General features: G+C 38.7%; 3 protein-coding genes across 15 annotated transcripts; 2 read left to right on the top strand and 1 right to left on the bottom strand.

Annotated features, from left to right (window-relative positions):
* Positions 1-55,436: 55,436 nt before the first annotated feature.
* On the top strand, positions 55,437-90,527 carry SUPT20H (SPT20 homolog, SAGA complex component). Of its 12 annotated transcripts, none has more exons than XM_068673329.1 (23): positions 55,437-55,591; positions 56,785-56,882; positions 58,181-58,216; positions 58,975-59,033; positions 59,125-59,191; positions 66,351-66,477; positions 67,155-67,258; positions 67,775-67,891; positions 68,023-68,076; positions 68,882-69,021; positions 70,257-70,413; positions 70,501-70,557; positions 71,550-71,621; positions 72,550-72,707; positions 74,361-74,393; positions 76,460-76,577; positions 78,596-78,701; positions 78,940-79,107; positions 81,116-81,185; positions 82,239-82,393; positions 84,764-84,819; positions 88,423-88,528; positions 89,990-90,527. In XM_068673329.1, exons 2-23 carry the CDS (start codon positions 56,880-56,882, stop codon positions 90,091-90,093), a joined length of 2,067 nt encoding a protein of 688 aa, XP_068529430.1. In that variant the 5' UTR covers positions 55,437-55,591; positions 56,785-56,879; the 3' UTR covers positions 90,094-90,527. The 12 variants fall into 12 exon arrangements, with proteins under 12 accessions (XP_068529430.1, XP_068529447.1, XP_068529384.1 ...); XM_068673346.1 differs by having other exon boundaries at positions 80,873-81,185; positions 89,993-90,527; XM_068673283.1 differs by having other exon boundaries at positions 80,873-81,185.
* EXOSC8 (exosome component 8) lies at positions 88,614-100,799 on the bottom strand. 2 transcript variants are annotated; one of them, XM_068673365.1, is made up of 12 exons: positions 100,702-100,799; positions 98,860-98,896; positions 97,759-97,822; positions 96,589-96,662; positions 95,965-96,010; positions 94,907-95,012; positions 94,774-94,819; positions 94,424-94,520; positions 93,271-93,391; positions 91,079-91,185; positions 90,546-90,668; positions 88,614-89,213 (listed from the first exon to the last, which is right to left on the bottom strand). In XM_068673365.1, exons 1-11 carry the CDS (start codon positions 100,716-100,718, stop codon positions 90,553-90,555), a joined length of 831 nt encoding a protein of 276 aa, XP_068529466.1. In that variant the 5' UTR covers positions 100,719-100,799; the 3' UTR covers positions 88,614-89,213; positions 90,546-90,552. The 2 variants fall into 2 exon arrangements, with proteins under 2 accessions (XP_068529466.1, XP_068529457.1); XM_068673356.1 differs by lacking the exon at positions 88,614-89,213 and having other exon boundaries at positions 90,453-90,668.
* A 61-nt stretch (positions 100,800-100,860) lies between these two features.
* On the top strand, positions 100,861-123,563 carry ALG5 (ALG5 dolichyl-phosphate beta-glucosyltransferase). Its single transcript, XM_068673376.1, has 10 exons — positions 100,861-100,997; positions 101,959-102,130; positions 103,355-103,401; positions 104,040-104,108; positions 105,378-105,470; positions 106,473-106,586; positions 107,927-107,986; positions 111,354-111,505; positions 121,100-121,185; positions 122,304-123,563. The coding sequence occupies exons 1-10, from the start codon at positions 100,926-100,928 to the stop codon at positions 122,414-122,416; spliced, it is 978 nt and encodes a 325-aa protein (XP_068529477.1). The 5' UTR covers positions 100,861-100,925; the 3' UTR covers positions 122,417-123,563.
* Positions 123,564-144,179: the final 20,616 nt, after the last annotated feature.

Genomic DNA, 144,179 nt, shown 5'->3' with positions numbered 1-144,179 from the left:
ATATTTGAACATAAATTAAAGAATGAAAAGGAGAGGAAGACAGAAACTCCTAAAGGATGGTGTGTTTGGTTCCCCTTTTGAAGTTCTTTGGCAGCCATGCAGGAAAACCTTGTGCCTAGATCACCACCTGTGGCCTCTGGCTCATTTGTCAGAGCTGAAAAAGTCAAAAGGAGGTCAGGAGGGAACAAGAGTCAAGCTTCACTAGAGCCAGCTGAGAAAGGTCTTGCCATACCCTACTGCAAGCAAATATCCAAACAGTGAAAAATGCCTAAATTGGGCAATGGAAAAAAAAGCCATGCACAGCATAAAAACTGGAGACTCAATGTCTCTGAGGGATGGAAATGGGCTATGGCTTATGGCTCCAGAGGTAAAGCTAAAAAAAGAAACCTTTCAGTAAAAATGAATTTTGTACAAATTTTGCCTGACCTGAACACTTGCCAGCCACGCAAATTAAAATTGGGAAAGGAAACCCTCCACCCACAAAGAAGGCAGCTGCACACTGGGCAGCAAATAAGAGGTGACAAGCTAAGGGAGACACAAAATCTTCACCCATACTTATGGAAATTGTTTTATATTCAGCTACCGGACACAGGACAAATAATCGAGCATACTAAAAAGAAAGAGGTATGAGACAGACAAGTACAAAGAGTTCAAAATCAGAGTCCAGAAAAAACAACAATTTTACATGCCATGGCAAATATCACAAACCAAGGATGGCTCAGCCTCTGCAAAAACAGAAGGGGGAATCACAACAGATTACATTGCTTGCAAGAATTTGCAGATGCCATCAAGATGAGAGGAGCATGGACAAAGAAGACGACAGCAGTAGCACAAGCAAAAGATTGGAAAATCCTTCCTAGTGCCAAAAAAACATCACAGCTGAACAGAAAAAAAAAAAAAAAAAAAAATATATATATATATATATATATATAGCCACATTTTTAACTTAGACGTGTACATGTCAGTCAGTGAAGTGAAAGAAACAAAAATGAGTGCAGAAAGGATGGGAAAAAGCAGGAGAAAGGATAGGAGTAAAACTCTGGACTTAAAGTATCCATTTTGCCTCACTAGAGAAATATTGGAACTATAGGAGGGAACAAATAGCAAACTGAAGTAAATACAATGTGTAATAGTATTTCTGAACTGCTAAAAATATGTTCTGCTTTTGTTGTTGTCTAGCAAAAGTACTAGAAATGGAGCCAATATATTTAAGCAAGAGCTTGACACCTCCTCAATGTATGTAAGCTCCCAATTGAATGCAAAATAGAATGGAATAACCCAGTAGCCCCTTGTAAGGACAAGAAGAAAATCAAGCATTAGAAGAAGAGTTAAATAAACTGATTTCTCCAGATATCATGGCCAAGCAAAATAGCCCATACTATTTGTACTCTTCCACGATCATGGTAGAAAAGACATAAATGAACACTGTCATTCAGCATAAACCTTAAAGGATTTTAAAAATGTACATAAAAAGACATTGTTTTCCACTGAAGCAATAAATGTTTGGATCTCTGAATTTTTATATTGTTATTGATAGTAAATTTTTTACATGCATGATAGATCAAAAAGGTTCTAAGATGTGCCCATAAAAAACAGGGATCTTGTGCAGTCAGAATACAATTTGAGATATACTGTTTCCTTAGACTATATCTGGGTAATTAAAAAGTTTCACTGGAAAATACAACCAGTCTTCTAGAGAAGATAGTAAAGTATGTGTGTATTATGTGAAAAGCATAAGGAGCCATGACTAAGAGTTTCTGAGCTGCTTTCTAAGAACATATGCCACTCTCATTTCTTTAAGCTATCGTGAAAATAAAATCTATAGAGGGGGAAAAAAGGCACATTGAGTAATGTTGGGCTTGTTGCCTGCGTTCTATGGATTGGAAACCATTGCTTGAGAGCAGTGTTTTTCAGATGAGAAGCTCAGATGCCGTGTAAGATGTCAAAGAAATATGACTGGTCTGTGAAACAAGTGCCAACCAATGTATCCATTTTCTCACCATTCAAAAAAGTGGAAATAAATGACAAATAAAAATGCATTCTATTTTTCTAGCTGGTTATAAATGAAAGCCAGCATGATGTATGATGATGTACAATCCAGAAGGGTTGTTTTCAGGAAAAAAATAAGTTTCTTCTCATACTTTCTGAAAAAAAGACAAAAAGAAAGGGGGGGGGGGGAGGAGAGAAATATTATAACATTTCTAGATTGAAAGGGAAAAGAAAGAAGAAAAGAAGGAAAGAAGGAAGGAAAGAAAGAAGGAAAGAAAGAAAGAGAGAAAGAGAGAGAGAGGGAAAGGAAGGAAGGAGGGAAGGAAGAAAAGAAAAAGAAAGAAAAAGAAAGAAGGAAAGAAGGAAGGAAGGAAGGAAGGAAGGAAGGAAGGAAGGAAGGAAGGAAGGAAGGAAGGAAGGAAGGAAGGAAGGAAGGAAGGAAGGAAGAAAGAAAGAAAGAAAGAAAGAAAGAAAGAAAGAAAGAAAGAAAGAAAGAAAGAAAGAAAGAAAGAAAGAAAGAAAGAAAGAAAGAAAGAAAGAAAAAGAGGAAGAAAGAAAAAGAGGAAGAAAGAAAGAAAGAAAGATTAACACAGTTCTAGATTATTTGAATACAACTGAGGTGAGCAAATACCCAAGCTGTATGAAGAACACATCAGATTTAAAATAAAACTTGTGTTGTCTGGAAATTCTCATGAAGAAACTTTCTACCTTGAATTTTAGTCCTTGACTGAAAAAGAAACAGCTTCACAGGTCCATGAAGCTTGTGAAGCTTGTGTATAATTGTAAATGCAAAAGCTGCTAAAAGCAGAAGTCAGGAGCCAAGACAGGACATGCACTGGCTCTAATGCCACTGTATGCAAGCAGACTTTGTACCATTTTTTTCATTCTGTACTTTTCTGTACTTCAAAACTTAGTATCAAAATGTTTGAATTTGGGAAAACAACACGGATAGGCTAACCACCCAGTGCACTGGGGTTCAAAAGAGCTGAATGCTGGTGAATCTCAGGCTTCTTCATTGACTGCTAAGTGAACTCGATCTAGGCTGTTTGGGGCTTTCATTTCACTTTTCTCACTTGGCCTGTATTCTCTGTATTTTTCCTATGAGATCTATAACCATATTATGCAATGTCTGTCATAACAAGAACCACCTTGTTGAACCATTAAGGAACTGCTGTTTTAAAAAATGGTATGATAATAGATAAAAACTTCACTGACTTCATCCACCAACAGAAGGTTATAAAAATAACATCTGAATATATCTGGAGCCACAGTCCTCTGGCAGATAATCCTTGCAACTATTTGAAATGCTGAGGATTTCTATGATAACATCTACAGCTGTCAATTACTGTTTGTGAATGTTTTTTAAGGAAGAAAGTATTAAATAATATTGATTTCTTATTAGAGCACTTATGGTCCCGGTCCTGAGTATTATTTTTGCACTGATTAGTTAACTGGTATTTAGCTTTCAACTTCAAGTTCAGAGGTCATTTTTTTAAAATAAGAATAAGCATGTGCCTTAAGGAATTATTTTGGTTATTTATCCATATTTATACCTTCAATCTTCTGGGACTCAAGAAAACAGTAAAAATAGAGATATTGTATGAGTAAAGCTGAGAAATCATACGTTAATAGCCTTTTGGATGTGAGCAGTAAATAAATGCCACAACACAGGAAAATAATGGATTTTCATCCTAAACATTATTAGTGCAATATTGAAGGTAGAAGTAATAATTCTTTTCTTCCTTCAGCTCAACCCCATGTCCCAGCACATTCTGGAGCAGTAATTCAAGTCTGTCTTCTCCCATACACATGCATGGTCTATTAACCATAATAACGTAAAATTAACCATTCTACATGAAACATTTGGAAGCATTTACTAAGCTCCAAAGCTCTCTAGCTGTGCCTAACCCCAAAGTAGGAAAGAAACAGATGCTTCTTTTCCTGATCTCCCTCCAAATCTCCTTTGCACTGATAAGAAACTTGGATACATTCACCTAGTAAGAGCTGCAAGGTCTTCCAACATATGAGTGTGGGTGTGAACTATGTACTCCTCTGCTTAAAATCCCTAGGCCGTAGCTGGAAAGAAGACAGAGAAAAGTTAAATCCAGCTTTAGTTTTGATTTCAGTGAGGGGAAGCTCCAGACAGCAGACTTTAACGAGTCTGATGTGGGTGTTGTTTTTTTTTTAATAATTCCAGGTGATAAAGGTGACAGAACTGTGTGTCTTCCTGTGGTGGGAGAAAAGAGCTGGGAGTGGTTTTGACAAGAGCTAAAGTCTAACAGGAGTGAAGGGCATTCTTGAAAATATCAAAAGAGGCAATAATTATGAGGTCCACCTATTATTGCTTGGTTTTGAATTACCAAGAAAAGATGTACAAATAGGAAAAATATATGAGGTCTTTCCCTGGTGCTTTCATGGGTGACCATTCAACCTGTGCCAAGAGGACTCATAATCTGTTACACCAGCTCTTCTTACATGATTTCATTTACACTGTATAATCACTATTTTGTGTGTCATCAGATATGCAGCTCCACTTCCCATTGTTAGTCAGGCCAATCCACACATTAATTTCATATTTGGCTTATCAAGATGTTAAAGCCTCTATTGCAGCAATTTACTACTTTACTTTTTGTCCAAGATCTCCGGGACTTATAACAACCCTTGCATTTCTGTTTTGCTCTATTGACTAAGGCTTCATGGCCTCATGCCAACATCTACAGCATTCAACTTTATAGAAGTTAGCCAACGACAGCTATAGGAGGCAGCCAGATGAATAAATCATAAATTATATTTCATTTCATACAGTGGAATGAAATTATTTAAAGATTTCTTGCACTGCTACCAGAAGTATTGAAAGTTTTTAAACAAACAAACAAGGATTTACTAATCTAGCCATAGAAAATATGCTGATCTGGAGAGACGGAAGTGTACTGGAGGAAAATTTTATGGGCAGCATTCCCAAGGCATGGAAAGAGGATGGAAGAGAAATAACCCACATATTGACTTGTCTGTATTTTCATAGTAGTGGAGCAAATATTATTGATTCTATATTGCGTAATACTGGCAGAAGAAATAATAATACTTCACAGACACAATGAAAGCATTTGAATGATTTGAAATTCTCATTTGAAAAGTGCTATTTCAACGTATTTTTAATAGAGATAAAGATTTTTTATCTTCTTTTCAGAAAAATTGACAGGCCCACTTCATACTTTCCATAAGCACGAGATGTAAATGCAATGTATTTCCAATCTGCCATTCTAATCCTGTCAGCAGAAAGCCTTTCCAGGGTTTTAACTTAAACTCAGTGATCTAATTTCACGCTCATTCTGCTACGGTAAAGTTTTGATTTTTGACTGTATTGGTGTGTCCTTATTTTTTTCCTTGTTCTACAGTGTTCCAGCAGAATCAGGCAATTATCCTTCAGGCAACTTCACTTCTACAGGCAGAACACAGTTCAAAATGCTTAGACAGAACTATAAGAAGAGAAAAAAAATGCTGATCATCTTTAGTTTCAGCAGAAATAAGGCAAAAGCACTAAAGAGCCTAACCATAGTCTAAGTTTCTGCACTGCTCAGGCAACTGGGATATGTTGGTTCATAAAATAATGATGATAATAATAATGTAATCCTTCACAGACTTTTATGATACATATATGGTGTACATCACACATTAGGTGCATATATGCCATGGAGGAAGGTAGATTGTTCACTTTCTTCAAGCACAAGCATTCATTCACACCTACAAAAGGAGTACTTGAAAATTTTTGCCAGATTCTTCTAAATGCATTCCTGCTTTTCCCTGACAACATATGATGGATCACGTCTCTAGCTGATATAATCAGAATAGTTTCACTAAAGAATATTAATTCTAGAATAAATTAATCACAGAAGTTCAAAATAGGACCTAAAATTTTAGAAGCACTTTCCCAAATTTCCATGATATTTAAACTGCTAGAAGCTGTATCTGTACAGTATAGTGTATTGCTCCAGCCTACTGAATTAAATTTGTGACCCCTTCTGTGTCTTACCTGAGGAAAAATTTCACTTTATGATAACCCTGTGTTACTGATTAAATTAATCTACAGTTTTAATAAGCTTTAGAAAAATTTATCCATCCATGGATTTTTTTCCCAGTATGAAAAGCCACTCAGACTATACAAACCAGAATATGCTGGAGTCAGTGAAGAAATGTTTTGTTGAGTTCAGGAAACTTGAATAGGCCCCCCTTGTGTGCACCAGCCACTTTCTAACTAACTGCAGAGAGCTCCTGGGAAGATGGCTTCTACCAGGTAGAAAAAAGGTGGGTTTGAGGGATTCTTGAGGAGTTTGAAGAATTCAACTTTTCTTGAGGAATGAGAAACATTCTTTACAAAGTATCAGAGAAAAGCCATTCCTGAGATGAGAAATAGAAACCACCCTCTTGTTAAATTGAGTGGGCATTTTTGTGACCGCTCTCGTGAGTTTTCCTGGTTGTGTTAACACAAACCTGCACTCACACTCATACACAATATGGAGCCCAAAGGGACAGGAACATCAGCAGGGAGTACCTGAGCACACAGACAATGCCTAACAGTTACTGTAAAGGAGTGTCAGCTTTACAAGGATTTTCAAAAACTTTCAGAGTTTCAAAACCTGTAAACTTAGCTTCTATTAAAAATTAAAACACCTTCCATTAGCCAAAATCATCAAGGTAACAAAGCATAAAAGCCAACAAAGCATAAACCAAAGATCTCTCCAAGTCAACAGATTATGAATTAGTTAAAAGGACCTGTTTGTTCTGTACTGTTTCTTTCTTCTCCCTGTAGTTGTAATAGAAATCCATAATGCATGTTTTTGGAGAGCACACACCATTTCTTGTGTACTGTTAGTGCTCCCAAATTTCTTGGTTGTAGAATAATCACCAGGATCTTTGAGTCAAAATGGGCACTTTCTGAGAGGTAAGTTTTGAAAGACTCAGGCAAAGGACTTTTCTATTCAAGAAGGAAAAGCATGTGTAAGGAAACTGAAAAGAAGTACATTTTACACAGCTGCCTTTTCCATGATGTCTCATTAAGCTGTGTGTGTCCTTTCTATAAGATACACTCAATCACTGGTCATAAAAGTATAATTAGGCATTCATATAGATAACAAGAACATCCAGTAAAAAATAAAGACAGAAATTATTCTTACCTTAGGCTCACAAGCCAATGAAACCTCTGGGAGGAGGAAGAACTTTGAAACGCTGGTTTTGCCCATAACTATCAGCATGACCATGCACATATCTTGGATGCTGGCTCTGCTGAAGACTGGATACTGAACTGAACAAGCTCTTCTTATTTCAGGGATAAATAGTGTTCCTGCTACTCTCTCTTGTGTTCACAGGTATTTTCCAGAGGCCTTTTGCACATACATCACATACCATTACTTATCCCTTCACCACGTCATTCACTGTGGTGATACATTGTGCTTACAAGTCTTTCTCTATCTGTCACCTGCCCCTGGAGACCTCAGTGAGATTCCACAACACGGAGCAACACCATTTGATATAAACTCGGTCTGCAAGAGCTCAGTATGTGCCTCACCTGAAGACCTGGAGGGAAAGACCCCATAGAGCTGTGTCTGCAGCCCTGCTCTGTGCTCGGCATGGACAGGATCAAACTCTGCAGCAGCTCAGAAGAGTTTCCCAAGGTCTGATGGAAACCGAAGCACTATATAGAGCAACAGTCTGCCAGAATCATGCACACAGGCCCACGTCTGTGCTAAGGAAATGGGCCCAAACCAAAGCCCATTTGCAAAACGGCAGCTGTGGAAAACTAAGCTAATGTGCAAATGACCCATCTCCTTACCCCAGACTGAACCTAAGTCTCTGAATTGTGGTCTGATTCCAATGCTGTAGCCTGGGTTTATGTTTAAAACTTAGTCATGTTGTGCTTACTGTATCACAGCTTGAAGGTCAATATTGCCTTAGAGAGCCTCTTTTTTTCAAGTTGTTCCACATCATGCTGCTGGATAGAAAACAATTTCTACAACATTAGAGTCTCTAGTTTCCAGAATGTATGTGGAAGTCTTCCTTTTTGTGAAAAATCAGACTGACCAAACAATAGTAAGAGAATTTTCTCTTTAAGCAAACAATCAAAACTCTAAGTTTTTCTTTCCTAGAGGAATAAGAGCCTGGAATCCTGAAAGATGCAGTCATTAGTAATTTAAGCTACTACAGCCACAGAGAGTGCGGACAGTTTTCCAGCAAGGGAAGCATAAGGCCTCTCTGTACATGCTTAGGCTCTATCCTCCTGAGGAGTTCAAGCAAGAAAGCCAGCAAGACTTTCCCAGAAACAAACTGTGCTTCATAGCAGTGTTCCAGGCTGCAGAAGGGACAACACCAGAAGGCCAAAGGAAAATGAGCATAATGAACAAATGATTTATAGCATCCATCAAAGGTGGTATTATTACAAAATAAGGAAAATGTCTCCACTTTCAGCACCCCAGTCACTCAGTCTAATGTAGATGCAAAAACCTCAGACCTTCCTATGCAGACCGATAATTACAGGACTTAAAGAGAAGGAAAGAGATTAACAACAGGGCTATGATGAATGTGAATAATTACAACATCAGCAAAATCCCTCACACATCATTTCAAAGAATCAGGTTAGGAAATAAAAAGGATTAATTCTCAACCTATACAAAGTACTTCTGAAGTTTTCTACCCTGCTGCTGTATTCAGCAATAAAAATTTCTTGCTCCCACTGGCATAAGCAAGCAGCAGTGGAATAGTATTGACAAGAGTAACAAGATCAGCAAATACTGCCCGCTTCTTTCTCTATTGAGCCACCCCACATATCTGGAGGATCATTATCTATAAAAGCCATTAACACTGTGAGGTTTTTTTGTCTTCTTTTTAATTGCTTATAGTAACTCTGTAAAGCCATGTTACGAAAAAGCTTGCAGAAACATGTTCCCTACCTGAGGAACTGTGCTGTTCCCTGAGATGTATCCTCTTCCCTTACCGAACAGAAAGGTACCTATTATCTGTCCAAAAGCTATTATTTGGGGCTGAATGTACTTGAAGAAGGCCCTCTTACCTATCCAAGATTCCAGTAAACAAGCAGGAAATTTACTGAAAATGGCCCAAAAAGCTTATAGATAAAATAAGCTCAGGAATGGAGAGCAAAGGAAAATTCACCAGCCCAGTATCTGCAAAGTTGCACAACCCACTTTTTGCATCTGAAAAAGTGGATACAGACCATAAAAAAATGCAAGATCTTTGGTATATGAATTCATGCTCTCCACATTAAAAACGTAACAAACTACTTTCATTTCTAATCACTCCTTTTGTTTTGTAATCACTCCCTTTGATACTTGGCTGTGTGTGCTGCCATTCAGACTACTGGCTGAAACTGCAGACATGGATAGGGAGTATCAGAGTTCACCCATGGAAACACCACATTGTGCTTCCAGGCCTGTTCTGCACTTGCTGTTCAAGATAATCAGATGTGAGAGACAGGGTTCCCCTGCCCCCAGTGCTGCTCAGCATCCTGAAGATCCAGATGTGCCAAATCCTCCTCTGGGTTTTGTCCTGCCCCAGCAAGAGTGGGTCAAGGTGTAGGTGGATGTTTTTTCTTGCAACTGAACAGAAGATTGAAGCACCTGAAACGAAGACACCCCAGGCCCAAAATCTTATGTGTTGATATGTGTGCAAGACTCACAGGATATCAAACATACCCTTTGTAAAATAATGGAGTATATATCAAGAAGTGCATTAATCAATTGCAAAATAAAGACAATTTAACTCTTTTGATTTGATGCATAAAAAGTAAAAAGGGTATTGTCATATCAGATCAGATTGCCAATCCACTTATCCAATAAAAACTTGTGGTATAACCTATCCAGAGAAGGAATATCTTGCTCACTCCAGACAGACAGATGTTGAAATACATTCTGAAGTCCAGGTACTTATCCAAAACTAATTTAATGTTCTGTCTATATAAACATGTCTAATCTCTTGATGTCTGCCAAATATTGTTCCAAGAGCTAATACTGCTATCACCTAAACTAAGAATTTCTCCATAAATTTAGATGTTTCAGATCCTGATGGGTTGTCCAGACTCACCTCTGGATAAAAAAAAAGTCTACTAAAAATTAATTCCAGAACATGAGTCAGCAGGTTAACTTACAACAACTGCATGGGTAAGCCTGGTGACAAGTCAATAGATAAAGTACTAACCCTTAATCAAATAAATGTTTCTTAGTGAAATTGAGTGCCAATGGAGTGCAAAAAGAACAAGTCTTGATGTGCTTTTTGCTTCCAACAGAAATTGGATTGCTACAATTACAAAAATGTTTCAGAGATTTGCTGTCACTGATGGAAAGTTAGATAATAAGAATTAGAAAGATACTCAGATTGCATTTCAGAGCCTGCAATACTGAAAAGAAAGCACTACTACATTAGTGTATGATAATGTATGTATTAGCTAATATGTATATATAAATGAATAGAACTAATTGCCTCTCAATCATGAGACCAACCCCAACCCAAATGAATGCTGACAGAAAGTTAGTCGCTCATTAGGTGATAAAACACATGTAATCAAACACCTCAGATCACTCTGCAAAGGACAAGTTTTCACACCACATTGAACTCAGTGTTATATATCAGTACTGTGATAAGCAGAGGGGCCCATCAAATCATGTACTTGGCAAGAGTGGAAAGATAGCTTGACTGCCTATGTAGAAGAATAACTGCTCCCTCTGGGTCAGCTACAAAGTTCTTGCTGAGGCTGGGATTTACATGATGGGAAAGGAAATAGGACCTATTTCAACCTTTCATTGTTTTGCAAAAGGAAATACTGCTCCATGCTTTCCTAGAAACCTTTTTTTTAAAAAAAGAAGGCATGTTTTTAAAGAGCAGAAGATGCCAAAGAAAGTCTCCAAGGTGCAGATAGAGTGTCAAAATGTTCCCATATATCTGTGAGGTGAGATTCCTACAGAGACACAGTCAGCAAGTACAGTTCCCTGGCTGCTTGATCCCAGATCATCTATTTTGGGTTTACTAGCAAAAGCATGGTTTGGGTTTGTTTGCTTTTTTATTTGTTTTAGGGAGACAAGTTTTGCATAAAAAATAAATAAAATTAGTTTTTGAAGATCTTGTCCATCCCATCCATTGTGCATCCCATGATCATTTTCACAGGAGAGGTGATTTGATGCCAAGAAGAAAAAATATCCAATTAGCACTTCTGCTGGCAGGTTTAAAGCGGCCAGCAGCTGACCAAACTCTGCATCTCTCCCTGCTCAGGGCAGAGCAGCAGCACAGAGAGCAGAGCAGCTCTTGATTAAGGAGATGCCCCTTCTCCTTGGAGCTCTCAGGCCAGAACCTGGCCAGGCAGTCACATCCTACCAGCTGTTATTACTGTTCTTCACTGATTTTCAGCCCCTCTTAGCAATTTGTCCAAAGGAACTACAGAGTGGACAGACTATCTTGGGGCTATTCATGGCAGACAGAAAAAAATAAATGAATGAATAATTAGGTAGATAGATAGATAGATTGATCAATCGATCAATCAATTGACTGATCTTTTGACAATGTGATGGAGATCATCCACTAGCTGCCTTTCCCAAAATCTTTATTCAAGGCTGTATACAGGAGAATGATTAATGGTGTGTTGCTTAGCACCATCCTGTGCTGACTTGTCCACTGCAAAGGAATGTGGCCAAAGTAGAGAAGCACATTCAGTCTTAACAAATAAATGCATAAGATACTGGGTAAAACACTTTGGCATATGGTCTGGGTTTGTTAGTTATCTCACAACAGCAATTTCGTAACATAATCTTTGAAGGCAGAGATTGCCAGAATATGCCATTCATTTCTACAATAGGATTAAAAATGAAAACAAACAAAAAAAGCTGTATAGGCAAGAGTTCATTTAAGTGTCTTTTGATTAGAGTAAGAGGAATAATAAAAAGTGTTGCAATCAATGGTTACATATTGCCAAAGTAAATAGTTTATTATATTTGTGATACTACAGTCATGCAAAGTTCTTTCCAGCCTAAGCGTTTACAGGAAGTAATTAGTGAAATGAGAAACATTAAAATATTAGCCATATGAAGCATCTGAGTTTACTTATATTAGCAGCTTTTGAAAAACAGAAAAAAATATTTTTGAAGTCTGGCCACTGCAGGGCTCATTCACTGGGTCTGCAGTCTGACCTCGTTGTGGCCATGGGATTATACATCTCAGCCCTGTGAAGTGGTCACAGAGATGCTTACAGCCTTCCTCACAGCCATAGCTCACAGCCATGCCTCTGTTCATGCTCAGAACACCTCTTTGAAATAAGAAACTGTTGCCCTCTCTCCTTAACCCAAAGATGGTCCTTTGCTTTAACATAGAATCATAGAATCATACAATCATACAATCATTAAGTTGGAAAAGACCTTCAAGATCGTCTGGTCCAACCATCCCCCTACTACAATGTCACCCACTACACCATGTCCCCAAAAACTACGTCCAACCTTTCCTTGAACACCCCCAGGGACGGTGACTCCACCACCTCCCTGGGCAACCCGTCCCAGTGCCTGACTGCTCTTTCTGAGAAGAAATTTCTCCAACAGTTTCCAAATGTTTTCAACCTGAACCTCTCCTGGTACAACTTGAGGCCATTCCCCCTAGTCCTACCTCTAGTTACCTGTGAGAAGAGGCCAACCCCCAGCTCCCCACCCCTTCCTTTCAGGTAGTTGTAGAGAGCAATAAGGTCTCCCCTGAGCTTCCTCTTCTCCAGACTAAATACCCCCAGTTCCCTCAGCCTCTCCTCACAGGACTTGTGCTCCAGGCCCTTCACCAGCTTTGTAACCCTTCTCTGGACACACTCCAGGGCCTCAATGTCCTTCTTGTAGAGAGGGACCCAAAACTGAACACAGCACTCGAAGTGTGGCCTCACCAGAGCTGAGTACAGGGGGACAATCACCTCCCTGATCCTGCTGGCTGCGCTATTCCTGATACAAGCCAGGATGCCATTGACTTTTTTGGCCACCTGGGCACACTGCTGGTTCATGTTCAGGTGAACATCAGTCAGCAACCCTAGATCCTTTTCCTCTGCACAGCTTTTGAGCCACTCTGCCCCAAACCTGTAGTGCTGCATGAGGTTGTTGTGACCAAAGTGCAGGACCCAGCACTTAACCATGTTGAACCTCACCCTGTTGGCATTTGCCCATCAACCCATCCTGTCGAGATCCCTCTGCAGAGCCTTCCTACCCTCCGGCAGATCAACACTTCCCACCAACTTGGTGTCATCTGCAGACTTACTGAGGGTGCACTCAGTTCCCTCATCCAAATCATTGATAAAGATATTAAAAAGGATGGGCCCCAACAAGGACCCCTGGGGAACACCACTCTTGACAGGTCTCCAGCTGGATTTCACCCCATTCTCTGGGCCTGGCTGTCCAGCCTGTAATCCCTTGCCCAAAGGCATCTAGTGCAGAGATGTAGTGCTATTACTCTCACCATCAGGTGGCATGACCACCATATGAGTCCACATTGCTGTGCTTGGACCCAAACATAGGGTTAGGTTTCCTCTTGTACCTAATCGCTTAAGCTGTGTTTAGATATGCTCAGCTCAGTGTGAAGCCTGACAAAACCATGGTAACTTTTTCCATTTGCTTTCCATGGTTCTTGATTAGGTGCTGTAAGAACAGGTGAGATTTCATAAAGAAAATGCAAATGCAGCATCCCGCCAAAAGCCCTTTCCCCTGGGGGAAAAAAAAAAAAAAAAAAAAAAAAAGCACCATTCCAATGGCTTCCAAGACACCTCAGAGTTGGGATTTTTAAGTACTTTTAATTTTAACATGAAATCTTTCCAAAGCCTCCGGGTAGTTGTGAACCGAAGCAAAAATAAACACTTTCACCCGATTTTATAGTATCCTGAAGCACCTCAAGGAGGCCCTCTGCAGCCTGGCTGCAGCACCCTCTGCTCCCCACTCCAGCTGCGCAGGGCAAAGAAGGAAGGCTTTGTTCTATAAACTGTGGTTCAGTCCATAAACAAATGTCTATAGTACCCGTAGGTTAAACAAATGCCAGCGGGGAGCTGGCAGCTGAGACAGCTTGCAGCTTCCCCAGATCCAAGTCTCCACTGACTGCCTGGAAGAGGTAGGGAGGGATTTCACACCCCTGTCACTCCAGGAACTGGCAGAGATTTGTGCAGGGAGGGAAAGCGTAAGTGAATTTTCCCCTGAGAGAAGCTGTGTTTTCCCCATACAGATGTAAAGTGAGTGCTGCAATGAAAACTGCTACAGACTGTGTGCAACTTTTGATCACTGCCTCTCTCCCAGGCAAGAAAATCATTTTGTGTGTTATGAAAAACAGTTGGTGCTCAACACAGATATCTTTATGAAAAATTACAGTGTCTCTGCAAAGAAGAAAAAGTAAAAAGAAAAAAAAATCACCCTCACCACTGGCAAAACAAAGACAACCAAATTCAGCAATTTATATGGATGCCCCTCAAACCTGGATGGAAGCAGAACATCAGCTCAATCAGACAGCAGTGACCTTATAAAGAGATGAGGTGAATGACACTGCACTGCTGTGAGTCTGAGACTGTGACAAAATCTACATGTGAAATCACAGTAATAATTCCGCAGTATTGTTCAGCATGCATTTTAAAGAGAAAACTGCCATTTCAGCTTCAATATATACTCAACCATCCAGACTGGCTTGGAAAGATAAACAAGTTCACTATTGATTAAATTCAGCTATAATTACAGATCACTGATAAAGACAGCAACACAGGTCTATCACTTATTATCACACCTTATCTGTCTTCAGTTAAACAGTATGCTTTATCTAGGTTTTGTACCTGATAAATATCAAAGGGAAGCAATGATACAGCAAGTGAGCTGTTTGAGAATGTCTAAAGAATTTTAGATACCACCACAACAACAATAAAAAGGTTTTGCGACAAAAAATTATCAGAGGAAATATTTGCCTTTGTGTTTCTACAAATTAATCCTTGTCTAGCCTGTGAAAAATGATATCAAAGCAAAATAGAAGGAAACAGAAAAAGGAAATATTGATTAGCTTAAAATTTGTTTAAATCAATACCTTGCTATTATTTATCAGGCTACAGAAAGCGTTCAATGTGTCATTATGAGGAAATAACTGAAGCTGAAACATGAGAAGCTTCTTAACTGAGTTAGAACTTGAAAAAAAATTGTATAAATCTACTAATTCTAGCCTACATAAACCCTATTAAAGGCATGGTTTTGAACAGTTTCTTTTAAAGACCTTTGTTACTCTTGGGTGCAATTTGCAATGCACAAATTCGTTGGCTATCTTACACATTCAATTCACTTAATGTTCAGTGGTGTTCTCTGGGAAATGAGTCAGACCTCCTAAAATTAGCACCCAATTACACTGGAATGTCAGCAGAAAGTTGCAACAACCCCTGAAAACCTCTCGAGGGAGATGTTGCTCCCTTGTTCTGTCTTCACATAAATTGATACCTGCTTCCACTTTGGATCCTGCCTACCTACCTTTCACCTGGAGCACTAAGGTAGCCACATCTCCCACCTTCTTCAGAGTAAGTTACTGGAAAGAACATTGCAATGAACTGGCTTTCTTCGGTCAGAAGAAGCTCAAACCCATACCTTTTACTAGACTGTCCTGGACTTCAAGATTGCAGGTTACTCAGGGAGACATGATCTGCTCCAGCCCTGTTAGCTTGCAGTGTGGTCAGGCATGCAAGAGTCATCAAGCCAGGAGAGCAGATAAGGGAGCATGTGGTTATAGAAAATGCTTCCATGGATCTGCAACAGAACCTTAGGGTTAGGTTGCTCTCTTTCATTTATCTTTTAAATCACAGGTTACCCACTTACATTGGTGAACAACTCTCTCATGATGACATCTTTCTCTTGGAAGGCATCAAGTATCGTTGAAACAGAGGTTTGAAAATTCTTAGTAGGAACAAGTGATTTTCTACATGGATCCTTAAATAAAGAGGCATGTACTTTCAAAGGAGTGATACCCAGCAGACTTACCATCCCATAATTCTCACATAGCCCACCCAGACCTACTCACCAATGCTGCTCACACAGACATCATTGAGTATGATACTTTTATGTAACAGCTACAATTTCCTGAAATTTAAGGACACACATGATAATTTTCTCTGGTACTCCAGTAATCTAAGGGACACTGGAACTATTCCTCTGGATTGCAGAAGAAGGCCAGGTTGCATGGGGTTTTGAGTAACCTAGGCTACTGGGAGGTGTCCCTGCTCATGGCAAGGGGGATGGAACTAGATGATCATTCAGGTCATTTCTAACCCAAACCTTTCTGTGATCCTATGATTCTATGCTCTTAGAAAAGTTACATCTATCAGTGTATTCTGCAATGGCCCTGTGATTTAAATCAGCATAACTGAATAGAGAGCCTGACATTCTCATTTCAAGAGTCTGAGGATCTGAAAAAACTTTCATTTTGTTGTTCCTGCATTTCCTGTATGCACTACATCCTTAGAAATCTGTGCCAGATCACTACAAGGTGCAAGGCCACATAAATTTGATTTGGAAAAATTAATTAAAATGCAGGCTCTTTGTGCCAGCAATTACCCTTCTCGTGTGCATGCATGATAACTAATGTAATGGAAGCGAGATCCTGACATAGGTCCTTAGGCAATTAAGAAAAAATAGTGATAAAAAAGGTTATCAGGGAATAGACATTATTAAATAGCTTCATCTGTCCTTTCCCTTCTGCTCAAATTCCTCTTAAGTTTCCCAAAAGGCAATCTCCCTAGTGTGAAGTGCATTTTGTTCCATCATCAGGCTTCAGCTCATTTTTGAATGATGAGGTTTATTGCAGTGGTTTGCTTTGATGTGATAAGCTGAACTTAAACAAAAGACAGTTGTCTCTTTCAGACAGACTTTGTTTGTAAAGAAATTGAGTTGTATCATCTGAAGCTTGATTATGACCTGGAAGTGGTGGGTTGGGGTGTTGGGGGAGGAATAGTTTATTTTTGTACATTTGTTTCAGAATAGCAAAACTTACATACGCATGAACATGCTTTCCTGGACAAAGTATAAACCACTGGTTTTTTTGTTGTTGTTTTTGTTTCGTTTGGTTTTGGTTTTCTATAAAGTGTCAAAACTGTAGTTTTCTTACCAAATTCAGCAATTATATATTATACAATAAATTATCATAGTTCATTTCATGTCCACAAATCCTGTTCAAAGCTATCAGAACACAGCAGTGGCAAGACTGCTCAGGTCACCAGCACAGCCATGAAAACTCACATATCTGTCCATGTTCTTTTACTAATATATTCTGAGGCAGCTGGAAGAGGGTTATTGATTCAGCATCCCTACTGCTCCACCTGGGTAGATTTCAAGCTTTCTTTCCCTAGCCAAAAAAATAGTACTTGTTAGATCATGTCTAGACATAGTCTAGATCATGCCCAGTGTCCACAGACAGGTACACATCCTAGTTCTCAAGCCCAGATGTCCACATCCAAGCCTCTCATTCAGGCGGGTGTGTCCCTACCTACGCCCCTCATTCTCCCACATGCCCTGTTTTTCTTGCAGGGGAAACCCAAGTTCCTGCCCTGGACAGACGCCTTGCAACCTCCATCACCTGCTGAAAATGCATGACTGAGAAGCCAGGACTCTGGGGAGAGCTGATGTGGTCAAAGTCAAGGCTACAAAACCAGATTCATGAGATGTATGGAAAAAAAAAATACTGATTTAGTTGCCTGAACACTGGTATCTACTGTCACTTTTAGTTACTTACAGTATTGAAGACACAGGGCTGGCAGATATGACAAGAAGCTATGGATGACCCAAGGTCTCTGACACTGTACTACACATCTAAACTAAGGCACTCAGAGCCATACCATAAGTGGAACAAGGTGAAATGACACTGTTTTGTTTTTTTTTTTCTTTTGAAAACTAGATTAAAAGTTTTGCAAAACAGACGAGTTCAGAAGGCATGGTGGAAAACAGAATCTTTTCTCCAGTAGTTTGTGTTGACTTTCACTGCTTATTCTTGGCTCTTCCAACAAACATGCCCCAAACTGATCAATAAAATCTTTCTCCCATAGTTCACCAGCACTTCCAAGAAAATTACATGATCCAAGCTGCAGACATAAAACAAGTTCTGTGTAAAATGTTTATTGCTCTAATTATCATTGTAAGGGTGATAAAATGAAGCCATATTTATAAATTTCATGGTGATATATTTTTATGAGTTTAGAGCTGCTATTTGTTCAAATTCAATAGAAAAGCTCTTTGGATTTGTTTCAAATTTCTTTAGCTACAGGGGAAGAGCATATATTCCCTACCTCACTTGTTAGAAAGAATGAAAAGCAAGTCTTTTATCTGCTTACTAGAAAATACAGCTTTAATGAAACTCACCATCTTTCTCAGTATGGTTGTTGGAGTTGTACAGAGACACAATCAGACTGCTTAGACATTGAGGGACAGGGCTGACACATGCTCTCTGCAGCCCTTTTTAGAAGGTACAATTTAAAATGGTTAGACAGATTCAGCTGAAATATTTACCCAAATTATATAGTCACATCCGAATACTTCAGCTGAGAATAGCTTTTGTTGAAGACTGGAGGAAACCAATTTATTTGTGAAATCCTGCCTAGATCTTACTAAGTTTCTGGGCTTGATTCTTTCACTAGTTACTTAGCATCCTGGGGGCTGGTTGCATTTGTGGGGTCCCTAGATCATCCTGGCTCCCTGGTTGCAGGAGTGTCCACCAGCAGCCCTCAGACTTGTAAAACACTGAATAGAAAAAGAAAAGAAGAAAATAAAAAAAAAAAATTGAAATATCAAAATCATCAGAAAAATTGGATGACCTTTTCTGCTTGGCCATAATGCACTGTGTCTTTTATAGGGCCACCCAGACTGAAAGGCATCTGCATTGGTCTGACTGAAAGAATTATTATTATACCCATAGGACTGGCATCACTGCAAAGTTCCCTTATGGTGTCAGGGAAAAACCCCAAACCACTACCTTTTCATACTCACTGTAAGAGTAACACTTGATTGTTCTGGTCTCATTCAGGTCTTGGTCTGATTCCCATTTAAATGGATTTTAATGTGGTTTGGGCTGTAACAGGTGGTAGTGCCTTTAGGGTGTGCACTGTCTATATAAGAAGTCAGTGGTCTGGGATCCTTCCTGGAGATTTCCCAAAGTTCCTGGAGAAGCCATATCTTATAAGCTGCTAAGTATTTTTCAGTGACATAAGAAATTTGATTGTAACTTCACCTGGAACGCAAGTCCTGTGAAGAGAGGCTGAGGGAACTGGGTTTGTTTAGTCTGGAGAAGAGGAAGCTCAGGGGAGACCTCATTGCTCTCTACAGCTACCTGAAAGGAAGGTATAGGGAGACCTCTAGTCCTATCACAGGTAACTAATGATAGGACTAGAGGGAATGGCCTCAAGTTGCACCAGGGGAGGTTCAGGTTGGAAACATTTGGAAACTGTTGGAGACATTTCTTCTCAGAAAGAGCAGTCAGGCATTGTGACAGGTTGCCCAGGGAGGTGGTGGAGTCACCATCCCTGGGGATGTTCAAGGGTGTTTAGTGGGTGACATTGGTAGTAGGGTGATGGTTGGACCAGATGATATTGGAGGTCTCTTCCAACCTTAATGATCCTGCGTTTCTATATGTGCAATGCTTACACTTTTTTCTTTTCCATTCATTAAGTCCATAAATATCTCCTGATTCTCGGTGTTTCTGCAGACCAGCACAGTTACTGCACACCAGTTTTTATGCCCAGCCATACACACATGAAGTGCAAAACCAGCATCATATGCCCTCACTTCAAGTCAAAACGGCTGCGTCAATACCTAGATAAACTGCAATGTGTATAAAGAACAGAATCTATGATGAGTAAAATTCAGGTTTGTTCCTCTAATCTGCAACAAGGCAGAGATAGTTGCTTTATTAGGGCTGAATTCAGAAATCAGCCCCACGTTTTCTGCTACTCCACTGATGTAAAGAGTCCACAAAGTTGTCTTAGCTGTCAATTAGCAGCATTAGATCATGTCAGCTCAGATTAAATGTTATTAGTCAGAGCATGGTGGGTTCTGGGACAGAGCATACAGTGAGGTTACAGGCATGTAACATCAGGTTTCTTTTGCTTGGGTCAGGCATCTACTCATCTTCTCGCACATTCAGTTCAGTCCTTGCTGCTAATGATTTATGTTTTGGGAGTACATAATGCCCTAGCAAATTTATATAGTTTTTAACATCTGAAATGACAGAATCCTAATCAGAGGTTATACTGCAAATATTTAGGGCATGGTGCTCTTTATTTTATTTAACACTATCTCAGTATTTTCCAACATAACACAGGAGTTTGAGAGCTTATAAGATACTGTTGGCTTTACGTTATTAATGGCAATTTTTTATTAGAAATGTTTTCTACCTGAAATACATATATAGAAATAAACAGCAGAACTCTTCAGGGAAATCCAGTTTCAAATGATGTAACTTCAATGAGATATAACTTCATTTCATCAACACACAACCCTGAAATTTTTACTGACTACTTAGAGAAAATTAAAGCCAGGGAATAACCAATATCAATGGAATGTGACCTGAGTATCGATAGAAAGCATAAACATAAATCTAAAACCAAATACTTCATGGCAAGAATGTTTGGTATTAGATGCAACTCAAAACAGGTCCATCAGCCTCAGCAGGTTCATAACCAAGTATACATAATCCATGTTATTTAGTTAGCTCCATCCAAGGGGAGAAGCTGTGGTATGAATGCCCATATCTCATATCCCCACATCAGGCCACACACATCATGCAAATCCAGTTTGTATTTGCTTCTCCCAGCTGTGTAAAACATCGTGACTGTGGCCACAGGTTGAAGCTGGAGACAAGTAGACATTTTCCATCTGCTGCACAAAACCATTCATTCTTCTTAGTGTAGCAGAAGCCAGAGAGACACTATGATGGCACACAGCTGTTAAGAGACTGTGTGTAGCCAACACAGCAGCATAAAAGTTAGAGGAAGTTAAAACAGAGACAAATGACATCTTACAACTGTGGTAGACCCATGTCTGTTTCCAGCATTTCTAGTTAATTGAGAGATTGGTCCACAGTCCACAGGTGAGATCTTCATCACAGGAATGTGCGTGACAAAAGTCATTGTAAAGATCACAGGAGTTTATTTGAGAGATAGCAATGAAGAAGAGAAGATACTGAGATACTAACATAGTGTTCCAGCATAAACTCTTTCTATTGTAAAGGATCTAGGAGACAGTAGGATAAAAACTATCAAATAAGCTCCAGCCGACAATTTTCTTTTCTAAGAATGTGGCCATCCTCTTTGAAAGTCTACTGTAAAACAGCATCACAAAGTCCGTGCTTACTGGACTAAGTACATTGAACATGTCCTGAGCGTGTATATAAGTTTGGAGGTTGGTGCGGGTGTTTGTTTTTACTTTGGTTGGTTGGTTGTTTTTTGCTGTTTTGTTTCATTTTGTTTTCCCTATCACAAATGCAAACAACTGTGCAGCTGCTAGCCTGGCTGGATTAATTCAGGTTCATGTGGCTCAGCAAGAAGTTACGAGGCCAAAAGGAACTTAAAAATTCCATAGCTAGATCACGAGTCTCTGCAGACTCCATTTCTCCCTCCAAGGGATATCAGGGCTTTACTGCTAGAGAGAATCAAGTGTAAGGAATGTGTATCCTCAGGGTAAGCTGATATGATACTGATTTATGTTTTTGTTTTGTTTTGTTTGTTTAGCTTTTTTTTTTTTTTTTTGCTTATTTTGTTTTGTTTTGTGCATGTTCCAGTATTGGACTACAGATATATATATCTTCAGGTCATTTTCATTGTCTATCTGGCCTGATAACATTAAGACCATTGCCCCTACAAACAAAATTAGAAGAGTAAAATAGTTTTGTATGTATTTCATGGTACAGAAACATTAGATATATATACTTGTGAAAAAGATTATAAGAATGTAAAGACAACTCATGAGTAATCATAAGTAAATTTTAAAGGACACACTGAACTACTACATATGCATTTGGGGTCTACAGTGGACTTCCAAATCTCTCCACATATTCTTGCTTAAAAGGGAAAAAAAAAAAAAAAAAAAAAGTTATCCCTTTTTCACTGATTAAATACAATGTAATAACTTATTCTGGCATAAACTGTGACATCTGTCCTGTTTTATACTTGTTCTCCTATGTGACTACTACAGTACAATCTGAGTTATATTCATTCGGACAGAAAGGAGCCAGGCACTGTTTTGTATTTTTCTCATCAGTTCTTCAGGAGCAGCAAAGAACTGAGCCAGAAACAGGACAGCTTTGTCCTGTTGGAATGCAGGTTTTACTTGGTTTGACGTTTGAATTTTCTGAGGGGGTTGTTTATTTTCATATTGCATTAGGTTATTCTTTAAAATACATAGTGACATGTATTTATCTTAGAAAAAGCTGGTTTAAAAGAACAAAATATGCTGAGATTTGTAATGATCCTTAGTTCCCCAATGACTTCTTTCCAAATCCTCGGACTTTGCCAGGAAAAGTTCGTGAGTGTTGCATTGTGCAGAGAAGCAAATCATCGACCAGAAGATTTAGGACATCTTTTAGCTATCCTTGGCCTGAGTCACCAAGTGCCTTGGTGAATTCTTGAAACTGATGAAAAATGCCACAGGAAGCCAGAGTTTGTCTGAAGGACATGTTTGATGTTGGCACCTATATAACTGAGAAGACAGTAGTAAACTCTATTATTTCATATATCCTAAGAGCTAAAAAGACATGTCCAGCTAAGTTACACTGCTGTAGTGAATAAAAAATACAATGAAGTCATGATTAACTGCATTAACATTCAACTGTTTTAATATTATTACACTATGTAACAAATATGTCTGATGCAGAGAGATTTTTTCCCAAGCATATCCTTCCAGCTGCTAATACACAATGGCTTAGGGTCTACCTGAGCCAAAAGTCACATTTAGATTATGAAGTTTACTTGCCATATGCCAATTTATCCTCCACAAACTAGTTGAATTATTTTTGACTACTTTTAACTTACCCTTCCATAGCCTCAAACGTTTCATGATTTACTTGTTCATTATATAAAGTTACTTTCTTCTGTTTATTTTGAAGCTACCATGTATTTATTTTTTTTTTAAAGACCTCATTAATTAAATTAATTGTGAGAAATTGTTAATAATCACTCTTTACTCACCTTCTCTTTAACATTCAGTCTATGGGCTGCTATCAAATTCCCCCCAGTTACACCTTTTTCAACATTAAGAGTTCTAGTCTTTTATCTTTGCAGAGATGCAATTTCATATCTTTGCACTTCCTTATTTTTTTCCTGCTATAGTTGACAGGATCACCTACCTTAACATGGCAGAAGAAGGCAAGGCTATTTTTAAACTACAGACTGAATTGACCAACGGAGGCTAGTTATCTTCAGACAAATAAAAATATACAGTCAATGTGAATTTTCCAGTGGTCTTGGCCTTCCATTCATCCCTGACTTATTCTTGCTCAGCTTCATCCTCCTGAGCACACCAACATGCTCTGCAGCCTCCTCCCTCCTCCAAAGCTTTGGCTGCATGTGTTCATGCCCAGCTCTAGCACAGTATGGCTATAACCTTGGATTGAGCTGCTGGGTTCAGGTGAGAAAGTTGACCTATGGACTTGCCTTCCCAGCTTGGCTTCAGACCAAGTGCATCACCATGGACTTGTCTGGCAGTCAGGAACATTGGCTGCCCTGGTTACCATTTGCATACCTGCTCTGCTCCATTCGGGTACCATGGGATGGAGCTCTTGCCCTTGACTCCAGGCTCTGTCTGCTGCTCATTGTTCGGAAAATTTATCGGTCATTTCCACAAAGAAGGAATCAGTTCCATGAGTCAAACTGCCAATGGGCTAAAATGGAAGCACATATTACACGGATATGTAAACGGCACTGAGACAGCTATTCTATAAACCTGTTAAAGAGCAAAGGATGTTATAAATGTTGTCAGACAGCTAGAAATGATACAACTAAGAGAGGTTTCCATAGTGTTGTTAGATGTTTTGCAGTCCTGTCACTTTTTAATCTTTTGGCAGGAGAACATTACTAGCTGAAAGAGCTTTTGAAGGAGTCTTTATACACAGTTCAAGGAAAACCTCTTGCTGGAGTGGCTAAATCATTAGAAATTCAAGACCTTTCTTTTTGATATAGGACTTTATCTGAGAAGTTCCAAGACAGCATAAAAATCTACTGTGAGACTAGGAGAATTGCCTTTCTTTTCTAATAACACCTCTGTAATCCAGGTGGAATATAGCAGATGCAAAACAAGACCTAAATATTCTAAGTCTTCTCTCAAGAATCAGTCTAAAGAGATACTGTTTATCACATTTTACAAGAAAGAAAAAAAAAAAAAAAAAAAAAGAAAAGAAAAAAGGAAAAAAAAAAAAAAAAAGGACTGCTTTCAGATTGAAACACATCATCATCTTAATGCCTAAAGCTCCACACTCCACAGTACACCATGAAAAGCTGGGAGGGTGTATTGGGTTTATGTGGCAAGGTTTTGGTAGCAAGTGGCTGTAGGGGTGGCCTCTGTGAGATCCCAGAAGCTGCCCCATGTCAGATCAGAGCCAGTTTCATCCATCTCCAAAGTGACCCACTACTGCCAAGAGCTGAGCCAATAAGCAATGTTGTTTGCACCTCTGGGAGAACGGATTAAAGAAAGGGGGAAAAATGGTGTGCAGCAGCAGCTGAGAGAGTGAGTAGTGAGATCCAGCCCTGCAGACCCCAAGGTCAGTGCAGCAGGAAGGCAGGAGGTGCTCCAGGCAGGCAGCAGCCATTCCCCTGTGGCCTGTGGAGAGGCCCCTGGTGGAGCAGGCTGTCCCCCTGCAGCCCATGGGTCCCACATGGAGCAGATCTCCACGCTGCAGCCTGTGGAGGAGCCCCTGGTGGAGCAGGTGGATGTGGCCTGGAGGAGGCTGTGGGCCATGGAGAGCCCCCACAGGAGCAGGGGTCTGGGGGGAGCTGCCGCCCACCTGTGGGGGAACCGTGCTGGAGCAGTTTGCTCCTGGGGGATGGACGCCATGGGACAGAGCCTTGTGGGAGCAGTTCTTGAAGAGCTGCTGCCTGTGAGCAGCCCCCGCAGGATCAGTTCTGGAAGTGTCAGGGATTGAATGCAGCCCCCATTGCCCATTCCCATGTGCTGCTTGGGGGGAGCAGGTAGAAGAAGGTGTTGTGAGCTTGTTTTTAGTTTCTCACTGCTCTAGCTTGTTTGTAATAGGTAATAAATTAATCTCCCTATACTGAGTCTGTTTTGCCCATGATGATAATTGGTGAGTGATCTCCCACTCCGTATCTCAACTCTTGAGCCCTTTCCATCATATTTTTTCCCTTTCTTTTTGAGGAGGGGGAGTGAGAGAGTGGTTGTGGTGGATCTAGGGTGCCCAGTTGAGTAAAACCACCACAGGGAGGGATCCTTCTGTCTTTTTTAACAGAAAATTACCATTATTATTCTTAGTAGCACAGAAGCTGGAAAAGAACAGGGGGCACGGGGGTGGCAGATGAAAATATTCCTATTTCCATTAGCTTGGATGTCTAGACGGAAAATGAGATAAGCTATCGGCAGCACATTAACTTAACACATGGCCTTTAAAGATTCATATGCAAGTAATGAACTTGTTTTATATTGGTCCCTGGCACCACTTACTATCATTCTAAGCCAATGGCTGTAGATAGATGTCAGGTTTACAAATATGTTTGGCATTTTTATTTTACTTTTATTGCTTCTCTGCTTTTTACTGTTTTTTTGCTTTTTTTTTTTTTCTTCAAGATTTATTTGTGAAAAGAATTGAAAATAAGAACTTTCTCCATAAATTCCTGCCTTAATTCTGAACCAGCTATAATTTAAGAAGCTACCAACTATACATTTCAGGTTAGACTTAGTAGAGAATGTATAGCTCCTGGAGATCTAAAATAAAATAAAGCTTGCCTAAATTTGTCTTTAGAGTTTTTCTGTTAGAAATCTAGCCATTGGAGAGAATTTATGTTTTGTAACTTCCCTGGATCCAGAAGAGAAAAACTAGGGAGAAATTACCCAGAAAGAATTTTATGTGTAAATGAGACAGACTATGCTGTGATGGAAATAGTTGTCATACCGATATGGGGTGAGTAGAGCAGTACAGGCTCTTCGAATCACATGAACACACACAATGTATATGACTGTGTGAGCAAATAGAGAGGTAGCTCCTTCATTAATAAAGCTAGAGCTTTACATAGAAGTACACACAATATTGTCAGGACAAAGGAGACAAATTCATATCCCTGAAGTGTCGGACAGGATGTCAAAGTTTCTGCTTCTGAACTTCTCTGACCTCAATACAAAATACTTAAATCTATACATAGGGTTATCTATATCTATAATTTATACATATGTTCCTTCACTTTCAAAGAAGCTTAAAATTGGCTACATGTTTAAAGGCTTATTGAAATTTCAGCACCAACACTGGTTCTTCATTTCCCCTTATTTTAATTACACAATAATTGTTAAAAACTTACATAGCTAAAAGGGTTAGTAAAATCAAAATCCTTTAAGTTAAAGGATATTAAGTTTTACTATTGAGAGTCTCTCAGTATTTTTTCTAAGGCTTTAGAGTTGGCTATCTGAGTAGTATTTTAAATGCCTTAAGAAAAGTGGTATTTGTGATGCCTTAAGAAAAGGTTAACATTAGATTCACTGCTATTGCTTGGCTAGGCCCCAAAGTAGTTTATGTAATACAAAAGGAGACAGCAAATAACTTTATAATTAGGTATCAAACTTCTTAGTCAGAACTTCATGTTTTATTGGAAAATGTGTTTTTCTGTTCATAAGAACTGGCATTTGGATTGATTCTGACATTTAACTTACAACGACCAGTTCTTGTATAAATAGTTCACTTCCACTCTCTTTCCCCATCTCACCATCTTCCTTAGTGCCTGAATCAGTCCTGCAGTCAGACTGATTACTTAACCACCGCAAGCAAGCAAAGTTTTTTAGCTGTAAAAACAAAAGAATAATTGAAATAATGGAGACTGATTTTGTTTCTTTTTTTTTTTTTTTTTTTCCCTACAGTTTACCTAGGCAGATAAATATTTTAAGAATGCAGACATATGTTTTCACTGGCTGGAATTATTTTCAAGGTCATACAATGCAAAAGAAATCATTTAAGAAAAAAATAATACATAATAAGGGTGAGTCACATTACTTGAGGAAGGTCTAGAAAGTCATCAAGGCTCATTATTCCCCACTGGTAAATATTTTGTGGTATACTTCACATTTTTCTATCACAGTAAAGTCAAAATATTACATCTGTGAGACACAGTCATTTCTTAGTTACAACTTATATAACCTAGAATTAGTCCAAATCTGAGAAGAATTACTTTTTGCAAATGTCCCTTAAATTTATATGAAACTAGTATTTTTCTCTCTGTTCAGAGAATAAACATACATCCTTCAAACACAGACTAATAGACTGTAAGAAAAAAAGCACATCACAACATATATACAGCTTTTGCTTACATGGTGAAAACAAACTGGAAAAGGAAGCATATGAATTAAAGCTCCTGTTCATATCAATGCCTCTTCCTGGTATAAAGTTCCTGCTGTATTATACATATAGATACAGCTATATTCTCTGCTCCTGTAACATAATTTTCCCCACAAAAGTAGATTAGCAAATCTCAGGGGGTCTTCTGGGGACCAAAATGTGTGATATTAGGTACAATGGGCCATATCTAAAACCACATTATTCCACACTGTTGGTTAATACAAAAAAAAGAAAAAAAAAAGGAAAATGAGTATTTGGAAGACATCCTTTCTTTAGGGTACAAACCCAGCTCAGATTTTGATGGTGAAAGGACTCACATGTGAGTCAGCTCCACAAAGCAGGGACACTCCCAAGTCCTGCACTTTTGCTTGTTCTGAAAATAGGCTAATGGAATCTCTTAACAATAACCTAGTTACATAGTGCCTTTTCGTAATCATGTACAGATGTTCACTAGCTTGTTATTATTTGTATTAGCATAGTGACTGGAAGTCCCAGGCAACATGAAGGGCCTTTTATGATAGATGATACATTAAAGTACATTATGAGAGAAAAGCCCTGCTCTGAATGCAGAATTAGGATCTAAGTGCTCTGATTCCTCGATGGAGACATCACAAGAGGATTGTTGGTGAAACTTCCACCTTTTCTTCAGCAGAGGGGAAAATAAACACTGCTAAGCCACTTACAAATCGCCCTGTGAACTGCTCCAGTAAATGCTGTGACACTTGATACAGACCAAAACTAGCGATGCTTTACTTTAAAACATGAGTCTGCAAATTTTAACACTCCAGAAACTGAAAAATAACAAGTTTAGCTGTCCTTGCTTCAGAGAAGGTGAAAGGAGAGGGAGGGCAACCTCATTAGACATTTTGCTTTCTGATCCTTCCCTTATGAATTGAGGCTCAAAGTAGAACAGCCTGACAAACAAGGGAAGGAAGGAGGTTTTCCTGCAGACTCACAGCTGGAGAGTGTCAGTGGTTAGAGGCAACATTTTGAAACCAGGTTTTTAGACTGACATCTCAGCTTTATAGGGAGGATCCTAGAGCATATGGCAACCTCATAAATCAGTTGATGTTAATGTAAATTTAGCTTATTTAGAGTTATAATATGGGGAAGTGACATACGTTGTTTCAAACTAGAGTACACCATAACTACACTTTTCAAGTTGTTATATTGTATTTTCCTCAGAAAACTACACCAAAAACAAGCAATCAATAAAACAAATAAACAAACTTCTTTACTGAAAGGGTTGTTAGGCATTGGAATGGGCTGCCCCTTGAGTCACCATCCCTGGATGTTTTTTAAAGACATTTAGATGTAGAGCTCAGTGATACGGTTTAGTGGAGAACTTGTTAGTATTAGGTCAGAGGTCGGACTTGGTGACCTTGAGGTCTCTTCCAACCTAGACGATTCTGTGATTCTGTGTTTCTGTGAACCAAAAACAGTGAACTAAACAAGAGCAGTATGTGAAAACTTGACAGAGTAAAGTACTTTGCTTCAGAAAAATAAATAAATAAATAAATAAAATTTAAAAAATCACTGTGGTTACAACAGTTTAAAATAAATATTTGATAAATATTTTTCTTGTTGATATTCAACAAGTGTAAGTGCAAAGTCCTGCACCTGGGGAGGTGCTGGAGGTTCCCCAGCTGGAAAGCAGCTCTGCAGAAAAGGAGTTCTGGTGAACACCAAGTTGAACATGAGTCAGCCACATACCCTTGCCACTAAGAAAGCCATTGGTTTCCTGGGCTGCCTTAGGAGAAGTGTTGCCAGAAGGTACAGAGAGGTGATTCTTCCCGTCTGCTCAGCACTGATGAGGCTGCACTTGGAGCGCTGGGTCCAGTTCTGGGCCCCTGTACAAGGGAGACCTGGACATACTGGAGAGAGTCCAATGGAGGCCACCAAGATGGTTACAGGACTGGAGCACCTTTTCTGTGAGGAGAGGCTGAGGGGTGGGACTGCACAGCCTGGAGAAGAGAAGGCTCAGGGGGATCTCATCCATGTCTACAAATCCTTGAAGGGAGACCCCGAAGAGTTTGAAGGCAGGCTCTGCTCAGTGGTGCCCAGTGCCAGGACAGGAGGCCATGGGCACAGCCGGGCACCCAGGAGGCTCCCTCTGAGCACCAGGCAGCACTGCTGTGCTGAGCGGGTGACAGAGCCCTGGCACAGGCTGCCCAGAGAGGCTGTGGGGTCTCCTCCTTGGAGATCTTCAAAAGCTGCCTGGACGTGATCCTGGGCAGCCTGCTCTGGGTGTCCCTGCCTGAGTGGGGGGTTTGGACCAGATGACTTCCAGAGGTCCAACTTCCAACTCAGCCATTCTATGATGTGTGAAAATAACCAACTATATCAACAACATTTATGAGTGCATGTTCATGTATAACTTATTTCATCTTCTATTATTTCGTATTTCATAGGGTAGCTATAAAAAATGAAGTACTGAAGAAGTTTATCAGACCACACTATCACACCAACCTGCCATGTAGATACTTAAAAACTGATTGTTTCATTTTTGTTGGCAGTAACTATTCAGTACACTGAGACCAGGATTCATCACACTTAGCTTTCTCTCTCTTGGTAACTAAGTAAATTAGTTGTCTAGGCTCCTGCTATAGGCAGTATAATTCATTCTATACATCATTAACGGTGATAAAATGTGTGCTTTCATGCAACAGAAACCTGAACTGCCACCAAAAGCATTTTTTTCTACAATCCCCAAGCTCCAGCATCCCTCCACAGAGGCATGAAGTATGCTGGACTTTGCCCCTACTCACTCCAGTGGCTGCTAAGAGACACAGAAGGAGCAATGGGATGAATGAGGCATGAGAGGACACCTCCTTCAGCAGCAGCCCAAAGGCATGTTAGCTTAAAGCAGCCTTCTGACCGTGACCTCAGTCTACCTCTCTCCACAGACTGTAGAGGAAGTTCAAAACACTAGTGCAGACTAGGTTGTGTACTAGACGGAAATTAATCCCTCCTGCTGTAATTAAATGCATTTCATAATAAATCTCACAAATCCAGCTGTGTCCCAGACAGTGGGAAAATCCTGCAATCTTCAGTGGTTAAACCTTAAGTCTTGTATACCTGCACACAGTCCCAGTGATGAAAATATGCGCACAAAAGAAAGGTGGAATTGTATTATTGTTATATTTCTTAGATACCTTTAGGTCAGTTGTTGATATTTTAAATTTACTTGAACCGTGGTTCAAAACCCTAGTTACTTGGAACTGCCTAGTGCTATATCCAAATAAAAATGAATGTGAACAATGAATATTCAGAAAGTACCCGCCTAAGAGTTTCACTTTTGCATAGAAAAGTACAATCGCATATTATAATGATAAGAAAGAACGTGCAAATTATCAAGAATTATATTAAAACAGAAACACATTGCATTTATGATAATAATATGATTCACAACAACTCTCCCAGAAGGAATAACATCAGATTCCTGTCATTTTAATATGGTCATTTTTCCTCTTTTCATTGCTATAATCACTTCATCATTTACAATCACATTTTCATTAAAAGATTTACATATTTAATTCATTGGACATCTGTCTGTTGCTTTCAGTCAAGCTTGTCTTCAAACCGTCTAAATGTTTCCATATGTCAATGACTTCATTCTAGTAAACATAGAAAAGGGTTGAAGGTGCCAATGAATATTGCTAAGCTTCTTCCATAACAAAATCTCTGTGGCATAAAAAATAAAATACTATAAAAGAATTACTAGGAATCAGTCATAAGAAACAGCTGCAAACTTCCACAGATCAGATTAAATCAATGTAGCTGACACTGGAAGCACTGGTGCTATGACTCAATGGAGAAACAGACTGCTTGTGAATATCCAGACTACTTCTCAGCCTTTGCTTTCAGTGTTACACATAATAGAGGTTATAGCAGTACCCTGCCATTCTACGGCCCAGAGAGGTGACCTACTGACTGCTGTACATCCAAAAATCCTAGAGAAGTGCCAGCTGCATGGGTACAAATCTATGATACACACACAGCCACCCTAATGCAAGGGACACAGAAAACCAATAAGTATCTCTAGGTTTCCAAAACTTTCTCTCCAAAGGTCATTCTTGTTCAAAGAGAAGGCAAAAAGAGAGCTTAAAACAATCCTACCAGTATTATTACCACTTACCTACCAGAAATACAAATGACTACCTTCACAGAAATGAAGAAACCTACAGAATCACAGAATCAGAGAATCACAGAATCACAGAATCACAAAATCACAGAATCACAGAATCACAGAATCACAGAATCACAGAATCACAGAATCACAGAACTGTAGGGGGTGGAAGAGACCTCGAAAGATCATCGGGTCCAACTCCCTGCCAAAGCAGGTTCCTCAAAGCAGACTGCACATGTAGGCGACCAGACAGGCCTTGAATATGTCCAGAGAAGGAGACTCCACAACATCCCTAGGCAGCCTGTTCCAATGCTCTGTCACCCTCACCATGAAGAAGTTCTTTCGCATGTCAGTGCGGAACTTTCTGTGCTCTAACTTGCAGCCATTGCCCCTTGTCCTATCACCACAAACCACTGAGAAGAGGTTGGCTACATCCTTCTGTCCCACACCCCTCAGATATTTATATACACTGAGGAGATCCCCTCTCAGTCTTCTTTTCTCCAGGCTGAACAGCCCCAGGTCTCTCAGCCTTTCCTCATAAGGAACATGCTCCAGGCCCCGTATCATCTTTGTGGCCCTCCGCTGGACTCTTTCCAGGAGATCCCTGTCTTTCTTGTACCAGGGAGCCCAGAACTGGACACAGTACTCCAGGTGAGGCCTGACCAGGGCAGAGTAGAGGGGGAGGATCACCTCCCTTGACCTGCTGGCCAAGCCCCTTTTAATGCACTCCAGGATCCCATTAGCCCTCTTGGCCACAAGGGCACGCTGCTGGCTCATGGTCAACCTGTTGTCCACCAGGACCCCCAGGTCCTTCTGCTCAGAGCTCCTCTCCAGCAGGTCATCCCCCAGCCTGTACTGATATTTCGGATTGTTCCTTCCCAGTGCAGGACTCCACACTTGCTCTTACTAAATCCCATTTGGTTTCTTCCTGCCCATCTCTCCAGCCTGTCCAGGTCTTGCTGAATGGCAGCACAGCATTATAGCGAGTCAGCCACTCCTCCCAGCTTTGTGTCATTGGCATACCTACTGAGGGCAGACACTATTCCCTCATCAAGGTCGTCGATTAAGATGTTGAACAAGATAGGACCCAGCACCGACCCCTTGGGAACACCGCTAGTCACAGGCCTCCAGCCAGACTCTGCTCCACCGATCACCACCCTCTGAGCTTGGACAGTTAGCCAGTTCTCAAACCACCTTACTGTCCACTCCTCTATCCCACACTTTATCAGCTTTGCTAGCAGGATGTCATGGGAGACAGTATCAAAAGCCTTGCTAAAGTCAAGGTAGATGACATCCACTGCTCTCCCCTCATGTACCCAGCTGGTGATGCCATTACAGAAGGCAATGTGGTTGGTCGAGCATGATTCCCCTTGGTGAATCCATGCTGACTACTCCTCATAACCTTCTTCTCTTCCAATTGCTTGGAGATGGCATCCAGAACAAGCTGCTCCAATACCTTTCCAGGGACAGAGATGAGACTGACTGGCCTATAGTTTCCTGGATCCTCCTTCCTGCCCTTCTTGAAGACCGGAGTGACATTGGCTATCCTCCAGTCTTCAGGCACCTCACCCATTCTCCAGGACCTTTCAAAGATGATAGAGAACAGTTCAGTGATCACATCTGCCAGCTCCCTTAGCACATGCAGATGCATCCTATCGGGACCCATGGATTTGTGTGTGTTGAGCCCATTCAGACGTTCCCGAACCACTCTCACATCCACCAGGGGGGAGCCCTCCATTTCCCAGACCCTTTGTCCTATTGCCAGGGGCGAGGAGTCCCGGGGGAGTGTCCTTGAAGCAAAGACTGAAGCAAAGAAAACATTCAGTATTTCTGCCTTCTTAGCATCTCCCATGACCAGGGCACCCCCCTCATTCAGCAAGGGACCCACATTATCCCTAGTCTTCCTTTTGCTGTTTACATACTTGAAAAAACCCTTCTTATTATCCTTTATCTCTTTCGCAAGCCTCATCTCTAGGTGGGCTTTAGCCTTCCTCGTCGCATGCCTGCAGGCCCTGACAACACATCTATACTCCTCCCAAGAGGACAGGCCTTTTTTCCACATTTCATAGACTTTCCTCTTCCTTTTGATCTTATTGATGAGCTCCTTGCTCATCCACACGGGTTTCCTGCCCCCCTTTCCCGATTTCCTATTCTTCGGGATGCACCAATCCTGAACATGGAAGAAGTGCTACTTAAATGTAGCCCAGCTCTCACAAGCACCCTTGCCTTCTAGCAACCTATTCCATGAGATACTCCCAAGCAGGTCCTGGAAGATGTCGAAGTTGGCTCTTTGAAAGTCCAGGGTAGCAATCCTGCTTTTAGCCATACTTCCTTTTCCTAGTTCCATCTGGAACTCCACCATCTCATGGTCACTGCATCCCAAGCTGCCCCCAACCTTCACATCCCTAACAAGGCCATCGCTGTTGGTAAGAACGAGGTCCAGGAGCAACCCCTGCCTTGTCAGCTCCTCCACCACCTGCGTCAGAAAATTGTCCTCAACGCATTGTAGGAACCGTACCAGAAGCTACATAATACCTTTTTGAATACTGAAATCACTGATTCTTAACAATACTTGTCCATATTCTCAGCCTCTGTCACTATGGACTTTGACTATCTTTATTGAATGTTGACTTTGTAATAAATATGAGCATCAGAAATAGAGACTAGACTGAGACTAGACTAGATGGGATCCATCTCACCTAACTTCAGAACTCTATACAGAAAGACTAGATGACGAAAAATAGATACTTCTATGGCATGATTTATCTGCTCTGTCTTTGATGAAAAATCCAAGATAATTGATCCCTTTTAGGACTGATTGTTTCATACTATCGAGACGAGATGTATCTCATTGTCTTTCACCTACACAAAAATTTTCACATCTGAACTGAGCAGCCACATGCCTTCAACACCCACTGGGGAAAGAAAAGCATCTCTGAAGGGTGATCCCATCCTGAAATAAACATTTAAGATATGAAAGGTGCTAGGCAATGGAAGAAAGTTACATCATTTCTTAGTTTCATCATTTCTCCTACGAGCATAGTAGCCACAGGTGGGAACATCTTTCCATGACTTGGTATGAAACAGCTCAAAAAGTAAATTGCCTCTCTAGTTACATAAAATTGAGTAGATCTGTGTCTTAAGCACTTTATCTAAAGGTAAGGAACCCTGATAGCATAGATAAATATGAATGCCTAATTAATTTAAACAAGCGATGAAAGAAAATAACCCAATTGTATAGGTTGGAAAGTATGGTTTCTTCTCTGAGAAGAAACCTCTTTTTTACTCTATTCAGACCTAATTCATGCACAACACTGTCAAGTAATCCAGGGTAACAGTGTTCACAAAGGGATAGCTCCACTGTTTTACAAATCATTGGGAGCTTTCTGTCCAGATGACAACCTGCAGACTGACTTCTACTTACTTCCAGCTTCTACACGAACATGTGCCCTATCAATGACAAGAACACTAGTTTACAGCTTTACCTTAATTTTTAAATAAATGCTTTGTTTAATTCAAAAAAGACTTTGTTGTGATCATTCCTTGGCTGTTTTCCCCAGTTTTTCACATCAAGTTTCTTCATCACACAAAGCACATCAAAACAGAGAAAAATATGGCCCGCAGCCAAAATTATTTCCCACTCAAACATGAAAACACTAGAAGATGAAAAGGCAGCGAGAAAGCCATACAGTGACTCAGCAGGAAACACATGATGCACAGATGAACGTGAGTCAGAGACACAGAGGGCTCACTGACAGCACTGAGTCCTACCTATCTCTCTGGGACAGATACGTCAAAGGGTGGCCTCCGACCCATCCTACTCTCACGCTGGAAATATAAAGTGAAGAATGTTGTTTCATTCATAATGCAATCTGCATGGAATGAAAAATGCAATATTAGTTAAAGCAGGTACGAACAAATAAAATACTCTGAAAATGAGAGCAGTGTGGGAATCTAAGAACATAAGAATTGCCATTCCAGCTATAAAAACAGCTTCATTTAACCTTCTAACCTGTTTCCAACAGTGGCCTCTAGCACCTAATTTAAGGAAAACTGCAGGAAAAATATAAATATAGAGGGATCTTTTAATAAAACTTTATTTGTTCCCACAATCGTCAGGCACACATTGAGCCACTTTGTATTTAGACCACCATTTCTAACAATTACACATCTCATCCTTCATCCATTTTACTGATCAGAAATGCTTGGTTTTGCTCTTTTTGTATAATGAGAAATTGTAAAAAGCCATTCTCTACTCAGACTCTCTACCAAGAGATATTCAGAAAGCCTGAAAATTAATGCCTGGAAATATTTTTTCCTCTTTTCAACATTGAATGCAACTGAGTGAAGCTCAGAAATTTCCCCCGATGTGTAGAGATGCATTTTCTTTCTTCCTGTTCTTTTTTGCAATTTTATCATTTTTCTAATGAAGACATTCTAAAACTTACAGAAGAGTAGAAGGATAAAATAAAATAAAATAAAATAAAATAAAATAAAATAAATAAAATAAAATAAAATAAAATAAAATAAAATAATAAAATAAAATAAAATAAAATAAAATAAAATAAAATAAAATAAAATAAAATAAAATAAAATAAAATAAAATAAAATAAAATAAAATAAAATAAATAAAATAAAATAAAAACATTTCATTCTAAGACCAAAAAGAACAAAGACTAAGGTAGTGTTGAAAAAAGAACTCTAAACCACTTAGACCACTTCTTCCTGGCTTTGCAAGATAATTGTAGTTGGAAAATTTAGCTATACTGTGTTCCAAGCTATGCAGTTTTATCATTTATCTGTTCAAAGCGTAACTGTATCTGCTATGCAAGCCACATGTTATTTGCACTGTGCTATTTTTGGGAGGCCAGGAAAGGAAAATCTATCAGTGGCAAATCAGACATATAATGAGGGAACAACTTAATCTGCTTTTTACTGAAACCTTTCCCCTTCTTTCATGTAATTTTGAGCTTTTAAGTGCTTGGCTAACTTTAATTTCTCTTTTTATGTAGTGATTTTTTCTTAAAGGGGGACTGATGAGAAAGTGATTTTTTTCTGGAATGACAACTGGAAATATGAAACAATTGTTCTTTACTGAGTACATTTTCAACTGCTTTTTCTGTGGATAATTAGAATAACTCCAAAGCAATGAAGTTAAGAGACAAGTTTTACTGGTTGATTCAATTTGATGATGATGATCAATCAGCGGCAGTAATCATATTACTTTTACTTTGTATTTCAGTGCAGTCATTTCAGTACTGTTTATCTGTAAAAATAAACTACCTTAAACTAAAAGAAAAAAAAAAAAAAAAGAAAAAAAAAGAAAAAAAAGCTTCTCTCTTTTCAACTTTTTGTTACATGGGAACAGGTAGGTCAAGACTGGGCTAACAACCTTTGTGAGGCACTGCATGTGACATTGATCAAAAGGAGAAGAAGTAAAAAGTATCATGAGGAACTCCCAACAGGGCAAGAATTATCAATTTTAGCTAAACAATGTTTTCTTATTCAGTTACCTGGCAATTTGACTCTAATAATTAATAATGATAAATCAATAATGATAAAATTAACAGAGTACCAGGTTAGTGAAACTATGAGGAAATAAGGAAATAAACAATGAGTAAACAATAAACAATTGACCAAGCAATCCAATAAGGAATATTTTTCAAAAAGCTTCTGGAGAAAAACACACACTGTGCAAAAAAAGTACATTTTATACACAAGAGAAACCTGCTGCTATGTGATGCTGGCTTGCTAACATCTGGAGAGCAGACTTTCCTCAACCAGAGCCGCCGTGTTGCAGGAACAATGCTTTGAGATAAAAAACACAGTCAGTGTGGCAGTGAAGGTGACCTCAGCTACAACACGATTTCTGATTACCAGATCATGTAACCATTCAATTTCCATCAAATTCTTTGTCACTCACTCTGTACACAGACATCTGTGCCAATGTCCAACTGTTCAGTGCTTTGTTTACTCTCTGGTCACTGTCATGCATTATTTATTGTAGGTTATTCAATGCTGTTCTGAAGAAAATACTGTATGTTTCTGGGTAATTTTTCACAGTTATTTATGGTAACTGAAATTGTATCTGTCTCCTGGGTGTATTAAGCATTAAGTGACACTTCAAAGGATGGCTCCCCTTGACTTCCATCCAGCTGTGTCCTCAGCACTTCTGCAAATTTATCTACAAGATCTCAGAACAGGCATCTCAGCCATTTGTTGACCATTATTAGCCACCAGAAAATCACTTGTCTGGTGAGGTAGCACAGCCGTGACAGAGACACAGGGTTCCCCAGGGCCACAGTCAGACATATAATCAATACAACTGTCTTTCTTGGAAATATTTACTGAGAAACTTTCCAATTTCAGTAACAAGCTATGAGTCCAGCACATTCCTGCAGATAAACCTAACTAATTTCCTAAGTAGAATGGGAAAACATTGGAAAATTAGTGATATACAGCACATAAAGTCTGTTCCACTAGACTTGAAAAGCTAATTGAATAGAGACAACTGGGGCACTAGTGGGACAGCTAATGACTAAACCTTTATTTCTTGTGATTATGGTTTTTCCTGTAAGAGTGGTGTCTCTTCAGTCTTTCTGTTTGTCTTGCCAGGAGTCTTCCTACAACATCTTGGACTGTGAGTGACACAGCTCTGAGACATTATTTGAGTGTTATCTGGGGTGGGTCAGTAAGTACTGAACTAAATCTTCAGCAAAATGCTGAAATACAAACTGAATCCAAAGGTGGTTTTTCCTTGTCATTAAGCACAAACCTAGGCCCTTGTCTCTGAAGTCTGGAAACACAGACTGGATAACCTGGATAAAATCCAGCTGAGGCATTTCTGTTAGTTCCTTAGGCTCCCTGATTTATTGTTATAAAATGTTGTATACCTTTTCATATATAGTAAATGCTGCTTTTGAAAAAGGTATCTGTTTGAAATGATATAAAGCTTAGTTATTGTAGAAGGTATTAATTTCAGACACAAGTAGTAATGCCAGAGACTCCTCTAGCTTACGTCTGGACTGACTTCAAAAGCTGATCTTTTGTCTAGCAATTCAGAATATTCTTTGCTGAGAAGAAGAGTAAGGTTTTATAATTAAGCCTGTTCATAGCATCTGCAGAACTGGATAGTTGCCGTCTACATCGGAATACTGCTGGAGTTACTTAAAAGGGTGAGCTTATGGAGTCAACAGAAAGGACATCCAGTATTTATAATCCCTATCATCACACAAATTGCATTGGTGGTAAAATCTTAGTAGTATCATTAACATAAGGTTATTTGCATGACGTAAGCTTAAAAAGTCTGTGCAGAACCAGTACCCAGCTCTTTGGGCACAACACAAAGATTAGAGGTAGATTAACAGTGAGGTGATTAGCAGGACAATGAGCGATAAAGCTTGGAATCAGTTTCAGATTTTTAAAACTACATTGTGGTGTTCACATACCAGGCCCAGGCTAGAATTTAATGGCCTAAAGAGATCTGTAGTGTCATGAACTATCTAAAATATCTACACAGTGCAGGTACCTGTAGCTGTATCACAGGACTTGCAGACAAATTGTAGAGCAGCAGCTGAAGTCTGTGAACATACCTCTAGCACCAAAAAGGACACTAAGGTTATATGCTTAAGCAACTAAATCTTCCACCAGCCTATTCAATCAATTGAATTTGTAGAATGATGCTGCTCATTTTAAAAGTACCTCCAGGTGATCAGATGGACAACCTTCTAAGACTGTTGGGCTGCACATAGTCAAAGGAATCCCATCCCATTTGTTGTATTGGTTAGATCTCTGTTTACTGTATCAAGCATCTGAGGCATCTCACATGTATGTGGAAACACCTTCTGAAACACAGAAACCTAGGTGTCTATAATCAGAATGAGACTCCCATCTTGGATTCCTGAAGACACAGATACAAGAATAAAACATGCAAACCTGTAAGACTTTCAAATAGAAATAGCACATTCTTTCTGGAGCTTCATAAAGATCACAAATAAAGAGAATGATAGAAACGTATGCGATGTTCTCAGGTATCAAGCCCACTTCACAACCATAGGCCAACAAGACCTAAGCAAGAAACATCCATTCCTAGCCCTTATACACACCAGAAACCATAACACACTTCCTATTTTCCATATCAAATGTGATACTATTAATACAAAAGACAAAAGGTATCCAAAAATCTAATGTGCTTCACAACATACTAAGGGCTTAGGCAATAATTAAAAGCGTCATCCAGGGGACATTATACAACCATTTATGATATACAAAGACAAAAATTATGCTATTCCCCAGGCAGCAGTTTGTCCTACACATAGTAATTAACATTCCTAGTGAAATATATCAAAGACAAAACAAAAGAGACCTCAAATTGTTGAAGGACCCAAGAAAATGAAAGGTGCTCTGTGATTCTTTCAGGGACACAGGCTGCCCAGTTTCTTCAGTTTCTTCAGTTTCTTCAGTTTCTTCAGCCTACCTGGACACACAGTTTTCCAAGACTGAGTTGAACTCAACATGAAAAAATTCTTAGAATCACAAGGAGTGGGTGTGAGTTGATAAGGTATTTATTTTAATACATAAACAGAAATTACAAACCAACTTCTCATGACCCTAATGGAACAAATTGGCTTTGTTCGTGTAAGAAAGGGCCAAATACTTTTGATTTCTGTATCAGTTCAGGGTTTTGGATTTCTTTATCATTTACAGAATACTGTATAACAATAATAAATGAAAGAATGAAAATAACAAGCCAAACTGAAAAGGAAGCAAACTCCCATAGGAAAGTTTTCTGGATTATCTACACAAAAAGAAGATGCAGTGATTGTCTTCTATCTGGAAAGTAACAAAACAAAAATGGCTTTGAATCAATGTTCTTCTTAATAGACACACTTGAGGCTCATAAAGCTGAAAAGCGGAGACTGCCAATGGCTGGAAAGAAACATATTCTCAAATAAAATTATGACCTGATATATAAGAAAAAGTTACATCATAAGGACACTTGGCCTTCTCACCAGGTGATTTTTTCCGTGCTACATCAGTTTAGCAATATTCAATCTGACTTCTTTTCAGAACTATTTCTTCAAAAAAAATATATTAATCTTACCAAATGATGTTTTAAATTGACTTAAACCAGAGGCATATTGAAAAATTTGTCATTCGGAGGCACACAAAGTGAAGCATAGAATAATGGGGTTATTTCTGGGCTTTAGAAAATAAAATGAATGACCTTGCTTTCAGATATTTCTTTGATCAGTAATTAGTTTTAAAGTACTTAAAATAAGTAACAAAAAACTTAATCCAGATTTTCCTTAAATGCCTGTGTCTTCTTGTGGATGAGGCCTGACTGCCTTTATTGATGTGCTAATTGGAACTGAAGCCGAGCAAAATCACCATTCAGTATCTATTCAGTTTGGAGGGACAGAAACTGCATAGCCGGCCAAGTTTCTGATAGCAAAGTTCATCTGATGTCTAGAATGCTGCCTCTGGGAATCCTCGGGAGAAATGCAATCCTGACAGCTCTGAGAAGCTCAGCACCTCTTTCATGCATACACCAGATAAGGTGGTCATCCAGTCTCAGGACTGTTACCTTAAGAATTCAGTTCATTATGTATGCTCAGAGCACACACTGTGGATTTCTCCGATCAATCTCTCTGTAAAGGAGAATGAAGTGTCCTTCTCTCCATCATTACCTTCATGGTTAATGCAATTACCAAAGATGGGGATGATGGTCCTTGCTTGGGTGACCAGAAATACTATTCCTGCTCTCCCCAAGTGTCCTCTTCCCACAGCTTTAGAATGTTCAGGAAAATGTGTTTTATAGCATAAGACAGAATGAGGGAAGACTGGAGGAAATACTAATTTTGATAGTTCCATTCAAATTGAGGCATTCTTTATAGATAATAAAGTGTTCTTCAAACCAGAGAAAAGAACAAGCAAGAATGATGAGGAAAAACTCCAGAGTAAAGACTGATAAAATGGGGGGATCTAATCTCTGGTCATCTTTTGAGGTAAAGGACTGATGTCTCCTCAGTTTTGTTACAGGGACTCTACCACCAAAGCAATTTCTGGGCAGAGATTCTGCTGCACATGAAGTGGCAGAAGTTCCAATTAACAATATCATTGTTTTCAATATTTTCAATAATGTAGCAAATGTGATTTCCCAGTCAGTATGCTGGTACTCATGAAACATCCTTCAGTACTTATCTCCACCTAATTTGGACTCAACAGTATGTTTATACTACTGTCAGTGAATGTGCCAAAGCACTTGTTGTGGCCCACCAGCAAGCTGGTGCAGCATGGCCTGCATCCAGGCTAGTGAACTCACCACCTTCCAAAGCAGGGTGACCTCCTGACAGACACAACTTAGGCAGCAGACCCCCTGGCACAGAATGTAACTCACAAGGCTTTGAAGTTGCCCACACACCTTTCTAGCATGTCATATAGGCCACACACACCCTCATCTGCCTTACACGATAGCTTCAGATGCTCTCTCATGAGCAGTTACTGAGCACTCTGTGTCTTAACATGCTGCCTCTGGCTGCTTCCAGAAAACCTCTGGATGTTCATGTTCCCAAAGCTCCTACTGCTGTGGGTTTTGTTACTTATATCCATACCAGATAGCCTCTCAAGATTTCTTGGCTGTGTGAGGCTTGCCTTCTTGGTGGGGACCAATAAAACTGTTACTCAGCAGATGCTTTGTAGTACCTGTGCCCCATGCCTGGTTCTGGGGATTGCCAGTGCCCAAAACAACCTGCTATTGAGGCCCAGGCTCCCTGCCAAGGCCAATTGCCAAGGCTAATAGCCACAAGGAGGGTCCAAAGCTACTACACGTTACCTTTTAACAAAGGGGAGGTGTAAGGCCTGAAAGACTAACACTCATTGACAAGTGTACCTTGTGCTATGACTGGGATGACCAGCAATAGGTGAAGTACCTCCCCATGGAGGACATCTTTGAAGCTCTCTGCAGATAGCTGTCTCTGAATGCCCTGAGACCATCAATATCCATCAGCCAACACAACCGCAAAAAAAAAAAAACTTGTCATCCTTCCCTTTTTACAGCCTCATTAACCTAATTCTTGCCAAATACTAGGTAACCAATTTAGTTTCAGAAAGCTTCTGACATGCAGAAAGGTAAATGAGATTGCTAAGGCTATCAGATATATTGTCTACACATGATTACTATGTAGCAGCAATGTTTGATATTTCCTTTGGCATGTATTTCAGCATCAGTAATAGGACAAAGCTGCACTGAGCAAGTAACTCTTAAATAGGGTGTGCTGAAAGACAGCATCACGGGAAAACAAAATGTGATAGACAAAAAGCTAAAACCAATGTGCTATAGTAAAAATTGAATTAATACTATGATACAAAATAATCAATCAGTCAGTGACTCTTATATCACCTTATTTGTCTTCCCTGCCTTCTAAAACTGCAAAATGTCTTCTAGAGATAATGCTGTATGATGTGAACTTGTAGCAAACAAGTTCCACATACAGCATAGCAAACTATATACCAAATCTGGTAGAATTCAAGGTGTGAGAAATTTTGCAGGTCATTTTACAATGCTCCTCACAAACTTTACAGAAAAGGGTCTTTGCCTTTTTTTTGTCACAGTGTATATTATCCTTCCTGCTGACAGAGATAAGTATGTTTGTTCTGCATCATCCTATAGTTCTGTGAAGAATTTAGAAGTATCCGCACTGCATTTCCCAAATTCAGTCCTCTAAGGCAAGGTGCAAAAAGAAGGCTGACAAATCCCAGTCAAGAGGATTTCCTTTGCTATGGAATACTACTATATGTGCAAGATCATTGAATTGCATTCTCCCACAAATACTGTCATCATAGCTGCTCATAAATACAACTTCCTTGGTAAAATTTAATCAAGCTCTGTAAACATGAGATTTCTAAAACAGTTAAGCCAAATATTATGGAACAGCATTTAGTTGTTCTAGATAAATACACAACTGCATATAATAAATTTAAAATTATTGATTTTTTTTTTCAAAAATGTAGGGAAGTAGGGAGGTTTCACCCTAAGAAAAATGTTAAATGTCAATACTAGCAGACCTGCCAAATCTCTCAGTTTAACACTCACTCTTCTGGCTCTGCCATGGTCCATTCAGTTTGTGTTTTTGCAGTTTCATTACTCAGAGCCCCATGTGTAGGTTGCCATGTGTCACCCTGATCTGTTTTTGTTTATATTTTCATTTTTATGTATTCATTTTTATTGCTCGCCCCCACTTGCAGACACACTTCCATCATAGAGGCAGACATCCCTCTCTGACAAATGAATCCTGTATGTCTGAAGTCTGCTCACTTGAGAGAGATGTGTTAGATGTTTTAGACACTGATGTCATAGCATGACAAAGGAGTGAGTGCCACTATTAGTCTCAGGATGAATCCTAATTTCTCATCTGTTCAGGTCTCCTTTTCTTGACACAAGGAAAAACTAGCTATCTCAGACTTCTAGTCAATTTAGCATGAAAAAGAATGCCCCCTTTCTTATACCAGAAGCAATAGTGGGCTCCCCTGTCTGCTTTCTCTTGACTTGGATATATACTGATTCTCCCTCACAGTTATGTGCTCAGTGTAATTAACCAGTTGTATAGATTTGCCATGAGCATTGAGGCTCCCTTTTACATTAACTTGCATGAATTCTAACAGAAAGATGCTATTAGAGAGCAGAATATAATTATATTAACGAGCTATATCATGTGCTATGTTTTATTCATTTATACTAAGATACAGTAAGTTCTTACAACCAGGAAGTAAAGAGCAAAACTCCCTGGACTGGATGTCAAGCTGAAAGGTTATTTCAAAGACCTTGCCCATTGTGTTGATTACAAACCATTGCTATTTTAACCCCTTCCTTCAAAATGCAGCTGAGAAGGTTACATGCCTGGAACTATCTCCTGCTCTACAGAAGTAAGAAATGTTCCTGGTATCTGTCTTTGATATTCTTTAAGCAGACACTTAAATAACTAGTATATAAACTGGAATCATAGATCTGAAAATAAAGCTTCAACAGCAATTAAATCAATTTGGGGTTGGGGATCTATGGGTTACAAGTCATATTAGTGTTTGTTTATTGTTGCCAATTTGATCTCTAAATTTTGTAATAACCATAGATATGTTGAAGGGACTGCTTTTCCAGTATTAAATATGAGAGATTAATTAATATTAACTGAATAATATATATATCATCTTATAAATCTCTATAATTTAGAAACCTCTGACAGAATTTTCACTTCTGTCAATATCTTAAGAGATTTCTTGCTAGTTGATTTTTAACCATCTACCATAGCAGTACAGCCCTGACCTCTAGTGGAATAATGAGTGAAACAGTCATTGCAAGCAGAATAACATGCTAATTTGTTCCATAAATATTTTCATTTAAAGATGGAAAATGTAGAAGTTCCAACAAAGCCCTACAAGCAGCCAAAGACTAGCTATTTTATTAAACAGATGAAAATTAATTGCAGGCCAACAGCAGTACTGTGTTTGCCTTATGGCAACATCTATCTGATTGATGAGGTGTTTATGACGCTCAGCAGATGAACACTGATTCCTGTTGGGAGCTTTTTGTAAAGCCCATTATTAGTCTCTTAGTTATCTGCATAGTTTGGTTATCTTTTTCCAGTCAACTTATCTTTTGCCAAAGAGGTATCTATCGTTGTATTCAGAAAAACAGATAAGGCAGGTTAGGGATAAGTATATTGCAATTTTTTTTAATCTAAGCATACCTGATTGCTGTGAAGCATTATCAACCCCTATTACGTTCAGTGAAAACTGATAGCACTTAACACTTCCCTGATACACACCAGACTTGAAAGACCTTAGGCTTCCTGCTATTTCTGTCCCACAGTGAAAATTAAACCCAGAGCTCTGAATTGACTGCTGCAATGATTTTCCAATGAAATACAGGAGGCTTCCATATGAAGATGTCAGAAAATATGCAAGATACACTATTTTCATATAGAAGGCCAAAGAAAGACACAAAGTCATAGAAATGAGGGCAGCCTCTCAAATTCCTGACACAGGATAAATGATATATGGACAGTATTAACAGGATAGTCGTAGTTACTGAACTATGTGCCTATATCTATATTCTTTAGTCCCCAGCACGGCAGTGCTAATGAAAGCATCCATACACCTGATTCTCTTGGTTACAATATGCAGCCACATTAATGAAAATAATGTTCTGATTTGCCATGAACTAAGCAGAAGGGAATTAGGTTAAATGAGAAAGACAGAATAACAAGAGCATTGTTTATGAAATAAAAAATAAAAGAAATATAACTCTTCCAGAGGGTCATAAATGTGCCACACTTTCACATCATCTGTATGTTAGCAAAATCCAAATATGCAGGTATGTGTTCCAGACTCTGAGTGTTGCAAGAGAAGACCAACAAATGTGTTGCTTATGAACTGTGGAAAACTCAGCCAAAACACTTCATCAAAAAATTAATTATGTAGGAATGGTGTATTTCTTTGCTTATTTAATACAGGAGCAGCTCAATAAAAGATGCACTTTTTAAACTTTGAAGAAGAAACTATCCTCTTTCTATCAATATTATAGATTAATTGCCTCAATATCCACATTAATTTTGTTCATAATAGAAGTATGCATATCTATTTTGCCAAATGAATAATAATTTGACTATAATTTCTAGGTATTCCTGAAGCTCTCCCAGATTTTGTTACATTGAGAATCTTGCATTCAGACATCATCATCTTAATTAGAGGGCCCCATTTTATTGTTCCAGTATGGTTTATCACGGCAACTTCACTGTTTAGTAAAGCCAAACTGCATACTATGATTTTTCATGATGTACCAACTGGTGTTGGAAAAATTCTTTCCCTTAAAATTCTCAAAGAGTAAAGGGATGGTTTAGGCGCATTCCTCCCTTCATATGCTAGCATGTCCATGACATAAGGTTGGCATCATAGACTCAAACCTTTGGCTGTATCTACATTGCCCTAAGTCCTCCTTGAAGTACCCTCAATGCCAAACTCTGCATCTCTTCACAAGCTTCTTTCTACAGCACAAGTATGCTCAGCCTGATAACCTCTGGGCCCTGAAGCACTTTCCAGCACAACTCCTCAGGCACCACACACTTCCACCCACAGGTTCCCTGGTTTTGGACAGAGAAAGATGGCTATCCCAACTCCAACAGAAAGCAAGGTGCTGCCTGGTGACCCATTTGACCTAGAATTCAAACAGAGTCCTAGAACATCAACTATCAAAAGTATGTTTTCATAGAATCACAGAATCACAGAATTGTTGGGGTTGGAAGGGACCTTTAAAGATTGAGTCCAACCCCCCTGCCAAAGCAGGGTTCTTAGAGCAGGCTGCCCACGTAGGCGTCCAGATGGGCTTTGAATATGTCCAGAGAAGGAGACTCCACAACATCCCTGGGCAGCCTGTCTCAGTGCTCCATCACCCTCACCATGAAGAAGTTCTTTCGCATGTTGGTGCGGAACTTCCTGTGCTCCATCTTGTGGCCATTGCCCCTTGTCCTGTCCCTGCAAACCACTGAAAAGAGGTTGGCCAAATCCCTCTGTCCCCTACACCTCAAGTATTTATACACATTGATGAGATCCCCTCTCAGTCTTCTTTTCTCCAGGCTGAACAGCCTTTCTTCATAAGAAAGATGCTCCAGGCCACGTATCATCTTTGTGGCCCTCCGCTGGACTCTTTCCAGGAGATCCCTGTCTTTCTTGTACCAGGGAGCCCAGAACTGGACACAGTACTCCAGGTGAGGCCTAACCAGGGCAGAGTAGAGGAGGAGGATCACCTCCCTTGACCTTCTGGCCAAGCTCCTTTAAATGCATACCAGGATCCCATTGACTCTCTTGGCTACGAGGGCACGCTGCTGGCTCAGGGTCAACCTGTTGTCTACCAGGACCCCCAGGTCCTTCTGCTCAGAGCTCCTCTCCAGCAGGTCACCCCCCAGCCTGTACTGATACTTCGGATTGTTCCTTCCCAGGTGCAGGACTCTACACTTTCTCTTATTAAACCGCATTTGGTTTCTTCCTGCCCATCTCTCCAGCCTGTCCAGGTCTCGCTGAATGGCAGCACAGCCTTCTGGCATGTCAGCCACTCCTCCCAGCTTTGTGTCATTGGCATACCTACTGAGGGCAGACACTATTTCCTCATCAAGGTCATCGATGAAGATGTTGAACAGCACTGACCCCTGGGGAACATCACTAGTCACAATTCTCCAGTCAGACTCTGTGCCACCAATCACCACCTTCTGAGCTTGGTCAGTGAGCCAGTTCTCAACCCACCTTACTGTCCACTGTTTTCTCATTCTCCAGTTTCTATGTAAGCACAGGACAAGAAAAAAAAAAAAAAAAAAAAAAAAAAAAAAGGCCAGTGGCCTTTCTATATAAAATATAGTCTGGACAGTATATCTTCCTCTACCCCTAGCTTACCCTGCCTGCCTGCTTCCAGATGATCAGGGAGCTGATCTAGTCTGACCATACTCTATCTCTCCAGTTTCCACTGCTTTCTTTCCACCTTTCTCAAAATTAAATAGATAAATAAACATAAATAAAATAAAAAAAAATAAAAACTGCATCCAAACATCACTCCTAGTAACCTCAGCCTCAGGTTTACTGTCCCTGGTCCATGACATTTCAGATTTACCACTGGTCTGCTGTTAAACATTCTTGCTTTATTGCTTTATTTGCTATTTTAAGGATGATGTTAACTCCTAAATTCAGTCTCTGCTGTCCAGCTTTCTGTATACAGAAATCTCAGCATATTTTTACCCATTTCTTTGTCAGAGAGTGTAGTGATAGGGCAAGGGGTAATAGTTTTAAACTAAAAGCGGGTAGATAGATTAGATATTATAAACTTTTTTACTATGCAGGTGGTGAGGCCCTGGCACAGGTTGCCCAGAGAACCTGTGGATGCCCCATCCCCAGAAGTGTTCAAGGCCAGGCTGGATGGGGTTTTGGGCAACCTGGTCAAGTGGAAGGTATTCCTGCCCATGGCAAGGGGGGGTAGAATTAGATGATTTTTAATGTCCCTTCAAACACAAACCATTCTATGATTCCATGTTTTCATCTCCTATCAACCATTTCGTGCTGTGCCCCAGTAGAGTCACCAACTGCAAGCAAGGTGGAAGTGATGAGGAAAGGATAGTAATTAGGTTATCTGGGCCAGGTTGCCCTGCCTGATCTTCCTTTGTTTCTGTGAGATGCTGATAGGAATTAGTCAGTCTTTTGTGTAGGTTTGGGAAGTGTTAGAAATGCAAATAATTCAGGACAAGAACAGAGTAAGATGGAGATGTTGGAGAAGTTGAAATGGTCTGTGGAATAGAGGTTGTCTCCAAGTGTCCCATGTATCTGTGGTGTGAATATCCTATTCCTTCCCCTAAGCCACCATAACGTCCTGCAGTATAGACAGGGCAGTCCAGCTTTAAGAGGTCTTACTGCAGCTGCAATATGAAGAGCAAATTTAAAATAATTCATGTAGTTGGAATTGAGTAGCATCAGCTATTATATTTTTTTTTTTTTTTCTGAGAGAAATCACAAAAAAATGAAGAAAATAAGTATTTTCTTTAGTCATCAAATCTGAGACCCAACAATGATGTCTAATTTGAAGTGTAAATCAGAATATTCTGAAAATCGGGGCTGCTTAAGGTGTCTCTGGCTGAGCATCCCAAATGTGATGCACCAGAGCTCCTATCATGGAGCAAATGTCATCAGCAGATGTTATGGAGGAAGATAGTCTGAGGAGACAACTAATTTTAGGTATCTACATGTCTCAATTCTCCCATTGTCAGTACAGTAGCCAAGGAAGTCCAACAGAGTGACTCAGCTGACCAGCCATGGGCTCATTGACTGGGCCTCATACCATTTTGGACTGTTATGTATCCTCATTGTTTCCTGATGAAGAATACAGATATCCCTTGAGATCTGTGTCATATTTGCCAGACCTGAAAAAGAGTCTAAGGCACCTAAGGTGAATCATAAAAGGCACTAGATACCTGCTTTAGAGTGAGTGGAATTGACTTTCTAGGCTTTACTGAGTATAACAGAAGCCTACACTCCTTGGTCACTAGTAGTTACTTTATGTGTGTTAACTACATACATAATCCTATACCTAGTCACTGTGAAAACATTTTTTTTTTGCACAGTGTTTCCTATTTTCTTCAACTCTACTGTCTCAAAACAAGTACAGGGATTCTCTTTAACTTTGTGTGTGCTTTCATGAAGGAAAAATAGATGATTGGACAACAAACTGAACATAAGTTGAGTAAGAATGTTGTTCATCTCTTTTTTCCAACTGTTAAATTTTATTTCAACAGTCGTATTACAAATATCTGCCTTCAAAAAGAATGGATGATTATACTTGAAAGGTGTATATGTCTTTAAAAATAAACTGTGGATGTTCAGCATGTCTGTAAATCATTTGAGTCCTAAATAAGGATGTACATACCCAGGATCGGAAATGTTAGCCACAGGGATTTATGAGAGCTCACACAGAAAGTCAGTGACATAACTGATTTAGAATTCAGGAGTTCATGGCTCTTTGCCCTAAGTTTAACTTACATGCCCACAGTCTGTCTGACTTGAATACAGTTTCTACTCATGAGCATGCTGTCATTTCTTTTTACATCTGTACTCAAATGAGAGGGGCTATACTTGAACAAGTGCCTCAGCCTGAGCACATAAATGTGTTTCAGACTGATACGCCTTCGTGCCATTTCTCTGAAACAGCACAGGAAAATGAAAAACAGCTTTCCAATTTTCTGTTGGGACAACTGCATGTCTATAGCTACAGGAATCAAATATTCTATTCCCATGAATGCACCAAACACACTAATCAAGCAAATCTGTTTATAGACAGTTAAACATTATGAATGAAGGTTTGTTATTGCTAAAGAATAATCCAATTTAGATAGATGAACAATGAGACTGACTTCTCGCCTACACAAATTTGCTTTTAAGCTTTATCTTAAAAAAAAAATAAATCCCATACTTTGATCTGAAAATTCTTGAACTGTACTTTTCTGGCTTGTATTTTTATTGTTCTACACAGTCAGCAAAGTGAAACATGTATATTAAAAGTTGGTTCCTGTCTAAGAAATTTTGAAAAACACTAATTTCTAAATCTAATAATAGACATCACAGACTCAGAGTCAGTCTTTGACTGATTGTATTATAGATATAGATATTTATTATAGATATCTGAGCTCGCTCTTCGTTGTAATATATGTCGTTTATAAATAAGGACACCAAAAGGCAAAGAAGGCTTCACAACAGCTGCTGTTAGTCTCTTTTGTGAAAGCCATTGGCTCATATGATAATTCAGGCTGGAAGGGACCTGAAGAGTCCAACCCCCCATTCAAAGCATGATCAGCAGTGAAGGTACACCAGGGCTCAGGGCTTTGTCCGGCTGAGATAACAGGTAGGTAAGAAAGCAAATTGACAGAGTTATGGCTCTTGCACCAGGAAGGTACCTGAGGCTGCAAGTACAGGAAATTATCTTTCCAAGTAAATGGATTAACTTTTCCTCAGATTTAGAAAGGAACAGAAGAGGCATTGCAAATACTTCTATTACAGATCACCCTCCAAAACAGCTTTGCAGCAGCCACTCTGTTCCTGTTCCTCCTCTGGGCTATGAGTATAGGATCAGCTGATTTCAAAGCTGAATTCAGTGAAGAAACAATGCTGGGAGAATTTAGAAGTGTCAAGTGTCAAATGTCGAGTTCTGTCAGTATGACAGAACAAAACCAGTTTTGTAGACCCAAGGCAGAAAAACCATACCACACTACAGCTGAAAGGAATGCAGGAGGGATAGATCTTAAGGGGAAGTCTGTTTAAATATCAGAACTTAAAAACAATGATCAACATATCTGTATTATCATTCCAGATTCCAGAAGTCAGTCTAAGTGATGGATCTCCACTGCAGAGTCTTTTATGTAATCAAACAAATTGGCCTGTAGAAGCATGGGGCAGGTGGAGCCTAATCAGTTCATCTTATCTGTTACACCAGACATGGTACTTGACTCAAACAGATGAAAGGCTGAGGTCTGAAAGGGTTATGTTGCTACAAGGAGAAGGAATTTGGGAGACTAAGTGGACAACAGCTCTTGTTCAGTTGGATTTAATTCAAGTTGCTGTGTTGACTAGAGCCTAAGAGCAACAGATAAGATTGTAGAAGTTGCATTTGCTCACACTCATCTACAGAGGACTCCAGAGGACTCAGGACTGGATTGCCTTACCATGGACTTTTCAGAGTATATATGAATCAAAAGGAAGAAGAAAATAGCCATTTTCCACAGCAAACCACTAGGGATCTGCAGGAATTTCTGGTGTTCAACACATTCATAAAGAAGCTGGGTAGATGAGTAAACAGCAAGGTAGCAAAACTATATAATATCAAATTATTATTCAAAAGGGACTGAGAAGTAAAATTGAAGGTGAAATTCAACATAAATAAAGGGCAGTTTCAACCAAAACTTGGAGGATCTGAATCTGAAGGAGAACCTTACCCTGGCTTTTCAGAAGCTGAAGATGCCAAACATGAAAAGCCTGGAAAGTCTGGTCTTTAAATTCAGCTACTGCCTCACATTTACCTCACAAATTTGAACGTAGGCCTTGTTAGCACAATAAATAAACAAACAAATAAATAAATAGATAAATTTTAAAAAAGCCATTCGTCTAGGAAAATGGTGGGATCTTACAAATGTGAAAGTACAGAAAAATCAGTGCTAAAAGGACTTGCAGCAAACGAAATACACAATGCCTGTTTTCCCCAGGGCCTTCCCTTTACAGTATAAACACAGCAAAGTGAAGCTAGAGTTGGTCCTAGGCCCACAGTATTTGAAATGGCCCATCCTGAAATCCTGTATTGGGGCTGTTCTCAGTTAACAGGTTCCAGAGAAAAGAAATACACACATATAAAAAGGGAGATCTGAATTAAAGCATGAAGAAATGGGTGGAAACAGCTTTAATTTTTATTATCAGCATTCCCTATTCTGAAGGAGAAAGAAAACTCATCATTTGGTAGCAAGAACTTTTAATGAAATTTCCAGTAAACTGTAATATGACTCATAGCATAATTTCTTGGGCAGCATCTGTCTTCAAACACTCTGGATGCGTAGGAGGATTGGTAATCAAGGAGTTTTAAAAGATGGCTTTTTAAATGACACATGGTGCACAAAGGAGAAAATAATATGAACAAATTTAAAAATAGATGAAACAAATTGGAAGGCAGTATGGATGGACTATCAACCCTCGGGACTGATTATCCAGTTTTCTCACTGAAAAGTTTGTAGGTTTCTAGATCAGATCCATACCTCCAGCTTTCTTTGAAGACCTAGGTTCAAAATCTTTGGGTTTTTCATCATGGATTTAGAGAGCACAGAGAGAAAACAATGACAACTGGATTAAGCCAAAGGAAATCAAGAAAACATGTCTTGATGTATGACATCTTAGTTTATGGTTTCCAAAGGCTCAGGTAATTGGGGCGGACAAGCTTCATTATGAATCTGGCTGAGGGCACTCAAGTGGGAAAAGACTATTCGGAAGTTCATATTTCAAATTATTTCAGCCTGATACTCAGAGTGCTTCAGAATGAAAGAGGGTGGTCACCTACCCCAATGAATGGCTAAATGATAAAGAAAACAGGTCTGGTGATCCATAGTTAATCACTGAATTCTGGAAAATATCTCTAAATGCAAAACCTCTTATTCTAAGCAAGTGTAACAAATGCCAGAAACATACAGCAGGATTTTTATCTCCATGACTGACCTTCTCTCTCCCAAAACTATCATCACAAATCCTGCAACTTTTCAGGAGGATCTGAGCATGGATAAAATCTCTCAAGGAATTCTTGCTACACAATTACAATAATCTTTATCATTATAATCGCTGTACAACAGTTCCCCATATGTTCATCATTTATTCCATCTGTGTATAAGGAATACATACTGATTTGTTTCTGGTGACGGGACAAAAAGAGCTTAAAGGAGCAATATGTTTAGAGAGTATACAAAACTCTCTGTGATTCTAAGACATCTAGCTTCTCTCTTAGGAAGAAAGCTTGTTTCCAAACTCAACACTGAGATGCCTTTGTAAACAAAGTTTCACCCTGAAGTAGCATTAATGTGCTGGTTCTCACCCACAGCAATGTTATGTTAGGCAAGCTGAAACCCACACACAGATGGGGCCAGATTGTGGCCAGATTCTCCAGTCCAGATATAACCTAACTTGGAGGCAGTGCTGGGGGAAGGTTGTAGGCCCTCCAGAGGGCTCAGCATAGCACATTTAACTGCCTAGGGCTGAGAATAAATTTCTGTCTTGGATACAGGCTATTTTGGGGAGTGTTCAAGCAGATCATGGTTGCGTATAACACCATTCTTGAGAAATTAGATTGCCTCATTCCAGCCTGAACTGAAATGGGGACAAAAGAGACACTCAGAACATGAGCCCTCACATGACTTTTAGATAATAGAGATAAATGAGAGTAGTAATGGGCAAAACATGGACCGGACATTGTCTAAGAATGAAATAACTGTGAAGAATTTACAATGTAATAACTGTGAATACCATGTGTGGTAGTAATCTGGTGAAGGGACAAGAGGTAGAGTATATGTAAATTGTCCATTTTGTTGGTATTGGTATTGTGATGATGCTAGGTTTATTTTGTTGTGAGTTTCCTTCCTTCCTTCCTTCCTTCCTTCCTTCCTTCCTTCCTTCCTTCCTTCCTTCCTTCCTTCCTTCCTTCCTTCCTTCCTTCCTTCCTTCCTTCCTTCCTTCCTTTTTCTTTCTTTCTTTTTCTTTTTCTTTCTTTATTTTTCTTTCTTTCTTTCTTTTTCTTTTTCTTTCTTTATTTTTCCTTCTTTCTTTCTTTCCTTCTTTCCTTCTCTCTTTCTCTTTCTCTCTTTCTTTCTCTTTCTTTCTTTCTTTCTTTCTTTCTTTCTTTCTTTCTTTCTTTCTTTCTTTCTTTCTTTCTTTCTCTCTTTCTCTCTTTCTTTCTTTCTTTTCTTTCTTTCTTTCTTTTTTTCTTTCTTTCTTTCACTCTTTCGTTCTTTCTTTCGTTCTTTCTTCCGTTCTTTTTCTCTTTCTTTCCTTTTATTTTTCTTTCTCTCTTTCTTTGATGCAAATGAACTTTGTGAAGATTTTGTTGATTGTGAAATGAGTATATTTTATTGATAATTCTTAAGTATTCTTTTCACAGAGGCAAGAGAAGGAATGTATTGAGTTCACATGGCAAGGTTTTGGTAGTAGGGGGGCTGCTCGGACATAAGGAAATCTGTTCTGATCTTTATAACAACAGCAAACCTTTGGCCTGCAGAGGTTTTCAGGCATGTTACTGCCTGGGCTCCATTTTAGGACCAGTTCTCTTTAATGTTTTCAAAAATGACTTGGATGCAGGACTTGAATGCATACTTAGTAGGTTTGCAGATGACACTAAATTAGGAAGAGCTGCTGACTCGCAGAGAAGCCTCGCAGACAGCTTTGAGCAGCTGCGGTCCCTGGGTTTGCTCAGCCCCGAGCAGAGCAGGCTGAGGGGAGGCCTCACGGCGGCCTGCAGCTCCCTCACGAGGGGAGCGGAGGGGCAGGCGCTGAGCTCTGCTCTCTGGGGACAGCGACAGGACCCGAGGGAACGGCATGGAGCTGGGACAGGGGAGGGTCAGGCTGGGCACCGCCTTCCCCCCGCGGAGGGGCGGGGCTTCTCCATGCCCCACCCCCCGTCTCCATGGCGACGCCGCGAGTCGCTTCCCGCCCTCTCCCTCCCCCTCCCTCTCGTCTCCACGGCGACCGCTCCCTCCCCTTCCGGCGCCGACCCGGAAGCGGCGGGGCGGAAGCGGCCGGGGGCGCCGCGGGGGGCTGAGGCGGGGGCGGATGAGCGGGCGGCGGGGGCCGCAGCGCGGCGGGCAGGCCCCGGGGCAGGCCGGCCGGCAGGTAACGGGCCCGCCGCCAACCGGCCCCGCACCGGCACCGGGCACCGGGACCGCGGGGGGGCGGCGGGGGGCAGAGGCCGGCCGGGAGGGAGGGCGGGGGCGGCCCCCGCCGTGTCGGGCCGCGGGAGGCGAGGCCCGGCCCCGCTCGGTGCTGGGCCCGGCTCCTGCCCGGCCTCTCTCGGCCCTCACGGGCAGGGCCGCTGGCCTGGGGGCTGGGCTCACCGTGAGGCGGAGTGGGGGGGGCGGGAGGCTGCTCGGAAAGCAGCGGGGATGGGGGGAGGCGGCCGCCAGCAGGTCCCGGCCGTGCCCAGCTCTGAGTCATTCGGCCGGTGTTGTCTGGAGGAGTCGGTGCTGTGGTGGAGGAGCTCGGGGAGGTGGGAGGGGGCAGGTGGTGGCACCTGAAGGGATCCGTCCAACCCAAGGCTGATGTGGAGCGCAGGTGCAACAGAAAGAATTTCCCCAACTTGACATGGTGCCTGGTGGGATATCTTAAGTAAACGTTTCATAAACATTTCACGTATACCGAGGCACTGTAATGCTCAAATTTCAAAGTAAAATTAACTTCAGTTTTCCCCATCTCTTCACTGACAATGCTGCTAAAGACAAGGTTTAAAAATCAGAGTTTGTGACCTGTTTTTTTTCTTCATGCTTTAAAATGAAATGGTATAGGGACAGTATGTGAGGGCAGAGGCATCTAAGGGACACACTGGTGCTCTGCAAATTTGATTCGCTTTCTAATTGACAGCCTAGTGTGAGTCAGTATTAAAATAACATCTCAAAACAGTGCTAGGAGGCACTGCAGGTGGAGGTGTTGTCTGTGGAATAATACCTTCATAAAAGCAAAACAAAAAACTAATAGGGTATGCTAAATATTCTGGCCAGTTGTCATTAAAGAGCCTAGCATCTCTGGATTTGATGTTAGGGGTGTCTAGGCAGACTGCTACAACAGTGTTCTTGGCTATAGAATTTCAATTAGTTACTATTACTTCAGTATAACTAGCATAAAATGATTGTGCATATTAGGAGCAGCCATTAGAATAGGAACCTCTGCGCTTACACTGAACAGAATTTTCATGCTTTTGGAGGAGAAGATGCTGTACAGATGAGATTTAAGTACAATGAACCATTTAAGATGTTGTGTTTGAATAAAATGACGTGTTCCATGCTGATATTTTTTTCTCCTTGATCTTTCAGTACCCCAGGTGTGACCATAAAATATGATCCTTCACCAACTATATCAAACTTCTTAAGGACTTCTTTTGCCACTGGGTCACCTGGCTTCAACTACAATGGTAAGTTATGATTCAGAGAACATATTTTCAGATTGTTTCACTGTAGCATGTTACCTGTCTGGCTGATGAGGAGAAAGCCATCAATGTTTGTTTTTTCTCAAAAATCTGATTTTGCTTATCACTTCAGAGTTTTATCATACTTTTAATGATGTTTTCCTTCATAGCTTGTGAATACTTCTCCTAAATACTTACTCGTTGTCCATTGTATCACAGGAATCATCGCATAAAGTGATGTGTTTTCAGTCAGTTTTCAGTATGGTATTACACAGCTGGGTACAAACTGCATGTCCTTCCACGCTATTTTTTTTTAGTATTCTTCTATTCACAAATACTTATATTGCTATAAAGTTTATTTGGTGTTAAGCAGTCAGTGAATGGAATGCCTGAAATCACTCAGTTATCCAATGGGCTTATATAGAAAATGTGTATGTTTAGGTGTTCAAATGAAAATGCCACTTCAAAATGCCCTGTGGTAATAGGTTGCAATGAGTAATAGCACAGCATTAAGTGACCTTTTTTCCAAGGACAGGGAAGAAAATTTCTGTTAGAGATACTGTAGGTGAATAAAAAAAAAAAAGTCTGAGTAAGTATTTTTTCAAAGATACCACAAAGGAGTTAAATCCATTAAAATAAATGCTATTGAGTATACTATGCCATGGGATATAGGGAAGCTTTTGCCAGGATGGTGGTGTGTTAGGTTTAGGCATATTTCTTAGCTTCTCTTAGTGGATATCTTGGAGTGGAGACTGTTAAATGGTTGAGAAACAGTATATCATAAGAAACTCTTCCTAAATTGCAATGTTCTGAATGTAAGATCTTCATTTCTGTCTTGTAGAAAAATGCCTGATCTTTGGCATCCGTGCCTATGCATTAAATGTTTTCTTCCTGAGCTGCAGTTCAGGAAAACTTTGGTCTAACCTTTATGTGGAGTTAGCAGCCAGCTTAAAGGAGAACAGATTTTCTATTTTTTGTCTGTAATTATTTTGATTAATATTAATCATTACCTTTATTAGGCATAATTTCTATTCCCACTTTTAATTCTAGCTGCCCTTCATTGTTCTAAAACGTTATAACGTAGCCAAAACTTCACGAATGTAGATGCTTGGTAGCGGGATTAATTACTGCTAATGTAGTTACACGATGTTTCAGCTGCCAGGTTTAGAATCTGTGAAAGAATGCTTGAGCCCATCTTTGATTAATTCATATCAGTAGTAATAGAGGTTTTTGTGATGGCTTTTATGCACGAGATTGTTCAGCTAACGTACTTTCTAAAAAAAGCCTGTTTATAACTCTTGCAGCAACAAGCTTTAGAACTGGCATTGGATCGTGCAGAGGTAAGGAATAGTTACTTATTTGCATATAATATGTTGGGCTCACATTTAAGAAACACGATGTAGCTGTGAAAAGCAGGAGGGTGTGTTTATGTAAATATGTGTGTGTATATAAATAAAACCCATACACTTAACACTGGTTTTGCTAAATTCTCACTAAAATTACTAGACCAGGTCATTGTCTGTTACCCATTGAACTGAGAATGTTGTCAGGTACAATGATGACAAACCTTGCAGCACTTAGATTTTCCCCTTTTGAAATGAACAAATGTGTATGCTGTGAAATAAGCAGAGTTGTATAGTAGTGATTGCTGTAAATTCAGACAGCTGGCAGAACTACATGGTAAAATCCTGTTTGTGTTTTTTTAAAAGTTGCCTAGTTGGTATGAAAAGGCAAGTGCCTTTACTTTTCATGATGACATTTGATGTAATGGCTGCCTTGAACACTGTTAGTATATTTTAATTAAAATTATATTTATAATATGCAGGTCTATAAAATAGAGAAACCTAGCATAAGTGCAAAAGACAAGGATAAAAATAAAAATTCCCTCATCTGGTTATATTGGGGAATACTTGATGCGTTGAGCCATTACACATGAAATAGATTGTATCTGAGCAAGTTAGCTTCAGTATGTTAGAATGTTAACTTAAGCAAATATTAGCTACTCTAATTACAAAATGTGAATGTAAAATCAAGATTTTGCATGCAACTAATGCTATAGTTCTTTCTTTTTTTTTTTCTCTGTTTTTTTCTTTTCTAGTATATCATCGAAAGTGCCCGTCAGAGACCTCCCAAAAGAAAATATTTATCCAGTGGAAGGTAGTAAGAGTTTTGGTATTTAGTTTAAGTAGTTTTTCTTTGGTTTGATTTTGGTTACATTTTAAGCTTTTATTTTTTTTTTTAATTTCAGAAAATCTGTATTTCAAAAACTCTATGATTTGTATATAGAAGAATGTGAAAAAGAGCCTGAGATAAAGGTAAGTGGAAATTGCTGAGCAGCTTTTAATTGTTGTCTAAATGGGCAAGTTCAGAAAAGACATATTTCACTTAATTCCTTTATTGAAAAAAAAAAAAAAAGAAACACTGGTGGCTGTAGTAGTTACTGAAGGCTAAGACTTGGGTAACAACAATTAATGACTTTTGTGGACTAAACTGACTATTTTATAGCATTGTAATTCAGTTTGAAATAAGAACATGGTGCTGGGATGGCTGGTGACTACCTGATAAACCTAATTCTGTTCCTAAAGGTAATAAAGTAGAATGCTGGCATAGAGTTGTGACAATTTTAGTGAAGTTGCTTTTTGTTATATGTAAAATAGAATTTCAAATGAACAGTCTAGAATGGAGAGATGTAAGAAGTTTATTAGGCAACAGATAGTGCTATTAAAGTAATTGGGTAATATGTGAATAGTAAGATCTAGTCTGGCTTGAGTGACCTGTTTATTGTTTCAGTCCTGCATCACTGACATAGTTGTGAGCAAATGTCAAGCATTGTTGTCAGTATCACTGTTTCTGAATCACTTAATTAGCATGACTGCTGTGGAAAAAATGTGCAATTTTTTTCTGAATCTGTGCTCTGTTGTAAATCCAGATGTCTTTGTTTGTATGTTTGTTTCCTGGGATTACCAGTGAACTGGTAAAATGTTTGTGAAATCTTAACCAAGGAAGCTTGGACGTGCTTAGCTACAGTAAATGGAAGGTGTAAGATCTGTGAGCTACTTTGCTGAATTGTGAATATCAAATAGAATGAGAAGAATCAACTGTGGATTCTGTTGTGTTGCTGCTTCCCATGGTGAAGTAAAAAGCTATAGGAAGAGAAGTGGGCATGAAACATTACAATTATTGAGCAGCTGCAATTCTTTTAATGCTTCTGATGTAGTTAGTTTTGTTTAGGGTATGATGCTGATTAGTATCACACATGTGAGTAAGATGTTAAGCAAAATACAGAGGTGAAAAGATTCATCAACAGCAAATAAGTAACAAGATATTTGAGCAGCAGGGAGAAGATTGGGCTTGCTAGACTGGAATCTGGAGAAAAGTAGGGTTTTAATACTATTGCTGTTGCTAAATCAGAAGGTGCTCAGCAAACTTACCCAACTCTAATAAAATTAAAGTAGTGAGGAAATTTTAGCACCACAGTAGATGAAGTGGATTATTGCTGATAGAGATCTGAATTAAAACTTAATCTTTATTTAGTGGCTTATTTAATGATGTATTGGAAGCTTATGATAGCAAAAGTTTCTATTTAGACCTCTTATTCACCAGATGTGGATAGTTAATGTATCTTGGTCATATGCTGTGGATTCTAATTACTGAAAATAGGAAGCTTAAATATTGTAGTTTTAAGTTTAGAAGACAATGCTATTGTGAAACCTGATCCATGACTGCACATTCATCTCAGTTTACAATAACGAGGAAATACTGTTCTGTCTAGAGTTTGGCCAACAACCTTACAGGTTTTTATGTACAGAACTGTCAAATCTTCTGTTTGCTACTGCATCATTTTGATTATAGGAATTCTAAGTATGTTGCCCATTCAAAAGCAATCTTTTCATTCATATTTAGTATTATTTTTCAGTTGTATCTTAGCTCTTGTAATACGACGTTTCTCCCATGTTCATGTTTCCCAGCCTGCAGTTTATTTGTTCATTTATATTCTTGTCTGCTTTTGGTGTGCATAGGGAACACCAAATTTTCCACACTCATTCGCAAAGGACTAATGCATTACTCATCCCCTATTAGTGCAGTCTGCCCATTTGTTCACATGTATGCTAGTGAGAGTAGTAGTTATGTTGAAGTGATTCTCTAGAGCAGTTTATGTCCTTTAGATTCCTGTGCAGTACTGTGGTACCTAAATGTTGAAACAATAACATTTTAACAATAATAACAGACTTGGGCTGTGGGCTTGAAGGATTTAGGCTAGGTAGTTGCTACTATGTAGACGTGTTAGAAGGCAACATTAGTGGGCAAGCACCAAAATATCTCAAAGTAATGAAAGTTTCATACTGTTAATGAAAAATCACTGGAATTAAGTCATTTGATTTCCATGTTGGACTAGTACAAAAATAGCAAATCGCACATCTGCTTTGCTATAAAAGTGCTCCTAGGCACTGCTCCCCACACTGGCAGATGTGGGGATTAAATAACAATGATACGTGAATAAAACAAATGGTGCCAGATAATGATGAGGGATTTTCTTTGTTTTGGTGTTGTTTTTTTCCTTGATTAGTCTCTAACGATAATGAATGATGCACACGGTTGGATGTATTTGGGGAATTGTGTAAAATGTTATCTTCATATATATAACTAGCATGTGTGAGGTTACAAAACAGCTGGCGATAATAATCTACTCTGAAGAAAACCAAACCTCATTAGGGTGCAGCAGCCTTTTTAGATCACAGCATTCCTCAAGTTTGATCTGTAAAAGCTTATCTTAGGTGTTACTTATGAAACTGAAATCATTTCTTGCCTCCACTGTGGAGACTGTGTGGGCCTTGTCTTTAATAGCTACATTAATACTAATCTGTGTACTTAGCTAGTAGTTGCAGTCTCTAAGAATCCAATTTAGATTCTCTAAGGATTGGATTCTCTAAGAATCCAATTTAGATTCAATGAGGTCACAAACATTCTTAGGCTTCAGTATATTCCTTGTGTTTTGTAACCAGTTAACAATGCTTCCATAAAAGGAGGCATCTTCTGAATTGTAGGGTTGTGTTTTTTAGTCAATATATACCAAACTCTGCTTTGCTCTTTCAGTTTTCTGAAAGAACAACTCTTGTCACCGTTCACATAGTTAATATTCAAGTCTTCTGTTGAAGTTGAGAGAAAATAAAATTGTGATCTCTTTGACTCAGTTGAACAAACCATGCGAAGAGTAGGAAAGAAATTGCAATTTCAAGCAAAAATAGTCATATGTTCTTAGATGTGAAAGAATCACGCTTTACTAATGTGAAATTTTAAATTTTAAAGAATTGCTTAAAAAATTGTGATAATCTTTAGTTTATAATAAAATTATACTTGTTGAATGCTTAGTTATCTCTGATTAAAATATATAGTTGCATATTCATGTGAGAGAACAAAAGTACTAAGTAACCCTTGTTGCTCTTAGATCAGAACCTTGTCTCATGCAAACAATCATATTTAATCTTCCTTTGTGTATAACAGTGGCCATGTAATTTCCCCTGGTAATTCCTGCAATGAGACTGACTTTTAGTTAGCTGCCCTGCTGCCATACCTTAGGAAGTCTGTAAGTAATGTCACCAGGGTTGTGCATCTTATGATTACTTTTTCCCCTCAAAGAATAATTACAGATTTCAGTACATGGATTACTCTAAGCACTTTGAACATGGTAGATGTCATATAAAGCCATCAGAACTGCATAACTGTGGAATGAGCATTTCAATCCATACACACCACCACTGCCTCTCTCAATACCTGAGAAAAGAACGTCTATGACATGAGAAGAAGCGTATGTGAAAACTACTTCCTAAATATTTACCCTAAGGGAAGTATTCTGAAATAATTTGAATATAAGATTTGTGATTTCACTTCTAACAAATCTTGACCTCTCAAAATTCTTCCTTAAAACAGAAGAAAAAAAAAGACATCTGCTCCCTGAAAATACTCACTTAAAAAATCAAAAATGTGAGTCTGTCTACTGTTTTTTTCCTCAATGCTACAGATGAAAGGAACAGAATAAGACCGTATTTTGAAAATTATAGAAGAGTCATAGAATTAAGGCTGGAAAAGACCTCCAAGATCACTTGGTCCAACCATCCCCCTACCACTAATGTCACCCACTAAACCATGTCCCTAAGCACCATGTTCAACCTTTCCTTGAACACCCCCATATATTCACCAACCAGATACTTAGATATAACCATCTAAGATTTTGAAAAAGTTATGACGGCTGTTCAGCAAACTTACCCTAAACCAATGATTCTCTGCAGTAAACATAACATGTCATGAAAAAGCTTGAATTCTGTTTTTCTCTACTGAAAAATCAGAGAAAATGTATACTCATGAGTTTATAGAAGACTATGATGGTGAGCACAGAGAAACTCTTGTTAATAGACAAGTTATTCACTTGTCAAGCCCTCCAGAAAATATTGGATGGTGTCCAATCTGCTCTTGCATATTCTGTGCATTTGTAAAGTGATACTAGGGTTAATGAAATATGTCTGAAGTCAAGGGAAGAGCCTTCGGTGGTGGGGTTATTGGGTTTTCTTAGACTTGCATTTCACAAAGATGGTAAATAGCTACAAGAGCTTATTTATGGAGATGATCAGTTTGAAGAATTGATCAGAAGATGTAAAAATCATAAAGTGAAAAATTGACTTAAGATGTTATAGTGAAGGACAATTAAAGCTGTCATGATAAAGATAAAATCAGAATTTTGTGCACTGTCAGAGGATAAGATATTAAAACTAAGATACAAACATAGCCATGGATTGAGTAATAGCAAACAAAGCATAAAAACACTGCCTGTCTAGTTAGAAAGTAGTCACTCAGTATTTATTCAGTGGCAGTCTTCATAAGTCACTGGAAGAGGAAGACAGCACCTATGCTTTCTCTGTGCTGCTTCCCACCCATCACAGTCACTGCAGTGTGTGTTCACGGAGGGGAGTACTGCTTTTCTGCTGATTCAGAGAGGGTTAGGATTGTTAGTTTATTAGCTGATGCAACCGAGGTAGTGTAACTGCCTTGTGCCTCTGTGTCTGAATCCTTCCAATATACCATGGTGAACGTTTGAGAAATCTAATAAGCCTCAATCCACTTCTTGATCTTTAAAACGGTCCCAGACAAGATCTGAGCTTAATACCAGCTCGGAGCTACTACGTCCAATAGCCAGCTCAAAGGAGGAAGGTCCTCCTGTGGCTATAGTCATCTTCATGCTTAGTGCAAGGTAATTTTACCTGCTAATTATTTTTGGTATGCCACATTTTGTAAACCAAAAACACCAATTTACTCCAATGTCTGGGAGTGGCGTTATTATTTTAAAATGTGTCTGGCACCTGGCATCCATCTTAAGAAATTTAGTTCATATGAATGTAGTGCCAAAAATGTTGTCAGGTCTGTTCAGGTCTGTTTGATTGTCCTCTTCCTTTTTCCTGTCTTCTGCCATCCTTCTCAACCTCCCCCCCCCCAAAAATAGGCAAGAAAAAACCTGCCAAGCTGTAGTTGGCTAATTACTCCTGAACAATAAAATAAAAAGAACTAACATGTTGTTCACTGAGTAGTGTGATTAATCAATGTAATAACTTTTACAATCGAACTACATTATGTATATTACTTATCTGATGTGTAAGGAGCAGAGGCCTCCTGTAAAAATAACTTTTTGCTATTTCTTGTACATGTGAACAAATTTCTGAGGAAAAAGGTAAATTGTTTCCTAGAAATTTATTAAGCTCATGAAAATAAAGTTGAATTAGAAATATTAACAGTATTATTAATAACTTCTAGAGGCTGTTTTAATTCTGTCCCAATGAGATCCAATTGATTTATTTTTATTTGCTTTTTAATTTTCTTAACATGCCTTACATAACCTGGTGATCTTTTTTTAAATCAAGTCTTACATAATTCACAAGTCCTTTTCTATTTCCCTCCTAACACCATTGCACAAATAAATATGAAATGAGTGATCTTTCCAACACAGAAATCAAAACTTTTCCATCAAAAGATGACAGTATCTCAATTGTTAAGAATGAAGATACTAGAGGAGTTGAGAGTTGACTTTGTTTTCAAAGGACAATTACTGTATGCCAGGATATTTCATGCTAGGTGTAAGTGAAGAGACAATAGCTCTATTCTGTGCCCAGTGAGCTTTCTGGAAATTGAAGCCGTGCGCAGTCTCTCCTTCTGGGTAGGTGTCTTATAGGGTTCTAATAGGACTATTAGCTGAAGGTTTTACCTAGCAGGCTGCATCTGATATCTAATCTAAATCTTCTCTCTTTGAGTTTAAAGCCATTACTCCTTGTCTTGTCACCATACCTGTGACAGAGTCCCTTCCCAGCTTTCCTGTAGGCCCCCTTTATATGCTGAAAGGTTGCTCTAAGGTCTCCTCAGAGCCTTCTCGTTTCCAGGCTGAACAACCCCAACTCTCTCAGCCTGTCTTCATAACAGAGGTGCTCCAGCCCTCATCTTCCTCATGGCCCTCCTCTGGACTTGCTCCAACAGATCCCTGTCCTTGTGCTGGGGGCCCCAGCGCTGAGCGCAGGGCTCCAGGTGCGGTCTCTCGAGAGCAGAGCAGAGGGGCAGAATCACCTCCCTCGACCTCCTGGCCACACTGCTTTTGATGCAGCCTAGGATAATATTGGCTTGCATTTGGCCTTGTTGAACTTCATGAGGTTTGCACAGGCCCACCTTGCAAGCCTGTCCAGGTCCTTCTGGATGGCATCCTTTCCCTCTGGCATGTTGACCACACAGCTTGTTGGCAAACTTGCTGAGAGTGCACTCTGTGTTCTTGTCCATGTCACTAAGATATTAAAGAGCAGCAGTCCCAATACTGACCCCCTGAGGAACACCACTCATCGCTGGATGTTGAGCCATTGAACCCAACACTTTGAGTGCAACCATCCAGCCAATTCCTTATCCACCACGGTTGAATGGAGTGGTCCATCCATCAAATCTATCTCTATCCAATTTAGAGACAAGGATATCACACTTTTCTTTGTGGTAGTTTCCAGACTTCTAAACACTAAAAGGCAGTAAGATTTTAGTCTGGAAATGGAACATTTGTTTGCTAGGAATATTTGAGAGTAGTAAATACTTTCTTGTTGTCAAACAGTGTATAATGTATAAGTATGTGCACATAATAATGATACCAAATAATGTTCCACCATAGATTTGCAACATTGCAAATCTTAGCCAAGGACAATTCTTGCTAATTGTTTTGTGTGGACTTAAGGTTTTTTGAATTGAAATGAGTGATTCTAAAAAAAAAAAAGTGCGTAAGTATGTACAATAACACATAATTTATACATTGTATTGAATTCTGCTAAATTAAATTTAAATGGGCTTGTTTTGATACATACTTCAATATTAAAATAAATATTTCTCATATTCTGGCAACTGTTTTTAATGCTTCTAATTACTTGATAGTATTATGTTCATGAGCAATGTTTACTTTTAAAGCAGAAGCTGAGGCGAAATGTGAATTTACTTGAGAAGCTGGTTATGCAGGAGACGTTGTCGTGTCTGGTGGTGAACCTCTATCCGGGAAATGAGGGTTACTCACTTATGCTCAGGGGAAAAAATGGTTCAGGTAACACTTTTGCTATTTAATTTTTAAAACTATTCAGAGTGCTCTATAAATAGTTGGAACGTGTTGCTGTTGCTAATGTTTAACTGTTTATAACACAATCCCTTGTTTAAAAAAAGAGAAATAACACCTGTACTTGAACTGCAAATCTGCACAGAGTTGTGAGGTGCTTGTAAGCAATCTCTAGCAGAGCAGTATAAATCAATACATATGAATGTTTTTGATAGCCTTCCTCCCTTATTTCCAGCTAGCTTTGTATCTGTTCCCCCTTCTTTCTGTGTTCCTTACCTGAGTTTCTCTCACTTCATGTACTTTCTGGAAGGAAGAATGAAAGAAATTATTTAAGTCTAGCAAAAGCCATCTGCATTCCACTTTGATTGCATCTTTATGCTACCTGGTACTGTAGTAAGCACTGAGAATATATAGTGTCTCACTTGGGAGCAAGCATTTGTTCCATTGAGCTATAAAAGAGTTTTGCTTTCAAAGGAAAAAAAAAAAAAAGTGTTCTGGGAACAGAAATGGATGTAAAGAGTAATATTATAAAAAAAAAAGCAGCAATTTTGATATTTTCCACCAGCCCTGCTTTGTTCTGCGGCAAGCTCATTTTAGATTTCACACTGTTATAGTCAAAACTTGAAAGGCAGATGAAACGCAGTATGTTTTGTTTTGTTCAAATCCAGATTCTGAGACCATACGGCTGCCTTATGAGGAAGGCGAACTGCTTGAATATTTGGATGCAGAGGAGCTACCACCAATTTTGGTTGATCTTTTAGAAAAATCTCAGGTTTGAAAGTTTTGTTTTTAAAAAATAAATTGTTTTGTACCTAAATAGACTTTGAACTATGAATCCTTCACATATGTGATTCCAACAACAGAACGTGAAACGCTTGCTCATTTGGAACCAAAATATTTAATGCCCCAAATAAATACTTGATTGATCACTATAAAAAGGTAATTCATAAATACTGGGAAGAAAGGAATAGAAGGAGTTGCTCTTGTTTCAACTGCCAGACAGCTTGGATTCTGTGTTCTAGCAAAATGTCATTTGTTCTGTCATGAAATATTTGGCATGGAGATTTCCTAAAACTACATTTCTGATATATGAAAACAAAACATTTGAAGCTTGTATGTTAGGTCTGTCTAGGTATGTTATAAAGACCTATGATCTTGTTAAAATTAGTAGTTTTATCCATAGTATCAATAAATACTGTATAATATGTAACAAACTATATGGAGGCCAAGGCTAAGGAAGATGAGTATATATTTGGATATTTACAAGTTGTTCTTTTTTTTCAACTAGGTTAATATTTTTCATTGTGGATGTGTCATAGCAGAAATCCGTGACTATAGGCAGTCTGGTAACATGAAATCTCCAACATACCAAAGCAAGCACATTCTTTTGCGTCCTACAATGCAGGTGAGAAGTGTTCTAAGTCATTTCTCAGTGTTACAATAGTTCCCAGAGTTGATAAGAGCTATTACTGAACATATATTAAGAACTCTTATTACTTTGTTGAAAGCTAACTGCAATTATGTCTTTCTCATCAGACTTTAATTTGTGATGTGCATTCTATAACAAGTGACAACCACAAATGGACACAGGTGAGTCAACAGTTATTTTAAAACTTCACAGTGTATATTCAAAGTATATTCACAATGGTGAATATACTTTATTTCATAAATTCTGATAAGCAAAATTGATGATATTCTAGACGTATTCAAACTGCTAGTGATGCAATAGTGTCTTTCCCCAAGATGCCACAGAAAACAATAGTTGTTAATTGAATCAGACATTATTTTTTGGTAACGCAGAATGACAGTGTTGGTGTTAGTGTAACTAGTTTACCATACTTCGTTTGTCTTCAATATAAAGCTCCAGAGCAGCAGGTATAATCTAATGGCACAGTTGCTCCTTTAATGGAACTTTCCTAATTATATTATTATAGTAAAGAGAATTTTGTTAACTAGGTTTGGAAAATTAGAGTTAGTTAAGTGCTGAAGAGCATGGTGCTGGCAGTGTACTTGTTTGTCTTTCAGAGCCACAATCTCGCTCAAATCCATTTCGAATTGTAATCTAAAGTTCCGGACAGATAATCTTTATGGCACTATTGCTAGTCTATCAAGATAAATCACTAAGAGAAAATTAATGTCATTACCATTACTGCTATTAAAAAAAAAGAAGAAAGAAAAAATATCTTTCAGTAGGTTCTCTTTTCCTATTAGAAACCCCTAACCAAAGCCCTGTAACTCATAACTGTTAGTGATATTTAAGTGTTATTTTCTGTTGCTGAGTATTGACAAATAATTTCTTCAATTTCTTTAAGATAATGTGCTTGTTATGCATAGGTGTGTATTAATGTAAAAGCCTTCATGTTTTTACATTTAATAATAATTGTATATTATGCAGGAGGACAAACTTCTACTTGAGAGCCAACTTATTTTGGCTACAGCAGAGCCTTTGTGTCTTGATCCTTCAATAGCAGTGACCTGTACTACAAACAGACTCCTGTACAACAAGCAGAAAATGAATACTCGCCCCATGAAAAGGTATTTTTCAGTGTGAAGCATGTTGAGAGTCCTTCAAGATTTTTTTTTTTGGGGGGGGGGGGGGGGGGGGGCAGGGCGGGGGCGGGGTTCAAAGAAAAGTGTAATTGCAGCTTAATGTCTACTTAAATACTTGGAATAGTGGGAACAGTCAGATTATCTTATTTTCAAATATTCAGTTTTGTAGTGTATTTCACTTAGTAATAGATACTGCAATATGCTTATTTTTGTATATCAAAAATGTTTATGTTAATTTAACATCATACATCATCTGACAGCTTTAATCTTGTCCTTTTACTTAATTCAGATGTCAAATGGCATCTCAACTTGAAATATATAAATGGATATGTTGCATATTGTCTGACGCTTTAAAAACTGTAAAATTTTGCTGCTAAACAACGAAATCAAATGAATTGTTTATTTTTGAGGTTTATAGACTAAACAGAAGTGTTGTCTTATTAGAATCTTAATAAATTTGTAAGTAATGTGGAACATGCTATATACAAGATATCAAACTTGTTTAACTTCTGTGCCTGGTGGTTCACTTTTTTTTCCACAAAAGCTTGAAATGGTTTACTCTTAGTAAAAGAGGTGCATTCGTTCTGTAGAATGAAAAGTGCTAATGGTCTGTTAGAATTAACAAAATATGTTTAAAATTAGAATCGCATTGACATACTATCCTAATGTACAGCTAGTGGTGCTAATTGTAAATAGACAAATTGATCAAGCTGCTCTTAAAAATTAGAGCGTAGTGGTCAACAAGCATTCTATTAGAAAAGTACACAGAGGTGTTAAATGGATGTCCCAGATAGCATTAATGTGCCAAAGGGTTTGGTGTGAAACAAAGAATGAAGAGTAGTTCCCATGTTTATAACTTATTAGTCACGTAAGCAGTATATGGATCTTCTGGCAGAACTGAAATCTTTGATAATATGCAAACCAAAGGCTCAGTAACCTTTTGTATAGTTAATTATTTTGACAATGTAATTATGCATTTCAAAAATAACACCATTCTTAGCACTGAAACATATAAACAGAATACTAGTATAGTATTCTTAAAAATACAAAATTGAGTTTAAGTTGTATAGTCCAGAACAGTGATTTTAAATTAATATTTCAAAACCTGTTTTCTCGTCTCAATGTAAATAGCATTTCCCTGTGTGTTTTTGTGCTTGTACTTAGGCAGTGGGAAATTCGGTTTTGATGTTCTTACAATTGTATCTGTTATTTTACCTTAGGTGTTTCAAAAGGTACTCAAGGTCATCTTTGAACAGGCAGCAGGAAGTAGGTCACTATTCAACGCCACCACAGCTCAGAATACTTGACTACTTACAGAAAAGGAAGGAGAGGAAAGGCACCCAGCAGTATGACCTCAAAATTTCTAAAGCTGGAAATGTAAGTGTTGTGAGACACTGGTAGGTGAACTTCTTAACTGTTTATTTACAAATGTGGTACACTAATACCACTTTATTCATCTTCCAGTGTGTAGATATGTGGAAACAGAACCCTTGCTACTTGACTGCACCTTCTGAAGTGGATGTAAGTTTGGTTGTTATCTTTTAGCAATTATTAGCAATTGTATTCAATGTTGTATTGCATGAAGAAGGAAGTGACTAAAGAATATCCAGTGTCAAACAACAAGAATTTTTAAGAAGGTTTTAACATTTGAAATTAATTTTCTGTAGTTTAAGGTACAAACACAAGCTAAGTGACACTGGAATACATTGCAACTGCAGTGTGATAATTTGGATAAGACAAACAGGGCAAACTGAGCTTTAATATTGTTCAACTGTAGGATCAATGTCCATTTGAAATTCTGTTGATAATATTTGAAATTAAAAAAAAAAAAGGAAAGTATTTTACAAGGAGTTACTTCTCAGCCTCGTAGAAGTTTTTCGTGACATACTATAGGACATACTATTTTCAATGGTTTAATTTATTATATAGAGAATTCTAATTGGGAATTCTTCTGATCAGCCTATGTGTGCATTCTGATCTCAGCGATGTGCATGTTATTGTTTTTTGGCACTGTCAGAATACATACTGCTACTAGACGGAAGGGGTCAGTGGATTTGCCAAGGCTGTAGGTTTGGGCTTAATTGGGAGTGGCAGTAGTGTACATTACACATCGAATGATGCTGTAGGTTTGCGTATGATTTCTCTCCCTTTTTGCTTCAGCACTGTTGTAACTCCAGACTCTGATTAGGTCAAGTACTAATATTGTGAAATTTCTTAGCCATTCCACACTGCAGGCAGTAGTTTAAATCTGTTCTCTTAACAAAAGTGTGAAACATACATTTAACATATCAAGTATGATGTAACAGAATAAACATAAAGAAAGTCCTGAATGTTCTCCAATTCACTTTTTCTGAAAACTGCACGTATAGATGAGGTCTTCTTCATTTTTGAAGACTCTCATGTTAGCCACTGTTAAAAACAAGCAGCTGTGTTAGTTTGACATTAACTCCTGGCCCAAGATGACCATTGTTACTTAGTTTTTGTTTTCTTTTTCTATCTCCATTTTCTTTAAGGTGGAAAAATATGCCAAAGTGGAAAAGTCTATCAAGCCTGACGACTCACAACCGACTGTTTGGCCAGCACATGTGAGTAATTTAGACCTTTGGCAAAAATTTCTGTCTCTAGTTAAAATGTCATGTATTTCAATAAAATCTAAATAATGTGGGGAATACTCTTCCTTCCACCAATTGAATTAACCTTCCATTTATTATATAGACATGGAAAGATTGTTAAAGAAACTTGTAATTTCATACAGTGATCAGTGTTGTAATTTCTTCAGATCTTCCAGAAATGTAATGAAAAACACCATCTCCCAAGTAATGTGCTGTCACTGTGTAGTAAATAAAACAATAATTTACAGGGATCAAGTACTCTGATCAATAAATTGTTTTCTTCATGCAGCTCATATAAAGATCGACATAAAAATGTTTCTGTCAAAATCAAAATGGCAAATTTTGAAAGAAATCATGTAATAAGGGCAGAAAGACTTTTAAAATTGTTATAGTCAAACCTTAAAATTTCACACAAATGGAATGATTTGATAAAGAGAGGTCATTTTAATATAATTAGGCATACATTAGTTCGTTAATTCTTTGTAATTTCTGAATTGATATATCATTTTTATTTACAGCATGTATCATGATATCCTTGATTCATATTACCAAAAAGTAATACTTTCCCATAGAACATAATTTTCATCTCTGACACATTTTTGGAACATTTTTGGCATTGCTGTAACTTATAGAATTCTATATATGTTTACCCAGTCTGGCTTTTGGTATCTTCTAACACAGTTGGTTTAAGGTTTGCAATATTTTTGAATTTTAATAGATGGTAAACTTATTTTCTTCCCATCTCTTTAGATAATTTCTTCTCAAATAATTTTCATTTTAGCAAATGCACCCCATTTTTTATTTTGTTATGTATCTTTCATATTGTATAGAACTGGAATATTTTACTAGCTATTTGTCCTAGTGCTTTTGTAAGACTTATGCGGTTATTTTCTTCTTCTAGGAAATAAAAGATGATTATGTATTTGAATGTGAAGTTGGTAATCAGCTGCAAAAAACAAAGCTGACCATTTTTCAGTCTCTTGGCAATCCATTGTACTATGGTAAAATTCAGACACTCAAAGGTGATGAGGAAAGTGACAGCCTATTAACTCCATCACAGTAAGTTATATGATCTTTTAAAATGTGGTATGATGCAATAGATAAAAGAAGACAACCACTACTTACCATTTTCAGGCATAAAAATATTCAGGAGCTACAAATCTGATTTTAAGAGGGGTTTTTTGTTCAAAAAAAATTATCGGATAAACCTCAGATTTTTTCTCTAACAAGAAAAAGGACACATTTTACCAACATCATATCTTGAATATTCTTTTACATCAAAACTACATTGTAAGAAAATCTCGTATTATGAAAATCTTTGTGTCTCATACTGCAAGACATTGTTAGTGTGTGTTTTCCAGTAGTACTGATAATTTTGATCATTGTGTCAAAATCTGTCTGAAGCTGTGAAAACATTAGTCTTTATTATATTGCATTTACCCCTATATCAAGAACTTTAGGCTAAGTAAATAATGAAGGAAAATATGAGGTGCAAAGAAGTTACATCCTGTTCATACTACTGTTTTGAATCTGCTATTTTTGGCTGCAGTGCTAGAAATATTCTGTGTTCTTATCTCCTCTTGTTATGTCTGCCAATTCTTTTTATGGAGGAACCTATGCAGCAATGTATACCCTATACATTTCAGTAAGGTAGGGAGCAGTTAGCTTGAGCAAACTGTAGTTCTGTTAGCAAAAAAATGTTGTCTGCTATATAATTGCTATGTAATGCTATTTTTTTAATATCCAAGGATCTTCTCATACTCAAGGTATTTTATCCCTAGAATCTAAGCTATTTAACATTTCCGTACTTACTGATAATCTACTTAGAACAGCAGCGTAGCTTACAGTTGTAATAAGGTTGGGAATTAAAAGGATATAAAGCTGTTGTATGTTTGTTGGTTTAGGGGTTTTTGTTGTTTGTTGTTGGATTTGTTTTGTTTTGTTTTTTTCAGGTGGGGGATGTCACTGTTTTGGTCCATTGCTTTTTAAGATCTTACCCACTGATCTTTGAATTTCATTCGTTGATCATGAATTTGTTTTCTTTCTCATAAAAAAGTGTCATAAGAAGTGAAAGGTGCAGATGATGTTATTGTCTTATTAAAATTAATATAAAATCTGATCTGGAAAAACTGAGAAGTTCTGTAGTGTTCAAAAAATTGAGTAAAAAATTAATAATTTGCAAGCCATAGCATTAATCAAAAAAGAAATGTTTAGTTCTAGAAAAACATGGGGAATTGGAATTTGGACAAGTGAAATCAAACAATGGAAACTAAATGTTTAGTTTTATACGCTAAAGTAGGGCTGGTTTTGACATAACCGCAGGACACTTATGTTTGTATTTGTGGGTGAGCAGATTGGGATGTTGATTTCTGGATAACTTTACCATTGCTACTTTTCACAGTAGCAATGCTGTAGCAGTTATTCACTTCCATTTTTTGAAAATAGAAATACAAGAATTCCATATTCTGCCTTTTGTAGGTAATTTACTCTTAAAGGAGTCTATATTAGACAACATATATATTATGCACTGTTATGAAACCAAGTTTTTATTTCAAGTACTAAATACTGAGTCAATCAAACGAATCAATTGTCTCTTGTCAGTGGGCAGATCTGAAGCCAGAATAGTATTGATGTTCTTTGAGTTTGTAATTATAAAAACATTATTTTAGTGCAATCCATGACTGAAAATGTGCTATACTTTCTAAATTTCAGGTTCCTCATTGGTTCCAAGACTGATGCTGAAAGGTAAATTCATACTGAATATAGAACTGTCTTGATGCCAAATAATTCATTTTGTTCCTTTTAGATAATATGACTGTTAATGTTGTGGTTATGGAAACAGGTGCTGAACAGATAAGCAAAATAAGAGGAATTAATTATTGTAATAAGGAGAAGGAGATAGTGTGCAGTTCATGCATTTAACATGCAGGGAAATATATAGGAAAGCAAGTATGCAAATACAGCCTGTCCCGCTACCTAAATCCCAAGTATGTTGTTAGTTAGCTTCACAGTTACTCTTGATTACACAAGTAATTATAAAATTCTGTAAGCACATAAGAGGAATTTCGTCTTGGGATTTTGTGTGGTAAATTGGCAATTGTGGAAGTTTTTAATTTGAGCTTAGTGTGATATAGGACTTTTTTTTATGCTCTTCATTATTTGATTCAATTTTCTTAAAAAGCAAATAAATCAGTGTTCTAGTATTTTTAAGTCGTAGAATAATTAGGATTAGCAATCTTGGCATAACTGTGTGGCAGCAAATTAAGAATTTCTTCAAATATTTGCCTGTAAGCATCATGTTATAGATACCTGTGTGCCTCTGCACACAAGGGCAGAACCTGTTGAAAGCACTCTCTCACAAAGCTGTTCACATGTTTGTGCCTTCTTATGAGACTTTGAGGTGATGTACGTGCTGCCATTGTACAGTACGTGGTTCTCTCTTCTTAAGTGCCTGGCAGGGAGATGAACCCTTGATTTGGTCAAAATATCAATAATTCTTTGTTTTAATAGATAATTTTGATCAATAAATTATTTGCTTGTATTTTTCTCCTGCTTTTTCTGTGGTGATACAGACTTTTGTTGCTTGTGCTAAGTTAAATTGGGGGATTGGTTGGCTGAAAACCAATGCAACAGTACTATGGAGTTTAGTTTTAACTGGAATTCATTTCCTGATCATATTTGCCACTCTGCACAAATCCTCCTATCAGAAAAAGTAGGTTTGTTTCAGGGACTAGTTCAAGAATTATCAATGGAGGAAGGAGTACAGCAGCACCTTTCTGAGCACACAGCACTTTATTACTCAGATTCCACTGTAACTTTAAATTATCTAGATCCTATATACTGGAAAAGTTGCATCTTGGGACCCTTGCTCACGGCAGCATATTACATCAGTGCTATGTTCATATTTAGGTGCAAACTGATGGAAATAGTCCAGCACTTCTTCAGGGCATAAGCAACAGCTCATAGGTCTTCAGTTTGGTTTTCAAGGCTGCTAGGTTACTTTACCACAGCTGTGAGCCAAGTATAGAGTGTTCCCTCAAATTACTAGAAATGTAGAGATGTAGCTTTGGATTTCTTAGAGCAGTTCTGCAGTTGTTTGCCTGATGCTGTTGATGCTTTACACCCCTGGGTATGTCACTGCTTGCTAGTCTCCTATAATAAAATTCTTCTGTCCCAGTGCTCAAAGAAGAAAGTCTGGTCCCTTTTGCTGTGATAACTGATTTTTGGATATACCTTCACTATGAACCTCCCCTGCTCTAAGGAGTCTTCATCTGACATTGACTTCAAGTTAAAGGAGGGTTGACTGTTCTATAAGGAACATAGCAGAGAGGACACAGCTTTATAAAAGATTCTGGACTCATGTGGAGGAAATGGCTGGCTGACATCCTGAAGAACTGTACTGCCTTTTGGGAAGGGAGCTGTTAGGTCTACTGTTTTGCATATTCCTCTGAAAGAGTGTTTCCTAAACTTAGATTAAGTAGTTTGACTGATTCAAGCTTATTGCAGGAAACGGCTTCATGTAAGCATTTGTAGTTGGCATTAGAAAAATCATTGGTTTAAAAATCAAAGAAGCAAACACAAACTTTAAAACAGCACTAATCTAAGAACAGAACCCAGGAACATAAAGTAGGAAGATGGATATATAAAAATATGTTTAGCCTGTTTATCTAGGTTTTATATAGATGTATATTTAAAGGTATATATTTTATGCATAATACATATATTTTTTATATAACGTCTATATTTAGTATATACATATATACATTCAAAATTGTTAATCTTTAAATGTTTTTATGTATTGTTTGTTTCAGAGTGGTGAACCAGTATCAGGAGTTAGTACAAAATGAAGCTAAATGTCCTGTGAAAATGTTTCATAATTCAGGTGGATCAGTCAATCTCAGTCATCTTTCTCCAGGGAAGGAAATGGAAGTGAGTTTATCGAGCTATATATTTCTTTTATTTGCCCTTGTCAAATTGTTAGAATAATCAATCCTTGTTGTTCATATTTGAAAGTAAAATAACCTAAAAATTCATTCCAAATTAATTTTTAAACATGTTATTGTCATAATCATTCAGGGTGAGCATATCAGAAAAGCTAGAGGAAAGCACTTTTGTTTTCACTGCTGGGATGTTGTATCTTTTAGCCATGTTTTTTTTTTTATGGCTGTGCGTAGTACAGTTAGCTCTAGGGTTTTGTTTAGAGCGTTTTTCTCTGTTCAGATTAACCTTTTACAGAGCAGTATAGTAAAATGCAGCCATGCATTTTTTAATACACATCAGTAAAACAGAAGTAGAAGGAATAGCTGAGCTTTTCTTTTACCTTTACAATTTATTTTCCCCTTAATTCAAGAGGAGAACTTTCAAAACGAACAAAGCTTTTAAAGTGTATATGTTTTTGTATGCATGTCATAGAAATTCCTGAATTCTCATGCTTGTGGTATTGCCCCTGTGTTTTACTTCTGCTGGCTTTCTTGGTCAAATTCAGTACTGTAGTGGTCAACTGTATTTAAGCTCCAATTAGTAAATGAATTTGTGACAGCAGGGGCTATTTGCTTTGCTGTGTCTTTGCTGTAAATACATCCTCTGAAGTGCTGTAACCTTGCTCTGAAAGAGATGGTTCTTTGTGTCAGCCAGAAGAATAGCATGTTGAAGACAGTGGTTGCAGAGAGGAATATGAATGTTTGTGTGTGTACATGTACATGCATCTGCATGTGTGTCTATATATGCTGTACACACAGAACATATCTACACTGTGTACACACACACTGTAAAATCACAGAACAACTTAGGCTAGGAAGATACTTCAAAAAGTTATCTTGTCCATTTGTGCAAGTCCCCACTGAAAGCTGGACCAAAGTTACTTAGATTACTTTGTTTAATGATCTTGTCTCTTTTCAAATGGGGCATTAGTTTTTATTCTCAAAATGAAGAAAAGAGTTTTTAATAGAAGAAGAAAGAACTAGTCCTCAGGGTCTGTTTTGTTTTGTTTTTTTTTTTATAAGAAGACAACTAGAAACACATGGAAGGAGTGATTCTCAGTGATAAGAGAAAGTGGAGGCTAAGCTCTCCAGAAAGATCGACACTACACAATAACAGATGCTCTGATTTGCCAGCCCATGTTAATTTCAGTTAGGTTCCAGCACTGAAATACTCTATTTGCTATACTGAGAGGCTTATTTTCTAATTTCAGACAGTTTGTGGAATGCATGCTTTAGATACTATCTTCATTTATGGGATGTTTTATATGTAAAAATATAGTCTATAACTGTAAATGTGTTTCACTGAGTCTCTTGTTGATGTCAGCTGTTGAAATTATGGATTTAGGGTATGTTGTAAGTGACTAAGATTTACAGGTTTGATTAGCTGAAGTTAAAATTGTGTTTAAACACCCTGATAAGCATGTTATAAGAACAAACAATAACGGAATACCTTTGATTTAAAGAGATTAAGGAAGTTCTAATCCCATTGAAGTCAAAGGGAAAACAAATTAATTTGTATGCATTGAGGATTTTCCTGAATGTGTTCAAATTCCTGCTCCCAGGATCAGGGTTGGAAATAGCAGGTGGTTACAGTTAGTGAATGAATGGAATGATGCAATTTTTCAAGGCCAAATTGTCTTTTTATATAAAGTGCATCTGTCACTTGCATTTGTGAAAAGTTACTGAGAAGCACTTCAGAATTAGGAAAAATGAATTTCTTAATTTTCTTTGTCACAGTTTCAATTTTTCAGGAACCTTAGAATTTCTTCATAAACTAAAGAGTCCATTATCTAAAAAGAGTTGGTCCTAGGTTGTTTTTCAGATACATACAAATCTGGAATATTTCAAGGGAATTTTGCTATGGTTTGGAGAATTACAACACAAATTAACTGAATTATGTCTTCTTTTAAATATATGAAAGCTCATATTATTGCTCTGGTAGTGTTAATTTCTCTTTCCTCCTAGCAGCCAGAAAGTATATCAGGCTCTGTTCAGTCTTCAGTACTGGGGAAAGGTGTAAAACACCGGCCTCCTCCCATCAAATTACCTTCAAGTTCAGGAAGTAGCTCTTCAGGTAATTATTTATCAACTTGAGCATCTCCTTTCTGTGTTCTGCTTATTGTAAAGTGATATGCTGACCCTTCAGTAAAGTTTTATTTTTTTAAAAAAAGTCAGCATTATCTGTGAAAAGAGCTTTTCAAACTATCACTTTGTTAATTTCTGATTGTATTTTTGTATGAATATATATCCTAAAAAATACTTGAGTAAACTTCAACTCAGTACAATAATTTATTTTAATTGTTATTTTTCAGGTAATATTTTTAGTTCGCAGCAGTCAAGTGGCCATCTAAAATCCCCAACTCCACCTCCTCCTCCTCCTCCTTCTAAGCCACCTGGTCTTTCTCGGAAGCAATCTATGGATCTTAATCAAGTTAGCATGCTCTCTCCAGCTGCCATGTCTCCTGCGAGCTCTTCACAAAGTGAGTCACGACCTAAATTCTCCATTAAATCTTAGGCTTTTGCTTAAATGCTTCCTGAGATAAAACTTCTTAACCTGTGGAATGATGAAACTTAAGTGTACAGTGTACCCTAAATTGTATAAGTTGTGCAGCTTTAGGCAGGTCTCTTGTTCACTGTATGTATTTTTATGTTTATTGTAATTGTGTTCGTTTTTCTGTATATATGTATGCACCCTTTGTGTATACGTTTTAATACATTTTATGCAATTAGTATGATCTCCTCTTTATCAAAAGCTGGTAGATGATGTGATAAAATTCCAAAGTGTAGATTTTTCCTCCAGTGTACAAACAGTATGTTAGATCAGTTTGCTTTTACCTAATTTAAGCATCTGGTTTTTTAAATGTTATAGGAGCTGGTGCAGTTGTATCTCTATGTATGTATATAATCTGATTAGTCCCAAGGTGGTGATACAATAAACGATAAGATGATTTTTTAAAACACTCCTACACTGTTTTACAAATCATTGCTGATTGCAAGTGTGGTGGTGATGCTGATGATGATAGCACCATATTCTCAGGTGTTAAAATGTAAATTTCAATAATAAATGCCATCCTAGTTTAATTATTTTCATTAACACTGACAGGATCATTGTAATCATAGCTATAGATCATATGCAGTCTTTAAAATATGTATGTGTCTTGAGACGTTTTGTGAAAAGATTTGTACAAAGAAATCACAGCTGCAGTTATTCAATTTTTAATGAATTATTGTGTACTGCACATTCCAGTATCCTGCACAGTATTATAATATGCTTTTTTCATTAAATAATTTAAAATCTGGATAGCTCAAAAGGTGTAACTTCTCTGCCTTCTTGTTTTGCACAAAGAAAAAACAGAAAGCTGACAAAAGTTTTCTTCTAACAGATTTACTCAGTGCTTATTTTAGTGCTATGGATTGTGTAAATCTACTGCTCACAGTTGTTCCTTTAAGTAAGGCCCTGATCACAACAGCTGGACATTTCACATTTCTTTCCTTTCTTTCTGCAGGACATGAAAGCTTAAAAAAAGAGAGAGAAAAACACTTTGAGCTTTTTGCTTTTTTTGGTTTTGTTTCATTTTTGTATTGATAAGCTGTGCTTACTGCATCCACAACAAATACAGCTACACATACTACATTTAAGTAGAAGGCACTACACAGTAGCTTTTAAAGATGCAGTAGTATCCTCTGGTTCTTATTTTTAAAAGTTATTCTTTTTATTTGATCAAAATTTGGCAAATGGGAGTTTAGTTATTGATAAAATTTAGACTGACCCTCATGATTACTGAAATAGTATCTGTTCTTCGTTGAATCTGTTGTTTTCCATATGTTTTTTAACATGGTGCTATTGTGCAGGCAGTGCATATAGACTATGTGTTTAACATTTTAGGGCAAAAACATTAATTAGGGTAAAATGGTCACTAAGAAATGGCTTTATTTTGGGTTAAGTGTTACTGAATATAGAGTTATGACTTCCTGTACGATAAATTATGGAGGAACATAATGGAGGATGCAAAACTGTGTTTGGTTTAAAGAATTAAGGATGGAAAACGGGGTTTTTCTGTGATTATACTGCATCCTTAACAATGAGTGCGTGCTGCAACACTCGTGTCATGTAGAAATTAACACTTGCAGTTTAAGAAATGGGACAAATTGTCAATGCTAAGTAAGATTCCATTAACCTTATTATACAGAAAGGGACTGGCCTTTTATAACAAACTAGCACTTTTTATTTTTCTCAATGAGCAGGGTCTGGAACTCCTAAACCATCTACTCCTACTCCAACCAACACCCCTTCATCGACCCCACACCCTCCTGATGCTCAGAGCTCAACTCCTATTACCCCTTCTGCCACCCCTACTCCCCAAGATTCAGGCTTCACCCCTCAGCCCACTTTGTTAACCCCGTTTGCTCAGCAGCAAATGTCTCTGAGCCAGGCACTGCCTGTAATGACCATTCCTCTTTCCACCATGGTAACATCCATTACTACAGGAACAACCTCCACCCAGGTCATGGCAAACCCTGCAGGACTTAACTTCATCAATGTAGTGGGCTCTGTGTGGTAAGTGCTTTGTTAAGACAGCTTCTTAATTTGTCCTTGGGTGGGTTGGTAGTTGGTTGCTGGATTTTTTTTGGCAGCCAGTACAGTAGATATTTGTCAGAATCTGCAATACAAAAAGACCAGTCACCTTGTAATTATGAATTAAAAAGCCACTAGAAGTTATTTATATTTCTCAAAGTTGAAGGCATCTGCTATGAGAATACTAAAAGAAGTCTATAAAGAAAATTGTACTTTGAGCTTTTCAGATGCATATAATTTAATTCCGTAAGATGTGCCTCATGTAAGTGTGTTTCGAGGTTTTGCTCTTTAATGTTGAAAACTTTTTATTAATCAGAGAGAAGGTGGAATGTTGTATGCAGACCACTAAATGAAAAATGGAAAGAAATTCACTATAAACATTCTATGAATAAAGGTGTGTGAAATTTAAGAAAAGAGCAAATATGTTTTCTAACAATTTCATCAAATACTTAGATTAAATATTCTTTGTAAAACCCATTTAGCTGTTTTAAAAAATGATGCTGCTGGCAGGTGTAGATTATATGGTATGAAGTGAGCTGCTTTTAGACAAAATAAAATTCTGTGGTCAGTATAATATGCTCAGTGTAAGACACGTGGTGTGCTTCAATGGAGGGATCAGGCACTTGATTTATTTATCTAAGATGTTCAGGAGCTGATTACCAATGATTAATTGATTAGACTTATGACACAAAAGGAAAACACAAACCTGTTACTTAGCTTTTTGTTATTATAGCACAACCATTTTGAAGACTGATCTTTCAATGTTTCTAGAATAAAAGAACCACTTAAGTTTTATTTTCCATGGGTTATATATTTCCATGGGTTATTTTCCATGTTGAACAGGGGTTCAACAATCGTTTGAGAATATGAATTTAGATATTTGTTTTACACTAAGCATAATGATCTTTTAAGCTACTTTGATGCTTTATCCACAATTTTAATTGCAGAAAACAATTTAGACAGAGGACAAAAACATAGTTACTCAGATTTGCTTGTACCACTTGGATTTGATGTGTTGTCTTTCCTCTTCTACAGTGGAGCACAGACATTGATGAGTGGTTCAAACCCTATGTTGGGGTGCAACACTGGTGCCATAGCCCCTGCAGGTATAAATCTGAGTGGCATTTTACCATCAGGAGGTCTGGTACCAAGTGCACTGCCCGCTGCAATGCAGTCTGCCTCTCAAGCAGGTTAGTGTGAATAAGTTGAAAAGCCATCCTTCAGAGAGGGACAGTGTAAAAACCTGTTGTGAGGACAATGGACCAAAGTGGCCATTGTGTGAATGGATCATTGTTTGTTGACTTGAACTTAGGAACAACATAAATATTTTTGCATTCTAACTGTAAACTGTGATTAAGATGGTTTCTCTGAGAAACTGGAGTGGGGAAATGTACTATGCACCCAGATTACCTTTGGTATGCCCAGCAGGATGTTTGAGATAAACTCTGAATTCAGATACAATTTTGATAATGATGACTGCCAGAAAATAGACATGGTTAAATTTAGAAAGAGGCCTCTGTTTTTAAATGTGCAGGGTATTTCATGCTACCACTGGTACTGCTTTATTCTAGAGAGACAAGTAATTAGTTTGCTATTGCTTTTAAATATGAGTATATTAATGTATATGTTTCAATATTCATTAAAGCAACATTTGAATTCTTTATTATGCTTTCAGAAAAAAAATAAACTAAGACAGAGAACCCTAATACATGATTATTGAATCAAAAGGATAGAAGGTACATCAAGGTATCCAACCCTTATATTGAGACAGTCAAATCTGTCTAACCCATATTAAACTGTCCATAAATACCTTCACTGGAGAAGATTCCAGTCTCCCTCAGTAGCTGTTTGGAGTAGTTCATTATCTGTATAAAATGTTTCCTCCTAATCACAGTGCATCTCCTCAATTGCAGATTAAATTATTTTTTCTCCAGTTCCTTGCAGACATATAAAATAGTTGCTTGCTCTTTCTCTTTACTTTCTAGGTATCAGAAACATGCTGTCATGTCCCACATTTGTCTTCTCTCTCTGATAGGTTGTATTTTTCAAACCTTTCATAATCCTGTCACTCTTTTCTAGACTGTCCAATTTGCTCACATCCTTCTTAAAATGTGATACCCAAAACTGGACACAAGCCTGAGTTTGGCTGATTTACCACTGTGGAGCACAGCAGAATAACTGCATCTTACCTCTTTCACAACATTCCTGTTAGTATTTCCCCAAGTGAGGTCTGCCTATTTTTGTTCATATTTTCTTGCAACAGCATTACATGAACCTAAGAAGGGCTATACTGGCTTAGGCCAAAAGTCCATTCAGTTCATATTCTGTCTCTCACAGTGGCCCATTAGAGGATATTTAGGGGAAAATCTACGTCCAGGCAAATGTAAAGCATTACATCCCTTGGTGGACAGCTGTACCTCTTCTGGCAGTCTCCAGCTTTGAGACTTTCTCAGCTGAAGACTATCCATGTGGATCTTTTTGCTTAATAGCTTATGCTAGACTTCTGTTCTGGGGACTTGTCTAATTGTTTTTTTGAGTCCTTTTGTATTTTTGTTATCTACAGCATCTTGTGACAGTTCTATAAATGTAAACTGTGTGAAGAAGTTCTTTTCTTCTGTGTGTTCTCTAATCTGTGGTACGGGTTATTCGGGTATGTTTGTGACCTCTCTAATTTCTCACATATTTTCTTGCTGTGTAGATGCAGAGATAGTTAACTCAGTTTTGTACTTGTTTGTTTGTCTTTTTGGAATTCAGTGTCATTGATTTTGGACCTTTTCTTCAATTCACTATGATGACTTCTAGTTCTAATCCTGTCCTTTCAAGCATTAGCAACCTTTACCGGTTTTGTCAGATTTTTACTTCACATTATCATCTATGTAACAAATGGAAGTAGGGAGCTGATCTAGGTCTGTGGCAGACCTCAGTGGGGATTCTGTTTGACAGCTGCAGTTTTACTGGAGCATTTTAATCAGTTCTGTTGCCACCTCACAGATAACTACATATACATCCTTTTAGTCTATCTTTGAGGAGTACTGTGCGGAATAATGCCAAAAGCCCTACAAGTCAGATGTGTCTTTGCATTCGCCCTTCTAGGGTAGTACAGTTGCTAAGATTTGGACAAGGGTTGTTTGTTGTAATGATCAAGAAACTGGGAACCCACTACTTCCTTCTGTCCTTGGACATTTCTAGGTTTACTGTACAAACAGTAAAACTTTGCAAAGCCAGAAGGAGAGTTGCTGAAAAAATAACTTGCACGAAATTCTCTATGTTGGTCTTTACAATAAATGCAAACACAAGTTAGAGGTTACAGTGTACAGTGTTTGACAGTGATTCAGTTTTCTTTCTGCTCAGTCAGCTCTTTAACTTTGAATCTGGATAACTGTGAACTTGTCAACTTCATGGAAAATGCAGCATTTGCGTTAAAGTACAAAATTTAGGCTTGCCAGTTTTCCAGCTTCTAAATGTTTGAAATAATCCCAGTGGAAAGGTGTATAAATTGCAATACACATATATAATTAAGTAAAGACTTCCTACTAATAAAAAGATGTTTTCTTTAACAGGCAGCCCTTTTGGTTTGAAAAATGCATCAAATCTTCGGCCCTTAAATCTTCTACAGGTAATTGATATACTTGGACACAATAATACTTTCTTACATTTCTTTAGAGACATGCTTAGCACTGCTTACAGTATTGGCTGCCACAGATCTTTGAAGCCAATTGATGAAACCATATACTGCAAATTTCATTTGCTTTTTTAAAACACTTAAAATGAGGAAAAAGGTACTTCTGTAAAGATATCAGGTGGAAATGATATTCTCAGCTCACAACAAAGCAGCTAGTTTTCAGTAACAATGTAAAAATGCTGACATTTGAATTCAAGAGATTAATCCTAAAATACCATCTTCAATTTTCTGGATTTGCCTAAGCTTTTATTTGCAAAGCATTCTTGAAACTGAAGTTATGATTATATGAAAAGCACAAAACAGTACAGCAGAGTCACTCAGGGTTACACATACAAGGCCTGAAAGTTTGAGCTAAACATGCACAGGTAGGTGCAATTAAAACTTTAAAGAGCTGCTGGTAATGAAAGTAGAAGTTCATATAAGATAGGATGTCCAAAAAGGCTTTAAATGTTTCATTTCCTTTAAGCATACATACAAATAGGAACTTGAGCAAATGGTGCTTATGTTTGAGCTCCATTAAAAAGCAGAACAGGGAGTGGAGCTGGGTGTAATTCCTGGATCTTGAAGTTGCCTGCAAGTTAGAGCTGCAGAGGTGCAGCTTCAAAATGCCACAGATGTTGCACCATGCTTCAGAAAATCAATAACCAGTAAAAGATCATCTGTAGCTTTGCTACTTCATCCTGCCACTCCTGCACAAACTCCAGAAACACAGGAAAGGAAAGGCACAGGAGGCAGTGTAGAGCTCTTCTTTAAAATAAACTGCTTGTATTTATGCAATTCCAAATTGAAGTATGACCTTTCAGGCTATCTCTGACACTCAAAAGACAAGAATAATTTGGCTGAAAGCACAGCACTGCAATTAAAATGGGTTAAGGGAGAGGAATTGAGACTTTTTCACTTCAGAGACTTCTTCACAACAGTTCTTGCTTCAGGCCTTCAGCCTTATTGGAAGCATATATTAAACTTCACTGGCATACTCTGAATATGAAACTACTATCCAGTGCTTTTGAAGACTATCCTTTACATTTCCAGTATCAGTGCAATCTCTGCTATTTTAGTTGAAATAGAATAATTAAAATGTATTTTACTGTTTAAAAAGAAAATCCAGCTACAATTGATGCAGGTTTATTTTGAGCATGGGGCTTCTTCACACAACAGCTGTTGTAAATCAATGAATTTTAAAGGATTTCCAAAAGAAAATCCTCCAAGGAATACATCATTATCAATGTCACACTCATCCTAGGATGGGGGAAACGCAGCAGTTCGATTGAAATATGCCTTTTGTTATTAATCTTCAACAGCTTACATGAGGTTCACTTATTTGAACCCACTCCAGCAGCAGCTGTCACAGTTTTCTCCACAGCAGCAATCTCAGCAGCCCACAGGAATAAGGTGTGTTGCTAACAGCGCTCAGTCTGGGGTACACGGATGAATCAGTTTCTCCTATTCTCCCCATCTCCACACTAAGGAGCCTTTACACAACAGATCTGAAATGGGAGAGGAAAGTCTTCCTCCCAAACCTTGGTGAACTGCGGAAGACTGCAATGGATTTGTTGCCACGGCTGGAGCTGGGTTATACTCCTTTATTTTCATCCTGTATAGAAGAGCTGTAACAAAGCACCCAGCTAAGCACTGCCTCACTCCACCATGGAGAGTCAGCCCACTGTGAGTGGTGTAAAATTAGCCTAGTCTTGCTCTGTTTATCCTAACGAGCAGATACCATAGACATCAGATGAACAGAGAAGAAACACAGACAGGATTACCACTGAGTAACTAAAGCTTCATAGCTCACAACTGCTATGAGCTGGCATATGATCCTCACTCCTGTGGTGTAACAACACTGCTCTCTGCCCCAGAGAAATAAATATGTCAGCTGGCTTTAAAGTTATCCTAAGACACTTACTGTTCTGCTGCTTGTAACTAGTATTAAAGGTGTTAATCACTGAAGAAGTGTAAAGACTTGACGGAGACCTTTCTGTCTATTCTCAAAATGAAAAATTTAAGTGGTTAGTTGTACCTGTGTCTAAAGGTCTTTCCATCATTGGTGCAGCTATTTGGGAAAACCAGCTGCTCTGCTTTTGCGTTCTTTATAACTACAAGCTCTTGTCTTTCCAGACATGCAAGACTTTTGTTTACCAAATTGTCTCTATGGATACACAACTCACTTTGTCGTAATTTTGCTTGTGCTGCTGTAGATTGTTCATAAATAAGATGACTCTTTAAAACATTTTCATGGTGTAGTCTCCTGTGTCACAGGCCTCGTTCTGAAATGTGTGACAGTCTAATAGGAGACTTCCAGACTTATTCTCAGAATCCAAATGTCAGTTCTAGTCAAATTACCTAAATATATATCTATATCTATGTATAAAATTCAAGCTTATACTCTTGTGTTTTATTTTCTATGTGCTAACTTTATGGGCATTTACACAAAAGCTGATTTGAGGCTAAGTCCTTTCTGTGGCAGAAAGTTTTTTTTTTGAAGAAATCAATCTCTGCATTGGCTAACTTGCCCTAAGGAATGGTTTTCTTACTACGCATTATAGTTCAGGGTTAAGGTTGTTCAGTATTCATAATAGCTCATTTTAACTTGATTCTGTAACTCATGCTATGGACAACAATGTCTATGTTCACAGTGCTGTAATCCAAGTGCTTAGTGGAAAAAACTTTAGTCCCAAAACACAAAAAAAAAAAACCTCTGTGCTACCACTAGTATACTTACTTTTTTCATACTTAGGGTTGTCTTTTTCCACATGCTGGTTCTATGACTTTGTAAGTCTGTCTTCATTGTCTTCATCAAGATGATGATGTATGTCTTGATGTCCAGTCTTTTGGCCAAGTTTACCCAGGTCTTAGTGACATTATTTCATATGGGCATTCTTAAGAAGCATTGCAATTCCTGGAAATGCACCAGCTCAAAAGCCCATGTGTTGTTTTTTTTCCCCCTCCTTATAACTGATAAGCCATGCAGTTTGCTTAAATCAGGTGTAATATTTTATTTCCCTGCTATTTGAATCAATTCAAGAAGAGGTCGTAATTCAGCACTCTTAATGTCAGTAAACACTAGATGAGGCTCCAGTAATTCCAGTTGTGTGATTAGGGTCAGGGCTACTTTGTTCTGAAAACAAAACTTAAAAAGAGTTCATATTTTTTTTTATGATGTTAAGGCATCTGAACATGCGAATGTAAGTTTTCACACCTTTCACATTATGATTAGGACCTTTGCATGTGGATAGTTACAGCTGTCACCTGAAGGCTTTGGGGGTGGGGAGCAGGAGAGGAAATGCGCTAAGATTACAACCATAAACTAATCTCTACTGACTGACAGCACAGTTCCGTTTCTGCCAAACAGCTGTTTGGAAGCATTCGGCATCTGTTAAACTTCAGTAGTGACTACATTGTAGCCTGTATCTACATGCACTGTAAAATGTAGAATTAAATGTTTTTAAATGGCACTTCAGAAGCTTGTCGTCACACTGGCTTTACTTATTTACTGGTACTGAGTTTGGTAATAAGGATCAAGCTTTTCATTTTTGCTAGGGGTCTGACCAAGGTCCATCCAATCAAGATCAGGCATTATCTGCCCAACAAGCTGCTGTTATTAACCTGACTGGAGTAGGGAATTTTATGCAACCTCAAGCCACAGGTATGTGCTTGCTGAGCCTCCTTTTGTATTTAAGTGTGTATGTTGATAAATTCACACTGAAATGAAGTTTGGTCTTAGAGAAGTCTTACAGAACAACTTGCTATTTATTATCAGCATATGAATTTTACAAGAAATACTGGACTTCCACTTCCAACACATGCACTTCTCTGCTTTGTTTGGCAGTTAAGTGTAATAAATTGGTTATATCACATGAATAAGCCACACTTGATACGATAAAAAAATACAGGAAAATTCCATGCCAGACTTCATTGAAGAATGTTTCTTTAACTGTGTGCTTAACATCCAGTATGAGAAACCTCTTTGTGTCTCCACAAGCACTTCATAATCTAATTATGTTATAACTAACCAAGTATGTATATCATGTATATTTTATTCTGCACTGTTTCCAATTTTACTTAAACTAATTCTGTTGATCCTCCCTTTATGTTACACTCTATTCCTATGTCTTCCTTTCCCAACCCTGACAAACTCAACCTGACCTCTTTGACCTGCCTGCTTTCCCCTTCTCCTTTCTTAGTGTTGTCTCAGCTTGGCTCTGCCGTGAACAGACCTGGGCAAAGCCTTCCTCAGCAGAGACTCCAGCTCTCTTCTGCCTTACAACAGCAACAACAACAAGCCTTGCAGCAGCAGCAGCAACAGATACAAGTAATCCAGCAACTTCACTCTGTTTAAAAAAAAAAATACAATTCTCAGCTCCAAAACAAAGAATCTCCTTTTTTTTTTAAACTGTCTTTACAGTCTGAAATTTAAAAAAAAATAAAAAAAATGAATTCAGACAAACTATCATGAAAGACTTGAAATGTGTAGTTCTCTCAGCTTGGAGCACTGCCTTTATTTTTATTCATTTAAGCCATCCACCTTCCTGATTTGCTAACATTCAAGGAGTGCTTGTGGCACATTACTAAATAAGCTCTGCCAGGTGCCATTAGGCTTGCAAAAGAAAGACACTTGAAGCACCTGTAAGTTCCAGTGTAGCACAGCTACAGTCAGTATGTACAACATCTCTGATAAAGCATTCCTTTAGCATTCTGTTATTCAGATGCTTTATGAAAATATTGAAATACTTTTAGCACACGGTCTCCTTGTGATACACAAAGAAAACACCACATACACAGGAAAGGTACGATGCTAAAAATGTACCACATCACCAAACGTTCACTGAAGTTGCTGAGTTACTGCAGTTACTGCAATGGAGAGAAAGGGCAAAGAAATAGCTGTCTGAGAACATGTACAATGTTAGATATGCCCTCAGCAGGCTTCTGTGCCACTGGTGCTGCTTGACTGTACTCATTGCCCCAGTACATGATGTATTCCTTTTGTTAACCTAGTGCCTCCTCAGTTTTGTTTTTTTTTCCACCTTTCTGTCATTCTTTCTGATGTGAAACATAGCTTTATAGCTAACACTAACAAGCTTTTTCTCCCCCTTCTCCTTCGTGGCAGCAGTTGCGATTCTTGCAGCATCAAATGGCTATGGCGGCAGCAGCAGCAGCACAAGCAGCTCACCTGCGACATCAACAGCATTCAGGCAGCCACTCAAAAAGTAAAAGAAAAAGAGGCACACCAGTCCCTCCAAAATCCTGAGACTTGCATTTTTTTTCCTTTATAAAAATGATTCAGAGGTGATTTTTTTTTTCCAGTTCAAAAAGGAGAAAGCTTAAAACAAATCAGTGTTTTATATTACTGGTGGGAAACCGACCTTTTGACCTTACACTGAAATAAACTGTTTTTGGAAGCTACCCCTATATAATGTGGCAACTTCATTGATAAAGCAGCTAGGGTCCGGTTTCCTTGTAAGTCACTTAATTTTTTAACAGAATGTTTTATCTTGTATTTTTTACCATTCAGCAGCATTGTACATAGTATAAGGGTGGAAAACATTTTAGAAAAAAATGAACTTTGTAAATGTAGTATTGGTATTTGTTTATTTAGTATAAAAAGGTTTGTGAACACTGTAACAAATACAATTTTTACAAATCCACTTTTGAAAAGATCTTGCCTTTTGTTCAGTTGGGCTTTATGCTTTTTGTTACTTTGTCTATCAGCTTCTTCACTTCTTTGTGTCTTGTTATGGCTCTGGTGATACAGTCCTGAAGCTTGGCACCTGTCAGAGGACTTCCACCTAAGAATTGAAAGGAACAACTTGAATTTCCACTTATGCTTCAGTTAAGTATCCTCAAATGTGTTTTCTAAGTCAGGGTATTAATACATTAATTCTCTCAACTTTCGCCTGAAGAAAGCATACAGCTTCTTCAAATACAGCCTCAGGCACAGAAGACAAACACACCAGACCTAAACAGTAGACACGCTCAAGATTTGTCATTTGCTATGTGTAGGGTAAGCTATGACATCAGTCATGCCACCTCTTTCAAAATGAATTTCAAGAGTAAGTGATTTAATCAGTACTTAACCCATCTGTTATCATAAAGTGCACACATTTTACAAAAAAAAATAAATGGAGGGGTATATAACACACAGGTCAAGAAAAGACCATCCTCTTCATAGGTTCCTATGCAATGAGCTTGGAAGTACCTGGCTTATGGACGGAACAGAGTCTGTCTTCTTCATCAGTTACAACAGTTACTGTTCCAGTTGCTAAGTCTTCTTCTTCAGCAGTTGGATCAACTATGAGTAATGTGCTTTTGAAAGGAAAATATATGCAGACATTAGTACGTGATGTTCCATTAACATGGCTGCAAAATGCATTCGCTAATTAATTTTAATGTAGTGTTATAAAGTAATTCTAGATTGATTTAGTGTTCAAACTCATCTGGTGTTTTTTTTCCCCACAATCTACTAGTTAAAAAAAAAAGGGAAATAGTGTATACATCTGTTAAAATACCAGCTGTCAAAATACATCTGTATGTGCAAGTTTTATAGACCTGTAGTATTGCAGGAAAACAGTGTTAAAACTGTTATTTGTAGTATGCAACCACTTACTTCATAGTTAAGCAAAGACAATGTTTTTACGTGTAGCCTTCACTAATCTATACCAGACCTTAAGGCAAAATACATTTCTAATGGTAAATTCACCAAAGTGGTTCTCAGTTGCTTGTCAGAGAGCTCTAACATCACTCAGACTGTGAATAATTCAAAAATGGTTACTGAGTTCCTTAAGAAAACCAAAATAAGCTGTCAAATACATCAGACAATGCAGATCATTAAAGGAGAAAATATTAGTTTTCAAGTTAAAAATTGAGCAAACCAATGAAAAGAAGGGTATTAACTAAAAGACAACTTTGCACAACAAGAGCTTGAACTTAAAAAGCCAAACAACAACACATTAGCCTTAGGTTTCTTTCAAAAACAAACAAAACGGTAGTACAAACATTTTGCTTCTGAGTTACGATATAGCCAAACAAACTATACCTGAAGTTTTCATGAAGCCTCAGTTTACGTTAACTACGTTTTGTGTGAGAGTTTGATGTAATCAACTTCAACCTACCAGCTACAGTGCACCTAAACTGAATGATTATGGCAAGTTTTGGGGGAATAGCAGTAAGGCTGAATGCCCGTTAAATAAGTGGAAGAATTTTTTGATTTGAGCTCATGCAGTGCATAATTTTTAAAAAGGATTTTCTGGGTAATTTACACTTTAACCAACAGTTTCAGATTGCTCTTTCAGAGCTGCAGTTTAATAAAAATATCAGTCCTTAGCTATGCTACTCAAAAATGCTACTTTTTTATTCTACCCACACACACTGTGCAGCATGACAAATGAAACCTGTACACACCAAGAGTTGGATGCATCAGACCTGGCTCTTATTTATGTACAGGAGCCATGCTGTGGAGCTCCACAGTGCTCTGCACCAGCACGCCTATAACTTTCTGCTTTGATTAATTTGGTAATCACCTGGTCAGCATTGGAGCTTAGCACTCTCCTCACCCCATCCCATCCCATCCCATCCCATGAATCTAAGGGCCTATCAGTAATTTCTGTGACTACAGATAAATGTGCCATAAATGCCTGACCTCTAAACGTTTAAATGGATTGAAAGCACAGTAAATATCGTATTTTTGATTCTCTACTTTTCTTCTATGCAGCAACAGAACACTTAATTAACATAGTTACACTAATGAAGAGCCAATAAACAATTTCAGGTGAGGAGTCAAGTTACTGGATGGGATTATTTTGACTTCTCATAATCAGATTTTTTACCTACAGGAACAATGACTTAAGAGTGCTGGTCATACTTCATCTTGGGTAATTATGTTTTCATTTATCCAGAGGTTTTGTTGTTCTGAGTAGACCAGTACTTTTTACTTCCTCTGTTGACTAAACCCTTCATATAATCTGTTCAAAAAACTATCATCTTTTATATCAGCTATGTACACAAACTTTTAAAAGATGAACTCTGTTAGTACCATTCTTTTGTCTAGAGGATACTGCATAAACATAAATCAATACCCTTTCCAAAACCTTCAACCCTAGAGTACTTTTATGCCTGTCCTTTAGGCTGGGAAACAGCTCTGCTTTAAGTCACAGGAGGAAGTTGGACAAACTGTTGTTTGTTTGCTACATACTCATCCATACTGCAGAACTACAAATCAGTTCAGCGAGACACGCTTTGGATATAAGAGATAGCAAAACAGCACTGCCTGAACCCTTGTGTCCTTCACCAGCAGCAAATAAGTGCAGAAACACCAGTAGCATCCTCATGTTTTCACTACTTTTTTTTAGATTCACACTTGTTTTCATAAGTACAAAACAGTTAGGAACTTACTCATCAAATATAGCAAAGGAGGTGGCAACTGGATGCTTTCTGATAACCAGGGGATTCTTCTGTTTTAAATTAACTTCTGACAAACCAGTTTCTTCATTTATAGTAACAGATGGCAACTGGACTGAAGAGGTGAAAAAATGACAATAGAATAGTATTAAACACTGCTACTTTCAGTAGGCCTAAAGATGTCCTAGACCGCTGAAATATTCAAGCTGACCTTTTACCATATTGGAAAGCAGATGAGAATGGGATTTTGGTTTTATTAACAGTGTTCCATTTTTTTGAATTCAAGCAACCTGCTTAGCTTAAAACTACCTATTCAAGTAACTATTTCACTTTTCTCTTGAAAGTACCATTCCTCCCTAGCATTTTCTGCTTCCAAAATACCATACAATTACAACACCTTTAGTCTCAAATTGAACAAAAAACATTTTTTCCCCAAAAAATGCCTACAGGACATGTAAAACCAAATATATACATACAGTCTCATCTCATGTATTTTATACATCTGTAGAAAAAGTACAATCCAATCTTAAGGTAACTCTCACTCAAACAACCCAGTAATGGAGACGGGGAAATCAAGAGCAAATTAGCTATTGGAATTCAAAGGCAAGCAATTCAACGCTTAGAAAAGGAAGCCTTTCTCTAACTCTTTGTGCTGTCTCCTACATGCATATATAACCCACACCTTGTGAATTATCATACCTATATAGCATGCATGAAAACAGTTCTTTCAAACTATAACACATGAAGCTACAAACATTGTGTTTTGACAAAATAAAATAAGCTCCCAACAGCTTGTTCTGCCTACACAACACAGATGAACAAGGTAAGGTGCTCTACTAGACATTAAAGTTGTTTGTGACCTCTGCTGAAAGATTCCGATTTCTGAGACAGAAAAACACTCAGAATGGCTATTAATCTTACAAGACAGCAATAATATACATACAAAAAGATCTTACTGCCCAGCTGTTACATATCTATGGAATCCCTCCCATCAGTTCCACTCTGTATTCCCAGTATAGTAATTTAGGTGACAGAAAAAAGCAGACTTAAGGAATTGTGAAGCAGTTATTTTCCCTCACGATTAAAAACTAACATATTTCTCCAAGCAACAGCAATCAGAGTGTGTCTTACTCTAGAGAAGACTTACCATTTTTTAATGCTGCTAACAAAGCAAAGACACTGGCATCCAAGATGTTTCCATCGTAGTCCAGACATATGATGTCACAGTATAACACCCAAGCAAGCTATCAAAAAACGTTTGCACATGTGAGTTATTACAGCAGCTAAGCAGATGGTGCAATATCTAAGAAAACACTGGCCACACGAACAAAGATACTTCTTTCACAAGAACAAAATTTTACGCTCTAGACCTAAACCAAGCTATGTAAATTGGAAAGAAAAAAAAAAAAAAAAAAAAAACATCCAATACCTTCTTTAAAGTCTTACCACCATGATCTTGCTAGTATGTATTTATATACAACTTAAGATACAACTTACCTTGCCATTTGCAATGCACAGATCTTCTTTCGCTATTATCTGTGAACTAAAATAAAATGAGAAAGTAAAACAGCAAATAGAAAATTGTCTTTCAGAGTTGTTTGTGGTGTAAATGCAGTAAGAAGGTCCTTACTTTTCAATCACATCGGCAATGAACTGGCTTGCTGCTTGAGCCTCTTCGCCAGGAGGTCCAGAGCGAAACCTTGTTGAACAGAGGGATGGCAGTTCTACATTTGGAACTAGGTAACAAAAATCATCAGTTATAAACTAAAGAAATCATGGCATGGGAAATCAAAAATAAGATAATATGCACTTTTAATACCATTTTATGTACTTCAAACGAAAAGCAAGACCAAGAATTCTTCAGTCAAGCCTTCCTACTTTTCCCCTCAAAAACAGTTACTTACGAATGAGTTTGTACTCAAGAGCTTGTAGAAGTCTGTACTTGGAAAAGGTATGTTTCACAGAAAAGCAAATACTTGTACTTAACCGTTTTCTGTTTGGATTCCTTCTGTGAGTATCATGACCTCACACACTCTTCCCTAAGTGTTAAGCATTCCTAACTAGCTCAAGGGAACAGCACCATTTTCATCCCACTGCCTGACCTTACTGGTATGCTATCTGCTCTTCATCAACCATTAAAACTTGATGCTTTAGATTGGAAGCAAAAACATGCATAAACTTTTGTGGAAAAAAAATCCACATTTAAAAAGGGGATTTCACATGAGCTCTCTGTTCCACTGAATGGTTTTATTTCACTAGAAACTGCACAGGAGTGAGTATGTTGGGGTATCTACAGTTCCCTGAGAAACAAGCAGTTTGTGTAGCCTTTTTTGTCTATTGGGACTTCAAGACAAAAGTTAACATGCCTTTGCACAACATTGCATGGCCCAATCTTACAGATGAACTACCTTTCTCCCCTCAACAAACATCCCTCGCTGAGGGTTTATTTTCATACCGTTCTGGAAGCAGGAAAGAGAAAGTAGCTTTGCAGGGAAAACTCACAAGCAGAGCAGGGGAATTCTGAAATTTCTGAATTAACACGTCCCAAATGTCAATTTGAAAACTGATTTTATGGAAAGTAATACTGTTTCACCCTATTTCTTTCCGTTAATGAAGCCTTCACAGCACACTTCATCTTTACTTTTAGCTGAAGCACTAAAAAAATACTATTAAGAACAAAAAGCTTACCAATATATCCTTTATTAGCAGAATCTACTGCAGGTGCAGCAAGTTCCTGGAGTAAAAAAGGAAGAAATGAAGAGCTTAATTTTGTTCAAAAATATTTCCAGCTATTCTAAGTGTGAAGTGTCATTTTCTTGCCAAATATCATTACAGTTTGATTTAAAAGAGCTATTTTTCATCAGTCAGTTGCAAGTTCATGGGTAACAAACTGTATTTTGCCAATGGGAAGACTTCTCACTGCATGCAGGGGTGTGAAGTGGTTTATCTCAGGGTTCACGGCAGGCCACCAGTAAAGCTGAGGCAACAAGGCACTTCACAGTCCAGCCAACTAATTACCAACCCACTTACTGATCAGTCTCCAGAAACTCTTCAATTACTGTTATTTCTAGATAATAAAAGCTCTGTATTTTTGTGCATATCTTTCGCCATACACAGTACACACCACAAAAATACACATTCTCAGAATGTACAAGACAATGAAATAATAATATCTTTGATGCCTGAAAGTAACTCATAAAATAATGTAATTGTATCTGACTGGCATATTATTGTAACTCGGCAGGAGATGCATTCTACAGACGAATAAACAAATTCAGCTAACAGCCAAGTTAAAATCAAAACCAACCATACCGCTTTAACTCCACAAATTACTGTCGTATTTCCCAATTTCACCAGGGCAGACCCGTCTGCAGTTGTAATTGAACCTGAAGAGAGAAAGTGCTGTTCAATAAAATCTTTCATTTAAAGGACCTTAATTAACATCCACCTTCATAAAGTGCTTAATCTCCATCATTTTCAACTAAACACAGGCTAAACAAAGTTGATGAATCCAGGATGGGAACAGATCCCCTCTCTCTATCAAACAGTCAGAACACTGGATTATTAGCATCCTTAAAATTCAAGCTAAGGATTGCTGAATCCATTATCCAAAATATACTGCTAGCATTTTCTCCCAAAATGTTACAGAATAAGCCTGCCTCATTATTACCTTGATCAATTTTTTTCATGTACAACAGATTGTGTTTTGTACATTGATGCAAATTTGAACTAATAATATCCTTCCCATTAATAGCAGTCAATGCTCTACTAGATGAAAATGTACCTGTTACCACACAAGCAGGTAAATCAGTTCTAGATCACAGATCCTATCAATGGAAAACTTTTAAACCAGTAATCAGGGATGGTTATCACAAGATGACTTTTTGAGTGACTTACAGCAAGCCCTCATGAAAAGGCAACACTGTACAATGGAAAAGATCTGCAGTGTTTGTTTCAGCAATAACCAGCAACCATTCCATGGTGGCACATGCTAATCTATGTATTTTTTTTCAGAAATCACAGCAAGGTCTAAGAAAGGTAGTTAAGGCCTGCTGTTCACTGCACATAAGGCATCTTGCCTCTACTTGTGCCAGCTGCTCATTGAGCTTAGAACAAAGCACAGGCCAGGAGTCAGCACCTTTCAAGATGCCAGGGATCAGCTGTGCACTTATCAGTATGTGGATAGATGCTGCCTTCTGCATCCAGAACATGAAGCTGCTGGTCTTAGAAGGAGCCACACTTCTAAGACCACCTAAATTTTGCTGTGCGTACCAGCCCGGGGCAGGACCAGAGAAAAATGCTCAAAAATATTACTGTACCATCCATTCTTTTTAATGTTTGTTGGAACTATAAATACACATCCTTCCTCTTCCTTGTTTCAAAATTCAACCACCAAGAAAAGTGATAAGCAAGTTATTAAGGGTACTGGCTATTGCAATGAGAGATTAATAATACCCACATTATCATTATTATTCCACTTACCTATGTTGACAGTGGTTGCCCGGAATTCACCTAGCTCCCTCCCATCAGGTCGACAGTTCTCTTTCTACATAGAAATTACAAATTTCAAGTTAGAAAACATATTCTTATCAAATAACACACCAGACATATGTTATCAAATAACACATTGGTAAGTTTATATAAAAAGCATTCTCCATTTTGGTGGAAATACACAGCTACAAAATTGCTAGGAAAAGTTTGATCACATTCCAGACAATTTTTCATCAATAGATGCCCAAACCTCTTTTTGGTTGCAGGATCAGTGTTTTTTTTATTTACTGTAACTTATTTAGAAAATAAATATAACAATAGATTGATTGTCTGTCTCAAGGATAAGTACTACAGGCTAGATTCAGAAACTTAAAATGAGAGTTTCTACCAGTCTGTATTGTGTAGAGTTTGCAGGCAATTCCCATCCCTTAGCCCCATCTGCTGGAGTTCTCAAAACGAACATTAGAGTGAACCAAAATGAAACAACGCAAAAAACACCTCTAAATATTGTCAGTCAGAAGCTGTTCAACAGAACCCAAACCTTAAGTTAGAAGCAACACCAATTTGTTATCACGTTAGATCTGAACTATTATTCATCACAATTTCAAGCTTCTCAAAATCAAAACTTTTGGTTCAATTACAAGAACTGAAACTGATAGCAGTAATGCCGTATTTGTTTCCAAATCAATACTATTTTAGTGTAAAGCATACAGAAAAAAGAGGCTCTCCTTCACAGTTACAGTGAGCACAGTTAGTAGCAATATTTTTTATTACTTTTAGTAGCAACTGAATGCCAAGTCGCTTTGCACTAGACACAAGACTGCAGCACCACCTTGGTCAAATTTAACTCAGATTCATTTTGAGGCCAACAAAAGCATTTTCACATCTGGAGTTAAACAGGAACACAACCTGCCACAGAATCAATGACAGAGACAGGAGGAAAAACAAGTTCTGAAGAGCTACAAGCATTTTTCCTCAACTTAGTGAGTTGTTTTTCCCTTACAGTTTCAAGCTTTCATGCAAATTAAAAAAGCTTGAGTACACAAGAATTGCTTCCAAGCAATTTATAAACGCACATCATGTTTTACTCACCAGAAATCTTCTATAGTATTCCAACGGTTCCACTGTCCTACAATAAATAAGAAAGGATGTTTACACACAAGCTTCCAAGGAGAGCAAAAAGAAAAAGCAAGCGCTATCCTACAACAACAAATAATCTACGAATCAAGATGGCTTGCAAAGCTGCTTAGTAATATAAAATATGAATATGAAAAACTTGGAAACTCTAGACTGATCTAAGAAACAGTAAAGATGAAGAAACAAACTTTTTTTGTCATTCATTTTCCAAAATACTTCTTCTTCATAAGGAATCTGCATGCACATACACCTAGCACAAGCTACCAGCTTTCACCTCAGTAATATTAACTAAATGCCTATTAATTTTAAGGTCAAAGTGAATGTTTACTGAGGAAACAATATAGATTTTTTTTTTGAAGAGTTGCAGAAAGGGCAATTTTATTACAGTATCTGCAATATTTGGTAGCTCAATGACTGCATTCAGATGCACAAAAAAAAAAAAAAAAAACAAACAACACTTTACATGAAATATTACATTTTTTAGAATCTTCAGGAAAAAATAAAAATTGTGAGAAATGCTTTATGCTTCAGTTGAGAAATAACTGATGTTTATTATTACTCAGATACTGCCAACATAGTTTGTGCACTGGGATTTTAAGCACAGAACACTGAGGTAGAAAGAAGTGTTGTTTCATATGTGTTGTTTCAGTATTTGAGCAATGCTTTCACATGTTTAGAATCACAGAATCATTCAAAAGACCTCCAAGATCATCTGCTCCAACCATCCCCTACCACCAGTGTCACCAACCATGTCCCCAAGCACCACGTCCGACCTCTCTTTGAACACCCTCAGGGACAGTGACTCCACCACCTCCCTGGGCAACCCGTCCCAGTGCCTGACTGCTCCTTCTGAGCAGAAATATCTCCTCATTGCCAACCTGACCCTTTCCTGTCACAGCTTGAGGCCATTCCCTCTGGTCCTGTCACTGATTACCTGCAAGAAGAGGCCGACCCCCAGCTCCCCACCCCTTCCTTTCAGGCAGCTGCAGAGAGCAATGAGGTCTGCCCTGAGCCTCCTCTTCTCCAGACCAAACCCCCCCAGCTCCCTCAGCCGCTCCTCACAGGCCTTGTGCTCCAGGCCCTTCACCAGCTCCGTAGCCCTGCTCTGGACACGCTCCAGGACCTCGACGTCCTTCTTGTAGCGAGGGGCCCAAAACTGAACGCAGCACTCGAGGTGCAGCCTCACCAGAGCCAAATACAGGGGGACGATCACCTCCCTGCTCCTGCTGGCCGTACTATTCCTGATACAAGCCAGGATGCCATTAGCTTTCTTGGCCATCTGGCCACACTGCTGGCTCATATTCAGGCGAGCACCAGCCAAAACCCCAGATCCTTTTCCTCTGCACAGCTTTGGAGCCACTCTGTGCCAAGCCTGCAGCGCTGCATGGGGTTGTTGTGAGCGAAGTGCAGGGCCCCGCGCTCAGCCATGTTGAGATGCAGGCACTGACAGTGGCGCTGTTACACACACACACACACACACACAGGCACACACGTGTTTTATAACGTGTACGTAGAACAAAATAAGCACGCGTATCCCCACGGAAGCCAGCACACGGAGTCCCCGCGTCTCATGGGGGCTCCTCCGCTCCCCCCCCCAGCCCCGGTACAAGGGTCCAGCACCCCTCCGCACCCACCCACCACGACCAGTCGCGACACCTCATTTCACGCAGCATTCAGAACCCACGGTCCCAAGACGAGGCGAGAAGCCGGGAGCTCCCCCGATCCGCCTACAACCCCCGGGAGCCATCCCCGGGCAGGGCAGAGCCGCGAGAGGCTGCCCCAGCGCCCCGCGCTTACTTGAACGCCGTCGCCATGCCGCTGCCTTTCCCCTCCTCTCTCCTCCCTTCCCCGGGTGTGGTTCCGGGGTTGCAGCGCCCAGAAGCCTCCGCTGCCGGCCGGCTGCCAGCACGGCGGGGCGGGGAAGGGAAAGGAAGGGAAGGGAAAGGAGATGGCGGCTTCCGCGTGGCTGTAGCCTCGCCTCAGGGCGCCGAGCCGCTGCCTCCCCCCCGCCGCCGCGGGCTATGGCGCTGCCGCTGCCCCTGCCCGAGGCCGTCGCCTTGCTGGCAGCCTTCCTCCTCCTCCTCCTCCTCCTGGTGAGAGCTCCTGGGGTGGTGTGGAGGGCTCGGGGTGTGTGGTGTTGGCAGCGGGGGTGGGCTCGCGAGGGGTGTGATTTGCCCCGGGGGCTGTACGCCTGCTGGGGGCACCCGCTGTGGGGCTCCTGTCCCAGCCGCTCGGGGGCAAGGGGTGTAAAATGGGGAGCTGCTGCGAAATGGGGAGCGAGGTCGAGGATTTTCGCACAGAAACCGAAATTCTGCTACATGCCACCGCTGCCACGTCTGTGGTGCTCCCCAGGACCTGGGGAGACAGCTGTCAGCGGTGTTTTGGCTGTGCATAGAAGTGCTCTGACAGAGGTGTGCTGCACTCCACAGCAATGCCACCACTTCCATTGGCTCAGCACAGGACACAGGTAACGCCAGCTGGCTGACAGATTATTTGGACAAGGTGCGGCAAGGTGTAGACCAGCCCTTCGAGGGCATCCGGAGTCACAGTTGACTTAAAACTATCTAGTCTAACCTTTAACCCAGTACTGTCAAGTTCACCGCTAAGCCACGCTACCAAGTTCTACATCTGTGCGCTTCTCAAACACCTCCAGTGATGGCAACTCCGCCATCTCCCTGGCAGCCCATTCCAACGCCACACAACCCTCTCAGTGAAGAAATTTCTCCTAATACCCAGCCTTGGGGTTGTTGTGCCCGCAGTGCACAACACTGAGCACTCAGCTTTGTCGAGCCTCATGCAGTTGGCTTCAGCCCAGCCTACCCAGATCCCTCTGCAGAGCCCTCCTACCCTCAAGCAGATCAGCACTCACACAAGAAGTTTTTGGTCCTTTGCAATTTGGTTGGTGGATGAAGCAATTTGCTATTGACCCATCTCATTACTGAAATATGTTTGGTTGCCCCTTGTAACGTATTCAGCAGCTAGATAAACCTTTAATACAATGCTGGTGTATAAACAATGCTCAAATATTTTCTCTTTTTATCTTTTTTATCACAGATTTGTGTGATTGCTCACGTAACTGCCATAAAAATGCCAGCCCTTCACCGATACGAAGAAGAAAAATTCTTCATAAATTCTGAAGGCAGGAAAGAATCTGTACCAAGTATACATGATCCCCCCACAAAGGAACTCTCTGTTGTTGTGCCTTCATACAATGAGGAAGACCGGTGTAAGATTTTTCTTGTTTTGAGAAAAAGAAGAAAATCTATCTGTTGTTCCTCTGATAATGCAGAGGTCAGTTTATGTTGGCAGTAGACTGTAGCTCGCCAGATTATGTGTCTGATTTTCTACACAGTTTCCAAAAAACAGTCCAAGTACATTGAATTTCAAAATTAAGATATTGTGTAATTTGATTGCTGCTGCTAAAAGTAGGATGGAGCACTTGTAAGAATCTGCTTTATTTTGCTGAAGTATAGCAGGATAGCTGCTCATTGCCCCTGTAGTTGCTGTAAAGCTAGGCTTATAAACAGACTTTTAAAATTAATTTCAGAGCTTGCTGTAAGCAACAGCAGCAGTTTCAGACAAGCAGGGAAGGAATGATCTCATGGCTTTGATTCTGCTGTTTGGCTTTTGGCGTGGCCATATGTATGAGGACATGAGACTGAAAAGCAAAGACTTTCCAATGTGACAGAAGTTGTCAAGCTGCAGACCTGTACTTCTGCTTGATGTGGTAGCATACCTTTCTATTCTTGGTGAGTGAAAGTAGCGAGCTGTCTGGAATTCTCTTAAGGGATATTGACAAATAATGTGCATCTGGACACAAGGTAGGCCTAGTTCTTTGAGTCCATTGCATTCCTCAGTCCTGGTTCTCATTTTAAGTTCTTGCTTACTGCAAGCACATATATATTTAATGTGCTTTTCATTTAGTTGTCTCTCTGGAGACTGAGTAAGCACCTGCAATGAGTTCAGAAATGAGTATGTCTTGCAAAGACGGCCATAAAGTCAAATGTCTTTCTAACCTGCAGATAAATCTGCTGCAAAAATAGTGTCGGTTTGTTGGCTGAAGCATCGCAGCTAACAGCCTTAGCAGGAGAAGGCATGGGACTAAGTAGAGTTAGGAATTTCTCCGTCAGTTGGCTTAAATAGCTTGGAGATTTTTTTTTCTTTAATACTGTTTAGAGAATAGCATTTTAAAATGGAGACCTGGTTCTAATCTTTAAAATAAATTTTTGTGTCTGTCTTACATGTGTGAGATTTTTCATTGTCCTTCCATTCAGAAAGGATGAGGCTTAGAATTGCAGGTGCTAAGCTTGTCTACTGAAGCTGGTGTAGTATGAAGAAAGCGGTTTGCTCATCTTAGCTTTGTGGTTATTGTCAGCTTGCGTGTACAGATGCTTTTTGGTGATTAGCCTGTTAAAATCTACTAACTTCATCTTTGTGTTTTTTTGTCTAGTACCTCTTATGATGGATGAAGCTATGGATTTTCTGGAAAAAAGACAGGTATTTTTATTTTGCATTCAAAATATATTTTCTTTATTTACTATATGTAATAAGTCTGTGATCTATTTGCATTGTTTTTTTTTTGCTGTATGTTAAATAGCGTAATTTTAGCCACTTGGAAGTACTACTTTGTCTCTTATCAGTTATTTTCAGATTGAATACTGGATTGCATTTTTTTAATTAAATTTAATTACTACTATGTGATGCATGCTATCTCTCCAAGATGGAAAGTAAGGATTAATGATACATTCTAAATTATATAGTTGTTTGTCCCAAAGTTTTTTAAACCTGTGTTCTTCATTAGGGTTGGTTATTTGGGTAAGAAGCGCCTTGTGCATTTTGTTTGGTTTGTTTGTATTAGCAGTGATGTTGTTCTGAATTTTCACCTCTTATAAATTAATTTTTTTTAGTTCTAAATGATAGTTGAGGAACAATATGACAGCCAATATAATGGAACAGGCATCAAATGTGGCAAAATTCTTTAACTGAAATTGCTACCGTAGAAAATTTACTGCGTTATATTGGTGCCTGTCTCAACATGAATGAGTTGAAAACTGACAGAGGTAAGGTATGCTGATGTTCAAAACACCGACTTCAGATATTGGATGAAATACATTTTTTCTGTTCTTCTTTTTAAGAAAAAAGATCCTTCATTCACTTATGAAGTAATAGTGGTTGATGATGGAAGTAAAGATCAAACCACAAAGGTAAGAAAAAGAAATGTCTTACCAAGCAATCAGAGGTATGGATTTTTATGCTGCAGTTTCAAATAATGTTTTGCCTTTACATTTTGTTACTTGAAATACTTGAAAATTCAAATTCAAGTTTCTGAATACTTTCTATCATTGTCCTACCTGCATTACGGATGTCACATATGCATAAGCATGCACATACAATTATTTTTTGAATGCCAGTATTCTTGACTGGCTGATGTGCTCCCCACACAGAGTTTTTCTGCTGCTGAAATTGTGAAAATTCAAATCTTAGCTTCAATAAACTTCTGAAATACTCTACATGTGCACAGTGATGTGAATAAAAACTTAAGGAAGCATTAGAAACCTTTTAAAATAGCAGATTCATACTGTAATTGACAGAATGGCTGACATACTGTGTAGCTCTTTATTGTATCCTTTGTGGCATTGTTCATTTTAAAATCCCAGTGACAGTAACTGTTTTCAAAATAGTTCTGCATTCTTCTCCTCCTACTTTGATGAATGTCACTGGAAAGGAAGGCTGGCCAACTTGGGATTTTTTTATTATTATTTTTAATTACTGCTTGTTAGACTTTGGGGTCAGATACTAAAATGAATGCTGTTTTTTCATTTTCTTCTTAAGCTTCTCAAGCTTAAGATTGTCCATTAAGTATCGTTCAGATATATATTTATTGACTTTGCATACTTTCTAGTATCATTTCTAACTGACTGCACTGTGGTCATGAGCCTCTGGACTTGCAAGGACTTGTGGCAGCTGTTAGAAAAGATAAGAGGAAAAAGTTCATTTGTTTGTTCCCCCATAGCATGGAAGAAAACTGCACATCAATGTGAATAGGATTTTAGATCACAGATTCTTTAAGACCACAGAGAGCAGCAAGACAAGTGAGAAATAGGTAATAGCAGTAAAGAAATAGATTTTTTTGATTAAATATTTGTGTTAGTATAAAGGGTCTGAAATAGCATGGTATAAATTACATTGGTCTTGTGAGTCTTTCGGACTTCAGTGAATGGAGTTTAGAATTGCTTGGAGGAATATCCTGTTCTACTGAACATGCCTAGCTTCTCCAGTCTTTTTGTGTTGACTGTGAACTGGTTTTTATTTTCCCCAAACAGACTCCAGCAAACACTGGCAATGTGTATGGAGACTGAAGTGATTATAGCTATGTGCTATTAAACTAAAACAAAAAAGAAAGGGTGAGCAAATGTAAACTTCTACCTTGATTCCTGTTTTTGTTTTATGCTCGTTTTTTGTATGTCTATCAGGTTGCAATGAAGTACTGCAAGAAATATGGAAGCGACAAAGTGCGAGTCCTTTCTTTAGTAAAAAATCGAGGGAAAGGAGGAGCAGTCAGGATGGTAATTAATACTTTCATCTCTTTCTCTGTTCGAACTACCTGTGCCCAAATATGCAGAAGGTAGAGCTGTGCTGATCTATACTATGATTTCAATATATTGACAAAATGATTGCCAGAAAACTGAGTATGGGTTCCATGAATTAAAACAACAACTCTTTATAAAATAAACATAACTAAATCTTTTAGATATCTAAATTTTTAATTATCTGATTTTTTTTTAGGTCTGAAATTAGATCTCAGAAATGGTATTTTACTCCTGGGAAGAACAATTACAAAGAACTCTTTTATATGATGATTCTTTGTGTGATACAGTTTTGCACTTTACAGTGGGGTTTCATTGCCTTTTTTTTTTTTTTCCCAAAGTCACACATGTTCAGTTAAGACAATATATTTGGCAAACCCACCATTAATTGCTTCCCTGTCTGAACCCCATCAAACATTGTCAAAGATCTCTGACCAAGAATGTGACAAAACCTGCAGCAGCATATATGTTTTGCAGTGACACTGTGACTTAGGGCTTATTATTCCTTAGAACTAATTTCAGATTCTCTCTTGAAATCTCCTGAAATTGTGTTATTAAAAAATAGCACTGGATCCTCCTTTCCATAGTTCAAATGACAAAGGAAGGCTGTTCAGTGTGGTGGCAACTGCTAATTACTGCTTTGTGCTCCCCTGTTTAGCTGACAACAACTTGTCATGTCTCACAATTTTAGTTTGTAAAGCTTTTAGTTTGCAAGCTTCTCCAGAGAGGGTTTGTTAACTTTTTCTGTTTGTGCATTCCCTGTCATTTTGGGACAGTGTGCTGTGTATAAAGTCTTTAGATGTTGTTACAATATAATTTAATAAATTGTTAGTGGCAGAATATTAAGCCTCACCTGTTGTGTTGAATCTTTGAGATATCACTGTTCTGGTTGCTACATCAGGTGCTTGCAGTGTTTGCAGCTAGCTTATGACAAATACTGATTTGGAAGGTGTAGATTTTTATTGACTATTTTGATTGCAGGGTGTCTTCATTTCTCGAGGGAAAACAATTCTTATGGCTGATGCAGATGGAGCTACAAAATTTGCAGATATTGAAAAAGTAGAAGAAGGTCTAAAAAATCTTCAGCCGTGGCCTGTGAGTATAAACTGTCTGTATTTTAGTTTAATACATATGCATACAGATAGATTTTTATAGTTCTCTTTACCTTAAGCTCTTTGAGATCCAGTTGAAGATGTAGCTGTCAGTCTGAAGACCTCACACTTAGAAGTTGTGAGAATGGGCTGCAGGAGGTAGCTTCCATGGAGTTCTTACCTCCTTGGCACTCACTGTGCCTATTTCAATGAAGCACATAATGCTCTATTTACGTTTTCCTTTGAAGTTGTTATGCTCTGTATAAATACCATGTTTTATTCACTTAAAAATACTGTATTTGCTTAGTTAACTGTAGTATTCTTATCTGATGTCATCCTATATAACTTCAAGGGTGCATCTTAATTTCATTCTATTTTTAGAAGTTTTATTTTCTTAGAATTGTTTGTTTAATGACAGTATTTGGAAGAACTCCTGTAAATACAAATTCAGAAAACTGTAAAAAGATTCCCTCCCTGGATAGTCCTTGTCTTTCACGTGCTTGACCTGAAAGAACTGAGGTTTATTTTCATTAGCCTGGGACTTAAGTGCATAACAGAGGGGTACATCTAGCCAGGTTCCCAAAATGCAAAAAATGGTACCCAGCCTTCCAGTGGGAACTCTCTGATGGCTGCACCTGTACAAAGGGCAGCAGCTCTCCGTGAGTGTAGGCACACAAGCGCGAGGGCCACCGGGTGGCAGTGTTTCCCTGATGCTTTTCACTGCCCAGGCAGCAGCAGCAGCTGCTGGCTCTCCAACATCAATCCCACACTCAAACACAGCAGGTTTGGGGGGTTTTATATGAGAAGTACTAGCGTGAGAATAACTTTAAATATTCTATTTTGAGCATCTCTTTTGATTTAATTTGGGATTATATTTGTGACTGAAACCAGGGTGTTTTACTTGTTTGAAGATGCATCAGAGGAACAAGTATTCTGTTACTGTTCACAATGTACTATCTAAGGGAAAACATACATTATAACTTTAGAAGCCTTGGAATGCTCACTGCATTTCTGTGCTGTTTAATACATTTACTGTATGCATACTTCAGAGGAACAATGTAAACTAAGCCAGATATGAATAAATTGTACCAATCCGTACGTACCATATAGAAAATGTAATAACCTTTAGATGATCTCTTAGTTGTAAAAAAGATTTATTTTAGCCTTGGAATATAGCAGCAGAAAAACTGCAGCTACAGGACACAGAAGAGTATACACCTTTGAAGTTTTTATTATACTGTTATCATCACTTGTAAAGGTTTCATGTAGAGACTCACATAAAATTCCAATGATTCAGAAGATGTTAGTTTGACTAATAATTCTTTAATTTGAATTCCTGCACAGAACCAGATGGCTATTTCCTGTGGTTCTAGAGCTCATCTGGAAAAGGACTCAATAGCAAAGGTTTGTTCCCTTTCTTTCTGTGTCATAGTACTCAAAATATTTCCATTATTTGTATCTGCTGTACAGGTTTTACAATTAATTAAGCGAGATCTGTAAAAGAATGGAAGCTGGAAAATAGGAAATGTTTGCCATTAGTGGAACATATGCTCCATCACATACAACGGATGTGTTCTAGATTTCAGACACCACCAACTTTGAACTGGTTTCAGTTATTGTTATGATTGAAGGATTCCGTTTTCCTAGTTGAGAACATCTTACAAGCAGAGCTTCAAATTCCTGACTTAATTGGTTACTAGAGACAATTTTGGTTTCCTGTCATTAGGAAGTAAAGTTTCAGGCACAGTCCTCAGAAGTTAACATTTTGTAACTGATGAGTTAAAGCTGCTGCAGTGGAATGGTCTCTGTTCAAGTGTACATTTTCTGCCAGTAGTGGTGGAGGAGTGGAAGGCAACTGATGAGTTCACTTTCATTGATTCTCTTCCACAGCAGGAGCTTGTTATCTACAGATCTTGAGGGCTGTTCAAAGTGAGTTAGGGGTAATTAGCAATAAACTTTGAAGGGTATCTCAATCAGTGGGAAAGTACTGTACTGTAATTTTTCTGTATTATAGTAAAATTTTTGAGTTTTTACTCAATCTACTGAACAGCCCTGTTCTGTGTGTGCCTCTTGTGGAATAAACAGGGATGCATAGGCACAGTCTTATCTTGCATCTGGTTTTCTGATGTCTTGGCTGACAATAGTTGACAAAGCACAGGCATGGAATTTGTATTACAACAGACACATTGCTGGACTAATATTTTTGAGCATCATTAGATATGCTCATCATGTTGAATGTTCTCAAGAGTAAGCTTTGTGTATGCTGATGTTTGATACTTGAAACTGATATATATACCCAAATAGTAAAAAGTCCAAAAAGTCCTTTAAAAAGTCCAAAAGAAATTACTCTGGTAATGTTCAGCCCCTGGTAGATCTTGAACTTTTTTTTCTTCTGGTTTATCAAGTGGTATTGGAGCAGTGCACTGGAAAAGAGTTCTTATAAATACTGGTGTGCTTATGTCAGCATCCTCACAGAAAGAAAAAAAAATAGAAGAAAAAAACAAAAACATAATTTTCCCAAATAAGAACAAATATTTGACATGGTACTTGCATGCTTGTGGGACAGAATACACCATTTACAGTTAGCCTGTGAGTCCTAGAAATGTTGCTGCTATATGAAGACCATGTAGCTAGATGGAGACCATGTAGCTAATAAATTGGAGCCCACAGAATTCCTTCATGCTGTGTTGAGGCACTGAGTATACATGAACTTTCATCAGTGCCCTCATATTTCTTAGCATCTTTGAAGGGTTTGATAGGTAATGGAGAAGAATCGGAACAGCATTTTAGCTTTTAATGCAGAAATACAGTTGGCAGGATGAGAGTATCCCTCCTTTGCTTCTTGTTTCTCCCCCTATTTCTGACTTTTTGATGAGGGCATCATCAACTGATTAGGTAGCAATGTTCTGTTTAAAATATGTAGCGCATTTCATCACTCCAACTGTCCCCAGTCTGGAAAGGAAGGATTACCACATTGGGGAAAAAAATGCTGAGTAGGCAATAGGTATTAAAGATAAAAAAAGATGCAAAATAATGTTTGAGAAGTTGGGATTTCTCTCTGGGCTTAGTGGCATCTAGAATAGTAGAATAAAGCTGTGATGAGAAGCCATGTGGGATTTATTAAGACCAGAATTTCACCCTTAATTTAAGTCTCAAGACATCAAGATTGCTGTTCTGCTTCTAGAATTGTTAATGTACGTTAATGAGTCCATAAATAAAGGCATAAATAGTCCTGAGAGCAATGAACATAACACAGGAGCTCCTTTTTGCAAAGTGCACGCTATTACAGGATGGCAGTCGTGCAGCCTCTAAGAGCTTTCCTTCTGGGACTCGTAAGTAGTCTTGTGTTATTGGGCACAGGGTGGCTCACCTTCACCAAAAGAGCCAAAATATCCACACCATATCCACCATTAACTCAGGGCTAGAGCTCTTTTCTAAGAGGCGCAAGCTATGAATTTCCTTAAGCCAGAAGCTGTTACATAATAAGCTGAACATCTTCCCATTTTTTAACTGAGGTTTGCAATTACTAGCTTTAAAGGAATCTCTTATCACCCAGAGATATTTAACAGATGAATTGTTGGCTCCTAAAGATTTTGCGTAGTATTTGGCTTGCTGTCCTAGATACAATCATCTAAATTCAGCTTAATTCAGCAGTGAGTTCAGAAGTGATTTGTGGGTCTGAGTCCTGTTTGCTTAGGAGCTGTCTTGAACACAAGACTAGGAGTGATCTCTGCAAACCCAGAAGGCAGCCTCTGGATTGCATGGACAAACATCTGTGTGATTATTATGTCAAGGCCAAAAGTGTAACCAAACAATAGACTGGGAAAACTTGTAGCAGGAACATAAAATACATTTGCAAACGAACAAAAGAGGTGACTGGAACATTGCTGGAAGTGTAAAATGAAAAATTACCTTACACAGCAGCTGTTACTTCAGTCCTGTTTGTTACTTGGACCATCACATGCTGGAAAAAAAAAATCCATTCTTTAATTGCATTCCTTTAAGTGCCTTAACACATTGTGTGTAATCTCTGGAGATCATTGAATCTTTAATGAAAGAAGTGTTCAATGCAAACAACAAGGGATGCTCCTGTGGTTTTTTTTTTGTTTTGTTTTGTTTTTAATTGTTGTTGTGTGGTATTGGTTTCTAGGAATAATAATAAACTTTCAAAAAAATGTTTTGGAGTAGCAGCTGGAACCTGCATAGTTTTTACTGTGTATTCTTTAGAATAACAGTGTTTATGTAGCCCCCTTGGGTTATTCTCCAGTGTTGATTGTGTTAACTTGTGAATTTGTTGGGCTTGTTCAACCACCCAGACAGATGTACCCAGTGGAGCAGAGGATGTAGCATGCCATTCCACCCTCCTCCTTCACTTTCCTCTTCCTGGTACCCCCAGTTCCCTGGAAATCACAGGCTGTACTGCTCAATCTGAGTTGAAATCCAGGTTTGGATTTCTGCTGTGCTTGATACGGTGTTGTCCAGAATGGAAAGCTGCTCTGAATTAGGTAAAGCAACAAGAACTTGGACTTTTCATATCCTGTGCCTATATTCTAAATGTGAACTTGACTGGCAAGTCGTTTGTTTTCCACTCTAGCTTTGTTTCACTGTAAGAATCCAAAAGTTCTGGTTTGCTTCCAGTGCAAAACAAAAATAGTTTACAGCCTTTGAAAGCTGTCACAAAACATGTTTATTGTCCTGTAAGCCAGCTCTCTTGAAACACTTCACTCATCACATAAATGAAGCCATCTAACTACTTGTCATTTGTTCACAGCGTTCTTACTTTCGAACTCTCCTTATGTACGGGTTCCACTTCCTTGTATGGTTTCTGTGTGTCAAAGAAATCAGGGATACACAGTGTGGATTTAAACTCTTCACCAGAGAAGCTGCCTTGCGGACTTTCTCAACTCTCCACGTAGAACGCTGGTAAATTCTCTGTTTTTTTTTTTTTTTTTTTTTTTTTTTTGTTTGTTTTGTTTTGTTTCTCATTTAACATGGTTTTGAAAAAGTAATTTCAGCACTGCAGCTACTATGAAACACGATGTCTGTGCATAAATCCTAGCTGCCCAGTTTCTTGATGAATTACAGTACTACTTGTATAGTAAAAATACCTTTGTATTTGCTAGGAATTCTATTTTATTCTTAAGGTCTACTTCAGGAATTAGTTCATTTCACTTTTTCTTTTTGTGAAGGTAGGGATAAGGGAAACAGATGGACTTGTTAAGTTTTGAACTAAGTTTTGACTTTAAAATAGCATCCAATGTAAACTGCAGGAAGGATTGTAAGACCACGTTGCAGAGATTTTGGATAACATCCTTGATGCCTTCCTTGCAAGTTCATTTTACTTTGGCATGTGGTGTAGAAAGAGTTTGGTGGTACTCAGAAGTAGTACATTTTGGTTTTGCTTTGTCAGACCAATAGGTGATTGATTAGGAGAGTGGACTCTTCTCCTCTGTCTTCACGTCTAAAAGCAAGAAAATCCAAACAGACTTTTTTTTTTTTTTTTTTTTTGTCTTATATTCTATTACTTATTTCTGAGAGTCCTCTTTCCTTTTACAGATATGAGCCCTACAGGCAGAGTAAGAAATGGAAAGAAGCTCTTACTTTGCTATGGAAAGTTGACAGTTAATAATCCTATTCAAAACTTTTAACAAACTATTTTTATGCAATACAACCTCACAATTGAATGTTTCTTAACCAAAGCATTTTTCCTAATGTCTGTATCTGACAAGATACTGGTAATTGCTAAAGGCTCAAAGAAAAGGGAAATACCTTTATTTTCTGGCTGGAATATCTAACGAGAGGACTACTAATAGATCTCATTCATTTAAGGCACTAGAAAATGATGCATGATCTTTGTATTACTTTAGAACTTTCTTTGTAATTAAGCTAGAACAGTTCCTTTATGAGAGTGATAGTCGTGACTATTGTTATGAGACTGAAACGCTGTTTCCCCATAAATACCAGAATTTCTCTAAACTTCCTAGTCCACAGTTATTGCTCAAAAGCATCACGACAGTCCCCAAGTTTAATTATCATCAACTCTTTTCAAATTATTGTGTTCATCCAAAAAATCTCTCACAGGCTACTGCTTGCTACAGGGAGCAGAATTACTGACCAGTGTTCCCAAAAAAATGCCTAATCCCACAGTCTCAGTAAAATCCATTACATCTCGTTTTAGGTTGAGTTTTGGCAGTCACGCTTTATCACTCCTAGAGATGGGCTTGTGAAGGTATTGTTTGAGCACACAAATTTAGTGTGTATGATGCAGCTTCTCTTAAACTGGATCTGGAATTTTTTGTGTTCAGCTTCTGCAAAATCACTTTCCTGGCTGAGTGGTTTCGTGATGGCCATAAAGAAAACCGTAGCTGAGCTAGAATCTTGATTTATGCTGCTACCTCGAAAACCAAACATGATTTATAAAACTTTAAATTTCATATTCAGGAATTTTCTAAATACATGGCTAAACATGTATCAATAGCCCAGAAGTGCACATCTCAAAATTACCCTATTTAACTTGACTCTTTAAGTGGTTCAAGAAGGAAACCTGAAAGGAATGAATTAAAACAATTATTTTAATCTGTGAAAATGCAATCATCAATTTTTATGAGGTTTTAAACTGAATATTTTGAATGTAATTTTACTTACTGGTCAGACATACAAAAAGTGTTCAACTTCTTAAAGAAAAGCTTTGTTTTGTTCTGCCACTTGTATTCTCTGTCAGCAAAGGAGAAAGAGTAAAAATAATTGTGCTGTATGCTGTCACCTGTACCCCTCTATCCAAGAATACAGGCAGTGATAAAGGGGTATTGCTAATTTACATTATAGTAATTTTATTGCTAGTGTGAAACACACCAGCGCTTCAGGACTTGGTGTGCTAGTACATTGTGCTTTTATGTGCTGCTGTAAAATTAGCCTTCAGTACTTGCTTTTTTATTTACAATAATCCAGAAACTAATCCCGTAAATGTTTTCCTTTTTATCTGAAACTTACTGGTTCGTGATGAAGAATATTTTGTTAGTCAAAAAAAAGAACAGCTAAAATTCTTCCCAAAAGCAGCTCTTCAGATACTTCCAAGTCACAAATCTGCCAAAAGTAATATTTATTTATTTATTTCCTTTAATTTGCTGCCAAAACAGGCAATATACTGTCTGCTTTTCTACTCATCTGTCTTTCAGGCAGTTCTTGTGCTTCCCTCCCTTTATTTTCATACCTATTGGCTAATTTCAACCAAATCTGACAGAACAGTAAAGATTTTAGGATGAAAGGCTTTGCCACTGCTGAAGAAAATACTACAATATGGACTCAAAAGTTACTCATCAGCTCCATAGCTAACATCCAGCTTGTGCAAGTGGAAGCTAACGTTTCAGTGCACAAAACAGATTATTGTCCCTTTCCCAGTCAGTATTTGTAAGATCTGGAAATAAACTGGGGGAGAAAGAAATAAGCCTGTGGGGGAAGTGAGTGTATTAAAGGAAATAGTTGTTTTAAGTGAAATGTCTGTGGTGTACAGACAGTTGGGACAGCTGCAGTAGGAAATGGTATAGAGACATCAGCTGTCCATCTCACAGAACCATGCACCGGATTTCTTTGTATTTAATAATATAATAATCTGAAGTAATCCAATGGTAGAAATTCCTTATTTTAAATAAAACTGGCTTCTGATGTTTCTGTCACGTAGCTTGTGTGTAAAAAAGGAAAATAAAAACTGGTTAGAAGTTCTGTCACCTTGTGAGTATGAAGCTGTCAGAGGAAGGACTATGGGGCCTTCTTCCTACAGCTGCCTGATGAACTCAATGTTCAGCATTATATAGTATCCCTAAATGAGTCACAGAACAACTCATTCGTAATGAGATCATTGACAAGGGATTGGAGAGAAACCTCTATGTTGATACTGGACAAGAGGCTCTGAAGTCTATGTCTATTACCACGCCTGCATCATGGTGGTGGTGTTACTTGACATCTAAAGAAATCATTTAATTCTGTTTGAATCTTAAAATCCCATTAGTTAAGTACTGCAAGAAAAATTCATTTGAGTGCTCAAATACTCTGGTAATAATGGAGGAGAGTGCTGGGGAACTTGCAGCAAACAAACAGCATTTAATAGGGTCATGTCCATCCAAGAGCCAGCAGCACTGTCACAGAGTCTGTCATGGGTTTCCCTGCTGCTGGACCAGCGTGTGGTGAGTTGTTTAAGGGCATGAATGCAGGTTCTGCAGGAGCCTGGTCTGTCCTTTCTGCTCAGGTTTTGTGAGGCTCCAATTTCTGGAGGTGCTACGGAGTTGAATGAATTCTTACATGGGGTCGTATTTAGACTAAACAGTGATATGTAACATTTAATAAGATGTTAATATAAAATGGTATACAATTGGTTTTCTAATAATCCCTGCCTGAACTGTTAAGTTTATTGCTCAGCTATATCATAAGTATGTGCACCTGAAGGACTGAGTTTCCTTCTATCTCATCTAGAGTGCATCTGCTTCTTATCTAGCATCTGAAGCAAAAGAACAAGGGACAATTTTAGGGTATCATTCGCTTCCCTCTAGTGCAGGGCCTCTAAAACATGCCAGATGAAGTGTGGCCTAGAAGTGGCCATTTCCTACCTCTCACTACAGAGGGATGCTGGACAATTTGTACAGGAGCTATCTCTGTAGGTGACTGAAGTTCAGCAGGGTAAATTCCACTCACGGTGTCACAATACGTAGCAAAAATGTCAGGCTGCTTGTGTGTGAATTGCATCAAAAATATAAAACTATTCAGTAAATACTGAAAGTCGTGGATTAGGGTGAAAGACTACTAACCAAATTTTGTATCTGAGGCAGGTCAGTTTCTGGGCCATCTGGGCAATGTTGCTTGTTTCTGTAGACAAAAAGCCCAGAGAATGCTTTCCTTCAGAAAAAGGAATTCTGAAGTGTCTCTGTATACCAGGGAGTAAGTGCTCAATTAAGTGCTGAATTAGCACTGGGTAGCAGTAGACTGCACCGAAGTGCTGGGTTTTGTCAATACTGCCATAAGGCAGAGCAACACTTATCCAAGCAATAGTACAGGTGTTTTGTCTGTATGTCTGTCAGCAGGCTGATAACACGCCTCACTCAAAGAGCCGGTGCTAGGAGCACAGTCTCTTTCTTGGAAACTGAACATCTCGCACTCTGGTCAATGTAAGCAACATAGCTGTCCTGCTGCTAGGTAGGAGGGAGCAAAAGATTTTTTAGTTTCCATACTTTGATTGTTACCAGAGACACAAAACACAAATGCTTGTGGTGTTTCAAGTGTTTGACTTGTACCACCTTTAAATGGAGGCTTGTGTTTCCATACCCACTTTTCACAGGAAAAAATTGCAAGGGTGTAGTGACAGGACATCACAATCTTCCTTTATATGATTCTATGTCTGCCTTTGACAGACTCAATATTAGTTTAATCATGAGTAAATAAGCAAATTTCAGCTGCAACAGAAACGAAAAGCTAGTTGCTCAGACCTCCAAGTTTTTCTGCTTTCATCGTGCTTTTCTCTTCCAGTTGACACCGAGTTGTATATCACCTCTTTAACGTTAAAAATACTGCAAGATTAAGACCACAGTTGTCTTCTTGCTACACTGAATTTAATTTATAGATGCTTATGTTTAGGAAATCTTAAAAGCAAACTGTTTTATTGTTACAGTGATGAGAATCATAACAATTTTTCAAAAGAGACCAAGATATTTCCTGGAATATTTTATTACTTGAACTCTAAAGTTCAGAAAGCATTTGAAAAATTAATAGATGCTGGAAATTGTTTATATTTTTGATACTGAGAAGTCATGCTTACTTCGTACGCAAGATTTCTTTTGTAAGTGGTTTCTTCTTGTATGTAATTGTCCTTTGGAGAGATGGCTGTATGTATATGAATGCAAACTTGAAATTTACTTTCTACATAGCAAAGTTTTGACATTAGTTTGAAATGAGAGCAACCTTTTGAACAGCGAGCATATGCTTTGTGTTTTAGGTTCTGAATCTGATTATACCACTAATCTATTTTTCACAAATGGATGGAGCACATTTTTTAAATTAAAACCTAAAAGAAATTAAAAGAGGTATTTTAAAAACATAATAGAGACGGTTGGAATTACTCACTTTCAGATTCCAAAAGAAGCTTTACTTCTGCATCTACAGTTTTGACCTGGAAAAGTGTAACTTTCTATGTTAAATTATAATGTGCAAGAGGAAAACTGGGAAATTCAATTGCCTCACTGGCAGAATTTTCCTATCCAAAATTTGGTCGTTGATATTTTTTCTGACTACAAAAAAAAAATCATCCAGCCAGAATTTTTTCTTTCCTTACACAGAAGAGCTAGACGTGGCAGCAGTTATTATCCTACCTGGAATACTGATAAAATAAGAGGAAATTCAAAATACAGTTTTTGTTCTGGCTTGATTGACATAATTTTGTAAAGTAGCAATTTATAATGATATTAAGCAACTTAGAAGATCATTGATTAGATAAATTGATTAGATTAGAATCTTGACAGATTAGAATAGATGAAAATGTTATTACTTTTGTCTAAAAAAAATTGCCTTGTGCACTGAACAAGCCATTTTTTCACATTTAAAACACAAAAAATTCAGTATAAAAAAGTCACGTTTGCTTCTTCAGTCTATCACTAACCTCTAAATGTGAGTCTGTAAAAAAAAAAAAAATATATATATATATATATACAGAAAAAGAAGCATTCATTGCTTATATAAACAGATAAATACTGGTATGGAAGGATGTGTTTCCACCTCTTTGGCATTGTAGATGAACACAAGCAGTGGAATGAGTTCTTTTTTCCTGTTTTTATGCATGACAAGTAGAATTGTTTATGGACATCTAATCAACACAAAAATATTTTAGTGTTACAACTATCTCTGTTTTGTCTTGTAGAAATAAAAAAATGCTGCTCCTAGCAGGCACATGTGGGCTTTCAAAAGCCCCAGTACAGCTGGAGCATGACAGTATATTTCATTCTTTCTTTGGCCATCGAAAGTTTTGTCTGCCCTCTAAGTTTGCTGGAACAACGCATCATCTCTTTGTTGTTGAAAAGTTCTAAATTTCTGTTGCAGTGGTATATCAGAATGCCAAATTTTGATATTTGAAACATTTAGTATTGGAGCAGCAAAGCCAAACAGCAATTTCAAATTAATTACAAAATATTTATCCTGCAAAATTTATTTTTTTTTTAAGAATATACATTTTACAGGTTCAGTTTAAAAGGGATTGAATTCAGCTAAACACCTACCAACCTGGTGTTCAACCAAGGTTTAGCCAGCATAGCCTTAAATTGTAACTTAATCAAAAGTATTTAGCATAAACACAACCACACGGAAAAGTTTTTCTGTGTTTTATACTTGATGTTTGTGTTAATTAACACATAATGGAGCCACTATTAGGAGTAGGTGGGGAAATGGTTCACACCATGTATTTTGGGGTAACTTCAGGTGCTTAAATTAGAGCCTGAACTTTCTACGTGATCAAGGAAGAGTGTTAAGCTTTTCTAGGAATTCATTCAAGCTGGAGCCAAACATAGGTGCTCTGAACTGTGATCCACACCCAAAAGGCGCCTACATCCGCACTCTGCAGCAGGATCCCCTGGAGTACACGGTGGGAACAACTCCCTGCTGTTCCCAACAGTGCTTCTGTCACACGTGAACTGCTCGCAAGTGGCTGACGTGCTGCTTCATGTCAAAGCGCGTGTATTGCACTCATCAGCTCACCCACTGGTGTTGCTTTGATCTCTACAGCTGGCTCCAGCTATTATACCCACACCAAAATCCTGGATAGGGAAACTGAGTACTTCTGTGCTGCCTGCATTTGGTGGTCTGCAGTCTGAATGTAGGATCATCAGTGTACTGAGTACCCTACAACCTATATTCCCTCATTAACTCTTCATTAAGCACGCCTATGGTTTGTGCTGGAAGGTGGTAGGGAACAGCTGAAGGAAAACCGTGCCCCAGCAGCATCCTACAAAAGTCATTCTCCTTTCAGCCTTGAATCAAGTTCTTTATATTTCAGGATATGTTCACTGTCACACAAATGACAACCACATGTAACAGTATTAGCGTTCGACTTGATTAATTCCTGTCCTTTTAGTCGTATACTTTGAGCACTGTAGTTCCCCAAACTATTTAGTGTTGCTCTACTCTGATGTATATTGCTGACATTCCGGTAATTGGTTGTCCATAGGAATTGTTGCAAATAACCATTAGTTCACCAGGCTAATACTTCATGGAGTAATATTTTTAGAGCAGTTCATATAGTATAATTCATCAGACAATTATTCTGTGTCTCTTAAGATTTTTAGTCAGTTAAGTAGTATGTATTGCAAAATTAGATTTACTCTTAATACACATGACTCATAAACATTCAAAGGTGAATACATGGGTTTTTGGCTTACAAAGATAAAATGTCAGCAAAAAATCAAGTAGTACAATTTCAGTAAAGGAGACCATGGCATAATTAATAGAATGATATTCAGCCCTAATTTAAAGAAAACAGCAAAATGGCAAGGCTGCTTGGCACAGATACAGTTGACTGAGGAAAAAACAATAAAACAAAAAACATTTATTTATTCCTGTAACTATTTTTGTGACAATTAAAAGGTCTGTTTCCTAATCAAAATCGAGTAGTGGTTCTAAATTCTCTGTATAAAATACCTAGTCTCTGTAGATAACTTTGGTTTATGTTGCCCTTGCATGTTTTAGTGCTGTTGAGAGTAGTATCAGTGGTTCTGTTTCCACGTACTTACCGTGTGAATTCAGGTTGATGCGTGTGTGGTAACAATTTCACCAGCAAGCCAGTGTGCTTCAGTGGGAACCTAAGTGTACGTGTCATACCTGAGTAATTACTTCAAAGTAGCTTCTCTTGTTGTTGTGTTCATTAATAATTTTGCAGAAATTGTCTGCACTGCTTGAAGGAGAGGGTGGATCGAAGTACAAGGTTGTATCGAAGTAGAAGGAAGTAATGTCTGAATTTGGCTAGTCACCTGCTAAAGTATGTCTTTTTGCTTGCTTTTGACCACCTTTCTGTCCCACAGCTGTAGTGTCAAATTAAATTGCTAGTGGCTTGAATTCAAACAACATTTGAAGTATGAAGGAATTGTGTTATTTAATTATTTTATTGCATACATTTTCTCCAATGGCAACAGATGATTATTTTTGTCATTTTAAAAAACAATCGATTTGGAGTTAGCAATGAGAATTTAAGGAGATTCTTAAAATATGAAGTTACGGAGAGAAAACATGGGTTAGTGTTGAATTGTATTTGACTGCCTCACAGCGGTATTTTCAAGACCTAAATAAGTTGTTTTGCAACTTCTGTTTCATTGGCTTCAAACTGGAAACCTTACCAATAGCTTGGCTAGAACATTTCTAATTCCTTGACCTTCAAGGTTTAGTTCCCTGGGAAATGAATTTCTGTTTGAATTTATCTTGAATCTAACAAATCAGATATGGATGGCCACTTGTTGGTTGTTTTTTTTTTAGTACAGACTAATATCTTTAAAAATCAAAAAGGTGGTGGTTTCTGTTTTGTTTTGTATTTTTATGGGAGAGGAAGTCTTTAGCTTGAGTTTCAGTGACCAGCAAGGAACAAGAACAGCCCTACTGGTAACTGAAGACTGCAGAGGGGGAAAATAAAGACCTAGCAATCAATAAATTTAAGAAATGTAACCAGCATAACCAAAAACTTTGTAGTTGTGATTTACATTCACCCTTGTCAACAGCAACTGCCAGTAACTTTGTATGCTGATTTCTACAGAAGCATTATAACCCATCGTTGCCAAAGCACTTTTCTAATATCAATAGCCTCAGTGCCTTAGGCTCAGAGGGCGTATTTGAGCATATACTTGTAAGAATGAAGCACACAAACAATTTTCTGTGCAGAGAACAGTGAGGATTAAAGCTCATTTTGGAGAAACTAGACAAGGGGGTTAGATGACTTAATTAGTGTAGGATCACTTCCCCAGTTCATTTTGCTGCACAGCCTGTGAACAATTGTGCAGGGGGGAAAAAAAAAAAGTTCAGGCTCTGTTATGCACACTACCTTCTCAAATCACTTCTGTGCTGCTGCCTTTATTCTTCACTTAGAAAGTACAGGGAGAAAGTATCAGATCAGCATAAAAACACAGCAGGTAGTCTTCCTCTTTGGTGAAAGTAGTAGAGATGTAAATTGACATCACACATTTGACTGCTTGGTCTTCAAAATTTTCTAAATCATGATTGTGGCAGAATGAAAAGTGAGCAGTGGTTTGAGCTCAGCATGACACACACCTTAAGAAACAGAGTGCAGTGAAGTATTGTTTTCTGTACATTGGCTATTTTCTTAGTCATTCAGTCAAGGAAATTAAATTCCCTTTCATGTGCATCAGACCTGTAGGGAATTGGTACCAACTTCATAACTGAGTGCCAACCTGTTTTAAATTACGCTAAGGATTTAATTAACAGTACCACCACCTTCCTTCTGGAAATAAATATCACTGTATTTTGCTTTTTCCTGTTCTATTTCAGGGCATTTGATGTAGAACTTCTTTACATAGCTCAGCACTTGAGAATACCTATAGCAGAAGTTGCTGTCAACTGGACTGAAATTGAAGGTAAGGAACTGGTTTATTTTCTTGGTAAGATTCCTTAAGTGTCACTCCCAAATAAAATATCTGTGAGTCTTCCCAGAATGGATCATTTTATCCAATTTTGATAGTACACAGCCTTCTTTCCATAAAAATTTTGAATTTCATGTCTTTGCCTGCCCTCTCACATGGCATGGTAGCACAGGCACAGGAAGAGTAGGTGAATAGGTAACACTGGAGAAAAAGGTAGGTAATTATTCTGCTAGGATAAAGCACTACTTCAGCAAGTCCTCTTGCAATAATGTGTTAATAAAAATAGTGCAATTATAAAATGCTCTGCAGGAAGCCTGACCATCATTGTGTATTGATTCAGCTGTTTCTCTGTCTCTCCTTCCAAAATTCTCAACCCATCTATTAAGTCTCCTCTAGAGCACCCTCTCTTCTCAAGATTTCGTTTGATTCTTTGAAACTTGTACAGAGATCTCTTACTGTGGTACTAGAAAGTGCATACTTCCTCCTATCAAGTGCAGTTCCTTCTTTTTTTCTTTATTTTTTAAGCTGAATCTTTTCTCCTCAACAAAATCTCTGAACAACAAAAAGTATGACAAACTGTAATGGTGACAAAAGGTGCAAGAAAATAGAGAACATCCTAAACCAACTTAACTATAAAAGAGACTATTTTCTTTCAATGCAGTTCCGTTTGTGCTTCCTAGCACAAATGTTAGCAGAGATGGAACAGGAATTGGTTTCATGGTGTGTGTTCCTTACCTTGTCTGAAGACTGGCAAATTCATGTTACTGTCTTTCAAAGACAATTTCCAAAGACTTTCCAAAGTTGTTCAGAAATCATTTCCTTAACTATTGGTATTCAGGTTCCTATTTATTTGAACAAAGCCCTGTCGCAGAGAATACTGTGCATCCTGTGGTATGCATTAAATTACTGTACTGCTGCCACTCATGGTATAGTATAATATACCATGCAATACATTGTTAATATATATTTTTGTGATATTTTTTATGACAAGGTGTGGGTTGTAGGGCTGAATGTGCTGAGAATGCAGAGGTTCATGACTAGTAAAAGTATGTTTTGCCATTGCTCATTTTTTCTAACAATGTCCTTCTGATTTTCTTCTTCATTAATCACAGGTTCTAAGTTAGTTCCCTTTTGGAGCTGGCTGCAGATGGGCAGGGATCTTCTTTTTATACGACTGCGATATATGACTGGTGCCTGGCAGCTTGAAACAAGAAAATGTAATTAGGTTATTTACATTTTCCAAATGTATTATTATACTTAATGGAACATGAGAACAATTTCAATCAAGTTAAACGGTGATGAAAGCTGAGGTAATTCTTCATTGCTCCTGCTGTAGGTTTCCTTTTTGCAGCATGTACGTGTTCTGTAAGATTGTCAACAGGGAATTTCTGCAATGTTCTGAAAAGAGAAAGCATTTCCAAAAAAGATTTTCTTATCTGGTGGTCAGGTTTTTATTTTATTAAATAGTAGTTTTTTTAACATGTCTTATCAACTCATTCACAGAGATATGTCTGCTTTTGTCTCATCATACATTTGGAATTTCTCCTAGTGAAATTTATACAGATTAGAAAGAGTCATTCTATTCTACAAGGTGCAATATTGTGTTGTGAATGACCACAACCACTTATTTCTGTAGTAACTGGAAATATATGGCCGTATTGCAACTTGGAATGATCAATCATGGCTCGCTCTAATGTGTATTTAGATTCAGTGTTATGGGAAACATTAAATGGGTTTACTGAGTTGTAACAGTAATGTTCGTTAAGGCTGTTCTAAGGACTTTCAGTAGTCTCTTGACATTCCAAGTGTCGTTGTCTGAAACTGAAATAGTTTCTGAGATCACACTGCAGATCACCTCCAGACTGTAGGAGTTCCAAGAGAAAGCACACTTCATTCTGAAATGTTGTCTTTTATAAATGTTTTGTTCATACACACTAAGACTGCATGCTGAAGGCTAGGAGTCCTTGGCATCTCCAAATGTGTAGTGAAAAGGGTATGGAAAAGTAATGCAGAGCATGAAAAAATGAGACCCTAGGCACACTGGGGGCCTGTGCATTGACAATGCCAATTTCAAAGTCTCATACTTCAAATGAGATCAGAGAGGGAGAGAAAGATCTCAAGTCTTATTAGTAGTGCCATACCTTATCATAGTACTCACCTTCAGTGCTTTCAGAACAGTTGTGGACTGCCAAAGATGAATACAAATGTGAACAGATTTAAAGAATGAAGGGTATATGGTTGTATTTTCACATTTTTAACTGGTGATTCTTATGTCTTCTGCAATGGTGTACTGCAATATTGAGTTTTGCTTCTGTTAGGGTTACCTCAGTTTTCTGTAAATTGAAGTGCTGGAATAAATTCTCAAAAATATAGTTGTTTTTATTTTGCAGATTTTACTGTGTCCTAGTTCGCATATATCTCTGTCGTTTCTGTAGAGTCAATCATGATTCATTGCTGACATTGCTTGAATAGAATACAAGCTTCTCAGTTTTGGTGAAATAAATTGCCCTGATCAAGCTTGAACAATAACAGCCCTGCCTATAATTAATTCAAGTTGCTAAAAGCAGTTCCCAAAAGCAGATTCCTAAAATTTGCCTCATGTCTTATCTTAAAATTTGGATTTATTTTAACTTTTATCCTACATAGTTCACATTTTTCAAATGATGAGACTTAGGTCATGCATTGTTTTCTGCATAATAAGTAAACATCTGGGGACCTCTTCTTTAAGAAATTCTGCTTTTAGATGTTGGATATTAGAGCTTGGAAGGGGAGTGCTAAGTTTATGAATTATTTTTTTTAAAGTATATTCTACAAGGCATGTTTTTTGTTTTTTTTTTTAAAGAAAAAAAAATATGCAGTTAACACTCCAGTAACTCTCTCTTTATTGAGTTGTCTCCTTTAGCAATTGTGCATGGGTCACTCTAACAACAACACCAAAAAAAAATTATCTTCCACCTCAGAAATGCAGAGGTAAGACTAGATTTACTATTTTTGAGGTTTTGGGGGTTGGACAGTGGAACATGTTAGCAGGGAAATCCTTTATGGACGAAATGGGACAGAAAGAGTGCAGGGAGAAACTGAAACGAAGGTCAACCGAGGGCTGAGACTGGAAGCCACTGAGTAAAATGGAAAATGGGAAACACTGAGACTGCAAAAGGAATGGGAAAGGATCAGTAGTGGGCTAGGCAAAAAGAGTAGAGCAAGGGAATGGGGAAGGAGACAGATCAGTTAAGGATGGAAAAAAGAAACATGACTAATGAGGGAAGGGGGAGCTGAAGGGATTCAACAAGCCAAGTCCACAACAAGAATAAGGTTAGGACAGAAATGGCATGGTTTAAAACAAGTAGGGACTGGGGATAGAGCAATATTCGAAGTCTGGAAGTCAGGTTCCCTTTCTAAGTTTCTCAGTTGTTATCTAACCTCTACGAAACCCTTAGGCAAATCGTATCTCTTATGTGCTAATCCATAACTGGCTGCTAGTGTTGATTATTCTTTTACCCATGGTCACTGAAATCTGCAGTAGGCCCACAGCTCCCAGTTCAGAACAGCATTAAGGAGCAATGGAGGAATGTTTTGTGAAGATGCAGGAGACTATACAAACCAAGCTTCAATACAAGTTCGATATTCAGAATTAGAAAGCCAGGTAGGAAGAACATAGGAAAAAAAGAAAAAAAAAAAAGTAGCCTTTCTGACATTTTCCAACATTGTGCATGTGTGCTATGAGGAGATATTTGCTTATGTTAGGACTGTTTTTCCTAAATACATATTTTTAGTTCATTGGATTGATTCAGGAATCAGTAAGTTGTATGGCAAAAACAATTTGATTGACAGACTTTCTGTTTGCAAGTTGGAAGTTTGGATAGCATACACATGAGACAAAGAGGGACAGTATGCTATCCTTTATCAGCTAAAGTTAAAACAAAACAGGCATTTTGTTTTGTTTTGTTTTGTTTTTCCATCTTGGTGGAATGGTCAGCGCATCCCAAGAGAGCGGTATGATACAGATTCAGTTCCTCTATTGTTTAAGGGAACCCAAGCCCAGAATGTCACAGACAGTATTTTACAGACCATGGCTTATCCATGCCTTCAGATCAGGCTACAGCAGAGCAAAGATTTTTAACACTGACAAATTCCAGATTTGTGTCAGAGCTCTGAAGTCCCCATGCATCTTGAGACCCATACCAATATACAGGTCAATGTTAACTTAGTCCATATATTTACTGAATGCAGAGAAAATGAAGCACAATGACAAGTATGCACTTTTAAGCAAATGTAAAGGATAATAAGATGTTTTGAAAAGCAGCTACACACTGGCTTATGGATTTTTTATATGAGATGCCACGTAGCAGAGACCCAAACCACAGTATTTAATAATCCCAGCACACAGGCAACAGTCTGTGACAGCAGAACATTTTACATAAACCTAAAAGTTTTATAGAAATGTCAGATGCAGAGCGATGGAAAGCATAACTCATTTAGAGTTGTCAGAAACCAGATCCTTTAAAAGTTAATACATCTAGTAGAAGTCCATAGCTGTCAGAGATCAGAGATGCTTTGTCTTTGTATGAAATACAGAAAGCCATTCACACCCTGATCTCCCCCAAGCTTTTACCTTAAAAGGAGGAGGGATTTTTTGTGTGTTAAATCTGTAAATTTTTAGATTCTTGCTGGTGGCTCAGTGTAGTTTATTTCCAGTATCTGCATGCAGCTGCCTGAGCCAGTGGGACATTTGGAACCATGTATCTTGATTTTCCCATGAAGATCACATCAGGTGACAACTTCTGGACCAGATCCAGTGCATGACTTCAGAAGTTAACCATCAAGATCCCGGGTGGGTGCCTGCCCTTGAGGTTACTGGAATCCAGAATCCCGAACGAGGCACCTTTTACCTGCGTGAAATACCACGTGCAGCCTGCCAGCAGCCAGCTGGCTATGGTCACAGTTGTCTAACAGCAGCCTGTTCAGCACGCAGGGAGATCGGTCGGCTCATTGCAGAGCCCAGAGCCCTTTTCTTAGGGTAGGGAGGAGTAGAAGCCTTTTATAAAATCAGGCTGAAGTTTGCCCTCAACAGAGCAGGAGCCTGCCTACTGCTCTACGGATCCAAATCAGTACCTAAGGAACGGGAGACCAAAAGCAAATTCCCACACTGGAGGGAGACCAAACCCATCTGTCCCAGGGGGTGTTCTCTGCCTTCTGTTGAAGCTGTTTCACCGCGCGCTGTTGTGCATGAAGCCCAGCAGGGAAACATGACTCGACCTCATTTATCACAGCTCTTCCCTGGGGCTGAGGAAGATCTGGGTGCCGGGCTTTCTCTCTGGGGTATTTTACTATTTACATCAAAATCAAGGGATATGTTTCTTGTGAGTGCTATTCTTTCAGGCACAACATACTTCAGCTTTGTTGTGCAGCAACCCCAGAAGCAGCAGAAGATGCTCCTAGGTACTATTTCAGAAGCAGCTGTGCTGGTTTAATTGCACACGGCCGTAACGAGGAGTGTTCCAGCTCCCTCTACACCTGTTCTGCGGCTGCTTGGAGACTCCCTCAGGCCAGTTCAGTTCACTGGGATGGCAGGGTGCCACCTTCCGTTTCTGTTTTCCTTCAGAGATCCTTTTCTGCCATTTCAGTGACTCAAAATGACTCACTGTGTGCTCCAGCAGGCACACGGTAAAAAGCAGCAAAAGGAGGACTTCCCCTTTTGACAGCTATGAACTCAGCACAAGCTCAAAGAATGATTTGTCACTTGCTGATGAGACCTCTTTTCTGAAGTAAGAAATAAAAATTTACATTTATTTTTTTCTCTTTTCAAGCCTAGACGAGAGCTGAAGGTGCAGACCTCCAGTAAAAAAAGACCCAGCACCATCTCTTGATGTATCCCAAAGCCACCACTTGGTTTTACGTAGTGCCACAACACAGGATGGGAGGCTCTGGTGGAACATTTACCAGTTTTTCCTAGTGGAAGTAAGGCTGACTGCTTCCCATTTGATGTAGTCCTACTCAACTGCAGAGGTTGTGTAGGGAAACAAAGTTGAGCATAAGTAGATTGCTTCCCTCATCGCAAAGCCTGTCGTTCAAACTGTGCCTAACTTTTCATTCTTCTCTTTATAGACCTGCAGAGATACAAACAGTCTCACAATTTGTATTTCAGTGAAATCTGAACCTTTACTATTTCCTCCTGTCCTTGCTTTTGTAGGGTTGACCCACGCAGACACAAATCTTTCAGATTACTCATGGGCTCCTGCGTGATCCAGCCAGACAAAGAAACACCAGAAGAAAGTAATTTCAGAGACGCTGCAATATTCTTATCAACATCAATGCTTTCCTAGTTTGTGCCTTCAAAAAATGCAGATATCAATTCTTAAGAAAAATTTTGATATACCTACATAAAAACTCACTTTTCTGCACTACTTACTAACACTTCATAAGGGATTTTTTCATCGAGTCTAACAAAATTATATTAATATGCATAAGCATACACAGCAACACCTCCAAGGCATTGACTAGTCCCAGCCAGTATTTAACTTGAATCCCTCTGCTAATGTTTATGGCTCTGGAGACCTATCCATAATTATTTATGTACCTATTGTCCAAGTGTTCCTTGGGTTCACAGTCATCATGCTGACTGCAAACTAAAAATAGTCCAAATGAAGAGACAAGCAAAGACAGAAGACTGCAATGAAGTTTCTGTATCTCAGTGTTTATTACTTAAAATAACATCTAACCTTATTTATGATCCGTGTATGTTACTTAGGGATGCAGTGGCACGTCTGTTATAGCTCAAGGGGCATGAATTAAAGTAGTGTTCCAGCACTGCTGAAGTCTGCACCCTGCCAGCTGAACCATAAGTTATCTACCTCTTTGGAACAGGGATTCAGAGGTTAAGAATTGGATGCTGCTGTCGTGCCTATTGCGTTAGCCAACAGCACATAAGGGAGTCTCGACCACGCTAGCCCACGGGGTCATCTAGGCTCAGGGGAGAAGATACAGACAAACCTTTGTTTCTTGCTGGAAAAACAGATGGTATTTTTATATGACCGTGCTGCTATAATAGTTGTGAGATCATAGCCGAGAAGGGTGTGCTGGAATATGATTTCATTTTTTAAAGATCCATCAGAAGGGAAAGAGCTTACTACCCTCCATTTTCCTCAATATTTTTAAATCCCTTTTGCTTTTCATACATCCATTCATTCCATAGACCTGTTTATCTGTCCTGACTCCCTTAAACAGATGTTTCCCTGGCTTAAAAACAAACAAACAAACAAAACAAAATAACAAACAAAACCAAACAAAAAAAGAAATCCAGTTCCTCCTTTTTTGGATTGCTTGGAGAAGTCTTCCAAGTACTAATACCCTTGCAGGTAAGAGTGAATCAGTCTGTAAGATGACTATTTGCCAGATTCTTATACTACACACAGACACAGAGCCTCGGTATGTGCACATTCATTAGTGCCATGGGTAGATCTTATTTTACTAAAGCAATAGGCTCCATGTCTCCCTTTCTGCAGAAGATGAACTCTTGCTGGACTAGGTTGGACTAGGTGATCTTGGAGGGCTCTTCCAACCTAGATGATTCTGGGATTCTGATTCTATAAGTGTTCTTACAGCAGGCCCCTAGGAAATGCTTCAGACAAGTCATGAGGAAAGCCACTCAAACAGACTTTCAGCAGCTCCCAGGTATTGCATCGGGCCTCCTGATTCTCATACCTTTTCTAAGGGCATGTTATACCATCAATAAACAGTACTCAGTCATAACCTTTCTAACAGACTGTGGGTGGTTATCAGTTGTCTACAACTCTACCACTCTTCCCAGCACTGCCATACAAGCAGCAAATTATACAAATAACTTAAAACTCAGTCTGTTTCCATGCGCACACTTAGTATTCAAGAAACAGCTGCATAGCAGACATGTCCTCCACAGACATGTCCTCCAGAAATGGCATAGCCACAGGTGAGCCCTCTTACCTGCATGACCTTAAGTCCTTCTCAGGTCTATGCCTTTACACCTGTCAGACTCTACCTTCCTTGTGTCTTCATGTTCTGCTGTCAAGATTATGATCACTGCCCTCCTTTGAACTTCCAACAGTTTGCTCTTTTAGTAGAATGAGCTTCAAAATTTAGACTGAATCCAAGCCTTTGTTGCTGGCATGTTCTGTACAATATTCGTTAAGAATGAGGTGACATTAACTCTGGAATTCCCATCTGTTTTTTGCCATGTTCTAATGTTTCATCTGGGGTTATTCTGAATCTGTATAAAGATCCCGTTACAAAACAAAGAGAAATACCGAGTGTCAGCTTTTGGACTGGAGATCAGAAGAGCTGTTTGAACCACAGGATGATGAAGAGTCATTCAGTTCTGCGAACAGTTTTGGCAAATTCACTTTACGTGGTCTCTGGAAAGCAGCTTTCCACATGTGGGACAAATCTTTATCTTCCTATCTTCATTAAGTAGAGAAAGGTTTAGCTATGGGAGTCATTCAATTATGTCAAGGACAGGCTTCATCCTGTAGCCACATTGCAACCTCAGTTGCACAGACTGTCATGAGCTACCCTGCTGCATGCACTCAATCATCTGCTGTCAAACCAGGAACCAGGTCAAAACCACAAGGAATTTCTAACTCTTTTTGGCTGACTAGGTCTGATGCCGTTTAAGGTCTCAACATCAGAACTGCTGATAACTTTTGTATCTTGTTGCCAAAAAGACAAAAAACCAAAACCATATCCATGGCCATCTTCCAGTCTTTAAGCCAAGTCATAAGTTTTGGAAGTGCTAATCCACTGTGTCAGCTTTTCCTTAGTAGTTTTACAAGTCTGGCTAGATTCTGCCTGGTAGAAGCTTTCATGATAATGAGAGTTTAAGCACAGATGAGGTTAGAGCAGCCTTTACTGTTTTTCAATCAAACAATAAAATTCTGGTCTAAGAAAAATGTTTTCTGGTGTTATGTCTAATTCTACTATTCTTGACAATTTATATTCTCAATAAAATGCTTCATAAGAACAGGAACAGAAGACAAATGGCCAGTTTTCTGCAGGAGTGTTGCAGTGGGACTACAAAAAGTACCAGTTGTTCTCATCAAGGAGACAGCAAGCAATCTCATTCAAGTATTTGCTAGAAAGCTACAGAAGAAACAGCTGACTGCAAAGGAATATGTAAGATTTATGCAACTTTTGTGTGCACTATTCATATATTCATGCATTGTCTCAACTTACATGATATGTCTGAAATTCTTACACCCACACCTCTGTTTGCATATAGCACAAGTGATCCTGTGGCAAAAAAATATGGACCTTTTTTGGTTCACTTATCAAAGGAGTTAATTAATGGTACAGCTAACTTCCTGCCCTGGTTGTTGCCTTCTCCAGATAATAAAAGAGGATCAAGTCCCAAATACAGTCACTGCTCAGGTACCCTAGAAACGAGTTATACCTGAAGAACCATGCAAAGGAGGGAGAACGGGGTTGCACCTTACACTTAGAAAACTGAAAGGACTGGAAGGAAGAAAAATCCCGTGCAAGACCCACTCCATTCCCCAAAACCATGGATGCTGTACTTCTAATACTGAAACAGTTGCAGAGAAAACTGTGAGGGAGGTTGCTCTTGCTGCATGCACCCTCCCCCATCACAAAAGAATTTCAGGAGTGGCTTGAACAGACCTGCATGTTTAAAGGAATCTAATTTTACATCTACTGATTTCTCTGGGTTATAAAATAATGAAGCATTCTTTCTATTCCTGGCAAATTCTGATTTATTCAAGATTACACAGTACATCAATCTATCCCTAATCTGGAATAAGGGCATGATAATTTATTTACACTAAAAAAAAAAAAAAAATCCTTCTGAATTTTCCAGTGTTAGGGCAAAAGATTTGAATACATTGGAATAAAAGCTCCTCGCAGTGAATAGCAAGCACTCACAGGGGGGTATGAAGTGATTTCATTGACCCCATTTGCCCTTTCTGCAGGCTGCTCTAAAAATCCTAGGGTTTTAGCTCCTTTCCTCTCTATTAATATAAGCATTATGCATATAGCTCAGTAGGTGTACAGTCAACACCAATCAATTCCCAACACCAATTCCCCACTTTAAGTATGTTTTATTACATGCAGTGATTACTTTGGGGAAAATACTTTTGCTACTAAGTGCAAATCTAATGCATAATACAGTTGCACCAGATTGAGCAATGTGCAAGAGCTTTTATTTTTCCATCAAGCAAAATGTTTTGGGAAAACGTTTGCAGAATGGTCATTCATAAAGCTCAGTCAGATAACTTCAGAATTAGGAAAAGTGAGCATGTAGACTGATATTCTCAGCTGTACCTAGACAGTAGTTTACAAGGACCCTAAAAGTTCCTTAGGAAATTCATGTTCCTAGCTCTGCAAAAGCTTCATTCTTTCATATAAGATTTCATGTTCTGCTGGAGACTTGTCAACATTTTACTCCTAATTTGATCTGCATTTGTATTCACTCACAATTGAATCCCATACAGTCCTTCCAGTTAGGACTGTATCCTGTATAGATTAATTCTTTGTTCTCAAGGAAGAGACCAGATTTAGGCAAGCGATGCACATACGGTGGCAGTTTTCTCTGTAGACAGTAAGATAGTTAGGAGCTTCAAAATAAATTGGCTCACATTTCCTACGCCTTTGCTTTACACAGCAAAAAGGCTTATAGGAAACATTCACTGGATGTAAAGTCAATGGCAAACATTATCTTTCATAACCAACAAATAATGTAATAATAATAAGAAAAAAAAAAAGTAATCATCATTTTGCTACGATAAAAAAAAATGTTATGTGGCAACACAGCTTCATGGTTGTAAGTGCCATGAAGTCTGGGGGAACAGACCCTCACATACAAGAAACTCACCAATTGCCAGAACAGGCACTGCCACCAGTGTTTTGTTTTCTGTTGTGAAGCGATATACATGCACACTGCATTTCGAATATAGATGTCATTTAGTAGATTGATTGTATTAGTGCAAGACTTCTCAAGTTTTATGATGCCATGGATTTTTCAACAGCAGGGAACAGTCAGTCTTACAGATCTACTACATTTTTGCCAGAAAGTAAAAGGCTAATGATTTGAAATATGAATGCCACAGTAAGGCATATGATTAATAGCCACTGAGTAATAAAATCATTGCTGACAAAATATGTCCAATGAAAAGTTTAAATCTTTTCCAATGAAAAGTTTAAATATCCTCTTGGGAGAGGAGTCCTGGGTCTTGTTTCCAGTGCTGCAGATGCATTTTATTCAATGACTTGACAGGCAAGTGTTGTGAAGCAGTTCCCAGCACATGGATGAGAACCAAGAATCTCCATTTTCAAGCACGTTCCTCTGTGTTAACACAAAAAAAAAAAAAAAAAAAAAAAAAAAAAAAAAAGTGTTTATTTCTCTACTTAGCCTATGTCCTCAAGAATCTTGCACCCTCTGCTGAACAACCCAATTTAAACAATAGCTCAGTGGCTATTTACAAAGGAGATACCATGGGTTATTTTATTTTTAAGCTAAGGAGAACCCAGAACCTCTCTGCTTCGTTTTGCTATAACCATTACATTACTGGGGTAACACAGCCTCTACTTCCTACCTGCCTCAGAAGATGGTTTGATGCTCACTTTCCTACAAGGAGGTTACAAGTCCCTTGTGAAGCCCTCTTGTGAGTAAGTGCCTCTTGAAACACACCTCCACAACATGTTTTCTAGCAGCTTGACTCCAAATGGCTTTGCTCCCCCATCCCAGACATAAAAATTAAACCAGAAATTGCCATACAGTTTCGCTACCATCGGTATAGAGCCATGTCACTAACCCTACATGAGGCTCCCCTGCAGGCATCAGACATGGGGAATATGGGCCAGGTGAGAGACTCCAGCTCCTGAAGTGGCTGACCCCACCAGGAAAGGCTCGTGACCCTGTCAGTCACACAGTGAGCCAAAAAACCATCCCCTAAGGCAAAGATATGACCTGACACCTAGAAACAGGGGGTACCACCACCGCAGCCTGTCCCCTACCTCACTTCTTTCACGTCCCTTGACCTGGGCCTAGGCCTGGCTAATGGGGCTATAGAAAGGGAAGGCAGCAGCCAGCTTTTCTCCTAAGACTTTCCTTTCTATCCGTTCTCCATGCTTGCATCAGTTGGCCTCCTTGACCAGATGTGGCCTGCTATGACTGTAACTCTCATTTCTGGACCAAAACCTACAGCTGCTGCTCTCCTCACACCACGACCTCCTGGTCCTTATTTCCCTAAAACGAAGCCTCTCAACCTGTGTTCTCCACCACATGGAGGCTGTTAGGTAAGACAGCGAATACCTCACACAAGCTGGTGCAGAAAGCCTTCACTGATTTTATCTAACCCAGCAGGAAAGGAGGGCAGCCCCAACCTACCACCACCACCAGTGGCACAGCAGGCCCTTGTCCTATGCATATCTGAAGTGTCACCCCTTTGGGAAGCCTCCCAATTCCCATCACTTTCCCCACCCACCCTTCAAAACCCAACTAAGACAAATATCACTCACCCCCAGCTAGGATATAAATTCCTGTGCTGATTCCTTGACCTGCAACCTCATTTTCCTACACAACTGGGCTGATGGTGTAGATCATTAAGGGAGCTAGGTGCCCTATTGCAGGCACATGTCAATAAAGGTTAACATGCAAACTGCATGCTGTTAGAACAGCAAAGGGTAACTGAGTTGTGGCACTGCTGCAGCACATATTAAATATGAGGCATCATTGCCCGGGACCTTGTATTTTACACAGCCTTGTGATTTGTTATCCACACCAAGGCAGAGATGCCCAGGCCACATCATATTTACTCTCTCTTAAGAGCTTAAGAACTCTGGCTTCCCTAAATGTAAATGGAGAGTTTGAGGAAACACAAGCCTTTGATGTGTGTGGGGAGATGTAATGCATTTAGGCAGAATATTTTAATTATGTGAATTACAACAGGGCAGCCTGCTCTTTCTCTTTTTTTTCGTGCTGAGTCATTTCCACTTGGACTCTGCAAACATGGAACCATGCACCGAGTGTTTAAGCATTTGGAATAAACTATTAATGCTGTGCTCTAGCTTTGGCATGCCTTAAGCAGAGAAAAAGAAATCACTCCTTTTCTTCTTTATATTCCCTCAGCTTCTTAGTGGCCCCTTTGGGAAAGACTGGAGCTAGCTGACCCTACGTGTTTGAGACACACGGTGCCAAGGGCCAGTGGGCTGACACTATCTCACCCCATTCCCAGGAATGACTTCTGAAACGTCTCTGAGGCTTTCAGTTGCCATCCAGTCTCATTTGTGTACAAAATATGGGGAGATGAGTCAGAGCAATTTCTTGCCCTTCATGGAGAAAACTTGATACCTTGTGCATAGTTGCGGTATCTCTATACACAGTTTACATACTTGCCACCAACCTAGTTTTATGTTTTTCTTTTGAGTCTTTTGATTTTTTTTTCACACAGTAATTGTTCTGCTGAAGTCTAGCTAAACGAGGTGTTTATTCAGCATCTGTGCAATCTAAATATTTACTAATGAAGATCTTTTTAAAAACTTTTTCCCTCAGCCACTAGGCAACGTAACTTTTTCCATTTCTTTGATCCTGAAGCCCCCCTTATTTTTAATTATTCTTTGCTTGGCAGCTGAAGGAAAATGTAGCAATATATACCAAGCCCTTCCCCACCCTCCCAGTTAACAAAGATACTGGTTGTAGATCAAAGAATCCATCAGAACAAACTGCTTCCTATGCAATAAGCCCTCTGTCTCTGGAATAAGCAAGTTTATCTTCATTGTGCATTCCGATAAGATGTTATTATAGTAGTGACTTTAATTACATTTCTCATTATTACATTAGTGCACAGTAACATGGAGTTTCACTGCATCTAAATGTGCTAGTTTGTAGAATATGGTGCCTTTAAGTCTTGTGATGGAGGGAAATAAAACTTCAGAAGCCACAAAAGAAACAAAGAATGCTTCATTTTATTGGCATTTGACCAGAAGTACCTGTGGAAGGACTGAGAAGAATTTTTGGAGTATGCACTGGAAGGCAGGAAAAGACAAAGAGACATAAAAAGACAATAGTACATGCACCACTGCACATCCCTGTCATGCAAACATGGTAAGATTTTAGAAAACAAGTAACTGCTTCATGAATTAAGGGATAGATTATTTTTTTTTGTCCTAACTTCATATAGTGATATATCTGGAAGTACATTTTTTAGTGACACATCTTTAAATGTTCAACTATTTTCCTACATAGGAAAACAGTTGCTTCTCCCACTATTATGTTATGATAAGACCAGAAACTGTAAGACTAATGTGCTATCTCAAAGTATTTTTTGTTAGGCAATGAGTGGGTTAAAAAATCTTTGTAGGTATAAAAATATTCATTATGATTTGTATATTTTGCTGTCTAAAATATTAATTGAATTGATATTCTGTTAAAAAGATTTTTCATGTAACTCAGCTTCTCTGATAACTTGATTAAATGCGAGGCCTGGTATTTGCTGCCAGGTGATTCCCAGAGGAGTGAATTTATCACATGCTTAATCTTGCAATCTTTACTTAATAACTGCTTGATCTATAACTTATTGAAAAATGGTGGTAGTGCCCATAAACTGCAGTCAGCTTTAAAATCAGGGTATAAATTACCAAATGCATCTCCCTTTGAAAGGCATAGACCTCCAAACAGACCATTGATAATAGTCCTACAGAGTAGAAATAACATCATGGTCTTCAAGAGAACTGCTGCTAGCTTATTTCCAAGGAGTGGATTGGAGCACAATAATTTTCTTCTTGGAGCCCCTAGGCAAAATATTCAGTCGGTCCCCAACTTGTTTTAAAGCAACCACATGGTAAAATGGTGCATTGCTTGACCCCTGTTGCTTGAAGCAACTATAAGTTTACAAGACTCTTTTTACTTCTGCCAGATAGTGAAAATACAGATAAATCTGATCCATATAAATCAAGTTTTTAATTAAAATACAGTGAGTTTTCTAATACAAATGGCATTTTCCCTTCTACTCACTATATCCTGCTTTAATGCCAACACTGCACAAATAAACTGTGCTTATCAGTAAAATGTTCTTGTCTGTCAAATATCACTATGTTTTTTTTCCCTCTCATTATATTTTAAGTTTTAAATAGGCTAGTTTACAGAGATGTCTTTTTTCCCCTGGAAGGCATATATACTGTCTTTGTTTAAAACATGGGAGTGTTTTAAAATAAAACATTATTAAGGAGATGCTTGCCATCAGCATTAATTGTGAACATCTTTTCATGTTTTCATCTGGAGAGCAAAGTCTGAGGACAGCATTTAGTGAGGAGAGTCTCAAATGACATTCCAAAATGAGCCTTTGCGTATCTTTTCAGAGATTCTCCTTTCTATTTTGAGACGTTTGTTAATGAGGTAGTAAGTTCAGAAGAAGGTGGAGGAAAAATGCAAAAAAAGCAGAATGTTGCCAACCTACCAACTGACTGGTCATGACTGGTATTTTTTGCTTTCTACAGCAAAAATATGAAGAAACCACATGAGCTTCTGAGGATCCAAATAACCATGCATCCTAAATAAAATCACACGGATTTTCTAGGGATCACTGCTTCAGTTTGGCTGGTTTATGAAGATAAAACACATTGAGAAATATCAAGAAGTTCACAGGCTACTAAGGTAATACCTCAAAATGCCAATCTCTTACTATCATAAAGACAAAAGCATTTTTTATCTATTTTGCACCAAAGTTCCATAGGTGGAATGACTTCAGCTGAGTTTCAAATGGAAAAAGCCCAGCATGAACAGAACTTAGTAGGTTAAGCTGACCACACTCTTCAAAACATGTTGGTCTTCTTCATACCTATTCTTCATTAAAAACATGGACAAATGCCTACAGTCTCACCTTTAAATGTACTTCCAGGAAGGGTCAGGAAGGATATCCTCTCACGTTAATAATGTCATGCGAAAAATTCTCTTAACTAGAGATTACTTTCCTAGCCCCCAAAATTCTGTCTCTAACATGAAACGAGTATGTGTTAGACTCAGTCTTGACTTGAAGAGAAATCTAACACAAAATTAAAGAGATTGCTTAAGTGCAAAGTATCATGACGATTTTGTTTGTGACATGTAACCAGAAAGCCATACGTGTACTTGGCAATTTAAAAAGCAAAAAGCCTGTCTCACAAAGCTGAAAACAGTTAAAAGCCAAATCAGCTGAAAAGAAAGAAAATAAATAGCAAAGGGAATAATAATAAGGAAGTGCCTAAAACATTCAAGGAGATGCTTTAAAAACCACAATACAACTGAGAATGGAGGCAATTCTAGTTAACAGAGAACAGACAGACTCAGAAGAGGTATGAATGCAAATATAGGTTGCACTTGATGATCTTAGAGGTCTTTTCCAACCTGAATGATTCTATGATTCTGTGATTCTATAAAACATGGGAGACAAAAAAAAAAAAGAAATAGAGATTTTAGAGGGAAAAAAAAAAAAATCAAGAAGGAGAATCAAAGGAAAAGAAATCCACAGCTAGCAGAATTAACAGTGAGGAAGGAGTTAAGCATCTCAGAAATTAAGTCCTTTGAACAACAATTAATATTGCTGCTGGAAATGATACTACTAGCTGGAAATGATAGAACTGTGAGTAATAGAGCAAAGACCATTCAATAAGTATCTGAAAAAAATCTGAAATTGATACATTAGGTATCATTACATGAAACATTAGGTATTATTAGGCAAGCTAATAACATATTTTCTGTTTTAGCAGTAGCTGAAGATGATGATAAAAAGCAAAGTCTAACTTAAGTCACTGTGAAATCATCAGTTCTTTATACCTTGCTCTCAAGAATTTTAAACGTGCAGGCCAAGGAGCTCTCTGACCCATGCACGGTGTTTCAACAGGTTTGGGAAGGCTGGAAACACTAAATTGGAAAACAGCTAATATCGTGCCAACATTTTTAAGGAGATAGATGGAATGAGTGATGTGATTAACTGTTTATATAGGTCTTAGTTATTAAAATGAAGGGAGGACAATGTGAGTACCAGTCAACAAAAAATATCTGGTGAAATTAAAACTGAATTAGAAGTTTGGCTGGCAAAGGAAATGGGTCTGATATTACAGACTTCAGAGGTATTCAGCTTCATGCCACCTGACGTTTTAATTAGTAAATTAATGTAAGCTGTATTGAATTTGTATTACTCTAAATTGATTAAAAACTGACTAGGTCTGAAAATGTCACCATAAAAGGGGAAAATTTTATCAACCTGATGGGTTTTTAATGAGGGCCCAAAGAAATCATTTCTTAACCTTGCAGTATTTAACTACGTTTTTAACAATGACCCAGAACTAACTATGAAGTTATTGAAAATTTTGCTAATCACTCAAATTATGGCATGAGTAAAAAGGAGAGAGAAAAAAAATTGTCTGACACAGTCAGACTGTAAACAGGGCAGGTGAGTACCTCGCGACCACTCCATCTCCCCAACCCTGTTTCCGAGGAAGGACCAGGTGACAGCCTGTTAGCTAATCTGCTCTTCTGTGGGAGAGACTCTCCCCACTGATAGGGAATTTATTCCAATATCTGCTTGTAAGCCTGGTGCATGTTTCTGCATGCTTAAAAGTAAGGCAAAGTGCAAGAAATAACGTAGGCAGAGAAGATGGGGAGTCTAACCTGGAATCTAAAGAGCTTTTGGGCATCATCTCAGCAAGGTATTCAGTGATAACCATTGTTCTTTACAGGAAGGATAAACCTAACCATGAAACAATTTAGCAAGGCTTGTAATGGATTTTCAAAATCCTTACGTTTTTCCAGAAGATTTGCTCTAGCCCATCCATAGCCAGTTGGATAGCCAAGTCTCAGGCTCTCTGGGTACGTGTGGTGTCAGAGGTTCACTTTGCCTCTGGATGTTTGTGTATCTTTACATATTGTATCTTTATGTACTGTTTCTCTTCATCCAAACAAATTTTCAATGACAAAACTGTTCAGACTAGTAGGATAAAGTAGGATAAAGAGTGGAATCGGGTGAAATGGCTGACAGTGCCTCTGATTCTTCCCAACATCAGGCATAACGTTTGGAAGATAAAGTAAAAGCAAGGAATTACGCTGGGTCTTGAACCAATGCCAGCTGAGACTTCAGCCAGGTCAGGCAAACTGCAGGGAAGTGACTTCTCATTACACATTTCAGCCCTTGCTGGCTAAACAGAATGGAAACAGAATCCTTACAGAGTTTACCTTCTAGGGTTTACTAAGTCATCAACACTGTTATGCAAATGCACAACAAATGCAAAGGTAGCTGTTGTGGTTTAGCCCCAGCAGGCAGCTAAGTGCCATCCAGCTGCTTGCTCACTTTCCTCAGGTGGAATGGGGGAGAGAATTGGGAAGGCAGAAGTTCAGGAGCTCACGGGTTAAGGACAGTTCACTAGGGAAAGCAAAAGCCACACACACAAGCAAAGCAGAACAAGGAATTCATTCTCTACTTCCCATCAGCAGGCAGGTGTTCAGCCCCTTCCAGGAAAGGAGGGCTCAGCACACACAGCGATTTCTTGGGAAGACAAATGCCATCACACCCAGCATCCCCCCCTTCTTTACCCCAATTTTATTTCTGAGCATGACACCACATGCTGTGGGACATCCCTTTGGCTAATTTGGTTCACCTGTCTTGTTTGTGTCCCCTCCCAGCTCCTGATGCATCCCCCCGGGCAGGGCAGCACAAGGAGCGGAACAGTCCTGGCTCCGTGTGAGCGCTGCTCTGCAGCAACCAAAACATCCAAAACAAAACAACCAAAGCCAGCCCAGGTTGGGTCACAGCTGCACTTGCACTGTCTTGTAAGGCTCATCCTCTGCTGGTTTGAGTGGTTCCTGCTGTAGGACTTCCTGTAACATGCAACTCAGGTCACAGGTTGCAAGAGTTTAAAGGTGCTATCACAAACTCCTGCCCTGGTCTCTCCAGACCAGGCTATGGGGTTTGACATTGCAATGAACTCCTCCCCTCACCCGTGCTCCAGCCTGGCCTTGTCCATTGGCCACAGTCCCTTAGAGGTGTACCTGCTCTGGCATGGCCTTAGCCACGAGCCACAGTCCCTTCAGAGCTCTGCCTGCTGTGTGGTGGACTTACTCACAGCCACAGATGCTTTGAGGCATTCGGGCATGGCCTTATCCACAGACAGATACCGCAAGGTGTACCTGCTGTGACATGGACTTATTTGTGGCCCCAGATACTTCAAGATGTACTTTGCTCTGGAGTGGACTTATTCATGGCCAGAGATGCTTTGGGGTGTACTTGCTCCTGTGAGGACTCATCCACAGGTCACAGTCCTGATTTGAGTTCAATCTCGAGTCCCAGCCTGTCCAGTACAGCAGCCCAGGGACGTGTCGCTGTCCTCTTCCTCCACACAGTCTCATAGCTTTGAGGAGGAAGAAAAAGACCATCAACAGGAAGATCTTGTAGTCTGTGATTTAACCATATCCCTTGGAATAAAAATATATCCCAACATCACCTCATTCTGAGCATCTCAGAGTCTTACTTTGTGCAGCAGAAAAGAAACGCAGCACGAATAATAAAACAGGTTGCTGGACCTCAATCCATTAAAAACTTTGGTGGTCTAAAGTCAGGTCTCAGTATGTGGATAAAAAAAAAAAAAAAAAAAAAAGGGACTCTACGGAGTTTTGATATAATTAGATGATGACAACTTTCACTGGAATTACTTCAAATTTATGTTCTTGTAGCTCAGAGTAGAATTTGCCCCTAAAATCTTTAATCACAAATAATATGACTTCATCTTGTGCAGCTGCTTCAGCAGGTACTTGCATACACACAAGAACAAATATTTTTAGCTCAATTACAGTGCTGGCTAGAAAAATCATCCTTTTCAATTCTACAAATTGCATTAAGTTCAGTTGTAGCCAGTTTAAATGCTTTTCTGAGTCTTTTTTTGGTTGGTGGCTGAAGGTTTATCTCCATTTGTCCATATCATAGTCTTCTCATTCACCTCTTGACACCTCTTTTGCATCTGGATGAAAAGTGTCATGAAACTAAATGATAATTTTTGGATCTTGCTGCTTGTCTGACCCAGAAAAGGACAGAATCCACATTCTGGTGGCAGTATGTGAAGTCACTCAGCCTGTTCACCTCAGCGCCTCCCAGTATTTCTGTGCTATTATTACACAGCAATATTTCTGTGCTATTATTATACAGTCTGCTATCATTATACAGTCTTCTCAGGTGCTTCTTGTTAAATATCCACTATACTGATTCCCTTTTCTCCTTCTCTCCCTCTAGTCGTGCATCTCTGAACCTGTCTGCCTGCCTCCATCTTCTTCAGCTTCTCCGAATTTATAGCTTCACTTCTAGGATCTGAAGCAAAGCATAGTGAGACAAGAGTAATTCTGATGTCTTTGCTGGGAGGGAACAGAGAAACCAGCTGCCCAGCACAGTCTCTGCAATACTGCATTCATCAACTTGTTGCATAAGATAGCAGCTGCTTTTTCCACCTGTTTTTCTTCTGAGAACTAGCATCTTAATGCCACAAACATGCAGAAAATTGATGTGAGCAGCATGAAACATGTTTGTACGGAACAAGTGTCTTATTCTGTCGGTGCTGGAAAAGATGTGTGGCAGAAGACTCCCTGATGGTTCAAGTGTTTATTTAAAACCTGATACAGATGTGCCCAAGCTGTTCAGACCTCTGTTTGAATAGTGATATCCTCAAACAACCTGTGAATAAGAAGCAGGGTAAACTGAGCAAGCTCCAAGCTTCTGGACACCACAAACATCAGACTTAGCCAAATCCAAGGATGAGGCACTGAGGCTGCTCTAGCCCTACAATTAGAGAGAAGGGGAACAAAAGGAGTGGAGGTAGGCATCCTGACATGGTTTGATCTCGTTCATGCACCCACTGAGGGATGGTGATTGCCACTACTTGAAGGAGTCATCCTTCTTTTTCTTGGCAATGCTGCCCTGCACGTCTGGCTCCACCCTCAGCTACAGGAACAGCCCTCGCTTTCCAGGGCTCTGGCACAGGCGGAGCAGGCAGCAGAACCACAGCTATGTCGCTGTTCCCAAGAATCCGCTGCCAGAGGCAAGTGTCTGCTTTGTCTTTGCCTAGAGAAAGCCCACAAGGAAAACGTAACTCAGTAAATCCATGGTGCTGTGGCTGGAGATCTTCTTGTGCCCATGCCAGCACATTTGGAGTGGGTTGAGGTATCTCCAGAGCGCGAGGTTCATCAAAACACTGCTGCTGCAACAGTTATTTCTTGTTGGGTGGTGGTGGACTGTGCCAGTACTTCACTGGAACCCTGTAACAGTACATACAGGGAGTAGATGTACTTACAGCTCTTGGGAACTTGCAGTCCCTTCCAAGCGGAAAATTCATTTTATTCTATGCATATTACACAGTGTCTGTGTTGAAAAAAAAATAACAACAAAACAAAACAAACAAACCACAATAATAATAATAAAAACAAAAATAGAACCCTTCCTTCCTTTTCACAGCTTCATCCAGTCTTCATAGTTTTCCACATATTCCTTTACTCCTGACTTTCTTTACAGAGCTATCCAGCACAAAAAGACAAAATGCAGACCAAACAGAGGAGAACACTCAGACCAGGTTTGGGTTTATGAGTAAAGGAGGTTGGTCCATGTTTTACAGGGTGGGATTAGAGAAGGAAAGTTATACTGTGAGAAGGCCAAAGTTGGGCTTTTTTGCTTACCAGGGGCAGGATAGGAAACCAGACACTTAGGAGGGATAACAGCATGTGAAGAACGGAATTAGCAGAGCCTGGGCAGGGCAGGGGACTGACAGGTGATGAGTGACACCAGCAGAAGAAGGGTTAGAGTGGATCCCGAAAATGAGAAGGCAGGATTTGGAAGCCACGTGGGCAAAGATTTGGACTTCAGGGAAGGGATTTAAAGTGTGTGGGGAGAGAGGGGAGAAGAGGAGGTGTTATATATGAGCCTTGCTCCTGAGAAGATACATAGTTCAGATACATAGGTTAGCAGATGACAGGTAATGCAATCAACACGGTGCAGTTAAAACTGGCACCACACATTAATGCAATTCAGTTGTTTTACAAATCTGAGTCTAACTCAAAGCTACTACCAAAGTAATATATTTACAGACTGACTGAAAAACCTAGGCAGTGTCTGCCTGCTGCTGTGCCCTCTTGGCTGGGACAGCTGCAGTAGCAGAAGTGGCATTTTAATTCACACCGCCAAGGAAGATGGGCTGGGGATAGCACGGTGGGTGGGAGTAGAGACCACCTTGTTCTGCCTCCTCTTCGCTGCCAGCAGCACTTGTGAGCAGAGGAATGAGAAACCAGAGGTTTTAGCACCTGGAACAGATGCAGTGAGATTTGGCAGAACGCGGGTATTAAAGCCCTCAAGATTCACGACCAAGTAGTCGTGCCTCAGAAAGTTACACACCACACCTCAGCTGAGCCACCGTAACTGTCCGTGTGTCTGGCTTTACTCAACAGCAAGCATGAGCCAATGCACCTTAACCAGATTTAAGGCTAGCAAGGCAGAGGAGCAGAAACTGATTTTTTGTTTTGTTTTGTTTTGTTTCTTCTTCTTTTTTTTTTTTTTTTTTTTTTTTTTTTAAGAAGTCTGCATGGTGCACAGGCTGAAGGAGGGCATCCTCACCTACATGGTGCTCTGTGTCAGCGCCACCACTTGCAAAGGCAAAAGCACAGGATTTAAGAGAGAGGTCTAAACAGGGAGCTTGACTGATAGGTTTTAGACCTAAATATGCAACTCCCCTATCATTGTGTGGATGTATTTGATGTGATAATATTACTTTCCTCATAATCTTTCTACAGATTGATGTTTTAAGTGCATAAGTTAAAAATAAACAGCATCGTGGATGTAAAATCTCCAGTCATGCCGAGTTAGGATGTGTGATTGGCACTTCATAAATGTTTACAGTGATTTATAAATACCAGCGTCTCTTCTGCCACTCATCTGTCAAGAAGTCTCCTGCAGGAGAAGGGAGACAGCAGTGGGGAAGCAGCTGATATTTTAAGATGTTTT

Source organism: Anas acuta, chromosome 1 (assembly GCF_963932015.1).
Source record: "Anas acuta chromosome 1, bAnaAcu1.1, whole genome shotgun sequence".
Lineage (NCBI taxonomy): Eukaryota > Metazoa > Chordata > Aves > Anseriformes > Anatidae > Anas > Anas acuta.
The sequence above is the reverse complement of the archived record's forward strand: the minus strand, read 5'-3'. Positions and strand labels throughout refer to the sequence as shown.

Excerpts from the sequence above, each read along its gene's own strand:
- SUPT20H (XM_068673245.1), top strand. Across the intron at positions 72,708-74,360 it reads AGCCTATTAACTCCATCACA|GTTCCTCATTGGTTCCAAGA; the intron begins GTAAGTTATATG and ends TCTAAATTTCAG. Across the intron at positions 76,578-78,592 it reads CTCCAGGGAAGGAAATGGAA|CAGCCAGAAAGTATATCAGG; the intron begins GTGAGTTTATCG and ends CTTTCCTCCTAG.
- EXOSC8 (XM_068673365.1), bottom strand. Across the intron at positions 96,663-97,758 it reads GGCAACCACTGTCAACATAG|GTTCAATTACAACTGCAGAC; the intron begins GTAAGTGGAATA and ends TTCTCTCTTCAG. Across the intron at positions 91,186-93,270 it reads TCCTTTGCTATATTTGATGA|CACATTACTCATAGTTGATC; the intron begins GTAAGTTCCTAA and ends TCCTTTCAAAAG.
- ALG5 (XM_068673376.1), top strand. The coding sequence starts at position 100,926 with ATGGCGCTGCCGCTGCCCCTGCCCGAGGCCGTCGCCTTGCTGGCAGCC. Across the intron at positions 103,402-104,039 it reads ATTTTCTGGAAAAAAGACAG|AAAAAAGATCCTTCATTCAC; the intron begins GTATTTTTATTT and ends CTTCTTTTTAAG. Across the intron at positions 106,587-107,926 it reads AAAATCTTCAGCCGTGGCCT|AACCAGATGGCTATTTCCTG; the intron begins GTGAGTATAAAC and ends ATTCCTGCACAG.